This window comes from Pristis pectinata, chromosome 15 (assembly GCF_009764475.1).
Source record: "Pristis pectinata isolate sPriPec2 chromosome 15, sPriPec2.1.pri, whole genome shotgun sequence".
NCBI classification, from domain to species: Eukaryota; Metazoa; Chordata; class Chondrichthyes; order Rhinopristiformes; family Pristidae; genus Pristis; species Pristis pectinata.
In genome coordinates, this window is record NC_067419.1 from 23,723,563 (window position 1) to 23,845,458 (window position 121,896).

Here is a 121,896-nt window from a genome sequence, read left to right on the forward strand (position 1 = left end):
GCCAACTGTACAACGATACGGTCTTTCGGCACCCGTACGCTTCAATTACACTTTGGCAGCAGCCGTTTTACCTGGACCTTTACCCTTGCCACCGTCGCCTGACCACTCCTAGGAGCCGATTTCCTTCGGGCCCACAACCTGTTAGTCGACCTGCGAAGGAAGCGGTTAGTCCACTCTAGCACTCTCCGGACCTATCCCCTGGGAGAAATCAGCCCACCAGCCCCGCGCCTGGACTCCATTACCCTTTCTGGCGACGATTTCGCCAAGCTCCTAGCCGAATTCCCATCGATTTTGGCACCTTCGTTTACAAATTCTCGGCCCACACATGGGGTACGACACCACATCATTACCACAGGGCCACCCCTTCATGCCCGAGCATGACGATTACCTCCAGACAAGCTCCGCCTGGCAAAGGAAGAGTTCCATCACATGGAGGAGCTGGGGATTGTTCGCAGGTCAGACAGCCCCTGGGCCTCCCCCCTGCACATGGTCCCCAAAGCCACCGGAGGGTGGAGGCCCTGCGGCAACTACCGCAGGCTGAATGACGCCACCACCCTGGACCGCTATCCCATCCCTCACATCCAGGACTTCGCAGCGAACTTACACGGGGCCCGCATCTTTTCCAAAGTGGACCTCGTTAGGGGATACCACCAAATCCCGGTCCATCCGGATGACGTCCCCAAAACTGCAATTATCACCCCATTTGGCCTGTTCGAATTCCTTCGGATGCAGTTCGGCCTTAAGAACGCCGCGCAGACCTTCCAGCGGCTGATGGACGTGGTAGGTCGAGACCTGGACTTCGTGTTCATTTACTTGGACGACATACTGATCGCCAGCCGTAACCGCCAGGAACACCTTTCCCACCTCCGCCAGCTGTATTCCCACCTCCGCCAGCTGTATTCCCGCCTCCGCGATTTCGGCCTCACGATTAACCCGTCCAAGTGCCAATTCGGACTTGACTCTATCGATTTCCTCGGCCACAAAATCACCAGCGACGGGGCAACACCCCTACCCGCCAAGGTGGATGCTATCCGCCATTTTGCCCGCCCCGACACAGTCAAAGGCCTACAGGAATTCCTTGGGATGGTCAACTTTTACCATCGTTTCATCCCTGCAGCAGCCCGTATCATGCGCCCTCTGTTCTCGCTGCTGGCTGGTAAGGGCAAGGACATCACCTGGACTGACGAGGCTGCGGCTGCTTTCGTTAAGGCCAAAGACGCCCTGGCAGATGCCACGATGCTGGTACACCCTAGGACTGACGTCCCGACTGCCCTCACAGTAGACGCGTCCAACACCGCGGTGGGTGGGGTACTGGAACAGCTACTCGAAGGCCGCTGGCAACCCTTGGCATTTTTCAGCAAACACCTTAGACCGCCCGAACTGAAGTACAGCGCTTTTGATCGGGAACTTCTAGCGCTGTATCTGGCGGTCCGGCATTTCCGATACTTTCTAGAAGGCAGGCCTTTCACCGCTTTCACCGATCATAAGCCTCTGTCCTTTGCCTTCTCCAAAGTCTCCGATCCCTGGTCAGCTCGTCAGCAGAGACATTTATCCTACATTTCCGAGTTCACAACTGACATCCAACATGTCTCCGGAAAGGATAATGTTGTTGCTGATGCACTTTCCAGACCAACCATCCACAACCTATCCTTGGGTGTCGACTACACGGCCCTGGCTGACGCACAGCAAGCCGACGACGAACTGCCCAGCTACAGAACCGCAGTCTCGGGTCTGCAGCTCCGAGATTTCTTGGTTGGTCCAGGTCAGCGGACCCTACTTTGCGACGTTGCGACTGGTCACGCCCGCCCTATTGTCCCTGCAGCCTGGCGGAGAAGCGTTTTTGACTCGGTACATGGGTTGGCGCACCCGTCCATCAGATCTACTGTCCGACTGGTCGCCAGCAAGTTTGTCTGGCATGGCCTGCGCAAACAGGTCAGTGAGTGGGCCAGGACTTGTCTGCACTGCCAGACGTCAAAAATCCAGCGACACACCAAGGTCCCACCACAGCAGTTCGAGCCTACCCGTAGGAGGTTCGACCACATACACGTCGACCTCGTGGGCCCTCTGCCGGTTTCAAGAGGAGCCCGGTACCTCCTTACCATCATGGACCGGTTCACGAGGTGGCCTGAGGCAACCCCCCTGACTGACATCACAACTGATTCCTGCGCCCGGGCGCTGCTCACAACTTGGGTCTCACGTTTTGGCGTTCCGGCCCACATCACTTCAGACAGAGGCACCCAATTCACTTCCAGTCTCTGGGCTGCATTAGCGAACCTGCTAGGGACGCAGCTGCACACCACCACGGCCTACCATCCTCAATCAAATGGGTTGGTGGAACGTTTTCACCGCCATCTAAAATCGGCCTTGATGGCCCGCCTGAAGGGTCCTAACTGGGTTGACGAGCTGCCTTGGGTCCTGCTCGGCATACGCACTGCCCCCAAAGAAGACCTCCGCACTTCGTCAGCTGAGCTTGTATACGGGGCGCCACTAGTTGTCCCCGGGGATTTCATACCTGCCCTTCAGGACCAAGGGGAACAACCCCCAGCAGTTCTACAAAGACTGTGCGAGAAGCTCGGCGCCTTGGCCCCGATTCCCACCTCATGGCACGGTCAAGTCCCATCCTGCCAGCCCAAGGAACTACGGGACTGTAAGTTTGTTTTCGTTCGCAGGGGCACACCTCGGGCGCCATTGCAACGACCATATGAGGGACCGTTCCGAGTCATACGGAATAACGGATCCACTTTTATTTTGGACATTGGAGGCAGGGAACAGGTTTTCACGGCGGACCGCCTCAAACCGGCCCATTTGGATCTACAACAGCCTGTCGAGGTTGCCACGCCACGACGCAGAGGCCGCCCCCCTAAGTGGCAGCTGGCACAGCCCACGGACCTTGGGGACTGTCTCGCCGGTTCTGGGGGGGGGTTGTGTGGCGACTCACTGTCTAGTCGGGCGAACCGGCTCGGCAGTCGGGTCGCGCGGCGTCGGAGCAACGAGGCCCAAGATGGCGGCGGGCCTCGTCTTTCCGAGCGACGGGGAGAACCCGCGCGCGGGAAAGTCCTGATGACGTAGGACTTACGTCATTGCTGGTTTTTTTGGGCGGGAGTTTTTCTCCCTTAAAGGGCCCGCACAAGGCGGGAAAATAAACCAGTTCTGTTTGGCAATCCTCCGAGTAGAGTCTTGTTTTATTCCGCGGTAGCAACCACTACAAATGTGAGTTTAATTGTATTGGCCTAGACATTCAATTTTGTATTTCTGATAAATGATTCAGTGAAACAATCCATTTAGTAGCCAGATTATTTGAACTCCATTGGAAACAAGTTATTGCCGGTACAGTTATGTTTAGTTTGTTGACATTTACTATTTGCCCACGTTTCTCTGTGCCATGAGAGAATGCTATCAGTAGCAAACATTATCAAAATTAAAAGATGAAAATTAGCTCCTGCTATCTTCCATCAGAAATGGAAAGCCATTCAGTTTATTAAAGTTGGGTTAGGAAATAACTAATTTTGTTTCAATAGGACAAGCAGCAAGCCAAGTTTCTATTGTGTAGTAGTTCATTACTGCTTTATCAGTAAATCAACTTTGGAAGGAAGAGGAAAATTTATTTTTAAAACGCAGTAAAATGTGAAAATATTTCATTGCTGCATTGTGCATATTTCAGTACTGGCTCAGATGGCTCTCATACAGTTTGAGTTAAATGTTTATGTTTCTAACTAATCCTGACAGAGCCTAATTTTCTTTGCATATAATAAGTCGTGAATATGTTTTCCAATGTCTTGTATCTGCATGAAAACATTAATGTCAATATTTTCTTTATTTGTAAAGCATGGTACAATTGACTTTCCCATTTTAGAGCAATTAAACCCAGAAATTCTTTGGTATATGGTCAGGCAAGTTAAACAATTGGTACATGGTAGGCCAACCAGTGTTTTATGTGAGCCCATGCTGCTTTAAAGTCATGATCAGCTGGGGATGATGGATAGAGGTTTCAATGGTGGTCTTAGTTTTGAATGGTTTGGGCTTGTGATCCAGAGTGGGGGCTTGATGGGCTAGGGAAGAACCACTGGTGCTCATGCATGTCTCTTTCAAATCTCATTGAAGCAGGCCTCATGTTCATTGGGAAGGCTTGCTGCTCTGAGTGCTTGCACTGTTCTTGGGCTGCACATGCATGAACATAATTTGGGTTGTATGCCATTGAGTGCCACATCACATGTCCGAATGCCTCAGTGCATTAGTGAGTCATGTGACCGGAAGATTTGGTAGGAAAACTGTGGATCCTTCGATCAACATGGTAAGTTGTTGTCCTTTATCTTGGATAGTGATTGTTTTTTCCACAGAAATTTGGTTGTGCAGTGTGATAGAATTTCTAGGCCAATATCCCCATCAAAAGATTTGGTAACTGCAAATCATTGTAAAAGGATAGTGATGATTTTCCTTTCCTCAAGCTCCATTTGGTAATGACTCCGCTGCTCCCAAAAACGTTAGTGTAGTAATATCAGTTCCAGAGTCTTTTTTTGTGTGTGGTTTAGAATTGTGATTTGCTCTGCTTGCCTAATGGGTAGAAAATCCAGGAGGTTGGCTGCTGTTTAAATACAGTTTGAAAACCTTAAAGGAGAGAGGCCCTTCAGAACGCAGGTAAAATGCAGAAGCAGCAGACGCATAAACCTTCAAATTCTTTGAGGTCTCACTGGAGGTGCTCTTGAAACAAATGAGCAGCAGGAAAGAGGACGACGAATGCTTGGACAAAACAGCATCAAAGGAGAGATTTTGCTGAGGACGTGAATAGCGCAGGCGTTGTTCCCAGAACTGTTTGCCATGGAAGAACAAATTTAATGGCTTCACTGTAAATTGCCTCATGTCGTCAAAGGTGATGCCCTTCCTCATTCCTCTCTTACTCTCTGTGGAGTACTGAACAAATATATATTCACTACAGTACTATCAATCCCTCCTTTTGGGAATTCTGAAGCCTCTAACTTGATCATAATAGAACACTTTGCTGTATCTCCTTTTCTGCTTGTTCAGTCTGCTTCATTCACTTGCCACTGAATAACATTATGCTAGCCCTTGCACCTCTCCAACGTTTACTAATTTTATTAGACATCTTGAGCTGTTCAGAAGCACGTACAGCAGGGTAAACCCTCCTAAAAATGCACTGTCCTTGTTCAAAAGAGCAAAAATTGGAAGTTTACAGCCCAAAAATTGGGAACTTACACTGAGCTTTAGACCTTTTGCCAGTGTAAAAAGAACAGGAGCAAATGCATTTGGAAACAACTTGTCAGGAAACATCTCACTAGGGAGTAAACTTGCATCCTAGCTCCTCTAATGATGACTGAGGTGCAGATGTCAAGTTAAAACCTGAAACTAAATGTACCTTTAGTTCTCCAGGAATTGCTCATTATAAGGGACTTCTACTAATGTCAGAGAGCTTGAGAAAAGGCTACTTATGTGGGTTTCTGGTATCTGCATAAATTGCAGTCCACCAGAGGGTGTGAGGTGATCAATTCTACTAGCATTAGTATCTCTGAGAGTTCATTTTAGGGCCAGTTAGACTGCTTTCATCATCCCTTCTGCCATTGACAGGGTGGTAAATCAAATTGATAGAGACTTCAGTCGGATCATAAATTTTCCATATTATGCTGTTGTGTAGATCAGTGGGAGTGCTGAGCAGCACCCTGATAGCAGAGGTAATCATATAATTGGCACAGAATATGTTCCTCTATCTTAGCATGATAGCATAACTGGTTCCTCACCGATAATGTGTTGTTCAGTGTAGAGGCTTTAATACATTTGGTGCAATAGGGAACAGAAGGTTAAGTGGGATGATGCTGACCTCACATTGAAGTTATACCATAAAAATTTATTTTAACTGATTCACAACCAGAGCGAAGGTGATATTTGTAGAGCTTGAGCACCTCTTTTAATTTTTGTTATTTATTTTGTTTATGCTTCAATCCAGTTAAGTAATTTCACTGCTAAATCTAAACAGCATTTAAATATAAAAAGTTATTAAAGTTACTGCACAGGGATTATAAGCTGCAACACCAGCAGGTGTTGTTGTCTTTTGTACAACTGAGACATCGGGCTGTTGAGCATGAATAAGTTGAGAAAACGTTATTCTTGAATCAGGATTAGTCAATGAAGTGTTATTTCTGGACCAACAATGCATTCAATAAGGGTGAATGGGAAGTGATTTGGTATGCTGGAATTCTAAACTGAGTTCAAAGTTATGCTTGGAATAGGTGTTTATTTGCTATTGATTTTATAACATAGAATATGCCTTTTAAAGAACAATTGTACATTTCTGGTTCAAAAATACAACATGTATCTAACAAGCTCTTTAATATTTTTTAAAATGAACATTCTTGGAGCTGTTTAAGAAATTACATTATAAATTGTTTGCTGTTTGGATCAGGCATGGTTTCTTTAAATAATTGTGCCAAGAACATTCCGTGCCCAATAAAAAAAAACCTTAAATGTGATATGCCATTCAAGTATGTTTGCTTTGGGGAAAGTGCAGGTCCCTAACTAAACAATAAGCTGATGCTTGATTGGTGAAAACCTTCATGAGCTTCATCACACCATATTTTATTCAGTTACAGGCAACTATATTCAGTGGCAGGTTTTAGCACCACCCATTCATTGTCATGAACCAGGGATGCTCATAAATTAGCTGCTAGTAAGTTATGTCCTATAACTTAAGTCTATCCTATAAATTATGGTTCAAACTAATGAGTTGTGATGGTATTGAAAACATTGAGCGATTACACCATTAATATTTAACTCATTACAACTTTGGATATATGAATTTTACTTTTCATTCAGATACTTGGGTAAAGGTATAATGTGATTGAGAATTAATATTCAATGTGACAATTTTACTGCAAGTTCTGTATCAACTCAACTTAGCCTTCTGTTTTACTATCAGAATGTTAGTTTTGCCACAGCTTATGTCAAGGAATCTTGAGGGCTATTATTTTTAATGAAATTGACCCAACAAAAAATCACTCAGAGGTGGTTCATACTGGTTAAATGTAACAAAAAATATTTTAAATGGATCCAGAAGATTAGTGGGACATTTTTGGATCTCTACTAATGCTAAAGAGTTATCATATTGGCTTTGTTCTAATCTAAAGAAGTTTAAATTTTAAAGGGGTCCAATACACTAGTTTAAAGCAAACCCTCATGTCAAACTAATACCTGCAGCATTGTTTTATGGACATCAGTGAAGATGTTGTGGGTAGTGTCATACAAGTGATGCCAGTAGGAAATTTCAATAGACTATTGAGTTTTGAATTGAAAGTTCTTAAAAGCCAACTATTGAAAAAGTGCAAGAATATATCTGGGTCCATGTGGGCAATACAAGCAACTCAGTAACTCATTAATCAATCAGATTGAAGAATTGTAAATCTGCAGTACAAGATCAAAGTAACATTGGTTTGAGATTAATTTTCTTTAGTAACAGAAATTTTCTGTATTGCAGATGCTTTAAAAATTGACTGCATGATTGAAAAAATTCTCACACTACAGACAAAAGTTTATTTTCCACTTGTAAAACAGCAACATAAATAATCACTGCATGTTGAGAAATTTGTTTTACTTTGATTTAATCTGTTATCTTGATTAAAATTGTAGGATGCCGTCAAATTCAGAAGGTAGGCACTCAAGACTATAACCAGGTCTGACCTCATAATTAAGCCTGGTAGTTCAGTGTGACAACTATGGCAGGTGAAATTAGCAACACATTTGCTTACTCAGAATAACAGTAAAGATTCAAGGCACTGTTGATAAATGTAGGAAATTCTTTCTCATACTAATAAAACACAGATTGAATTATCTGTTGTGCATGATTACCCTGCATCCCTTCAGCTATGATGACTTTTGCATGCAGCAATATTAATTGCACTGTCAATGGTTATGTGTTGAGTAGGTTGCACAATATAGTTCCATCATTGCACTAAAAGTGAGCCACCGCTGCTTAAAACCTAGTCTGCACCTCAAAAGGAGAGGGTGAATTGCAAAAATATTTGGGAATAGTGTGCTGTGCACCCACCAACTCAGACACAGCAATATAGATTTTTGTAAAAGAAGGAAGAATGTCATGTACTTGCTGAGAGGCAGGAGAACCAGCAGACACACCAATTATTTAGCACAGGGCTCTGTGCAAACTCTGCAGCATGCAACTCAATCAATGCTTTTGTGGAAACAAATGATTCTCACCTTTCAACATCCACTGTACTCAAGCAACAGGTATCTAACATTGGTGCAATAGGAGCCTACAATGCTACTACCATAGCTATGGATTCCAGACTTCAAAAGGACTTTGACGGATTACGGAGACTCCTGAGGCTGCACCATAGATCACAGATTACAGAACTCCTGTCTCTGGATGATTGTATTCACCCTTCCGCCAAATGCACTCTGCCAGTACCCTTCCTGTGGCCTTTCAGCCAGCTGGAATTGCTGTTTCCACTCTAAGATGATGCAGTCCGAAGATAGATCTTCTAGAATTTAAGGTCATCCAATGAGGTCACCTGCTCTCTCCTCTATTTAAATTCTGCAGCCTTCCACCAGCTCTGCTGTAACCTTGGGTGTAGCTTTTAAGTAGGAGCACTGGGACAGGAAAAGGAACACAGAATGGGGTCCAAGAAATGCACAGGATTGATTAGCTGAATTTTGCATCAATATGGCAGTACTTAATTTATAAATTTTGTTTGAAATATTTATTTTCTGGTGGTTTTTATATTTGATTTGTGCTCAAGATGATGTGATGCTCATTGACAGAGGAAATTAAACCAAGTTATCTTTCTCTGAATGATTCCAGTAATTTTTCTCAAGCAACAATGCACTGCAACAGCCAAAAAATGACAATCAGAGCCACCGTCTCTTTAGTAGCTACTAATAAAGTGACTGTGCTCTGAGGTTGGAATTTTATTCACAATAATTGCCACATTTCAATAGTACCTCTTGGTGAGCTGCAGTCATCTCAAATATTGGTCATTACTCCAGTTCAGGTTAGGATAATTACTCCCTGATCAAACTAGGCTGCTATGGCTCCTCCCTCTTGTCCTCTACATACTTCCTATTTTTTTTCTTGATCATGCATTAGCCCTAGTAGAATATCACTGACTGCACCCATGCCTGGGAGCAAGTGATTTGTGCAGAGGCCTTGAAATTAAATAAAACCCACTGCCACAACACCTCTATGGATCTTTGTAACTTGAAAAAACAATCATAAACAACCCTTAAAACATAGAATTGAAGCAAAGGTCAGAAGAAATAAGTTATGAACTAATGCATATTTGTTGATTCCTTTAACAGTATTGGTTGTGGTCTTTCATATTGCTGAATTTCATCTTTGATCCTCAGGGACTATCTAAGAAGAAGAAGAAGGAATATACTAGCTGTCTGAGGTTAAAAGAGATCATTGCCTGAAACATGGAACATGAAAATGGAAGCATGGCATAAAATCAGCATTGCAGACTGACATCGTGATCTGTTAGCTGAGTACACTTTAGTCTGTTCAGTCTGTGCAAACTAACGATCAACATGGTTCCCATTGCTCTGCATCTGAAATATGTGCATAAAGAAAATAAGCCAATATTTGCAATCCATTTTTAGATTTATTAATATACAAGTAAATAAAATGCTGACATTGGACAGTATATTAAAAGTCTAGTGCCAGCTATTTCTGAACATCAGTGTTCTGTTCACAGATTAGTCAATTGTTATAACTGGGAAGTTACATACCAAATTGAAGAATCTAGAAGATTCTATAACTCAGATAGAATCATACCTCTTGGAAATAGGCCATTTGACCCACTGAGTCGACACTGATCATCAAGCATCCATTTTACACTATAATCCTACGTAATCCCATTTTATTCCCAACATTCTGATCAATTCCTGTCAAGAGAAGGAAAATTACACTGTCAATGTAAGAGAAACTGGCAGTTCACATGACTTTTTCATTCTAATGGATTCATAGCTACCTGTCAATTTTTCAGGAGCCCCAGTCAATGGGGGCAATCTACAGTGGCCAATTAACCTCACAAACTGCACATCTTTAGGATGTGGGAAGAAAACGGAGGGCTTAGAGGAAACCCAGACAATCACAGGGAGAACATACAAACTCCACCAGAAGTCAAGATTGGACCCAGGTCGCATAACCCATCCATTGATCAAACCAGTCTTAACCTCTTCCAGTCACATGAAATTAGTACCAATGACAGAGGCCTGTGAGTGGGTTGAAACCAGAGTGTGATGTATTTAATGAGAATCTGTGGCCATGATATGATTCTTGAGAGGGCCTCCAAATGAAGCCTCCCTCATACACTGCTTGCTATTCTGATCATAGAGTCAAAGAGACATTAGCATGGAAACAGGCCTTTCGGCCCAACCCATCCATGCCAACTGAGTTGCCTACTTGAGCTCGTCCCATTTGCCTGCATTTGGCCCATATCCCTCTCAGTACATTCTATCCATGTACCTGTCCAAATGTACTTAAAATGTTGTAATTGGACCCAGCTCTACTACTTCCTCTGGAAGCTCGTTTCATCTACCAACCACTCTCTGTGTGAAATAGTTGCCCCTCAGGTCTGCTTTAAATATTTCCCCTCTCACTTGAAACCTACACCCTCTAGTTTTAGACTCCTCTAACCTGGGGAAAAAGACCGTGGCCATCCACCTTATCTGTGCCTCACATGATTTTATATACCTCTTATAAGGCCACCACTCAGCCTCCTACACTCCAGGGAAAAAGGCCCCAGCCTATCCAGTATCTCTTTCTAGCTCAAGCCCTACAGTCCTTGTAACATCCTTGTGAATCTTTTCTGAACCCTTTCCAACTTAATCCACCTTCTACTGGCATAGGCTGTAGGTGCCGTTGATTGTGGCCTGTTTGCATTTTGTTTTACTCCTATTCTACCTCTTCTTCCTCCTGTGTTTCCAGGTCTTTGTTAAATTGTGTAGTACACACAAATAATGACAAAGCTGGACAGCTAGTCTGTAAGTACTGGAGAACACCCCCAGACTGAGGCAGACAGCAAAATCTCATTTTGAGGAAGCCACTAATGTGCTAAGTGCTTTGTGCTACGACATCTTTCATTACAGGGCTGCTCAGATGCAGTGGTAGAGATCACAAAAACGGTAGGTAAAGAGGTCAAACCACTTGTCCCAATTACAGTGACAGAGCAAAGGAAACATCAAGCAGGTTCCTGGACAAAGTGATCAGTATCTTCACAAACATTTTTTAGTCCAACAGCTTTGAGTACTTCCTCTGAACTTGTTAACTCAAGGATGATTAGCAAGTTGTTTGGGGTTGACACCAGGAACTAAACATGATGCCCTTCTGGTACAGGTAACAGAGTGAACTGAATGCAATGTTGTTTAGAATAATACCATGCTAATCTTCGAATCCAGTATGTATTTGTCTATTTCTGCAATTGACTAATTACGTAAGTGTGTACTTGTTGAGCTGAATCAATTAATATTTTACAATTTAGATTATGGCATAAGACTAAAATAGCATCCTGTGGGATACCGAAGGAATAATTTTGCTGTATATCAAGTGGTGTTAAGTTGTAAATTCATCCCAAAAACGTTGTAATAATTCTACTACACTATACCTAACATATAGTACAGATGTAAACCTTCTTCCTGATTCTAAAGCTGTCAGCTTTGTAATTAAGAAATTCACACATTTATCATGTAAGAAGCAATGTTTTTATGATAGAAAAACTGTTATCTCCGACACAAGTGATTGGTACTGCGTATGTGATTCAATAAGCCATTGGCTTTTCATTCTGAAAGGATGTGGACAATGTCACAAGAATGCAAGAAGAACAAACTGGATCAGTACTAATCAGAACCTTCAATGTGTTTGTACAACATTGATGGAGCACGAACAAATTGTATCTGATAATGAAGAAAAGACATCAAACCAGCCAGTAATAATATCTCAGCTAGAATTTGCTTAGTTATTGTCAGAATGGACATTCTGAACTGATGGATTTCCAAATAGCTCTGTAAATTTATTCAATGGGTAGCTACACCATTTAGATTAGAGGATTCCAGTTTAATATCTGGTCTTTACTGAATTAGCTGATCTTATAAAGAATGTTGATTTGAAGATAGTCAGTATTCACTGTCCAGATTGTTATCCAGTGAAGTGAGTAGATATGGATTTCAAATAAGGAGAAACTCAACCAGGCTGTGATGCTCTCTTACATCAAATAGTCTGCCAATACTAACTTTCAGGGTTGAGCAATTATTTTTTCAGTGTTCATTTTCCCAAATAGATTTCATTTTTCTCTGTTTCCTATTTAGGTATGTACAGCATCTATCATTTTTCATGCTGGTAGTCCACAGACAATCTGTTCCCAAGCATCTCGCCTTGATGATTTTAAAGCTGACTGCAAATGGCTGAGAGCAGCTTGGATGAAATGCTGCAACTTGAGCTGTCTCCTAGCACTCTTTACACTGTTAACCACAGAATGCAGCTTCCATAAACAGGCCAACACCTCTCCTGAACTGAAATTTAATCGTGTGTGGTGAGTAGGATTGTGGTAGAAGTGCCCTAAAGCTCACAGAGTGCCCAGCTAAACTCTAGGGAAAGAGAAAGAATTAATAAGAACCAGGATACCAGGCCAGAACTTCCCGAGAAATGCTGGCAGTTCTGCATCAAACTGTCAGCATTCACCATCAATTTATCTAAAGAAATTCGGGACTCCAGCACAAATTTAGAAGGGCAGAACTTGCTGACCGAGTTCTATCAGTAATTTCCCAGCTTTGCTTTGGGGATGGACTCCTCAAGGAAGAACAAGCTTGCTGAATTTCTCAGCAGGTATGCTGGGGAACAGGCCTGCTGAAACTGTGCCATGTCAGATCTGGTGCAGTAACAGCAAGCCAAGCCAGGAAAGGAAAGGAATTGTAATATACCTTTTTTTTATTAATTAAGTTTACGTTGGTGTTTTAGAAAGTTTTTCTAAGTGAGTTAATTCTTTCGTCAGGGACATCCTGAAGCAGAATTCTTGATGATTTTGTCAGCTGGCAAAGCCAGTCTACATTAGCTTAGTTGGCTATTCTCAGTCGTTTTATTCTGGGCCGCCCACATGATGACATGAGATACAAAGCTCTGCCACCATGAAGGTTATCCTCATTTAGGATTGTGACTGCACCGGCAAACCAACCAGGGGTTGATGCTGGCATGAAGTTTTGTCCAATGTTATGAGAACAAAGGATCTTTTGTAGCTTACATCTAACAGGAGCTGGATTTACCTTGAGTTAGAACTTCCTTCTCAGTCATATGTGCTAGATGCAGAATACGGCACTTGACTTCCAAAATCCAGTTCCATTGACTTCAATGGAAAACCATTTCAGCAGTGGAGTACATGACTGTGCTATTACTTTGGACACTTAGTGCAAATAATAAAGGACTGACCCAGCTTAAATGGAAGATTACAATGAGTGGAGAGCCATGTTGGTTATAATATCAAAAAAAAATTAAGGAAAAAGGAGCTACCCTTCTTATGTCTGATCAGGGACACTTGACAACATACAAATGATGGAATAAATAATTCAGGAACAGGCCTAGCTAGTCCATGCCGATATCTATACAACTTGAAATATACTTCAGTCTTGCTCATCTAACTCTAACCTCCCGTTTTAACCTTCTCTTTATTTCTCCTTTGTTTATCTAGTTTCCCCTTAAACTCATCCATGCTATTCATCTTAGCTACACCCTATAGTAATGAGTTCCCCTTTTTCACCACTATGGATAAAGACATTTCTGCTGAATGCCCATTTGATTTCTTGGTAACTATTGTATATTAATAGCCATTAGTTATGCTCTTCTGTGTAAATAGAAGCACTCTCTCATAATGTTATCATCGCTGCAATATTACTTTTCTAGTCCTGGTATCATCCTTGTAAATTATTTTTGCATCCTCTTTAGTGCCTCTATACCCTTTCCATGATATAGAACCTTGGAAACTTATGGATGCAGAATAAGGTCTTTTGCCCCATTATTTTGATACCAACTGAAAAACAGCTATGCAGACTAATGCCACTTCCTAACTCTCAGGCCAAAGCCTTATAAAGTGAGGGGATCATGCTCATGCAAACACATATTAAATGTGGTGAAAATCAAAAAAAAACTGCAGATGCTGGAAATCTGAAATAAAACCAGAAAATGCTGATAACACTCATCAGGTCAGGCAGTATCTGTGGAAAGAGAAACAGTCAATGTTTTGGGTCTGTAACACTTCATCAGAAGATGAGGGTTTCTCCTTCCATCACCCATTCAGAAAGTGAATTCCAGATTCCTACCACACTCTGGGTAAAAGATTCTTCTACCAATGATCTTAAATCTAAATCCACATCCACTATGGTGACCACACCATTACACGACATTTTGAATGTATATTCTACAAGTGATAATCATATTGAATGGTGGGGCAGATTTGAGGGCTCAGTGGCCTACTCTTCCTGTTTTCTTGTGCATTGTTTAATTTTTTTATATTTCCTACCATTGAAAACTCAAGTTTGCTTTTGTTGTGGCCTTAGTGACCTGCAGTGCAACTTCCAGTGATTTCTGTATTTGTCCTCTCCAATATCTCTGCTTCTCTATCCCAGTTTAATTTTACTTTGTTTATTAAGGGCTAATAGCTCACGCAAAGTGAAAGAAGTTGTAGTGATTAAGCCTTGGAGTGACTTAGTTCTTATGTATGTTATTATGCTAATGCTATTTAAAGCTGGGCAGAGTAAAGTATTTTGTAATTAATGACAGGATCTGGCGTTTGTCAAATAATTAGGCATTTGCCCATTACAAGTGCTTGAAATGCTGAAGGTCTGTGTACCAATTACAGGAAACTCACAACACTCGTTTATTTAAATAGGATTGAAGTGAAGTGTATGGAAGGGTCCTAACAGAACGTGAAATTATAAGAGTTGAGGATCACTGGGGAAAAGATTTTATCACCTTGTACATGATGTGATGGAATTATCTGAGTATGCCATGAGGGCATTTTTAGACTTTTGTTCTTGGTCCAATTTATACATGACAAGCATATGATCAAAAGCATCTGATTCCACAAAAACAGTGATGTCAGCTGGTGAACAGTGCAAATTTTAACATTACTCTTGTGCAAACTTGTTCTGTGCATGTGAAGCCCCGAAAGTGGATCTAGCCTCACGCACTAAAGCAAGTCTTAACTAGAAGGATGGCACCTGCTGCAGTTCTAGGTGGACCATCCTGATCCACTGACAAGGAGGCTGAAGCCTTCACCATATTCCAGGCAGTTCATCCCTTAAGTGGTTTTCTTGGTGTTTGCTTTTGCCACCCTCTTGCATCCACTTAAGGCACTCCAACATCCACTAACCCCTGGCTGATTACCTCTCCAACTGACAACCCTTTTCACCCTGGCCCAACCATCTTTCTGACTGAACCTCCCTTACCAACCTCACTCCCTCAACCTTCTTCCTCTTGCCTCACTAACTAAGCCTCTCCTAACCCCAGCCTGGCAGTTCCTCTGACTAACCTCCTCCCTATCCTTGGCTAACCACCTTTTTGAATGACTGCTGTCCCCACGCCCACAACCTTATGTTGATAGCTTCTTCAATTGACCCTGTTAAATCCCAGGCCCAATACTGCTCTAACTGATCCTCCCCCATCTTGTGCCCCCAAGAACCTTGCCTGATTACCTCCTTGAGTGATTCCCTGCTTCCCAGCCCCCCCTCATGAACCCAGCCCAATCCTTTCCCTAACTGACCCAATCCTGTCTGATCCTATCTCTATCCCTCACTGATGCTCTCTCCTGCAACCTCCCGCATCCCAAATTGCACAATCTACCCATTTTCCTGAAAAATTTGCATCATTGCTGGAGCAACAAGCAATGGAAGAGCAAATGCCACATTGGCTTTTATTGTGACTAGTAAAAATGACTTAATGTGATTATACAGGGTCTGTTGAGACAACACCTAAAGTATTGTGTGCATTTTAGATCTCCTTACCTTAAAAAGGATATACTTGCTCTGCAGGGAGTTCAGTGAAGATTCACAAGACTTATTCCTGGGATGGCAGGTTTGCCATACAAGGAGAGGTCGAGTAGACAGGACCTTTATTCTATGGACTTCAAATGTACAAAACTTTTACATGGCTAACAGGGTGGATGCAGGGTGGATGTTTCCTCCGTCAGAGGAGTCTAAAACCGGGGATCACAATCTCAGAATAAGGGATATGCCATTTAGGACTGAGATGGAGAAACTTCTTCACTCCAAGGGTGGTGAATCTTTCGATCTAGGAGGGCTGTGGAGGCTCAGTCATTGAGTTCATTCAGAACAGAGAATGGTGGATTTCTGGATATTAAGGGATATCAAGGGATAGTGCAGGAAAATGTCATATATCAATAGTGGAGCAGGCTCAAAGGGCCAGGTGGCCTACTCCTGCTGCTGATTCTCATTTCCTTGCGTTCTTGTGCCGTACTTTGGGCCTTGTTCTCAAAAGAATTTTACTGCTGGGGGAATCCAATACTAAACAATTTTTAGACATTTATGTGCACTTGGCAGAGCAAATAATTGTGCATAACTTGTATGCAGGAGTTAACTCTCAGTAGATGGCTATGGGTAAGCCTAGTAATTTCTAGGGTAGGGACATGTTCGGCACAGTTTTGTGGGCTGAAGGGCCTGAATTGTGCTGTAATTGTTCTATGTTCTAAAAACAGAAGTAAGATACAAATAAAAATAGAGATTCAACAGGTATATCCTTGAAACAAGCATTGAGTACCTGGAAGTGGACAATCTAACGAGCTCTACTGCTTCTCAAAACATAGAAAAATTAGGCCATACAAGGTCCTGGAGACATTGCAAATGTGTTTGAAATCATTACCAAGCTCTATTAATTAAATTTTAGTGAATCCATGATGCCGGTTATCCAAAACTGTTGACTTTAGCTATACAAGTAAACTATTCTAAACTAATTGTGCTGTCCACGTCAGTGATGGATATTGAGACGTGTTATGTTGTAATATAGGGAGCTCCGCTATGTTATCATGATATATCTAACTGTAAACTCATACATTTTTAATCAGTTTTTGCCTAAGTACATTGCATACTCATTTTATTTGATATTATTGATGCTGCTAATTATGTGTGAATAAAGAAATGTTAATTCATAATTTCAAGGTTTGGCTTTCTCTGAATTTTTAGCAGGAATCACTTAACTCATTCATTCAATTATAGGCCTAAGGCAAATCAAATAAATGTTGGTGTTTTTCTCTATAGAAGCCATCAGGTCTAATCACACTCCCTGTTTGCTCCTCAGTCTTTAATATATTTCTTTTCCAAATAGCTAAATATCTGTTAGAAAAATAGCCTGTGGATTTTGCTTCCTGACAGGCATTAGCATTAGGGAATTCCAAAATTCTGATTTCTGTCTGTGTAAGATCACTTTTCTAAACTCCTCTTGATTTCTTTATATAATTATTTCAAATTATTCTCTTGATACCACCTTACCAGCCTGTGGAACTATTGCTATTTGCCTTATTAGCTATTACTTTATCTACATATGCCGCCAGTTAATGCAAACCAAGGTCTCTTTGCTTTTCAACTATATTTAAGGTTTATTATTAATACCTAGTTTTTACATTTGTTTCATTCATCTATAGAATGTGGTTGTCACCAGAAAGGGCAGGATTTATTGCCCTTCTAATGCCCTTCAGTAGGTGGTGGTGAGCTGGCTTGTACTGCTGCAGTACATCTAAGTGTCATACTTCTGGTGCTAATCTAGTCAGAGTGCCACAACATCAATGAATTTGGTGTTAGGTAAAGTTAATTCACTTGCGTTTGAAAATTTGAGGACTTGGTAAATCCTCAACTAAACAGACTTGCAATATGCTTTATTTTGCCCCAATGATTATTCTAGTCACAGTGAGGTTTTGCATGAAATTTCTGAATGTACCCCGCTTAAGAAAAAAAGATAGGTTCTAATGGGATTGGTCTGTGATACAAATATGGTACTGCCATTTTTCACTGATCCAGCTTTACTATTTAAATAATTTCATCTTTCAGCATGAATGTACATTATAAGAACCTTTGTTTAGATTACTGTCTCTTATGATTAACTTTACATGATCTTTATAGAACTTATAAACATAGTCTGGTCTGATGGGCAGAGCAGGTCTTTCCTAATTGCTTGGAAGAGCTGGTTTCACCACCCCATCAATTTGATTTAATCCTTCCATGATGCAACAAATTAATACCATGGTCTTAATTTTAGTTTTGAAATCTGTGGTATTACCTTTTGTTACGCTCTCTCAGCTAGCCCTGAAAATGTAATCATATTTATTGGATCAAACTCCATGCTTAATAGCAAAAAAAGTAAAATTAATGATAACAGTAAGAGAAGACCAAGTTCTTTACACATTCATGTTTCAGTGTTACTTTGAATAATAAGTGGATTGATGAGCCAACAGTGTTGTAACTTATAGCAGTGCCTCAGTATATTTTAAATCACTGACTTTAACAAGAAATCCACTATCATATAAGTAACAATCCAAGACCGTCAGCCATTTTTCTTAAGTTTTAATCTTGCAATTTTTAAAAAATGTTGTTACTCTTAACCAAGATACGAGCTGCTCTTGGTGAACAGGAATCAGTGAGGACATAGGACTGAAATCAGGAGCTTATACTTACACAAGGGGGCGCAATAGATTCAGTTACAACTTCTCAGTATTTGCAAAGTGATCTACTTACAAAATGTTTTCATGAAGAAAAAAAATATAGCTTTTGAAAGAACCTGAAAACATTTGCCACATTGTATGGTTATTCTATCAAAGAAAACCTTACTGTTGAGTCATTGTATTTTTCTTGGACAGTCCCTTGAGATTGAGGATGACTTGCTTCCACCCCAATTTTGTGAGTTTATAATGAGGCCAATATGGGAACGGCAGACTCTTCCACAGATGGAGCAGGAGATGCCTGACGGGATGGACAGGGAGGTAAATTGTGAGAAGGTGTGCTCCTTCCACTGGTTACGCAGGGCCTCTCATGCATGGGTTTGAGGTTCCCATTATCACCTTGAATGTGTCTTCTCCACTTTGAGCAGTCACGGGCCAAGGATTTTCAAGAGTCAGTGGATTTTTCAAAGGCTTTGTACACATCCTTTTTTCTGTGTCCCCCGGTAATCATTTCCTGTGACAGGTCAGAATTCAATGTTGGGTATGTGACCACCATGGCTGGCCCAACACAGCCAACTGAATGTAACTTGGGCCTCAGTACTGGGTAAGTTGGCCAGGGGGAGGTCAATGATATTGGTTTGCTTATCCTTTCAGTGAACTTGGAGGGTGTTTGGTAGAATCTTTCCAGTGTCCTGAGATACTGCTGTAGATGGTTGGTGCTGAGTATACAGCTGAGCAAAGTCAGTTAATGCTAAGTATCAAGAGTAAATTCATATTAGTTCAAAAATGTATCATTTGCTTTCCCTGCCAAATTCAGTTGTTATCTATAATTTTATTCCATTCTGTACTTATATTGCCTACTATATGTACAATTTGTCCAAGTACAAGATACTATGTTAGTCTCATTAAATATCAAAGTCAAAGTTGAGTTTATTGTCATATACGCAAGTACATGTGTGCACAGGTGCAACGAAAAACTTACTTGCAGCAGTATCACAGGCATATAGCATCAGATACACAACATTCACAAGAAAAACATAAATTAACAATATAAATTATACAAAATTATACAAGAAAGGACACAATTAGAACAAAAAAAAGTCAATTGTAGTGCAAAGTGGTCATGGTGTTGCTATACTGAGGTAGTGATTAGAGTTGTGCAGGTTGGTTCAAGAGCCAAATGGTTGAAGGGAGGTACCTGTCCTTGTACAGTCCAGCTTGACTAAGCTCTGTCTAGGATTTTACTTAGTTAATGATCATGAAAAATTCAAGTCAAGTGTCCAGGTCAATATTTATGTATACCAATAAATGTGGGTATTGTGTAGACACAGAACAGATATTATTAAAGGGTACTTTGACTTTTTAAGAGTGAGTATTTGACATAGCATTGTCATCTCTGAGTTAACTAATCACTGCCCAGATAGCCAGGATCAATGGAGACAAGAATATGTTTGCCAAATATAGCACTAGCAGCAAAAGAGGTACTTTTATCCTGGCACATGGACTTGTGATGGAGCAATAATGGCCCTGTCTTTGAATCCTAAGTGTTGAGACAGTATTGGACTATGGATGGATGTCTTGCAGGCTTTCTATTTTCACTCTACACCATGAACATTGGGTGAGGTACTTCAGCTCTAGTCACAGTTCAACTTACGTAAAGGTACTTTGCGGCTAAAAACTGAGGAAGTCTACCTCAGCAACTTATCCTAGTATGTCGGCAGCAGTTGTAAATTGCTGATAAATATGTTGTGATTGCAATGTTTTTAGCTCTTTCAGGTTGCCTCCAGAGGCAACATGGTAACAACTCTTTGAAGTATAGATATGAATATTAAAGTTACTAGGTAAAGTAGTTCTAAAAAATTAACCAAAACCATAATCAAAAATACTGATAACAGTGGAATGGCGACTAGAACATGATTCTTTCAAGTTCAATGGGATGAATTAAAATCCAGGCCAAAATGATGTGGGGAAAAAAAAATTCTGGTGCCTTTGAGTTTTATATAAAATGAATTTGAATAAGCTCTTGCATGTTCCTGGTGGACACAGATCCACTGTTTGGAAACAAAATGGAAGCAAAATTTTCATTTTAATAAAGAAAACGTAATTGTTGATAGAGAGAAAGAGAAGAACCTAATGTTTGCATTGGTGGGATAGGTGGAGTTCGATGTTTTGAGAAAGGGCACAATGTAAAGAGTAGACTCTGTATAAGTATGCAGTAGTTGACATTTTTGTTTATTAATATATGTGATTTAGACATTATTGACAAGGCCATCATTTATTATCCATTCTTAACTTACCTTGAACCAACTGAGTTCCTAGGCAATTTTGGAGGGTGGTTATCATCCACATTGTATGTGTCTAGAGTCACAAATGTGTCTAGATGCACTTGAGTGGTGACAAGCACCTAAAGAAAATGTGTGGTTACGTATAGGGCAGATATGTGCTTGCATGTAACATAAAGGATTTTCACATGTGCTACTGCAAAAGCTGCCAGATTTAAATTCCTGTGCACACCCCTACCTATAGACTGAGTAAAGATGGCACACTTCCTTTCCTAATGGTCATTATTAAATCAGATGGGTATATTTGTTAATGTAGGTCCTGCGGATCAAAAGTGGAAAGTATGCACTGTGCAGCTTAGTGCTGATAGCGCAAAGTTCACTTCCTCAGAACAGACATTTCTCACATTGATGATCACAGAAGTATTCAAGAAATACATGATTTTTTTTGTGTGACTCTACTAGCTATTGACATTTTGGCAGATGGTAATCCTGCTTTAGGATCTTCAGTGGTACAATTAATTTGAACAACTTATTATTTTGAGTTTTATCCATATTGCATTTTGTTACTTTACCTTGAGAGATTAATTTTTGAGTTGTTAATGATTTGTTGGAATTCTAACATCTGTATTAAAAACTACCCAAAAGAAAATGGAGAAAATTTAAACTTATCCCCCCCAGGATAGACAATTTTTTGTTGCACCAATTAGATATTTAGCAGAACAACTTGCATTTAAGTCCTCTGTTGGTTAACATAATATAATATTTAAATGCACTGGAATGCTTTTTTTTAAATTAAGAAAATGGTTCAGATTGGTTCAGAAAATGGTTCAGAAAATGCACACACAGTCTTGCACAGTAAGTTTCTGGCATTAAGCTGAAGGAACATCAGCTGGTTGAGATTACAGTTTTCATCCAGTACTATTTAAATTGTCTGACTAATAAACTGAAAACCAGAAATACATCTTAGTCTTTATGTTTTATGGCAGCAATTACCCTATTAGCACGGTGGGTGGGAGTCAGTCTGCATCCAGTTTATGCTAACTGGATTTTTTTGTTGCTGTGAATTACAGTGTATTTACATAGAACAGCCGTCCACGGTAGGAAAAGAAATGGGGAAAATCATAGCCTGTGTACAGTGGGAAAAGAAGTTCACTGGTTTTCGTAGAGCTTTATATTTTGAAATCTTTCCTATAATGAAAGGGCAATGAATAGTTTTGCATCACGTACAGATTGCTGGAACCTGAATCATGTTAACTTAAAATAGTTTATCCATTGTTAAATAACTAACAATAATGGAATACAATGAGGTGGAGATCTCAAAGAGGTGTCCCAGAAATGTATGAACTTTAAGTATAAAGTAATGTAGTACATTAAGAAAATAGGAGAGGGAAACACAAGAGAGAGAAAGGAAGGAGGTTTTAAATTCAAAAATATCATAAATTCTGATGGCCTGGCATTCAGAATTAAAGGGGAGGAAATTTGGCCTTGGAAACAGCAGTCTTTAGGCACTAATTGATCTAAAAATGCTGAACATGACATCTGCACACTTCTAACCGGAACTGTACTACTATTTGGTGTGCTGCCATGCCAATCATTAGAGAACCCACTCTTACCATCATCAAACAATGCTACTATTGCCTGGATCACTCTAGCTCTCAGTTAATTCCTGTCCTACAAATATTAGCTGAGAGAATGCTAAGGATTATGTAGGATTTTTAGCTATTTTTTCAGGATGTGGTGATGACTGTCAAAGCCAACAATTATTGCCCATCCTTGAAAAGGCACCACTCAACTTCTTGAATCACTGCAGTTGTGGTTAAGGTGGTCCCATAATACAGCTGGGCAGGGAATTCCAGGAATTAGATCCAACCATGATGAAGGACCATCAATGTATTTCCAAATCAGGATGGTGTGCAACTTGGAGAGGAACCCACAGGAGGTGGTGTTCCCAGGCCATCCTTCTTCTTGGTGCCACAGGTCTTGGGTTTGGGAATATGCTGCATGCTGTATACAATGCTTCTGAGAAAACAGTTCCTGCCACAAGTGGCCATGCAGCAAAAGCACGAAGAAGAGCAGGAGAGGAGGTGCAAAAGTAGATGAAAAGGAAGAGAGGCTATAAAATAAGCACCAACTTCTTGCCAGGCTCTGTATGATGAGGTAATGAATGGACAGCTCCCGAACACTCAACCATATCTCTCAATTCATCAACCCCACAAGATCCTTACCCTTTCCTCTATCACTATCACAACCCATTCCTTTCAATGAAATAAATATAAACAAACATAAAAATCGATTGTAATCCAAATTTATCAATTGACATACAACATAATGCGTCCAATAATGAACTAATCATCCTTTGTATTCCCTTAAAGCTTGCCTTCCATGTGAACTTTGCTTCTTTTGATACTTCAGTGACTTGGTTTTATTAATTTTTTAGCAATCTGGGCATTGCTGGTAAAGCCAACGTTTACTGTCCATCCTTAAATATCCTTAGAGAAGGTGGTGAGGAGCTTCCTTTTCAAATTGTTGCAGTGTCTCTGATGAAGGTACTTCCACCGTTCTGTTGAGTGGGGAGTTCAAGGACTTAGACCAATGATGAATGAACAAAAGTATATTTCCAAGCATGTTATGCAACACTTAGGGGAGCCTGCAGTCCCCTATGCCTGCCAACCTTGTTTTCTTTGGTGGCAGAGGTAGTGAGTTTGGGAAATGCTGTTGGAGTAGCCTAGGTGAGTAACTGCAGTGCATTTTGTAGATGGTATACACTGCAGCCATTGTGCGCTGGTGGTGGAGAGAATGAATGATTAGGGTAGTGGGTGGGGTGCTAATCAAGTGGGGTGCTTCGACCTGGATGGTGGCAAATTTCTTGAGTTTTATTGGTGCTGCATTCATCCAAGCAAGTGGAGATTATTGCATCGTACACTTGACTTGTGCCTTGCAGATGGTGGAAAGGATTTAGAGTGTCAGGAGGTGAGTCATTCTTCCTCTTTTATTATTTTTACACTTCTTTCTCCTCATGTTTTTGCTCCTCAACCTCTGACCTACTCTTGTAGCCGTGGTACTTGTGTGGCTGCTTCAATTGAATTTCTGGTCAGTGGTGGCCCCGCAGAATGATGATGGTGCAAGACTCGATGATGGTGATACCATTAAATGTTAAGGGTTAGATTCTTCGTTGTTGGTGAGTTGCTTTTCTATTGACTGCAGAATGGTTAGTTGAAGCCTGCTGATCCCCAGTTGAGAAGATCGGGCAGGGTGACTGGAAGTAGTTCTGAAGCTAGAACAGTCAGGTTCAGACTGAACAAGCTGCAGGGATCTGACCTGGCTGTCTGAAAGGTTACAGGAAGTGGATGAGCAGAGAGGCAGAGGTAACAGGATGGGAGTTTGAATGTTATCGCCCAGAGAAGGAAAAGAGCTCATGCTCAATGAAGGAACTATAAATCCCTCATGGAACCTACAGGCTTGTTGGGGAACAGATTGATGGACTGCTTTGATGCTATGAAACCCTTCTGAACAGTAGTACGAATAATGGCAGCCATTTGAGCCACAAACAACAGTTCAAGATTCCACCCTGGCAATCAGGCCTTTCATGTAACATTGATCATCAAATACTGTATCATGGTATGCTCCACAGGTATGCTGATGGAGGTGGCCACCTATTGCACGTTAGAAAAGTTAGATTCTGAAGTACTGAAAGCCCCATGCCAATGTAATGCTGAACTCCTCCATACTCCTTGACAATGAACACAGGCTTTCTGGTGCATTTTCCAGCCTACCAAGCATGCATTATTAATATGTGAATTGGTGATTGTGGCCGTCACACTGATCTTCTTGATTTTTCTTGATCTTCGCTTTCTTCTTTTTCCTTTCCTGAATGGAAGGTGTATAGTTCCTATAAATCTAAGATGAAGAAGGGACAGTGGTTAGATTAATATGAGGGGAGAGGAGAAAGTAAAAAATGTAAACTTCCATCACCTGAAGCTTCGAAGTTTAAAAAAGACTCAGAGATGAGCAAAGTATGAATTGGATATGAAGGTATCATTTCTTCAGCTCACAGTCGCCACAGTCTCAGAGCTCTCTCTTCCTGGAGCGTTGGACGGGGTGTTGGTGGAGTTGTGAGGATATTGCATTTGAAGAATAATTCACTCACCTTGCAAAATAGTATTGGATTGTTAAACTCATTCCTGTACTAGTCTAAGTCCTTGGAGCAATATTTTTAAAATTGACCATTGCACTACTTGTTTCCACTGCATACTGAACATATACCTGGAGGGTTTACAGCTTCCCTGTGGACACAGAAGGGCTTTTTTCCTTTTCATCTTTTTGCACACCTCCAGTGCATATCAGAAAACCTTGGTGCAGGCACTCCCTTATGTATTCACCCATTCCTCAATTTCACAGCAAAGAGTCAGCTATCAATCATGCGTTTAAAAGACAAGGCTAAAGAATTTGCAAAAAATTTCAGCCAGGATTTCCAAGTGCCATCTTGGTCTCTTCCCAAGGACCATACCAGTAACAAAGTTGTTCTCATTTAACTCAATTTACTTCCCATGATATCAAGAAATGGCTGATTGAATTGTATGTAGCAAAGGCTATAGGTCATGATGCTACCATGACTGTGGTGCTAAAGGTGTGTGCTCCTGAACTAGTTGTATACCTAGCCAAGCAGTTCCTGTACTGTTATAAATCAAACAAAGCAGGAAATTTGTCTAATTATAAAAAGCAAGATAATCAGAATCAGGTTTATTATCACTGACATACATCGTGAAATTTGTTGTTTTGCAGTTCAATCCACTCAATTATTGACAACTCACAATTATTGCAAAGGGGTGACAGGTGTCAAGCAACATTTATTACCCTATAATTTACTCACTTATACTTGGTTTGGGTTCCAACAGAACCACTTAGCTCTCGGTCTTGATCTGAATAAGAAATGAATTTCAAAAGTAAATTTAGAATGACTGCCCTTGATATTATGGCAGCAATTGACCAAGTGTCTTATCAAGGAGTCCTAATAAAATTGGAGTCAATTTGAATCAGACAGAAAGCTCTCACCTTTTTTTCCTGGTACAAAGGAAGATGATTACAGTTGATGGGGGAAAATCATTTCAACTTCTGACATTGCTGTATGAGGTTCTCAGGACATTTACTAGACCCAACAACCTTTTGGTACTTCATCAGGGGCCTTTTATCCTTCATAATGTCAGAAATGGGGATGCTAGCTGATAAATGAACTATGTTTGATTTCTTTTTAAACTTCTTGTGATAATGAAGCATTTCATGTCTGCAGCAGCAACACCTAGAAAACATTCAGGCTTGGCTGCTAAATTACAAAAAAATCATTTGCAGCATTCAAATGCCAGGCATTGATCAATTCCAAGAAGAAAGAGTCTAACCATCACCCTTTGGAACCTAACTGCAATATCATGATCTATTCTCCCACCATAAACATCTTGATGGCTATCACTGACCAGAAAACTAATGGAAATATTATGGCTATGAAATCAAGTCAGAAATTAGATGTTCTATCATGAGTGGTTCAACTTCTGACTCCTGCTCTGAGTTGGGAATATAGCCTCATTCTTTTACATTTGCCAGGTGGACTACAGATACTCAAGAAGGTAGCTGACCACAATCTTTTGGAGAACAGTTAGGGAGTGATGATAAATGCTGCCCTACAGTAATGCCCACATTCTGTAACCATATAAAGTGAAAATGATTTCCATCACTTCCTGTATTTGCAATTCTTTTGTCCAAAAAAGTACGATGCCTTTAGTGCCACTTACTACTTATTGTGCATTCAGTGCATAGTGTGGTAACTATTGTTTGTATGTGGCAGTATAACATTGTACTGCCACATACAAACAATATGAAAGGCAGCGTATTAGTTAAATAGTGATAGATTGGGAAATGTTGATGTACAAATGACCTGGTGAAAACAAACGTGCAGGCACAGCAGCAAGCAGTTAGGAAGGCAAATAGTATGTTGGCCTTCATTGCAAGAGGTTCTGAATACAGGAGAATACATGTACTGAATACATGTTTTTCTACAATTGCACAGAACCTTTGTGAGGTGTGTTCAATTTTGGCCTTCTTCCTTGAGGGGGGATGTATTTGCATAGAGGGATGCAGGACTGTAATATAAGAGATTGTGTCGACTAACCTATTTAACTGTGAAGTCCAGCATGACTGACCATTATCCAATACTTAACCTGGACCACTAGTCTGTGTTTATGAGTAAGGCAAATGGATCCAAATCAAGAGGAGGAACCCAAGATGATCTTACTCTCCCCCACCTGGAAATGTTAAGTACTGCACCCAAAAGCTGTCCTGGGAAGGACTTGACTAGTTGAATATTCGGGCCTGCGTGACTTACTATTTCACTGTGTGCTGCTTACACCCACTGCAATGGTGTCATCTAATTGGAAGATTTAAAAAAACAGTGATCTAACATTCAGTGGTGGAGAAGTTAAGTTCAGTAATGTCCAATAAGTTTTACAATATCAGATTTGCATCAATAGGGTATTAAATTAGATCTAAACTCGAGAAGAGACAGAATATTTTGAAACATGACTGCAGAAATGAGACTGTATACATCATTTAATGTAACTATTGAGGTACAGCAAAACTGATATTTTACTGCGTTGCAATTAAGTCTGAATAGCCTTCCGCGGAGAAACAGGGCAGTTCTATGCATAGTTCCGGCTAACTGTTTGACATTGCCTCATTTTCTTCGCTCTTCTCCCATTCCAATCCGGGTCTGGTGGTGAGAGTTTGAAGGGAATTTATTTAGACCAGTGAATAAATTGAATAATCCTTTTGAAAATCATGCAGTCTGCTGGGACAATGCTGCGGCAGGATTATAAACTATTACAATTTTTAAGAATAGCTGGCAATGATAACAGTCAAGACATCACACTGGAATAAGGTTGGGACTTTTAAAAAAAGCGCGTCTGTGATTCAGCAGGAGAAAACAGCCAATAATTATAATTGTTTCCCCTAATGAGATAGTTGAGAAGGTGAAGTGCATTTACATTCATTGCAAGAGCCTTGGAAAAAATGTAGCCCTATAAAATCAAATTGTTATTTACATTGTGTCTGTCTTGTAATGTTACGCTACAAAATATCCCATAATTTTATCAAGTAATCATTCCTTCCCGATAGATCAGTACTGTTACCCCTTCATAGTCGGATGACAAAACTGATTGTCTGACGTGTTTTAAAAATGTACTGAAGGCTTGCCTCTAAATCACATCAGGCAAAAAAAAAGTTTAAATTACTCATAAAATAGTTTTTGTATCAATTACTTTTTAGATTTTAGTTTCATACCTGTCCTGACGACACATATATTTCGTTCTTTGCTAATCATGAGTAACCATAGTTCAATTAACGTGTAAACAGTGGAATTCATCCACAATTCGTTTTTTTGTTGTAATACAAATACACAGCACATTGAAATCAGAGAATTTCCATGCGCACAGTACGGGAGTTTTTTTAAAGGACCGAGATTAATATTGAGGCACGAAATGCAATTCCGTGTTTCGAATACTGGTCTTAAATGCCGCACTCATGCTGCAGCTACTAATACATACCGAAACCATAGTATCAAATGCTGAAAACTCAGATGCAAGGCATTTGCAAAGATTTAGTTTTGTCTTGAAAACGATGCGATAACTGCTGCATTTCAGTTCCAAGGATTGAGCAGGTCACCTGCTGGTTCTTTTGATGTAAGGCACGAACTGCCAGTTAAAATGTCTGCAATGAAAAGGTGTTAAAACTTCGCACCCAAGTTGATATTTTTTTAAAAGATAAACAGTTTATCCTGTCTTCGAGTGCATCATCCCTGTTTAACAGCTTTTATTCCGTTCAACCACTCATTCACATTAGGATAAACAATCCACGAAAATAGTAGAATAAGTGAAACTTTTTTTTTGGCAAAACGTCCATGTTTCAAGTATAAACGATCCCGTAAGAAAATTGAAGTTCACCCTGCGTAAAAATGAAGCGCGTTTAAGCGTTTAAAAATATAACCGCCGTAATATTAACCCTTTCAGTACCTTTTGTTTTGCAATAAAACGTGCCAACGCAGCCTGCACGGAAAGAATCCAAATCACTGGGAAATGTCAAATTTTAGAAGTTGAGAGTAGTTTGACAGAAATCATTTGGCGCAAGAAATTGTTATTACTTAAAAAAAATCGGTTATTGATCGGGTCTTACTACTGCAATGGTCGTACATTGGCAATTAACAGTCCGTGCTTCTAGATTATATCAGAGGAATATGCATGATGAAATCTTGTCAAGTTAATCTAAGTGATGCAACGTGTAGTTGCATTTTGTCAGGTTAGTTCGGTGGGAGATTACTAAAGGGCTGTGTTTGCTCTGGTTGTCTGGACGATGGCGCTGTGAGCTGACTCCTCTTTCGTAGGTTTCACGCTTCGCTAGGACTACTCCTCAGGCTCCTGCCTCTCACTCTCGCTTCGCTGGCGGGGGAAGGTTGGGGGAGTTGTGAAGGGAGAGAGCGAGAGAGAGGATTGCTTGTCAATAAACAAAACGCTTTTAGATCATAGCAAGGTCGCTCCCAGCTCTGAGCAAGCTCGTTCTCTCGAGTCCCAGCCCTGCAACGAGGGCGGGACTTGGGAGGAGCCCCGTCATTTTGGCCAATTGCATCGAGCTCTCTTTTTAAAATTCCCTGTCCATCACTCAGTTTCCTCTTCGTCAGCCTCCTTCGCCATATTGGGTAACTGAAAAAAAGCCAGTTTTTTTCCGCCTTACTAGAGTCAGTTTTGACGAGATACGTTGTAAACGGTTGTTGTTGGCGTTTTTGTTTTGGTTCTGTGCTTTGCAGCATTCGAAAGAATTGCACGACATTGCTAAATCGTGCAGCTTTGCATTTTTTTTACTGTCTATTGGGTCTGGACGGTTTGCAGCGAGAGGGGGTACGAAGGGAAAAAATGTCAAACGTACGCATTTCTAATGGTAGTCCTTCGCTGGAGATAATGGCAGCTCAGCTAACAGGGCACCCAAAACCTTCTGCCTGCAGAAGCCTCTTCGGTCCCGTAGACCACGACGTGTTAAACCGGGATTTACAGAAGAAACGGAAGGAAATTCACGACCAGGACAGGGGGAGGTGGAATTACGACTTCGAGAGGGACAAGCCGCTGGATGGCAATTACAAATGGGAAGCCGTGGATCGTGAGGATGTGCCTGATTTTTACTGGCGTCCTCTCAGGGAGCAAGTGTCATCAGCGGATTGCAGTGTTGATATGAACGGGAACCATACGATAGTTTACATAGGAACTCTGGTTCAGGGAAATTCAGGGGACACACATTTAGCGAACCCAGAGCAAAAGGACCCGGTTAAAGAGACAGCTGAACACTTCACAGACTCAAAAGAGCAATGCAGTAGTCCCCGAAAACGAGCTGCGTCAGTTGGTAAGTGACAAAGATGTATTCTGTTGGAAGCTGCAGGATCCATTTTCAAACGGATCTTCTCTGACCTTTTTATACACGTACAAAAATCATTCAACCAGTGATTTTCTTGTATTTCTCACAGTCCTGCTTTAAAATCCTGCAGTTCTTGGTTTGTCCTAGGGTAATCTCGAATTCCTCTATGTTTGAAAAGGGGTACTGCAATTTCAGGGGCCTTTATAGAAAGATGAAGCAAACGGCTTTTTTTTTGCTTCAACGATTCTGTTTGATATGTGGTTGACTAATGCCGACAAGCATGGGGCAAGTCGGAACAGAAATGACCTCGAAATTTATTGACATCCTGATTTCAAGTTTTCAATTTTTAACATCTTTTATAATTGTAGATGGCATTCCAGATGCAAAAAGATTCAATATGAAGACAGAGACAGACTGGTCAGCAAATTCTCCCAGTGTGGGTGCATTAGAGAAAACGCCGAAAAAAACGATTTCTCGTGGACATCAAACATAAAAGCCACAAGGTAGTTTTATTTACTGCCCTTTTTCTGTGGGCGACTCCTCTCATTCCTTCTAAAAGTTTGAAGTTTAAGGTATAGTATAGGTAGAAGTTATGAGAACATCTTGCATTGACCAATCGGCCTTTTTGTCGCGGGTTGAGGATTTGAAATTACACTGCATTTCAATGTCACTGGTATTTCTTTAGTTCGAAAACGACACGTATGCACAGGTGATTATTTCCAGCTGGTTTTCAAATAACAATGTGTACACGAGCGTCCTGCATAGGTATGGAAACGTCGTAGTGACATAAATTACTTTCCTACCGAATAATGTACAGTTTATTGCCAAATTGTTGTCATTAACAGAAAGATACCGAGGATTGACACTGAAAATCTAGTTCCACAAGGAGTGTGGAACCACAAGAACATTTGTTTGTAAGCCCAACTTCCCCTGTGAGAATAATCACATTTAAGACCTGACCAAAGAAGTATGATATTCTTTATCTCAGCAGCCATAAAATAACACCTTGAGCAAGCGTCCAGAGAAGTATAATGTCTGAAATAACTTAAGTATGTTACTTAATGCCTTTACATTCCTTTCACAGCCCTGGTATGATTTCTGCTTTGATTGGGTAACGTGTTATAGTGCTGCACTTTAGACTAAATACACAAGAAAGTGGTGGATGGGGTAGATGTGGGAAGAGGGATGTGTGAGTGGGGGAAGGAAACTCTAAGTGGCTAGCCACAGTAAACTGAATTGATGGTAGTTTCAGTGGACAAGATGCCCGCATTCAGTCCTCACTTACAACTATTGTTAAACCAGTGCGTTGAAAATAAAATCCACAAATAGTAGTCAAATGTTGCAGACGCTATGTTTTTTTTCCAGTCCGTTGCAGATAGAACTATATGACATTTCATTCACTTGGCACTAAATTTGTTTTTAAACATCTCATTCAATCAGTTACAGATGCTGAAATATTCGCAATTTGTTTCGAGTCGAATATTGTTAAGTATTTTAATTGATTGATTTCCGATCCAAACTCTTCACTAAAAATCTGTTGTCGCAGGTAGATGTTGCCAAATGCTACACCTTGTTTCTTTCCTCTCCAACTGCTTTACAATAAGAGCAAATCAATTTGCTTTAAAAAGGCCCTTGAACGTTATAATGTCAACTATTTTTGCTAATCCGATAATACTTATTAATGCATTGAAATGTTTCAACTCCCCAATTAAACGTGATTTCGTGTGTTTTGCAGTAAACTTCTGCCATGCTGCCCGAAATAGATTCCTTGTGGATCACTTGAAGGCAGGGCAATATATAACAAACGGCTAAATAGATTTTAAGTCTGAAGGGGAAACGTATCGTATTATTACAGTATCCTGATGATTGGTGGGAGTACAGAAGTGTAATACTGCTCGCGGTGTTGCTTGCTTCAGTCACCGGTTGCTTAAGCTTTTTTTTGCCAGCTGCGTCCGATATAGCTGGCTTGAAGTGAACAGCGTGGCTGTGCCAAATAGGATCTAAATAATTAAAACAATTAAACAAATATACATATACTTCGTTTTAATCGATATTTGTATTTTCTTTGCAGATACGAAGATCCTCTTTTTCCTTGTTCATCTATGGCAGTGCTACATGAAACGAGGATGACCTCCTCCGAGACACATATCGTTACCTCTCCCAGTGAGAGCCCAAGCACTGAACTCGAGTGAACACTAAACCGCCCATTTTAGAGTGGATATAGGCTGTGCAATTAGGTTCTTCCTTATCACTTGGCTGATTTTACTACCTGTGTATATAGGTTTTTTTTTGTAGCACATAAACCAGTTTGGTGGGGGGAAGGGGAGGAGGATGGAAACTTGTTAAAGTTCGGAGTTTAGAAAACATGACTTGAATAGCTGCGGTGTAGTTTTCCAATGCAGTTTCGAAACTGCCAAGCTACAATACCTGTGTATTGTATGTTTAAAAAAAATAAAAAAAATCTAATGTACCTGTGTACATAACTTTGTAAAGACACTGAGAAATTATACTAACTTATTTATGTTATAAAGAATTGATGTTTTTTTTGGATTCTAGAAGATAATTTTCCGTTAAGCCAAAGTGGCATTTTTCATGTGCATTTGTAAATGCTTTAATGTAGATTTTCCCCTTCCATTTTTGCCTGTCATAATATAAGGCTATGCTTGAAAGAGAACGCGTCCTGAGCCAGACTTGTACTCTGCCTTAATATTGGTTATATTTCTCATTTTTGTTTTGTAACGTGTGAAGTGATGCTGATTTTTGTTTCGCATCATGAAATGAAAATAAAGAAATGTACAATATGTTTGTGTATGATTCACAATTGGAGTGGGTGCAGCTGTTTCACGTGTTGCAAGAACCAGTCAACATTATCTCGAGTAGCTTGGTCTATAGAGTGATTGAATATTTAATTCATTCAATACTTAAATGGTTGTTAACGTCCTAGCTTTTTAATAGATTTTGTTAAAGCGAACTCTGCCATGTGAAGGATTATAAAATACTAAATATTCCACCCTTTCATAAAATTACTATCCTACCTTCTTCCACCCTAAAGCGATTACTTCTGATACTTACATTTATGCTTTTTTTAAAAAAAACTATCATCTTGGGTGTGATTTTGTAGGAAGGAGGTGGGGTGGTGTTGACAACACTTTGCCTGACAGTAGCTCACTACCCCCCCCCCCCCACCCCCCAAAGGCATAACAAGCTTAAGTGCCTTCGACTCACTTAAAGAATGATCTCCAGAAATGTAGGGCTTTTAAAAAAAATATAAAAAGCATCCTTAAGATGAGAAACAAAAGCAGAAAGGACGCGCGGAAGTGGCAATAATCAGTGTTAAAGCGGGTTCGAGCTGCGGGCGCGCGTCCATGATTGACAGCTCGGCAGCTCGAGGAGAAAAAGCACGCCACGGTAATTGACCAATGAGAGAGCGAGCTGAACGGACGTCAGCGCGCGCCTCGACTCTGCCGTCCGCGCTTTCATTTCAACTTGGGGCTCCGCCCCTAACCCACCGTCTCATTGGTTAATGACCCGAAAGACGAGGGGAACGGTTGGAGCGGGCCAAATTCTATTGGAGGAAAATATGCCAATCTTTATGTCACCGAGCTCTTAAGCGCGCGCACGCAGCTTGCCCAACTTTTTGAATTCATATTTAAAACGACAATAACCGTTTTCCAAAGTCTTTTCTTTTAAAACTGCGCCAAAAATTTTAGGAAGCTACATTTTCCAATGTTTTTTTTACAACGGTTAGACCGAAATGGCACATTGTATCGTTCACAGCTCGAGCCCAGAAACTGATGAACGCACAAATAGTCCTGTCAGTGCAGTCGGATCGGCATCAGTTGATAATGTTTTAAAAGTAGAGCGTTTTAAAGAGACGCGTTTCAATTGACGAAATGGGAATAAAAATATAATTTTCTCGCGAGTGCACTGTGGACCGAATCCTTTAGTGATGTTGCAGTGCGACAGGTTACACCAGCTCTGTGCGCCCCTTAAGCTCCTTCATACTTCTCCTGCTGCCATTGACTTTAAGCGAATTGCCAATATTTTAAAAAATCTGACGACCGGTCACTTCTCCTCGATGTCATTTAGAAGCAGGGACGCTGGTAAGTAGTTTGCTGTCATTTTGGAAGGTAGAAAAGCAAAGGAAAAACGATCAATATGAAAAAGGTTGATCTTAACAAACCGGAGGGGAAAAAAAAGATTATAATGTTAACCAAGATAACTTATGGGAGCCGGGTTTAACTGGCAACAAGCACGGTACAGCGAACTGATGGAGACCTTATGTTATATTTCATCTATTTAAAACCTCCAGTGTAGGCCTCAGCAATTCAATCTTTGTAAAAACGTCTTTTTTATGGTTTACATATTTTTAAGGGTACTGGTTCCCCAGAAACTACATGTTGGACAGATGTGGAAAACATTGAATGTATTGAGATTAGCCGTGTTGGGGTACTTTCCACTCCAAATTTAACTTTACCCCTTTATTTAAGCAGTTTTAATCAATCTGACAAACATGGTTATTTTCATAAGCACTCGTTAACATTTGCTAGCTGATGCATTTTGCTGAAATATTTAAGTGATATTAAAGTTGTGTTGTCCCGTGTGGTAGAGGGGAAATTAGATACATTACAAACGACATGACAAAATGCTACATTTTGGGTACATTAGATGACATTGACCTTTTCAGCACGTTTAGGTGTCTTTTTACTTTTCTTCAAGTGCAATCTGTTCTTACCAGAAAGCAACATAGATGAGGTGTTAATTCACACCCCCATCCTCCAAAGCATCACAGATCTGACAATTCATTAAAAGTTTGTGAAAGATTTGCTCAATTATTCGAAAAAGTGTAAACATATAATTACAACACACTTTTACAGATTTCTAAATCAATCGTAAATAACCAATGATGACTATTTTGAATGTTGTTGACGGACACCTTAGGGGAAAAAGTATAGAGCATTTTTAAAAAAGAGCTTGCGACAGTGAAGCAGATTGTGTCTTAATCAGCAAGTTATGTCGATTCTGATCTAATTTTTACCCATTGCTGTTGATTAATTACAAAATAGCACATTGACTAAATTGGATAATATACCATCTGGATCGGCATTAAATCACAGCATATCATCAGCCCCCAGTAAAATATCCTCCACATTGTCCTCTATCTCTCTCTCCAGGAGTCACTAATATGCCTTTAAACTACGGACATAGTATATATAAAACTCTCACGTTTTTGATAGTAAGAAGCCATGTGTTAAGATCCGATTTTAGTTTATATGCCCTTTGCCTGATAGAGATTTTTCCTGCACAAATTTATTTTGCATACAGTAGGAGAGATCTTTTATGAAAATCCATTGCCGTTCTTCAAAGACATAGAAGAATTTAATGTTATCTGGAAAGTAGCTAAAATATTTAGAAAAAAAGTAAATTATTGCCAAGATCTGAATTATAGAACCCGAGTGGATATATGGCCGATGAAATTTCAGGCAATTATCGTGAATAGTGAAGAGTGCGAGGGCAGACTGGTAAAGGTTGATGGGTATATTAAGATTGGATATAAACCATAAAAACAATATGGTCAATATGTGTATGGTCAATGGATGAACAATTTAATCTACACAAAAGACAAAAATGGACTGAATTGATGACTGTTGGAGGCTGGAAGCACAGAAGGATGGATGAGCAATATTGAGAATGAATGTCTGGACTTCGTAGGGAAAAAAATTGGCAAAGTACTATAATGCCTGTAAGTTTATTGTATAGTGATCTGGAAAGACGAATAACTAAGCACACACATTATTCTAGTTAGGGTTAGATTTAAAACATAACGTTGTGCACTTAGAAATCGTTTCTCATGTACGTATTTTCGTGGTCTTTTGTATATCCCCCTTCGGTAAACAATATATTTTGACAATGATCCATATTTTGTGTCTACATAAAATGATTGCATTAAAATCGGTTAACATTTCTAAACAAGTAATTCTAAATACCTTCTTATTTTGGAATAATACACAAAATAGACGTCAGGTTTACGAACATGTGGAAATAATATAGTGCAGTTATCATCTTTCAGATATGTACACCTTCTATCTGGAAGTGCGTGTGTTGCTGGGTCAGCAGAGAGTTTACATTTTTAATTTGCTATTGGATCATCGCAAACAGAATGAAGAGCGGGGTTGGGAGAAATTCCTTCAAATAACGAAACGATTTTGGTAAAGGATATTCTATTATGAAAACTCAGTCAACAAGTCCAAAACACTTCAGAATTAATTAGTACCAGATTAATCTAAATTTCTATTTTTAATTTGCTGAACAGGCTAAACATAAATATTTTAAAATCCATGTAATTTTTACCACGGTTCCTCCATATGTAAGACATAGAACTACTTTTTTTATAAATTATATTCTTCCAACAGTTTTAAAGTGACAAAGTAATACATGTAAAACCACATTATCACCATAAACTGGGTGTTAGATAAGTTACTGGCTTTGCCCATTTTTTATTTCAATACCAAAACAATATTTTTTAAAGTGGAGGAAAATTCTGGAGATTTGAAAGATGTTTCAGATTAAGAATATGATGAACATAATCTTTTTTTATAATCAATAATAATTTCGAATATCATAATGCTTATTCTCTGATTGAGTTTATTGTATTGATCTTGAAACTGCATTATCAGCAGTATTTACTTAACGTTCACAGATGAGTCAGTCTTAATCATTCTTTATGTCACTGAATCCAACAGAATCCTCTTTTATATGATATACGCAGGAATACTTCATGTTTAACAGTTAATGCTGATAAGGTTATGTTAATCGCGCAAATACTTCTAGAATGTCATCAATTAAAAATTCTCCTTTAAATGAATCACGCCTTAATCCCACACTAGATGCCATGATTATTTTAAAAAATTACGAATTGTTATGCAGGGGTTAATATAATTATCCATACACAGTTATTGATCGGCGGTCGATTTTAGTACATTTTGTGAAACAGCCATTATTTCACGAAAATATTTTGCTGGATTTTCATTTTTTTTTAATCAATAAGACAATTTTTGTTTTTAATTAATCCAAAAGCCTCTTTCTAAAAGTTGTTGATCCTTTCTGTAAACCCCCATGGTTATATTGCTGTTGAAGGGGCTGCCAGCTAAATATTTGGCTATTGGAAACAAATCGAGTCAGTTTCACAATGTCAAGTGACAGATGAGAAATCATTAGACATCACCACCGTTGCACTTCACCGAATTCATGTTTGTTTAAACAAACGTCAACGGCAGAAACTGTTGAATGACCTGCTTGGCGCCCTTCAGTGGATTATTATTTCGATGACAAGAGCCATCAAGTACTTACTTCCCTGACGAATAGTTCCAAATGAACACGACGTTAATCCAAGAACCGAGATTTAAAAAAAATTCTTCGAAAGAATTAACAGTGACTAATTCTGGAATCGAGAACTGCTGATTACGTTTCCTTCCGAGTCTTCTATTTACTGAGTTACTGTGACTTTCGCGTTTTTCTCCGAAATTGAACGACTGTCAGTTCCACAGATATTTCCCAAATGCCTCCACACTACTGTTCAACATTTGAAGAACCTACATTCGGAAAAAAAAGCCCCTCTACAAAAAATGTCAAATCAGCCCTTTCCCTCAAATGATGAATTAGTAGGTGGTAATGAACCATTTTCCCTGTGAAATATCTGCTTCATTCAGAAACTCGAAATACTATATTTCCTCCCAATATTTTCCCACAATAAATATTTGTGGGTGATTTTCTGTGTGTTTTCCGTTAGTTCATGAAGAAATATACTGTTTTCCCTTTAGTTCGGGAAGTAATTGCGCAACAGAATTGCGTCAAAAATGCTGGGCAGGATTGAGACATAAGGAAAAGGGAAAGTGGTCTAATTGAAGATAACGTTGTCATTCCAAGAGTGTAGTAGAGGCGCTCTCTTGACAGTAGACGGTCTATCCATTGCAGGCAACTGTGCTCCGAGCAAACTGCTTGATTATTAGGAGACGGTTACTGAATTTCACATAGGAATGATGGCAAGAGCAGCATCCCTGGACTCATGACCTTCTCTCTGCTATAAGAAGCTGTGGACGGTTGCGCCCTAATATATCTAGAACTAAAAGCCGGTTCCTTAAGTTCTCTTTTTCATTTCTGATTCACTGTAATTTTTCACGGAAAAAATGTTACACAACAGGGTACTCGATCTTTTTTTATTTTCAACACCGAGAAAAATGCTTATTTTACAGTTGATATGAAACTAAAGCAGTAGTTGGAATGTGCAAATTAACAATGCACTCTTTCGAGAATGATTGCACGCGAAATAGGAATTGTTCAAGCTTCGCAAACAGTTAACTTGTGTAAATGTTAAAAGATCAGTGGATACGGCTGCAGAGGGCGTATTTGAAAAGTTCTCAGTAGCGATCTGAGTAACTAATTACTAACAGTCCAGCTCACTTAACTTGCTCCATCTTTTGGACTATGCCTCTTACAATCATTTAACACTCTTTCATTTTTTCACTATTTTGCATATATGCATAATAGCTGATATAATAACAACACCGTATTCGCATGAATCTAACATCAGAGGGTCCATGAATTTCTGTCCCAGCTTTTCATGCAGGAGGAAGAACTCCATAGAAATCCAGACACAATTAAAGAACACCCATTATCTCGCACCAGTCATTATTATCTGAAAGGGCTTTGGGCAAAGACTGCTCCTTCACACATCCTTGCTGTCTTCTGGAGATATCCAGGTGTACTTGCTTTATATTTGCCCAAACCTGCTGTAGAGCACTATACTTCTAGCTGGCAGCATGTCAGTATCCATGAGGAAGGGATCATTACCCTTATCAATAAGCAGAAGGGTGGGAGGGAGAACTTCAGGAATTGGAGACCCCATCTCCTAAGATCATGTCCAAGGCCCTCACCAACCAGGTCAAGTCTGCTCTGGGATGGTTGATCCACCCGGACCAAACCTGTGCTTTACCCAGCAGGAAAATCTTTGACAGCCTTGTGTTGCTCAGGGATACCATTGCCTACATTCAGGACAGAGGGCTGAATATGTGCCTGGTCAGGTTGACCCAAGAGAAGGCCTTTGATAGGATATCGCACATGTACATGATGGACGTATTCTCCAAAATGGGTTTTGAGGAGGGAATCAGGAATTGGATCCAACTGTTCTGCACAGATATCTGTAGTGCAGTGCCCATCAACTCCGCAAAGAAAGACTACTTGCTAAGCCACAACATTTACATCAGTGCTTTTATCCATTGCACTTTAACAAACAGAAAATGATTTTTCTTTGTCCGGTTGCATGTTCAAATTTGCAGCTTAATCATTGATTCTTTCAGCTACTGTGCTCCTCGACAGACTGACATTTGCAAGAGCTTTGCATTTATCATGATGCTCTATTTCTGGAGCTTTTATGGATTCAGTTCTTTGAAAAAGTGCAAATAATTTTGTGGACATAGCTTTTCATGAGCGATCCACAGTGCTCAATTTAAGATCAGCACCACTTTCATGACGAGCATTAGCGAACATTGATTGCTGCTTTCACAGCTACTGTGCTAATTCAGAAACTTTATCTTTCCTTAAGTTACTAGTGTATTTATTGTACTTCTCGCCTCGGTTTCCTGCTTAGTGCCTTTGAATGCGTTTTGCATGAGGGCAGTGCAGGCTGGGCCAACATTTATTGCCCATCACTAATTATCCTTGAACAGAGTGGCTTGCCAGACTATTTCACAAGGCAGATAATGAATCAACCACATTGCTATGTGTCTCATGTTCTGTATAGACCAGATCCAGTAAACAGGGCAAGCACAGTAGTGTAGCAGTCAGTGTAATGCTTTTACAGCGCCAGCGACCTGGGTTCAATTCCGGCCACTGTCTGTAAGGAGTTTGTATGTTCTCCCCGTGTCTGCGTGAGTTTCCCCTGGGTGCTCCGGTTTCCTCCCACATTCCAAAGACATATGGGTTAGGAAGTTGTGGGCATGCTATGTTGGTGCCGGAAGCATGGCAACACTTGTGGGCTGCCCCCAGAACACTTTACGCAAAAGATGTATTTCACTGTGTGTTTCGATGTACATGTGACTAATAAAGAAATCTTATCTTATCAGTTCAAATCCATGGGTGGGAAATGGATAGCTTCCCTATCAAGTTCTGGAGTCAGGTAGGGTTGTCCACTCTCCCCTGTCTTGTTTGTGTGTTGCATAGAACCCTTTGCTGAATCCATCAGGAAGGACAAGAGCATAAGGGCAGTGATATTGCCAGGCAATTGAGGCACCCAGATCAAAATGTCCCTGTACATGGATGACGTTGCCATCTTCTGCTTGAATCCATGGTCAGTTCGCAGATTGATCAGCATCTGTGACCAGTTTGAGTTGGCATCGAGGGCCAGAGTCAACCGTTGTAAGAGATAGGCCATGCTCTTTGTCAACTGGCTCGACTGATCCAATGTTCCCCTTCACCATCAGGTCTGACTACATGAAGGTGCAGGGGATTTGGTTTGGAGGGGCTGAGGCATGTAACAAGAATTGGTTGGAGCAGATTGGAAAGGTCAAACAAAAATTGGGACTGTGGAAACGATGCTTTCTCTCAAGAACTTGGTCATCAGGTGGTCTTGTGCTCTTGGGGCTGTTGTACTTGGCTCTGGTGTGGCCCGTCTTCCGGTTCATCTGGTTATCCAAGATAGAATGAGTCGGATAGGTCACAATGCACAGTCCCCAGAGAATGGGAGGAAAAGTGTACCCAATATTGCCCTCATCCTGATGACCACCTTTGTGTGTGGTTGCATCAGGTGTGTGTGGAACCAAAGTATATGGGCACCAGCAGTCACAATATGCTGAGGTTCTACCTGTCCCTGGTGTTGTGGAGGATAGGTCTGGCTCCATTGCCACGCAATGTCCCTGTCAACTTGATGTTGCTACACTACCTGTCCTTTGTGGAAAAATTTTTCCAGGCAAACACCTTTGATAAGTCCATCAGGCAATGGTCAGCACAGAACTGCGGGACAGGGACTCTATGGATACTGTGTGGTGGTTCCCTGAGCAAACTGTGCAAATCATCTGGCAGAATGCCTCATCATCAGAACTTACCAACAAGCACTAAGACTTTGCTTCGCTGGCAGTGAGAGGGGCCCTCCCAGTCAGATCCTTCCTGTACAGTCAAAATATCATCCCCAGTGCACGCTGCCCTTGGGACAGCTGCAGTGGAGAGGATATGTCACCCACCTCCTTGCAGACTGTGGATTTGCTGAGAGGGTGTGGAGATGGAAGCAAGGATCCTTGTTTTGGTTCATCCCAAGCAGCTGCGTAACAGAGGTCTCTCTGATATATGGGCTGTTCCCAGGGTCACACACCAAGACAGATACCAAGTGCTGCCGGAAGATCATCAATTCGGTGAAAGATGCCTTTAGGTCTGCCCGAAACTTGTTGGACTTCCAGCACACGAGATGTCCAAAAGCGAATGTTGCCAACTGGCACGTTCCTGGCTGCATGGGTATGTGCTGAGGGATGCACTGAAGTTTAGTGCAGTCAATGCAAAGGCTCTGTGGGGAAAGACCACAGCCTAGGGTCTTTCCCCTGCTGGACATGGAGGGGCTGAGTTGGGTGGAGAAGCCCCTCAAACATTGAAAGTGTGTATCACCCCAGTGGGCTTTGAGGGGCAATGGTTTCCATAAAAAAAGTGTTACCACTACTGAATGTATTGATCTCATGAATAAAGTTTATTTTTGAAATTTAAAAAAGTTGACAAAAATCTGCTCAATCATGTTAGTCTTGCAGTTAGGAGAGCTATGACGCGTTTTGGATAACCAACGTGGAGAGGATTGGAAATACATCAGGAACAACAACTAGAGGATATAATGAACATGTTCACTATAAACATTACAACAAAATTCTGCTACCATTCATTGTGAATATCAGCAATTTGGCTGGGAGAAGGCGGGTCCAAATGCCAAATTTACAAGTTTGCTGATGATGCAAAACTAGGTGAGAATGTGAGTAAAACTTGAGGATGTAAAGAAGCTTCAAGGGGATACAGATAAACTAAGTAAGTGAGTGGGTAAGAAAATGACATTGAAATATAATGTGCGAATATAATTTTGTTTTGGTTCACAAAACAAAAAAGTAGAATACTTTTCAAATGATGGTAGATTGAGAAGTGTTGATGCTCAAAGAGACCTCGGTGTCCTTGTACAGAAGTCACTGAAAGCTAACATATAGATATAGGAAGCAATTAGAAAGGCTAATGGTTTTGCCCTTTGTTTTCAGAGAATTTGTGTACAGGAGTAAAAATGCCTTACTCCAATGATATAAGGCCTTGGTGAGCTCACACCTGAAATATTTTATGCAGTTCTGTTCTCCTTATTCAAGAAAGGATATATCTGCCATAGATGGAGAGCAACAAAGAGTCATCACAGTGGTCCCTAGGATGGTGGATTTGCCTTATGAAGACAGATTGGGTAAATCTGGCTTGTATCTCTGATTCAGGGTTGGAGAAAATGAGAGGTGATTGCATTGAAACTTAAAAAATTTCTGCAGCACTCGACAAGGGGGATGCTGCTCCTGGCTTAGGAATCTGGAACCCAACAAGGGATATGCCATATAAGACCCAGATGAGAAGAAACTTCTTCATTTAGGTTTTTGTGAATATTTGGTATTTGCTGTCATTATTGGAATATTGGAGGGCTACAGAGGCTCAGTCATTGAGTTCATTAAGAACAGAGATTGATAGATTTCTGGATATTGAGGAAATCAGAGTATTGGCAATAGTGCAGGAAAATGGAATTGAGGTAGAATATTAGCCATGATCCGAAGGAATGCCATAGGAGATCTAAAGGGTCTGGTGGTCTATTCCTGCTCTTTATTTTTATGTTCTTATTGTGGGGAAATGAAGATAAAACTCATTCAAAAAGGCAAACAAGTAAAATATATAGTTTCTAACATATACTCCACAGAGACTCAGAAAATTCCTGTTGCATAAATGGAATGGCTGATGATAACCTTCAATGACACTTGTGATGCCAGTAGAATTCCCTTGCTGCTTCACACTGTCACTAAACTGGAAGTGGTGGTATTTGTCTTGATGCACCATAGAGTTTAAATCTGGCTCACTTTCAGACCTGGTTCCTTTGGACCCTCCACTGTAAACTTATCTGTCATTAATTTAAGTGTGAGACAGACATTCATTCCCCTCCACTTTCTCAACATTTACGTTTTGTGCTGTTTAAATGCAAAATTGTTATTTCTAATTTTTGGGAGACAGCCCTGTGCCTGTGTGCGTTAAGGCATTTGCAGAGCTTTCTCCTAAACAGGATGGTTAAAGTTTCAGCCAGGCAGGAGCCAAGCAGTGTAAACAGGCTTGCTTGGCTGGAGCCCAAAATGCAGCTCTTTAGACCAGTAGCTACAGTGTAAATGTACCTAAACTATCCATTAAGTGATACTAATACATTGAAATAATATGGATACGGAGTACCAAATAGTTATGTTTTCCCCTAATATTTTGTGGTAACATTCCACATCCTTGTGATCTGTGTAATAATAGCTAAAAAAAATGATCTTTCCCCCAGTGAGAAAACATGAGTTTACCCGAAATCATGTTAAGTATGTATTTATCTGTAATACAATAATCCACATCTCGGTGATTCTATCATAAACGTTGACTTTTGAAAGCAGGTATTTCACTTATTCCAACATTAACATATTTCAAATAATAGCATTTAAGTACTAAAAAGGGAGAATTGCAGAATGTGGGAAATTATCTTGGGAGATGACTTGGTGAATAGCTCTTTTGATGATCTGGCATGGGCACGATGGGCTAACTGGGCTTCCTCTTTGCTGTATGATTCCATGATTACCCATGAAACTTTTTCAGAATGTGTACTGCGTGTTTTGAGGACATTGTTTCACCACAAAGTGTATAGCACAGGTAATTACATTGTTTGTCATTATTTTTCAAATAAAGGCTGCACAGTGAGGTACAATCTGTTTCAAATCATACTTGGGGGATTGAATGGTTTGACAAAATTAATTTATGCCATGTTTATGCATCATTCATACTTGGTACAGTATTTTGGGATTTAGAAAAGCAGGTTTTAAAGGAACATGACATAATTTGTAAACAATTAATTGGAACATAATTGTTCAAAGATTTATAATAGAAAAGTAGGAAATATTCAAGGAGGTATCGGTGAACATCCATAATGTAGAAGTGAGATATATTAAAACTTAACAAAGGGCAATAAACACAAGGATACGATAATTGTACTGTGAATAGGAGACTTCAAAACATATCAGGACTCTGGTAAATAGGAGAATTGCAGACCAACAAAATCAGATGTAAAAATAAGAGAGGCGGGCAATGAAAAGATTACTGAAATCATTTCAAGTAAAATGGCAGACAGTTAAAAGAAATAAACACATTGGTTTCCATTTACAAAGCACAAGGCTTTCCCAAACAATTGAATAGAGCAGGCATATCTTATCATTTCCAAACAAACTACGTTAACACATGCAGAAGATGTTTTGATATGTCTGGTTGGGATTATCACCTTTCATCATGCAGCAACGAATGACTTCCACCTGCTGTCAATAGCAATCTTAAAGCAGATATATTTTAAAGTGATGAAATTTTAATTAACAAATATTTTTAAGATTGCTATATTCTAGGGTGATCCTTCATGTTCAAGATGGCAGCCAATGTAGCTTCATCATTTAAAAATAGTAAAATGAAGACCAGTTAGTATGGTAGGGTGCAATAAAGTTTCTTGTATTGAACTATACCTTATTAAATAGGGAAATTCAAATTTGTCTGAAGCAGGTGCAAATTTGACAGCATCTTCCACCTGAAATTTGTGCTGCAAAATTCATATTTCATTTGAACACAGTAAGCAAGTTATAGCTACCAAAATGGCAGTCCATGTAGTTGCAAGAGGGCTGGAAATTATCTGGTTATGTTTGACTGACAAGTAGGTTGGGGGATAGCGGAGAGTGATTCTAGATGGGATTGTGGATGAGCAGCAGGTGGGCTGCAGTATTTGTAGTTGAACACATTTAAATAGTCTTATGTGCAAAGTAGGCTGACATGTTCCTCATCTATTTATAGGCTGTAAGAAAAATTCAGTATGCATTTGGGTATCAAAATCTCACCATTCCCATTTTCTCTTTTACGCAAACATCTATTTCCCAATGTAGAAGAAGCTATTGCTTGAACTATTGCTCTCTTTATATTAAATCCCAAGATAAATTTCTCTTCATTTGATGTTTGCAACAGAAACAGTTACACCAAAGCTGATTGTTAGCTGTTTCTGAATTAAGAATTGTCACAAAAAAAGAGTTTACATTTTATAAGATGATATTGCCAGGTCAAGTATTTTATATAGTAGTTAAATGGAGAATGCAATTTTCATTTTAACTGGAAGTTATATAAAAAAAGGGCAAAGAAAACAGTTACTTGTAGCTTTTTCTTGTCTTAACTCTGATAGTTACCAGATAAAACATTACTACTCTCTCCTCTACCCAGAGTATACAACTTAAAAAATATATTCAGGTAGGAGCTGGAAATAGTAAAATTTAGCTGGAATCACGTAGTTTTATCTATGAAATGGTTGCTGCAACAGTTTACTTCATGATGACCAGTCTCTATATTGTCAATCTTTGAAAGGCTCAAAATTACAACTTTCAGATAGAAAATTTACACTTGAAACAGTTTTCCAAACTAGTGAATACTCAATAAAAGCTCAGAAGATTTTAATGTTCAACTGAATGTTCATGTCAAGGTGTCTGATCTTCTAGTTCTTTATGACAGATGAAGCACTGAGTGACATCAGGGCCATTACCATTTGCTGTTTTTATAATATCCAGATATCATTAATGGAAAAGGGAAAAAGAAGAGCGGATTTGATTCTATCCTAAAGATTGGTGAAGGCAGGAACTATTCACATTGCTGACAGAATACAAACAGTTCAGACACAGGTATTTTTCTGAAGAAGGCCTTAAAGGATATGATAAGAAGATAAACAAGTTGATTTAATCTATTGGCATGTACTTTGATCTGGTTCTGATCCATTTCTCCACTATAAACAATGCATTATGTTGTACATTCTTACTCTGTTTTCTCAGTAGAAACCACACCCACAAAGGGGTTGGAGTTTAAAAATAGGGAGGTTTTGTTGCAATGTTCAAGATGTTGTTGAGGCCTTACCTGGAATACTGTGTACAGAGTTACCTAAAGAAAATACAGTAAAATTAGAGGCAGTCCAAAGGAGATTCACCAGGCTAATTCCTGTGATGAGAGGGTTGTCCTACCAAGAGAGACTACATAGTTTGGATCTGTATTCTTTGGAGTTGCGAAGAATGAGGGATGACTTTATTCAAACATATATAAGATCCTAAGGGGGCATGACAGGGTCGATGTTGGGATGCTTTCACAAGTGGGAGAGTCTCGAACAAGGGGACCTAACTCCAAAATATAGGATAAGTTATTTAAAACTGAGGTACGTTGAAGTTTCTTCTTGAGAGGGTGATGAATTTCTGGAATTCTCTGCCCCAGCATGTGGTGGAAGCTGGATCATTATAAGTATTTAAAATGGAGGTGGATAAATATTTGATAGATTGAGGATTAGAGGGGTATGGAGAAATGGCACAAAAGAGGAGTTGAGGCCAGCATTGATCAGCCATGACCATATTAAATGGTGAGGCAGTCTTAAAGGGCCTGATGGCCTATTTGTGGTCACATTTTTTTGTGTTCTTGTCTAATTCTGTTCCAGTTTCAACAAAACAATTATGACACAACTGATAGTCCTTCTAGGCCATTTCAGGATCAACCACCTGAGTAAGGATGGCAAATCTCTCCTCCAAAGGGCAGTTGGATTTTACAACATCCTGTTTCATGGTCACGAATAGAATGTGTGCATAGTGAGATATGAACTCAAATTTACTGGATTATTAAATTGGGCCTCAGATTACTAGTCTGGTGACTTAACCATTGCACCAATGTGTATTCATTTTCATGTTTTGCTTACATTTCATATTAGAATCAGATTTTATACTGATTCAGTTTTGGAATTTATGCTTGATATTCTACTTGGCTTCAGTAATATCAATCATTATCATTGGGCCTTGTGTTTTTCATAACTCACCTTGTAACTTACTTGCATGTAATCTAGCAAAATGATGGCAAAACCCAGGATTCATATAGATTCATAGAACTGTACAGCACAGAAATAGGACCCTGGCCCACCATGTCCATGCTAAACATTTTGCCCATCTACACTAATCCCATTTGCTTCCATTAGGTCCATATCCTTCTATACCCTGCCCATCCAAATGCCTATCTAATATCTCTTAAAAGTAATGGTTGTATCTAATTGCACCACCTCTAGCAAAGCTAGAGTGAACCTCATATAGTGTTGTGAACCCTGCTGCTATATGTTTGCTTACAGTAATTTTTCATATGTAGCTGAAGTCTCTCCTTTTGATAGTCTGAACAACATTAAAATTCAGCTAAAACCACAAAAAAATTACTTAAGATACAGAAAAATCAACAATACTGAATCCAAAATTTGGATATTCAATTAATAAATTTTGTTATATTTCATGAATTTATCCAAAAAATATAAATCCCCTATTCCTGGGCTATCACTCAATATTGAACTTTGAAATTGACTTGCAATTCTTATGAAATGAAATAGCATCAGAGAATAAATAATTCTGCTATTTATACACTGATTTCTGAAGCAAAATATCGACTGAAGTACCACTGTCCCGTATTTGTTGAGTGTGACTACCTGCTCACAACTAATTCACACAATTCACCTGTATTAATAAAGATGGAATGCTGACTAAGAATGCTGCTGTTTTACTCAGTGAGGGCCTGTGTAGTGCAAGGGCCTTGTGCAAGTTAATCCAGTAGGTCAAGCTTTACCTAAAATGTCTAAGAAAACCTTCAGTAGATGGCAATGTTTTCCTTCCTGCTTTCCATCCATCAAACTTATCAATTTATTTCAGTATCAATTTCATCCAAATTCTAAAACACAGAAACTTCTAAATACGTGTATTTATCACAGTAAACAAATTAAGTAAAAATGTAACTTTTTGTTTCTTGCAATAATAATATCACCATTCAAATGAATAGGCTCTTTTATTCTGTACCAGGTCTAACCTGGAATTGTTGACATTTCTCAGAAAGTTCCTGCCCAATATACAGTATTTTTTAAATAGACACTAAACAAAGCTCACTCACAAAGAAATGCATTTCCCATAATAAATTAGATAGTCAGTGATTAATTAAAAAGAAAAGGTGTTTTAGACCAATATGCAAGATAACTCAATAGCTAGGAAAATTTTTTTAAATTGGTTCATACAGAGTTGAAATTGATCAGGCACAGTAGCATAAAATGCGCAATAATGGTACCTGAAAAAAATCAATGGTAATTTATTTTTTATAAACTGTGATTTCCTATTACTGTTTTCACTACTATCCAGTGATAACTTCTCCACATTATAGCAAACTACATTTCAACATTAACCTTCATTTGTACAGACCTGTATTGCAGAAAGAAACATCTTAAAGTGCACCACAAGAGCAACTGCAGACAAGAATCAAAACTGATGCTGTGCCAGATAGGAAAATATTAGTCCAGGTGACCAAAAGCTTGATCAAAGAGAAAGTTTTAATAAGTGTCCCAAAGGACGAAAGAGAGGTAGCAAGGCAAAATGTTTATGGAGGAAATTCCAGAACATAAAATCTTGACACCGAAAGATATGCCATCTAATAGAGGAGCAATTAAGTGTGGAGATGAACACACTTAATTAAGTGTGGAGACAAAAATGTGGACTTCCACAAGGGATTTAAAACAAGAATCTGAGAATTAATATTTTAAAACTGAGGCATTGTTTAATGGGGAGTCAATGTAAGTCAGTGAGCTCAAGGGTAATAAGTGAGAAAGACATAGTGTATGTTAGGACACAGAAAGTAGAGTTTTGGATGACCTTGAGTTTACGGTTAATAGAACAGAGGCCAGGAATGTATTGGAATATTCAAGCCTGGAGGTAACAAAGGTGTGGATCAGCTGAGGGAGGGGTGAAGTTGGACAATGTTTTCTTTTAATCCACTTTACTCCTGGATTTGCCTTTAGTTCACAATATCAAAACAATATTTTGTGAGGCCAAAAATGGAAAACACTTTACATCAATTCCTTTCAGGGTAACTTGTCTGAAGTTCATCTTGAATGTGCATCAAACTGATTGCTTATTTTCCTTAAGATCCTATTTTGTTACCACAATTTTTTTTAAAGAATTCTATCTTAAGATTTTCATTTTTATATAAAAATATACCAGAAGATGCCAAGGAGGCACATTTTATTAACTAGATAATCATGGTCTGAGAACCCCACATTAGATTAGTATGGTAATGTTTTACATGAAAATTGTGGAACTGAATGATGCAAACAAGAAATCCTCAGGCACTCCCGAATGCTCATTGCACACTTTTTTTTGTGTGTTGTAATATGCCAAAGGAAAATAATGCAAGTCCAGTACTGAGGCTGGATCCAAGCTGGAAGAGACGATCAGTCGTGAGGGGCTATATTGTTGCCAAGGGTAGGGAGTGGTTAAAGATTGGGGCCCAATGGAATGGTGAGAGAACTGTCTTGATATTGTGACTATGGTGGTATCAATAGGAGATTGTTGAGGCATGGGTACTGTCACACTGGAGAGGATGGTGTGGGGCCTGAGGAAAGAACGCAGGTTAAAAAATTAAGGAGTTCAAACTAGTTTCCTGTTTCAGGAGACTACCTTAACAGCACTGCTGCAGAAGCAGCAAAGCTATGAAAGCATCAGTGTTCTGCAAGTGACCAACAGCAACTGTTCCGTAGAACAATGTGACCTGATTTCCTGTGCAATGTGCATTGTACAGTGATTGATGTCATTCTATGCACAACTCATGTGGATATTTGATCACTGGCACAAGAATGATTTACAACTGGAAATGTCAAATTGAATTTCTGGTTCTGACTAAGTGCTTGGAGTATAAACAGGAAATCTATCCTGGAATGGGTGAAACTGTTTGGTTTCATCTGGTTGCATTGATATATTGTGCAATTTTCAGTATGCTGAAGGTGTCTTTTTGGTTAAGGGATTAGATTTGGAATCTAGATTGCTTTTGGCTCAGTTATATCATCCAGTAGCACTGATGACCATCCAGAATGTTCTGAATGTTGTCAGTATAGTGTGAACTGCTGGAATATAGCCAATCACTTTTCTTCAGAACTGGGTCATTCCCAGTGATTAACTGGAGTCAAGGCTTTTGAGCAAATGTTTATCACAAATAGACTGCACAGTACCTCCAATAGTAGTGGTGAAACTGCCTCCTCACAGTAGAATACATCGGATGCAATAATGGCAATCATTGTCACCTGATTTGACTGATGACCCATGAAACCACCATCAGGGCACTACCAGTATTTGTGGTATGTAATAATATTCCTGTAACTTAGCCTTGACTTTGGCAAGGTTTGTCAAGGTCAAAAAAACAATACAAAGTGTTTTTTCTATAATGCACATTTCTTGATATAATTTGTGTACCCAGTGGAAAGAGAACCAGTTAATATTTCAGGTCTGTAAGTCTGTCAGAACACCATTAGGATTGAGAAATCCTCAATTGGCTGTCATCTGCTCCTGTTTTTTTTCTGAAATAGTGCTGTTCCTGACTTCCAATAGCAGATGCTTTCTCTGTGTTTTGCTGATCTCAGTGTTCCAAAGCTTGGGTGTGCTTAATTTCTCAGGGTGTGCTGGGTTCTTTACAACTCTGGGTGTTCTGGAGTTGGGCTGTGCTGCACAGTTTGCTGCTCCTTTTGTTCAGGGTCTGGGTTAATGCTCTCAGTGCTCTGGAACTGGAGGCTGCTCTCTGCCAAGTTTACTTCTTTGCTGTTTTGCCCCATCTTTTGTTGGTAATGGTGGCAACTTCTTTGTAGCACTATAGTATGACATGAGAAGCAGCTGCTATTGTCTGTTTGGGACACAAGCCACCTTTAACCCTTGGTCTTAGTATTATTTGAAACTTTACATTGTTTGTGGAATATTTTTCATCTTTTTCCTATACCATTGCCGGTTTTGTGATTATTCTCTTCTAGCTTCCATCAATGCTTCACTTGGCTGGGAGTTTTCTAGCGTTTAGGAGCATACTGTGGCAATATTTTCCTTCTTGCTTTCCTTTGTATTCACGTTGCTCCTGAAACTTTTACTTGGTCCTTGGTGGAGATAATATAACAGACTTCTCTGAGGCAATCTTGTTTGCATTTACTCAGAGGACTGAGACTGTGTTTTCAGCAGGTTCTGTAGAAGTGGGTAACCTCACTGCATAGGTTGTAGTATTTGTTTCCTCCTACAATTCTTTGTCTAGTCTCCTTCCTTCTTTCAATTCCTGCAGATGATGGCAGTGCAAGTGTGCTCCTGGGTTGATGGAGATGTGAGGCAATTCTGAACTGCCCTTTGTTTTCTACTGGTAAGGCTAGAGGTCAAGTTAAGGATGGGTCTCTTTGCATCTAATTCCGGCATCATTTCTCCAGATCTTAAACTGATCTTTGAAGTTGATGTTCTTCCACTCCCCTTAATGTATCTGGCAAGGAGTGGAAACATATCAATGACTGGAATGTGTAGCATTTACATACGCACTGTCTTTATATGATCCCTTAGGCTCAGTGTTCAGGTTTGATAGGAATACATCACTCCCTATTTTTGAAAGTCTCAGAAAATTCAGGAATCCAGTAATATTTTAAACATCACATCAAAATAGGTACTGCTGGAAAATCTTGCAGACTGAAGATACCTGCAGCTTTAAACCAGCAACAAAATCCTTTCAATAAAGAAGGTTCAGTCTATGGTCATGTCTTCTATGTTTTCACTGTCATCTATGTTTTCACTATCATCCTGACAGTGTTGCATACTCTATGGGTTGGTGCTTGGCTTTTTGCCATTCAGGCACATTTCCCTGGTCCTGCAATTGGTGTTAGGCCAAAATCACCACTGGAATCCATCAATTGCAGTGAAGGCTTGATGTAGCAAAGGGTGTGAGGGTAAAGCCAGCAGTGAGATGAATACAAGCAGTAAAAACCTAAACTTGTCACTCAAGAATAGACACTACACTTGATCTTAGCCAAAAAATTGCAAGCAATTATGCTGAAGATCTGTGGGTTAGTAGAAACACAGCAAACTAATAAAGCTAACCAAATTTTACATTCCTCAGCAATTGCTGTCAACAGCTCATTGACATGGAACACACACTTAAAAAGAAACTCCTTAAAATACATTCTCAGTAATTAAAAAATGTCAGCTTTGTGCACCTATTATGATGAAGTTAACACAATAGTCACCTAACTAATCCATTTCAATAATAATTATATTCAATAACAGCTTTATAAATATCTCAATCGATGTCTCATCTGATATTAATTGTGAAAGACAAATAAATGCAAAGAATACAAGTTCTCTAAAATGGTAGTGAGAAATTATAAACTGAGTAAAGAAAGGATCTATTCTACATCTGGGAAAGGAAGTATAACGTAAATAAATATGTTAAAAGTATACAAGTGTTATATCTAAAAATTCAAGAAGGTGTTGAACAATTGAAGATAAACAAAAATGAATGGATGAAGGATCATCATGAAGAACCAAATACAGTTTATCTTTATAAATTTATAGCTTATTGAATTTTGAAGAATGCTGCTTATACCAAGGGCAGGGCTATTAGATCAGGCCCTCCAAGAAAATAAAATTGACATCCCTGATTCAGACTAACAGTTAGTGTGTACTGAATATGCACTCTGCTGTCAAAATGCTGCATTTCATTTGATAATCAAACTGAACTTGTGTGTTTAGGTGAATGATTTTTTTTTAAATGTGAAGAACAAGGAAGTTATCCTGGCCAACATTATTTCTCAACGAACTTCAGCTTTGTTAATGTATGAATCCTGATATAGGACCTGATATACATACATATTGTTTACCTAGAAATCTAGAGTGTCCATACATGGAAATGAAATTAATTGACTGTAGGAACTTGTGATGTCTTGAGAATGTGGCAGGCACGTTAGCTTTTTCTTTCAGGGTCAGAATCTAGAAGAATCATACCAATTATAATACTATCATTGTTGTTGGGATCTGCTTGCCAGCTCATCAGAGATCATGATATTAAATAATTTATTATCCAGTACCATGCCTAGAATGCATAGATAAAATTCAGATTTGGCTTTTTAGTTCCAAATGGTTGATAAAAGATTCTAAAGACTAGAAATTCAATTGCATAATATTTTTTGTCTTCAGCATTGTGCAGTTGAATTTTTTTCTCTGGGGTGAAATGAGATAACTCTGGAAATTAGACTGTACACTTTACATGTGATGTTTTCTGCATTGGGAGCATATGAAAAGACATAATTCCCCATGCAGTGCATCTTTTGGAGCTTTCCAAGGGGAATTAGACAATGTTGTCTTGGGAGAAACCATTATTGGACTCGTGGTACAATCTGGTCTACTCAGCAGAGAATCAGACTGGGACACATGTCAGATAAATTAAATTTACCATCAGCCGCATGCATGGCATTGATCTCTACCAAGAGCCATCCTCACACTCCAACATCATTCCCTGATGTCCACTCCACCCCCTTGATCCTACAGTTCCCTAATTCCCAGGCTGCTCTTTCTTAATCTGCTTCCCCTCTCACTCCCACTTCCGTTATTGCCCAAATTCCAGGCCCTGATCAGCCTTCCTTGATCAGTCCCCATCACCATCAATCTGTACAAGTATTTCCTTTTCTTCCTAGCATCTATCCATCTGTGCCTGCAATCCCAAATCAATTTTTCTCCCATCATCTATCCATTTGTGCCATACTCCCAATCCTTCATCCCCCACAATCCATCTGTGCTGATGTCTCTAATTTCTCAGTCTTCCTCCCTCCACTCCTCTATTTGTGCCAATATCCCAGTCTGCCCTTACATTTTGCCGGTATCACTGCTCCCTGATTTCCCTCTAGAGCTCATATCTCTAATTTTTACCTGACCATGCCACTGTTTATCCATCTGTGTCACTATCCCTCATCCTGAAACCCACCATACATCTGTGACTGTATCCCCAATCCTTGATTCTCACAATCAATCTACCTGTACCAGTAAGCCTGAATCTCCTTTATCTATCTGTACTGGTATCCATCCTTCTTCGTTGGTTTCCCTAATCACCACTATCCATCCATCTGTACTGGTATTTGAGAAGCAGTCATTGGTCCTCCTGCTGCTATGCCAAATCAGGCTCACACTTCTAGGTGATTATAATTTTGTTCATATATATAGGTACAGAAATTTGAGATTAGGTCTGCTTCCTTACTCTTAGTAGAATCTAAAAATGAAGGAGACTTAAAGCAAAAGAATGACTGTGAAATGTCAATGAACCATTTATAAAATAGGATCAGACAGTTATCTGGTGTAAAGCAGAATCAAAGATTGTGTTGAAAGAATGTATGTTAAGTCCTGCAGAGGTGGCCAACTATTACATTGAAACACTATGGTACTATTCCTTTCGGGACACAAACATTAGGATAAAAGTTGGCCTCAAGCTGCATTATTATCATAGGGCAAGCTGTGGACACTGAGTTGGTGTTCCTATGCAGAGTGCTGGGAAAGAGACCTGAGAAGGTCTGGCTACCACTTTGCCAGCAGTAGTCCTAAGGTATGTTTTTATAGGGATGTGATCCAGCTAAGTTGAGGAAGTGGGGTAATTGGGATGGGGCGTGATTGGGAAATTTTTTTACATGATTGGGAGATGTTACAGTTGAGGATGTGCAATCAGAACAGTGTAACGGTGATAAGAAGGGAGAGAGAATGGTAGAGTCGATTGGGTGTTGCTGAAGTAACAATAGGAAAGCAGGATGAAAAGTGAGCAGGAGTTAATTGTGGTTTTAATACAGTGTTGGGGAAAACAGTCCTGCTCCTCTTTGCTCCAGATTTGGATATGTATTTTTAACAAATGTACCTTTGTTGTGCCAGCCTGCAGTTGTTCCAAACAAAACACCAACTGTTAGGCTACACTTGGTTCAACTCTTCCTCATTGCTTCTTGTTTTTGGCTGCCAAAGGACAAACCAATATTCCTGAGGTGGGCTCAAGCAGATATCTTTCTTCTTCTTTTTCAATCTTTTTATTAATTTTCAAATTAATACAGATTAATACATATAACATTGGTAATTATACACGTAATACAAAGAGATTGGGAGGACAATCATGACATATATAGTCATAAAAAATAAAAAATATATTCTAGGCCCCATGGTTTCTTGGTAAATGAATATATTGCAAAAAAATCAAAAGGAGAAAGAAAAAGATTTATTATATAAAAAAAACCCAATCGAAAAAAAAATTGTAAGTAATAAAACAAAACAAACTAAAAAAAATTTCAAAAGAAACAAAAACTGGACTGATATTTCTCGAACAAAGAGCATTATTATGTCGTCAACTCCGCTCCTCTAAATTCAAAGATTATTGAAAAGGGATCTATATCATATGAAAATATTGAATAAATGGACTCCAAATTTCCTCAAATTTAAGTGAAGAATCAACAGTGCCACTCCTAATTTTTTCTAAGTTTAAACATAGTTTGAGAAAACCATTGAAAAGTGGTGGGAGGTATTGGATCCTTCCATTTAAACAAAATGGATCGCTTGGCCATTAATGTAATAAAAGCAATCATATGACAAACAGCAGCAGATAGGTAGCCAGATGCCATCATTGGTAACCCAAAAATTGCAGTGATTGGGTGAGGTTGTAAATCAATATTCAATACAGTTGAAATAATGTTAAAAATGTCCTTCCAATATTTTTCCAAAAGAGGACAGGACCAAAACATATGTGTCAGGGAAGCCACCTCCGAATTACATCTATCACATATAGGATTTATATGGTGATAAAAACGGGCTAACTTGTCCTTTGACATATGGGTCCTGTGAACCACCTTAAATTGTATCAAAGAGTGTCTGGCACACATTGAAGATGTATTAACTAATTGAAGAATTTTCTTCCATGTCTCTGTGGGTAAAAGTAAGCAGATATCTATTTCTTTATTTTTAAATACAAATAGCCTATTGCCTGTTTCAGGCAACTTCTGCAACAGTATACCATACTTAGGGCTTGGGCCTGAAAAATTGACAGGATATTGTTGAATTTCTAATTAACTGTAGAATGCATCTATTAGAATTGAATATTGTAGCTCTCACTTGATGCCCTGACATCATATAAAACAAAATAAAACATGAAGACATTTAGACCAACAAATTTATCCTCCACATGAGCAGCTATCCAAATCATGTGAGTGCTGTTTTTCCTGGATTCCTTTATCCTTTTTACCTAAATCATCATCTAATCCATTCCAAAATGTTAAACAATCTCAAATTCAATCATTTTATCCAATGATAAAACTTCTAGGTAACAACCTTCTAGGTAAAATTAGTTTCTCCTACTCTTTCCTAAATCTTGTACATTTAATTACGTGATTGTTACATTCGAGAACTTTTAACCACGAGAAGTGGACTATTTCTATCTATCTGTCACATTGCTTTGATAGATTTAAACATCTACAGCTAATTGCCCCCCTCCAAATCAAGGTAACCTTAATTTTTAATGTCTGGTATTTACTCATATCAGGCCACTTTCTGAAGCCTTTTAAGTTCTGTGGATTGGAAATTGTCTGAAAAGGCAGATCAAAGTGGCAATCCAGGGAAGGGGTTCTTGCAGCAGTTTTCTTGCAGTGATATTCAAAAGACCCTTTGCAGCACATCAAGGAAGGACAGGGCCTCTTTTAATAAAACTGAACAAGGTCTCAACCCACTTGTTAAGGCCTGTTTCAGTAAGTGAGGCCTGCACTGTTCATAGGTCTCGTGTGTAGTACAGTTTTGTGCAAATAATGTCAAAACAAGAATTTCATGCCCTTTGATATCACTGCACATGCCCAAAACCCTTCATGCACAAGCATATCATATATATATATGTGAAGGACATAGAACAAATATCCAGAAATACTGCTGAAGTATGACTTCACCACCACGAGCAGGAGGATAGCAATGCAGGATTACAAACTTGCACCTAGATTCATTGTGAATGTAGACATAGAATGGAGCCTAGAAATTAGATTACACCTATTCCTGGTGTGCCAAAGCATTGCTGTGCAATGCTAATTCCCTGTGTAATCTCCTCCAATTGCAACATTGGCCAACATCCAGTCTGAAACAGGTTAAGGTGGTTTACACCCAAAAACAAGTTCTAAAATGGGACCTGAGTGTAGCTAGGAAATGAGGCTGCAGATCAGGAGCAAAGACGTTTACTGGTAACCTTCTCCTTTCTCCTCCCCTTCCTGTTCTTCTGCTCTCCAATCTCCACCTAATGACCCTCAAGCTCTTGGGCTCCTTAATCCTTTGCCTTCAGCAGCAGCTGCTGTCTTTGTTTGGAAAGGTTGTGGAGCATGCAGTCGACAATGATAAACTCTCCACATCTGGTCTAAGTGTACTGCAAAACACCTTCTATACTGATACAAGCAGTAAAGTCTCACCTTCAGGAGACCCATGACATTTTCCACTCATGTTCTGGTACTTTTGTGGCTCTTGTCTAATTTCTGCTCAGGTGTGGTAACTGGAGAATGCACTGGTGCAAATATCTTTTGTCCCCTGAGGATTCACCTCTCCATTTAGTACCAGCTGTTGAAAATATCTGGCTGTACAAACTCCCTCAGAATGAAGAACTCATATGTACTTCCCAGAAATACAGGATTCACCATGAGGAAATTCTTGTGATCCACAATGACCTGAAATTTGAGGAAGTGGAAACATTTCCTGTTTTTAAATAGGTTAATTGGTTATTAAGAGGAACCTTTAAGGATACATGAATGCAGTCAATGGCTGCCTGTACCTGTGAGAAGTCAGCGATGCTATCAAATCCCTGTGCCTGAGATGCCACCAGTCACTCACTGAAGTCACAGCAGATGAAATAATTCCTTAGTGAATTCAGTGCCTGTGTGATATTTCTGTTGGGGCAGGGAGCAGTGAAATAACAGAACTGGCAGAGATCTACTGTTTTTGCTTGGAAAGATCCTAAGGGGGTGTCCTTGATATCCATGGAGAGCGTGGTTTAGGTACAAGGCCCTGTCTGAAGGTGTTCTTACAGTATGTCATGTACCTCGGTAATGATAGCCTTGGGAAACCTGAGCTTGTGAATACATTGTTCATCAATGTGGTCCATGTGGGATGCGATGTCTCTGAAGACTAAGTAGAAGTTGGCTCTATGTTGAAGAGCATGTGTTTACCTCCTGCCTTGGGATCCCTCACCCTCTCTGAGTGACCAGCTATGGCCAGTGACGACAGTCGTGTCACTATTAAGGCAGCCATTGACTGAGCATCTCAGTAGCTAAATGCTGGGGGAAAAAAAACACTAGTTGTTACTTCTGGTGTTCTCTGTGGAAAGATGTTGCAGCTGCCACTGTCAGTTCTCACTGGAACGTAGGAGGCTGAAGCGTGACCTTATAAAGTTTTATAAATTATGAGGAGCATGGATAGGATAGATTGTCAGAATCTTTTTCTCAGGGCAGAGGATCTAGATCTAGAGAGCACAGATTTAAGGTGAGAGGGGAGAAATTTAAAGGAGATCTACAAAGCAACTATTTATTTAATTCTTAAAAAGGATAAAGATCCCTCTGAATGTGCATCTTATAGACCTATTTCTTTATTAAATGTAGATTCAAAAATATTTTCCAAAATATTGGCCTTTAGATTGGAAAAGGTTCTTCCACAAATTATCTCTGAATACCAGACAGGATTTATTCAGAATCATTATTTACATTTTAATATTAGGAGATTAATAAATATTATATGTACCCCTTCATCCAAAATTCCAGAATGTGTTGTCTCACTAGATGCTGAAAAGGCGTTTGACAGAGTCAAATGGGAATATCTATTCATTACACTACAAAAATTTAATTTTAGCCCTAAATTTATATCTGTGATCAAACTGATTTATTATACACCTATGGTTTCAATACTTACTAATAATCAAAGATTCCCCTTGTTTAGGCTTTTTTGAGGTACTAGACAAGGTTGCCCCTTAAGTCCTTTATTATTTGATATTGCTTTGGAACCCTTGGCTATTGCACTCAGGGATTCTTCAAACACATGTGGTATTACTTGCAGACAGAAGATTCATAAGATATCTCTTTACGCAGATGACCTGTTACTTTATATTTCTAATCCAGAGGAATCTATCCCCGCAGTGCTATCACTACTAGATCAGTTTAGTGTTTTTTCTGGCTATAGATTAAATCTTAATAAGAGTGAACTTTTTCTATTAAATATGCAAACCCCAATTTACAGGCAATTACCTTTTAGATTAGTAACTGACTATTTTATGTACTTAGGTGTTAAAATTACCAAGAAACATAAGGACTTATTTAAAGTTAATTTACTGCCTTTAATTGACCATGTTAAACAATTATTTACTAAATGGTCTCCACTGTCTTTATCATTGGTAGGCCGAATTAATGCAGTTAAGAGAAATTTAAAGGCGATCTGATGGGTAAGTTTTTCACACAAAGGTTATTGGTTATCTGGAATGAGCTGCCAGAGGAGGTAGTAGAGACAGATACAATTATGACATTTAAAAGGCATTTGGATAGGTACTTTCCTATAAAGGCAGAGAGAGATATAGGGCTAAAGCAACCAAATGGGATTACTGTAGCTAGGCATCACAGCTGGCGTGGATAAAGTGGGCCAAAAGGACCCATTTCTGTACTGTATGATTCTATGATTCTATAATGATATCATTTGGTGTGAACTGATATTGGGAAAACATCAGGCACACAGATATGTACAGCAGATGGAAGTATCTTTTCCAATTTGTGTCTGGCACAATTTCACCTGGAAATGATCTCCAGCTTGGTGTATGATTTTTAATATATTAGAGATAGACTTGTCTTAGTCTGATCAAGTTTTGGGACTTATTTGAGTATTCATTCCTAAGCACTGAATAAGAAATGAAAAATAATATGAATATGAATTTGAAAGGTAAATTGTACACAATACTAATATCTTTGTTTCATTATTCTTCTAGTCTCATTGGTGCAAGTAACTATAAGGTATATAAACAAAAAATACAGATATTGAAAAGAGATGCATTGGGTACTACATTTATTCACTATCTCAGGTAAAAACAAATAACCACTGTAGATTCTATGATTCTATGTAACTCTTGGATTCTTATTGAATTGGTACCGTTATTAATGATATTTAATGCACACAGTAGCACTCAGCAATAAAAGTTCTCATGAAACAGAAGTTCTGAACCATCATTTGGCTATTATTCACACCTGTCTCTTCTGCTATTACTTCTCCCTGCAGTTTGGCTTTAAAACTTGGTTATGTTTTAGAATCAGTGATAGCCAGAGGCAGCAGGAACAAAATAATGAATGGACTGTCATGCTCTTTCTGGAAGGACTTCATACACATTCTTATCTACACTTGCAGATAAGAAAGCTACGCACAGACTGACTTAGTCTAGAAATAAATGAGTTTAGAGTTTTAAAAATTGCAGTCAGCTTCAAAATTGACTTGTTAGTGGTAAAATCAACAAGCCTGCAATTCCCTTACTCAGAATTGAATAAAATATATTTTGAAATCTATTTCTTTAAAATACAGAACTTTGTCTATACTTAAAACAGTAGCTACATTTTGAATATAAGTAATCTCAGCAAACTTTTCTACATTGTAGTCAATAACTGGAAGATGACTCTTGTCTCCTGATAGTAATGCAGTCAATAAAAAGGCATAGAGACCTCACCATCTTCTATACCATACTGCTCGATTGATGAAGATGAAGCTGGCTGTATAGAGGTTTCAGTGTCCTAAAAATAAATTAATTTTAAAACCAGATTTTGAAAAATAATCCAGAAGTTTTCTATTCACCCATTACTGTAATGTTCTATCTTCTCTGTAAATGGTCATGAGGGATATTTTACTTCCCTGTGCATCGAAAGATTTTGTAATGGGCAGGAATTTAAAAGCAAAAAAAACCCCAGCAGGTGAGAATCCTGTAAACTTGCAGATTTAACCTGAGTGCATCAGGCTATAATTGAAAAAAAATCACAAAGGAGAGTGGATTTGGCAATTTAAATGTATGAAGTGCTCACTAAGACTACATTTAACAGGAGTATTGTATTTACTGCAGGGGGCATGGATTCATCTGGCTTTCTGAAGCTGGCTGGTGAAACCATAGTGAGAGCACAACACTATAGGATGGGACTTGAGGAGTTCACAATCTAATTTGATCACAAATATTGCTGTCTCATAGCTGCTGTCTTGAATGACACTTGTGAAAGGCATACTTCAGAACAGTTGAGTAGTTCTTTCCTTAAGAAACTTTGGAGAAAGTTTTAAGAGGATTTGTGCAGTTTGGATTCATCAGGACTTGTCAATTTTTATTGCAGTTAGTCTCCTCAAAGCCTTCACAATGACTGCTGACTTACTTGCAATTACATATTAGAGAGCTGATCATGACATGAGTGCAGCTCACTGGATTCAATACTCTGCATTCAGGGGAATGTAAGTGTCCGAGGATGCTCAGGCTAGCAAAGCACATGGTGGCAGAACTGTGCAGCTTTTTTGAAGAAGACCTGCTGTCTGTCAGGTCTGCTGGGCACGTTCTATTAATAGTTGTGAAAATGATGGCAGTGGTCAATTTCTGTGTTTCAGGATCCTTCCATGACTGTGTCAACAATATACGTATGATCTTGAAATTGTCTTTCATTAATGTGTCAGGCATATCCTTCACTCTACTAACATCAAGCCAGGGACTATTCTGTTTCAATGAAATGTGTGGAAGGATACGCCATGAGTGACACCAGGCATCCCTAAAAAGAGATGCCAACCTGACAAAGCTACAACACAGGAGTACATACATACTTAATAGCAAAAACAGCATGCAATAGAATTGTCTTTTGGTAGTGGAAAATTAAACTGCTATAGGAGGTGGCCCCAAATAATCTTCCAATGCTGGTGGAGCTCAGTATATGTGCCAAGAAAAGCTGAAGAATTTGCAACTATCCTTAGGCAGAAGTGTCAAATATATATCATGGTCTCCTATCCTTATCAGCACAGAAATCACTTTTCAGCACTTTCAATTCATTCCATGTGATATCAAAAAATGTCCAAGAGCCCTAAGTATAGCAAAAGCTATGAGACCAGGCAGGAACGTGGATATGGTACTCCAAGACCAGCCACACATCTAGCCTAGATCTTCCAGGACAGTTACAGTACCCATATCCATTGGAAAAAGATAAAATGTATGTCCTTTCCTATGCAATCTGGGTAATTACTAACCATTGCCTTATTTGCAAGAATACATAAATTTTATTGAGCTGGCTATCAGGTTTGCAGTTATGACTGACCTTTGATAGGTGCAGGGTATTACATCCACAGTCACCAAAGAAACTTCATTATTTGGAAAGTGCTTCATTTTATTAAGATTTAGATCATCTTCTGCTATAATTCACTCATCTAGTGGCATACCACTATTACTGATGCATTCACTTAAGGGTTGGCTGCTGGAGGATAAAGGATGATCACTGAAGTAGTGGACAAGAACCTCAGTGAGAAGCTCAAACAATGCAGCACACATCTGTACACCAAAAATGTAATTGAGCAAATCAATGGAGTGCTTAAGAACTTCTGTATCTTGATGGCTCTGAAGGGGCCCTTCAATGTGCAACAGCTAGCATCACCATGATGATGGCGCTTTACTCCTCACATCTCAGAACTGTGCAACAGCAAACACAGGTCAAAGATAAGAAATCTACTATGGATATGGAGCAGGAGTAGGAAGAATCTGATGTAGGTGCTGTCTTAGCAGCTCTATATAATGACCTGGAATGCAATTGTAGCTGTAAAGTTTGATCAATTTCCAATAATGTTGTCATCTGACACCTAGATGGCAAACCATCTAAGCATTGTGCTTTTTCACCAACACAAATCAGTATAACAAACATCCATTTGTGCCTTGTTGAACTTCCATTGCTTGGCATCCGTCCACATTCTCTCCATTCCATAAGTAAAAAGACCATTTGCCATTCAATGGCTATTATTGCTGTAGACCAGAATATCATGTCAACATTATTCTTATGAGTCCAAACAATAGAAAATGCTCCAACATTGAGTGAAACATCCATGTTAATGTGCGAGTGTAATTATAAATCGTTATTCTTTACTACTACTCTAAATGGTGCTGCCCCTATGAGGTCAGTAGAGATTGAGATAGTCTGCTGAGATCCATACTCTGATTTGTGAGATGAACTTGGGTTAAGTCACCCGTCTTTGTGCAATTATATGCTTTTAATATCATCTTTAACTTTTTTAGTTAGGCATGAATGGCGGGTTCTCCATCTTCTTTCCTGATGCACTGTATCTATTCTGGTTATTCTGAAAGATCCCCTTAAAGGTCTGCCAGTGCATCTTTATTGACTGTCCCTTCTGTCCTTTACATCCTCATGATCCTTATAACCCCTATCATCGCATTCAGTGTGACATAAATAAATTTGAGGAGTAGGTTGACTTATTTGCTTTCCATTATCTTCTTCTTTATAAAGCAGTTTCAGACGATATCAAATTTCCTGCTTGCCATGTGCCATTAGATAGTGGAGTTGAAGTTGATTTGCATGAGTTGTTATTGTGCCCATTCAGTCTAATTGCTTTGGAAATCCAAAAAATGTTAAATATAAATGAGTAGCTGCAATAAATAAATGAGCTGCCAAACATTTTGAGTCTCTTGCCTTATGATAAAATATTCTGTTCTCAAGTTACTGGCTCAGTTCATCTCAGCCTAGTCCCAGAATTTTAGCAACGAAGTTCTTTTTAAACAAACCAATTCCATGCTTCTTCCTAGAAATGGCCCTATCTTGCAATAATTGAAAATATAGATGTCGGAGTTCTTGGGCTTGAGCTTCATTCCAGGACTGTAATGTATAACTACTTCTGTACCACATAAGGGAGCATTGCATTGTCAGAAGTGCAATATTTCATTTCAGATAAGATGCCAAACTGAGGATTTGCCTGCTCAAGTACAAGTCAAAGGTGTTGCACTTCATATAATTAATCTGCGGGGATGTAAGTGCAATGCATTTCAGACCATTTTATATTTGGTATAGTATTTTATATTTAAAGGTTCTACTTTGAATTAAAACAAAACCAGAAAATGCTCAAAATACTCAGCAGGTCAGGCCACATCTGTGGGAAGAGAAACAGAGCTGACATTTCAGGTCAAAGACCCTTTGTGAGATCTGGAAAGATGACAAAAGAAGCTAGGTAGGCTGCAGGGAGGGTGGGAGAGGAAGTGTCTCCAATAGGGTAAAATGGGGATAATCATGGGGTTAAGCTGTAAACAAGGTTACCTGGTTAATGAGTGAATGGGAGTAGTTAGAAAGTGAGAACTGGACATGTCCTGGACTCCCACAGGAAATAAGGGGAAAAGATTCACAGATTGACAATTGATACATAGAGAGAAAAATCAAGTTACCTGAAGTTGTAGAATTCAATAGTCCAGAAGGCCACAACGTGACGAGACAGAAGATGTGTTGCACCTCAACTTGGTTGCGCTTCATTGTAGCAGTATAGGAGGCCACAGACTGATAGGTCAGAGTGGGATGGGAAAATTAAGTGACAGGCAATGGGAAGCTAAGGCTCATCCCTTCAAACTACTTTGAATTAGATTGACAACACTAAAATCTCATTTAATCTTAAAGCCATAGATAAAGAGCTGGATTGGAAGCTAGATTGAGAAGGCAAAATCCCATCTAATATCCAGCAAACACAGCATGTGTAAAAATTTAAGATTTTGCATGATCTGTGTTGGTACAAATGATTAAATTATATTTTTATAGGAGTGTATATTTTTACTTTGATGCTGCTAGTTTTTCCAGTTTGATGCAGGAACCAAGGCAAACTATAGAGAAAATTAGTACTAAAAGATAAACCTCCCTCTCTCTAAACTATTTATTTACTTTTCCTAACTAGATGACTTTGGCTTTACAACATTTCAGGGAGACACAGAGATTTTAAGTTCTGTTGAGCCACTCTGCACACAACTGAACAAGGAACCCAAGGCACTTCTGCAAATCAGTGGCTCTAACTATCTCTTTAAAAGCATTTCATAACAGCAAAGCTCCTCCCAAATATCTGGGACAAACTATCCCATGAGGACTTTAGATGGCTTTTGGCAATTAGAATAATTTTATCAGTCTTACTGTTCCATAGTCCAGCCATAAAAAAAGTTCGTGACTTCATATCCTACTTTAGTGTGTGGGGTCATTGGAGCTTCAAAAATTGCCAAGAGGAAAACAAAACAATTTGAAGTAAACCAGTCTTATGATATTTAGAAGTGTTAGAAAAAACAGATGTCCATTTGCTGTAGTATGGGTCAGAAATACTTGCTTCAAAATTTGTGCAGTATAGTTTCAGCAAAATACCAGGATTGTGGCAGTACTCTTGCCTCTGAAACAGAAATAGATTTAATCTCCATTTCAGTGTATATAAATCTAGGCTACTGCTTCAGTGCTGTGCATACTAACCAACCTTGGCTGAATGTATTCCTGAAAGTGTGACCTCCCATCTCCAATGGTAGCACCCAGTAAAACAATATTTTTTTACCTTTTCATAAACAATATGATAATTGGAGATGGCCTGTGATTGCTGGTTGGGGATTTCATGTAAGGCAATGTTTATGAACTTAGGGTCAGTGGGGGGCATTCAGTTCAGTGGATGAGTCTGCACCAACTATCAAATGCTGAAAAGCTGTTGGTAATAACTTTGAGGACCTACCTGAGTTGTATTCTCAGTACTGATTAGGACTTGTTCTGTGAAATCTTCAGGCACTATGACAACCAAGTTCTGCAAGAGTTTACTTCTGATGATGAGGTTGTGTCTCTAGTGCTATGTGCCTGTGATGCTGCTGCAAATAAGTTTTTCATTGTACCTGTGCATACATATCCTTTGCACATAACAATAAACTCGACTTTGACCATTCCAATGGGAATGGAAATCCAGCAGGTGACGTCTCAACATGCATGCCTGTCATTGAATGCCACTATATGCATTCAAGGTCCTCTGCTCATTATGCACCAGATGCTGAGAAATCTGGAACAAACTTACAGACTGTAATCCAAAAATATCACTGTTCTATCAATGGTGGATCTAAATCCTTGAACTCATATTGCACAAGGCATTGAAGAAGGTAAGTTACCATCATATTCATAAGGGCATTTACAAAGGACTTAGTCAGTGTCACCCACAACTTGCAAGTAAATAAATAGATAGATAGAAAATCTAGTTCCTTGCCTTTGGCTGATTGTTTGTATTTGGTGCTCAGAATTTGTTTGGTGATACGAGCAGGCATTAAAATTCTTCAAAAATTCTTACATTCCCCTTTGGGGCAGAAAGTTTCAGAAATTTCTCTGCACCTCTGTTTTAAATGACCAGCCCCTTGTTTGGGACTCTCCCATTTGCGAAAGCATCTCAACATCTATCCCATAATGCCCCCTTAGGATTTTATATGTTTGAAAAAGGTCACCCCTCATTCTTCTAAATTCCAAGGAATACAGACCCAGATCGTCTACCCTCACTTGATAGAACAACCTTCTTAACTCAAGAATTAGTCTGGTGAATCTCGTTTGTACCTCCTCCAATGTTAGTATATCCTTTTTTTTAGGTAAAGGGACCAAAACTATGCACAGTATTCCAGCTGTGGCATCATCAACACCAACATCCTGTACAACTGTAACAAAAATCCCCCTATACCTAAACCCTAACCCCTTTGTAATATAGACCAATTGCCATTTGCCTTCTTAACTACTGTTGGATCAGATCTTCAACCTGAAATGTTAACATTGTTTCTCCTCCCACGGATGTGGCCTGACCTTGTGAGTATTACCTGCAATTTCAGTTTTTATTTTAGATTTCCAGCATCTGCAGTTTTATTAATGTTGAATTAATTGTTGGACCTGCCTGCTAAATCATGCACTAGAACACCTAAATCCCTCTGAATTTCACTCATTTTCAGTCCCCTTCCATTTAGATAATAATCCACCTTTTGATTCCTCTTACAGAAGTACACAACCTCACACTTCCCCAGAATAAGTCTTCAGGTATGTTTATGTTTGTGTTCATTTGTTGTGTATGGAGAATGCCAGCATTTTTACTTTCAAGATTGCCTTTGGACTGAATGACTTGGTAAACTTTTGCAGAGGGCAGTTAGGAATAAAGCACATTGCTGTGGATCTGGAATTATGTACAGGTCACACTGGACCAGGTAAGGACTCCCTAAAGGAAGTTCGTAAACCAGATCTCTTTTCAGAACAATATGGTAGTTTCATTATTGTTATTATTAATATTAGCCTTTTTATTCTAAATGTTATTAAATGAGTTGCCTTTAAATTCCCCAGACGGGGAATTGCATGGTATGGTTTGAACTTAATTATTTACATTAGTCCAAATTTCTGGATTATTAGTCCAGTAACGAAACCAATATGCTTGCTTACCTCTTGTACAATAGATTGATGCGTGACCCCTTTGTAGACAAAGCAGCTGACTTTTGAGTAAAAATAGCATATCTGAAGACTTTTTGGGCATTTTATGCTAATATTATGTGAATGGTCTCTCTAATATTTATGCATTAATTTCTTGGTATATTTATATAATTACACTCCAATTTCCATATATCAGTAAGCAAAATCACTGTATTATATTTGAGATGTAAATTCAGAATGAACACTTATTTTTAGAAAACATACTCTCCTGTGACTAGCACTTCCACAAAGGAATGTTACTGTCTTGTTATCAAAAACAATGCAAGACAATTCGTTGTATTAATCTGTAACAAACCAAGTGAGCAAAATGTGCAATAACTGCAGCAGTATATATACCAATATATGTTTCAACCAAAATAGTAAAACATTCTAAGGAATAAAAATCACAGAAAGTTAACATAAAATTACCATTAAGTCATTATCACAGGATCACAAGACAAAGGAGCAGAAGTAGGCCATTCGGCCCATCGAGTCTGCTCCATGAGCTAAACTAAAAACTATTTCTATCTAGCCCCAAATTCCGGCCTTATCCCCATATCCCTTGATACCTTGACTAATTAGATACCTATCTATCTCCTCCTTAAGTGCCCCCAGCGATTGGGCCTCCACAGCTGTACGTGGCAAAGAATTCCATAATTTCATTACCCTCTGGCTAAAGAAATTTCTCCTCATTTCTGTTTTAAACCGGTACCCTCTAATTTTAAGATTGTGCCCTCTAGTCCTGGACTCACCCACCAAGGGAAACAGCTTAACCACATCTACTCTGTCCAGTCCTTTCAATATTCGAAATGTTTCTGTGAGGTCTCCTCTCATTCTTCTGTACTCCAGTGAGTACAGTCCAAGAGCCGACAAACGCTCATCATAAGTAAGCCCTTTCATTCCGGGAATCATCCTCGTAAATCTCTTCTGAACCCTCTCCAACATCAGTACATCCTTCCTAAGATATGGGGCTCAAAACTGGACACAGTATTCCAAATGAGGCCTCACCAGTGCTCCATAGAGCCTCATCAACACTTCCCTAGCTTTTTACACTATACCTCTCGAAATGAATGCCAACATAGCATTCACTTTCTTTACCGCCAATCCTTTAGGGTATCCTGCATGAGTACCCCCAAGTCCCTTTGTACTTCTGTACTTTGAATTTTCTCCCCATCTAGATAATAATCTGCCCGTTTATTTCTTTTTCCAAAGTGTACAACAGCACATTTCTCAACATTGAATCTCATCTGCCATTTCTTTGCCCATGCTCCTAAACTATCTAAGTCTCTCTGCAACCTTCCTGTTTCTTCAATACTCCCTACTCCTCCACCTATCTTGGAGTTGTCTGCAAACTTAGCCACAAAACCATTTAGTCCATCATCCAATCATTAATGTACAAAGTAAAAAGAAGCGGCCCCAACACCGACCCCTGCGGAACACCACTAGTAACCAGTAGCCAACCAGAACAGGATCCTTTTATTCCCACCCTTTGCTTGCTGCACACCAGCCAATGCTCCACCCATTCTAATATCCTACCTGTAATTCCATGAGCTCTCATCTTATTAATCAGCCTCTTGTGCAGCACCTTGTTGAAGGCCTTTTGAAAGTCTAATTACACAACATCCACAGCCTCTCCCTTATCCACCCTACCTGAGATTTCCTCAAAAAACTCCAATTCGTTGGTCAAGCAGGATCTTCCCTTCACAAAACCATGCTGGCTTGGACCTATCTTGCCTTGCACCTCTATGTATTCCATAACCTCATCCTTGAGGATTGATTCCAATAACTTTCCCACCACCGATGTCAGACTAATAGGTCTGTAATTTCCTTTATGCTGCCTCCCACCTTTCTTATACAGCGGAACTACATTTATGACCTTCCAGTCCTTGGGAACCATGCCGGAGTCTATTGATTCCTGGAAAATTATCACCAATGCCTCCGCAATCTCTAAAGCCACCTCCTTCAGAACCCGGGGGTGCATCTCATCCAGTCCAGGAGACTTATCTTTTTTTTTAGTCCATTTAGCTTCCATAGCACCTTCTCTGTAGTGATCTTGACTGAACTCAGTTCTATCCCCTGAGACCCCTGACTATCAGGTATATTGCTGATGTCCTCCACAGTGAAGACCGATGCAAAATACTCATTTAGTTCCTCTGCCATCTCTCTGTTATCCATTATGATCTCTCCTGCACCATTTTCAATTGGTCCTATATCAACCCGCATCTCTCTTTTACTCTTCATATATTTTAAAAAAACTCTTAGTATCGTTTTGAATGTTATCTGCCAGTTTCCTTTCATAATTCATCTCTTCTTTCCTGATGACCTTCTTAGTTTCTTTCTGTAAGTTTTTAAAAGTTTCCCAGTCTTCTGTTTTCCCACTAATTTTTGCTTCCTTGTATGCCCTCCCTTTTGCTTTTATTTTAGCCTTCACCTCTCTCGTTATCCACAATTGTGCCAATTTTCCATTCGTAATCTTTTTTCTTGGAATATATTTATCTAGCATTTTCCTTATTTCTTGTAGAAATTCCATCTATTTCTGCTCTGCCGTCCCTCCAACTAGCTTACTTTTCCAATCAATTTGGGCCAGTTCCTCTCTCATGCCACTGTAATTTCCTTTGCTCCACTGAAATATTGACGCATCTGATATCAGCTTCTCCTTTTCAAATTTGAAACTGAACTGAACCATATAGTGATCACTGGTTCCTAATGCTTCCTTTACCTTTAGTTCCCTAATCACCTCAGGTTCATTACACAGCACCCAATCCAAAACAGCTGATCCCCTGGTGGGCTCATCAACAAGTTGTTCCAAAAAGCCATCCCGTAGACATTCCACAAACTCGCTCTCCTGAGATCCACTGCCTTCCTGGCTTTCCCAATCCACCTTCATGTTAAAATTCCCCATAATTATCTTGACATTGTGTCTCTGACACGCTCTTTCTATTTCTAGCTGTAACTTATAGTCCACATCCCGGCTGCTGTTAGGGGGCCTATATATAGCTGCTATTATTGTCCTTTTACCCTTGCCATTTCTTAGCTCCATCCATAAGGATTTCACTCCTTCTGACCCTATGTCCCTCCTCTCTATTGATTTTATATCATTACTAACCATCAGGGCCACACCACCCCCTCTGCCTACCCGCCTATCTTTCCTATACACTGTGTACCCCTGGACATTCAGTTCCCAATCACATCCGTCATTAAGCCATGACTCAGTGATTGCCACAATGTCATATTTTTTAATCTGTAGCTGTGCCACTAGGTCATCCACTTTATTCCTAATGCTACGTGCATTTAAATATAGTACATTTAGACCAGTATCTGCTACCGATTTCACTGTATCTCTATCGTTCAGCAAATTATCCTGTCTTTTCACCTGTCTGTCCTTCTTATCTTCACTGCACACTGTCTTGGACTTGTTCCTATATCCCTCTTCCTCTATCCTAACATCCTGGTTTCCTTCCCCCTGCCAAATTAGTTTAAACCCTCCCCAACAGCTATATTAAACATTCTCGCCAGGATATTGGACCCCTTGGAGTTCAGGTGTAACCCATCCTTTGAGAATAGGTCATGCCTCTCCCAAAAAAAGTCCCAGTGATCCAAGAATTTGAAACCCTGCCCCATGCACCAGTTATTCAGCCACGCATTCATCTGCTTGATCTTGCTATTCTTACTTTCATTAGCACATGGCACAGGTAGTAATCCTGAGATTACTACCCTGGAGGTCCTGCTACTCAACCTTCTTCCTAACTCCCTGTAATCTTCCTTCAGGACCTCCTCTCTTTTTCTACCTATGTCATTGATACCTACATGTACTAAGACTTCTGGCTGATCACCCTCTCCCCTCGGATTACAGAGAATGCAATGGTTACAAATGGTAAGAATTTTCTTCTGGACATAGCCTTACCAGTCCCATGAGTTTCATAGCTCTCCACAATCAATAATATTTAGAAGTGTAATTACTATTTTGTTGACAAATTAAGGAAAATCTATTGTAATCCATGATTTTCTGCAAGAAGCAATTTTTTTGGCTCGACCTATTTGTTAGACATTTGCAACTCATTCATCTCAAAATATCTTTGCTCTGGAATATGTTGGATGTCCAAGCTGGTAGAAATGTGGTAGGACAAAGATGCATCTAATATAATGAATTTAATTTTTTGGAATATTGGTACAGTAAAGCAATCTCCATGCAATCTTACAGGTTCAACATTCCATAATTGTCTATCTAATGAGATGTGAGATGGAGACAGGAAGAACTGAGAAGGAAATAGAGTCATTTTGAGTCAAAACAGATATGTGAAATAAGAAGGGATAAAAATTGAATTGGGAGAAAAGATGAAACAGAAAGGAAAAGTAGGAAGAAAATTAAAATTAACATTTTTTTAAATCTCTAAGAATAATTTACTACTTGTAAGAATGGAACTCCATTGTAGGATCTGTTCTGTTTCTTGGCCAAAGATGTTGAGAGGCACTGCAGCAACATGTATTTCATCAGTAAAATGATTTTAAGTACCTGTCCTAGTTTTCTGCAGCAAGTATATTTGGTCACTAATGTGGAAGTACATTAATTTCACGAAACTCACAATGACTTTGACTGTGAGTTGCTATTTTCATAAGAAATCATCCAGTAATTTGAAGTGTTCTAAAAGTCACATGTATCTCTTACTTGCCACAGATTACTGGATGATTTATTCACTAATAACAGCACATTAAACTCATTATATTGTCAGCAATTTCTGGCCCAGGAAATCTCCTGCTGAATTCATTAATTTAAATACTTTACAGCAACATGGTAGGTTGGTGATATAGAAAACAAATACTCTCTAAGAATAATGTGAGGACTGAATTATAGACATTAGAGATAATCTGGAGTGGAGACTAAAATTGTGCTTGTTATAGTTCAGTAATGGTATTTAGCTAATCACGTGTGTCGAAAACCATTGAATAGCTATTACCCCAATAGTTTTGTCAGTTTAAAACTCCATTAAAATAATACATTCAAACTGAGGAAAAAAAGTTTATTCTTTCCCTCTGTTCTCCCTAGAACAAAGAAGATTGACATCAGTTCTTGTCCTCTGTGACTGTTTTTCAATCCACCTCTCTAGGTTCTGCAAGATCACTGATGGTTTAGAAAGGGTAAGTGTAGGGAAGCTGTTTCTGATATTGGGTAGTTCAAAGACTAGGGGCACAAATGTAAAATTTTGCACAAAAGATGCAAGGAGCAATGTTTTTGCTTGGAGAGCAGTTAGGATCTGGAATTTACTTCCTGTAATGGTGATGGAAACAGAATGAGTCAATACCTTCAAAAAAGAATGGGATAGGGACTTGAGAGAGAATAATTTGCAGGGTTATGGTGCATAATTGGGGGAATGGTACTGATGATATTGTTCCACTAGTTGGGACTGAATGGCCTTTATCTGTACCATAACAATTCCATGACACGGTTTTATGATCTATGGAGGTTAATAATTATGTATATTTTGTCACTATTCTGGGCTAATTGCAAACTGTCCTGTGTTTAAGGGCAATTATAAACTTAATTTCATTCAACTAATTAAAGTTTTTATCTCACTGAAAAAAGTGCTAGGTAATAATCAGACAAGTGTTTATGCACATGATCCAGCCTTCCTGGGTTCCTCTTGTTGACTGTAAACAGTGGAAAGCAGAGGTTCAAGTGATTCTTAGGTGGGTGCAGTGGAATATTATAGTGTCACTGGCACTTTTAGAACAGTACCACTATAAGTCATTGCGTTCAGTAAAGGAGGGGAGAAAAGAAGAAAAGCAAAGATGAGGCTGACGTAGTTTAACAACACAGAACTAAAAGCTGGAGAGCTAAAATGATACTGGGCAGTAAAGGAAAACTTATTAAAATTTTAAACACAACCAAAGTAGCATGGGAACACATATATTTAAATACTTTAATTATTGCTTTCTCTGAGTTGTGCATTGATTTTATTTAAGTAATAGGCTCTTAAGGGTATCTGAGAAGGCAGCAATACACTTCAGGTCTGCATTAGATTTCCTCTTGGATTCAATATTGCTGGTCATTCATCTACATGATCTCCATGCATGATTGATCAGGAGTTTCCCCTTATTGTCCAACATGTAGTCTTCCAGTAAGCAACTTGGAGCCAAAAATTAAAATCATGTATTTTGTCCATGAGAAGATGTAATTTTGAAAATGGACCACAATTTTTATCTTCTGTAAAAGGATTAATTAACACTAATATATTTGCCATATAATATTTAACAGATGGAATGCAATTTGTTGTGAAATTGAATTTGGCTTTTGCTTACATAGCATTAGATGTAATAAATAAATAAAAATATCTGTTAATGGGCTAAATTTATTTTGCATGTTAGCAAACCCCTGAACTGAGTCACTTAGAGAGTTCTTTCCCTCTGTGACTATTTATCACTCCACACCATTTCAGACTTTGCTTGTTTCGGCTTAAGAGAAAGCCAAAGAGTTAACCTTTGGCTCTCACCAGCTTTTTATACTGGGAACAGGCGAGATGAGCTGCCAGTCAAACCTATTATTGCTCTCATGGGCTTCTGTTGGGCTCAATGAAAGGGCCATTCCAATAATGTGTATGTGAATAGATTAATGAACCCCACTGTTTTAAACAAATATGGTAAACAAAGAATTCTGTAAGTCACTTTATGTAGTCCTGGCCACTGGGTTGAATGCACATTCCCAAATTTTTTTTATAAGCTCTGTGGATTTAACTTCCAATGCACTGAATTTAACTTAATCAAAATAGATGTGAACCTGAAAATCCTATAAAATCAAATAGTCAATCTCATTGATAACGATCAATTACAGTTTAAAGGACCATTTGTTACCCATCTTCCCTTTTCATCTACTGCTCAGATAAGCTTTAAGCCCTTGGCCTTATGATTCTTTGATATCAGCAAGGTGTCTTATATTAGTGTTGCATGGCTGGCAATTAATTACTTTTTGAGAGCTTGTTGCTACAAATTCTATAGTGCATGATGTCCAAGGGAATTGGTATGATGGGCAGAGATTGCAGGAAAGAAAGGCCTTGTGGTGGGGGAGGGGAATGGGAATGGGGATGGGGATGGGGAGGGGGTTGGGGAGGGGGTTGGGGAGGGGGAGAGCAGAAAGGGATTTTGGATTTGGAGTTTATAGGTTAAATCACCATCTGGTAAATTGTTTACTTTACAATCTTCTGAAGTGGAGGAAGATCATTTGGAGGCAAATGAAATGACCCATGTAGTGAAATATAAAATACAATTTTAACTCCGCCATAGGGCAGCACAATGGTGCAACAGATCCAGTGATTGGGGTTCAATCCTGACCTCTGGTGATGTCCATTTAATGTTTGCACATTCTCCCTTTAACCATGTAGCTGATAGGTTAATTAGTTACTGTAAATATTCCCTTGTACAAGTGACTGGCAAGAATCAGGGGGGAGTTGATAGGCATGTGAGAAAGAATAGATTATAGGGAAATAAGTGGAGGAATGTGAGTGATGGGAATACTCCAATAGCCTGCATAGGCTGAATAGCCTTATGTCATAAGGAAATATGTTTTTATGAATATGAACTCCCACTGTATGTGGGAACATGTCCTATATCACCCCGGCGCCATTTCAGCCATCTATTGATTTTGTGTGATCTGTTTATGGCTATATGTCAGGCACTCAACCAGGCAAGCAAGATACCATTTATAAGGTCAAATTTATTCATCCACCTTCACCGCATTTAGCTCAATGGGCCATTATCAAAGTGATATCCAATGGCTCCTATTAGAAATAGAAAATGGGACCAATACATAACATCAGCTGACCCACTATTGGTCATTTTACACTGTAGCCTAGAATCAAACTTGTCCCCATGTGCATTGAGTTAAGTGAAGATGCTTGAGGTTCATGCATGTATTGGTTTCACACAGCATTTCTACTATGGAATGAGGAAAGTGAAGAATGTAAAGGGAAGCCTTTGTGATGCAAACTGAGGAAGTAATGGTAGGAGTAGTTGTTCATTGTGCAATAGGTAGTTTCCAGAAGTGAATAGTGCTAGTGTGTGGGTATAAAAAGGAAAGGAAGAGGTGTGTTTGGAATGTGTTGCAACATTCCACAAAAGAGACTCATCTGGCTTTAATACACGTATTCAATGCCTGCAGCTGTTCCTTTATACTAAAACCTGTGAATTTTACTTTATTTTGAAACATAACACTTCAACGTAGCCCATTCCCAAATTCTTCCATGAGGTAAAATTTGATCAAAAATCCTAAAACATAAGGATCATTCTTTCTTTTAGTCTAAAAATGTGTTTTCTTTAGGAAGCTGGGACAGAACTGTATGTACTGTCCAGTGTTAGTAAACATAGAAATATTAAAACTACTGTTATGGTTTGGAATTTTAACGTGTAAGAATTTTGCCTTTAGTTTGTAAAATGGATTAGTTTTAGTATAATGTGAACCCAAAGCCACAATTTCAACCAAACCAACTTTCAGAAATGAAATTGTTTAATTGGTTAAAATTATGAGTATTGACTTTTTGGTTTCTGCCTGAAACTCACTGAGTTGTATCTTAACTCCAAAGCTGGCTTGGATCAGAATGCACTTTCCAGAAAGAAGCTGCTGCCTTTAAGTTCAACAAGGGGTCCGGTGACATATTATTGATCCCAACCTAGTTTTAACAGGGTGGGTCAGAAGTCTTGCCCAGCAGCCAGTCTATTTAATATATCTTAGTGACATTGATCTCACAATCTGACGGACGTGATTGAAAGCTGAATTTAAAGGGACATTCACTTTGAAGCACACAGGTCATTAGAATCTGTCCTATTTTGTGTAGTGGATTTATAAGCCAGTTTAGAACCAATTTGTTTCTTTCTGATTTTCTTTTTTCTCTTTACCCTTGTTAAGCCTTCATTGCTAAACATGGGTGGTGTTTTTTGCTTCACAACTTTAGATGAACAAACTGATGGAAGAGCAGCAATAACAATGAGGAGAAGCAGTTGCTAGATCTAATAGTAACTGCAGTTGAAGGCCTTATCCAGCCCATGGGGCCATTGTCTCAAACTAGTTTATTAGATATCTTGGAAGAACAGTATAGGAGGAGGCTATTACTTATTTTGCAGTTTCCTATTTACCTTTGCAGTCTATGGCATTATAACCTGTCATCTGCAGGAGGTGTGTGTCATACTTTTCCAGAGGCTGTCAGACTATTGCTGGGGATAGTATCTGCATCTTCCAATCTTCAATGCAGAGCTGCATCATATAAATCACTAATATTCGTCTTATAAGAGTAAAATTTTTTGCTGGACAATAACAGCAAGAATGAGGCATGATTTCTAACAGTGGTTGTCTTCTCAGGGGATTAAGTTCTGCCTTTATGTAACTGTAAGGACACTAGAAAATGAACCAGCAACTTGTGTGAGCAGAATGGATTTCCATTCGTTAATGTTCAGATGGTCTGTGATCACATCTTAAAAAAAATGATGCAGGGTCTGCACACATACTCTCAAGTCAGTTTTCTGGTTAGCAGGTGAGATTTGAATTTTACTTGCTCCCCAGCTCTACATTTCAATCATGGTATTGATGCAAGTGGGTTTGCTTTGCACTGAAACTAGAAAAATGCAGTTGGATTCTGGAGTCGGAGTCTCACCTTGCACTGGAATGGGGTGTTGAAAAGGTAGTTTGGACCCAACAGCTGGTTTATGTTACACATTTCAGCACTTTACACTGAGTATACACGTAATATAAATGCATCCTGAAAAAGCTGCTTGTCATAATGTACAGATCAGCATTTAAAACAACATTCATCAATAAAGGCTCCCTATTTCTATTTTTGGAGAGAACATGGTAGAAGTCAGACTAACTCTCAGGTGCCCAATTCAAGTGATTTCACGTGGAACTGCATTGGTGACACCAATTGACCTTTATAATACAGGCAAGAATATGCCGCCAGTAGGAAGCTACATGAATACCAACACAAGAAACTCCCCATTGTCATCTCTTTGACCTCAGCACAAAAGGTGGCACGCAACTAACATGCCTTCAGCGGTTCCTCCATCAATCTGCCCCCTTCTTACTCAGTGTACAACTGCTCATTGGTTCCAAATATCAGGCTGAATTCTCTCCCTGGGGAACCTATTTTCATATCAGTTTTTATGCCCCAATATAGGGGGCAGTGTTTAGTCCAATCAAGAGTTTACATGTTTACCTTAAAATTTTACTGTCCAGTTACAGTGATGAGCAGGTAATGGTCATAATCTCAGCCAGCAATGATCAAGTTCATGATAATATTACCTTGAACTCCCAGCATAGCCCATAAGAATATAGGACAGCTGAATGTGTGACTAAGGAGCTGAGAATGGGGAGGGAAGGGCTTTAGGTATTTGGATCATTGGGATCTATTCTGGGGCATAGGTAACTTGTACAAGAAGGACAGGTTGCACCTAAACTGGAGGGGGACCAAAATCCTTGGAGAGAGGTTTGCTAGTGCTAGTCGGGGGTGGGGGGTATTTAAATTAGTGAGACAGGAGGGTGGGACCCAGAATGACAATGCAGCAGGTGTGGGGAGACCGAATCATATATAGGGAATAGTACAGGCATGTCTGGTAGGCTGAGCAGACAAACGATTAGGGAAGCATGAGAGGGCTTGGTAGGCTTAACTGTATTTACTTTAATGCAAGGAGCCTCGCAGGCAAGACAGATGAACTGCAGGTATGTGTCAGCAGAAGGGAATATGATATTGTTGCAATCACAGAAATGTGGTTGAGGGTTGGCCAGAACTGGCAGCTTGATATTCCAGGGTAAAAAAGTTTTAAGCTTGACAAATGGGGGTACAACAGGGGAGGGGTGTTGCACTGCTGATCAGGGAGAGCATTATTGCAGTACTTGGAGAAGACATTCTGGAGGGATGGACCAATGAGGCTATATGGATAGAATTTAGAAGTAAGAAAGAGGTGATCACTTTGAGGTTATACTATAGGTCTCCCAATAGCTGATAGGAACTAAAAGAATAGATACGTAGGTCAGAGAAGATTGCTAAAATAAATACAGTAGTAGCAGTGGAGGATTTTAACTTTCCCAATATTGACTGGGATTGCCTTAGTATAAGGGGCTTAGATGGGCTACAACTAATAAAATGCATCTAGGGCAGCTGGTGGATGTGTCTCTGGAGGAACCATTTGGTAACAGCGATCATAATTCAGTAGTATAAGGTAGTTGTGGAAAAAGGATCGTCCCAGAGTTAGGGTTTTAAATTGGGAGAGGGCTGATTTCAGTAGTATGAGGCAGAACCTGAAAGTAGATTGGGCACAGCTGCTAGAGGGAAAACAGCATTTAATAAGTGGGAAGTGTTCATGGGCAAGGTATTAAGAGTTCAGAGTCGCCATGTTCTTGTAAGGGTAAGAGCCAAACATGGCAAGATTAGGGAAACTTGGTTAACAAAGGAAATTGAAGGTTTGGTCAGGAAAAGGGAAGCATATGTTGGGTATAGGCAATTGATAGCAAATGAGTCCTATGAAGTTTATAGGGGTTATAAGAGAAAACTTGATAAATAAAGAGGGCAAAAAGGGAACATAAAATGGCCTTGGCAAGCAGAAATGGCCTTGGCTTGGCAGAAGGAATACAGCGTAGGGAAGTGTATGGTCATGCACTTTGGTAGAAGGAATAAAGGTGTAGAATATTTTCTAAATGGGGAGAAAATTCAGAATTGGAGGTGCAAAGGGATTTGGGAGTCCTAGTACAGGATAATGCAGGAAAGGATGAGGAGGAATTCCTTTAGCCATAGGATGGTGAATCTGTGGAGTTCATTGCCACAGACAGCTGCGGAGGCCAAGTCATTGGGTATATTTAAAGTGGAGGTTGATAGGTTCTTGATTAGTAAGGGCGTCAAAGGTTACGTGGAGAAGGCAGGAGAATGGGGTTGAGAGGGAAAAATAAGTCAGCTGTGATCGAATGGCAGAGCAGACTTGATGGGCCAAATGGCCTAACTCTTATGGTCTAATTAAGGAGAATCCCAAACCTTTTATAAGTATATTAGAAGCAAGAGGGCAGCTTAGGAAAGAATAGGTCTGTATGTGTGGAACCAGGGGTATGAGCAAGATCCTAAACGAATACTTCTCATCAGTATTCACCAGGGAGAAGGATGTGGAGGCTAAGAGTTATGCGAGGGGACTGCTGATATTCTGGAACATGTTTATTTCAGGAAGGAGGAAATGTTAAAGATATTGGCATACATTAAGGTGGATAAATCCCCAGGGCCTGATTGGATCTATTCCAGAAAGCAAGGCGGGAGATTGTTGGGGCTCTGATGGAGATCGTTGTGTCTTTGTTAGCCTTATCAGAAATGTTCCTTTATTCAAAAAGGGCAGTAGGGATAAGCCAGGAAACTGCAGGCCAATGAGCCTTGCATCAGTAGTAGGGAAATTATTGGAAATAATTCTAAGGAACAGGATCAATGCTCACTTGGGAAGGCAGGGACTAACTGGTGGGGGGGGGGGGGGGGTGCAGTTGGCATGGTTTTGTGCAGGGGAAATCCTGTCTCTCAAATCTGAGTTTTTTGAGGAGCAAACTAAGAAAATTAATCTATGATGGGAGACCTGGTATACATGAACTTTAGCCAGGCTTTAGACAATGTCCCATAGGTTAGGCTGGTCCAGAAGTTTAAAGCACCTGATATCTAAGGTATATTAGCAAATTGGATCCCAAATTGGCTTAGTGATAGGAGGCAGAGGGTTGCTTTTCTGATTGGAAGTTTGCAACCAGTGGTGTACTCCAGGGATTGGTGCTAGGACCTTTGTTGTTTGTCATATATCAATAAGGACTGATTAGGGATAGTCAGCATGGCTTTGTGCATAGGAAATCCTGTCTCACAAATCTGTTAGAGTTCTTTGAAGTAGTAACTAAGAAGATTGACGAGGGTAGGGCAGTGGGAGTTGTCTATATGGACTTTAGCAAGGCCTTTGACAAGGTCCTACACAGAAGGCTAGTCTGGAAGATTAGATTGCATGGGATCCATGGAGAACTAGCTATGTGGATACGTAATTGGCTTGATGGAAGGAAGCAGAGGGTAATAGTGGAAGGTTGTTTTTCAGACTGGAGGACTGTGGCTAGTGGTGTACCACAGGGATCAGTGCTGGGCCCATTGTTGTTCGTCATTTATATAAACAATTTGGATGAGAATATACAAGGCATGGTTAGTATGTTTGTAGATGACACTAAAATAGGTGGTATTGTAGACAATGAAGAAGGTTATGAAAAATTACAAGGGGCTCTTGATCAGCTGGGTAAGTGGACCGAGGAATGGCAAATGCCATTCAATTCATATAAGTGCAAGGTGATGCATTTTGGGAAATTGTTAAATTGGTTTATTATTGCCACATGTATCAAGGTACAATGAAAAGCTTTGTTTTGCATGCCATCCATAGAGATAATTTCGTTACAACACTGCATTGAGGTAGTACAAGGGAAAATAACAGAATGCAGAATAAAGTGTACCAGTCACAGGGAAAGTGCAGTGCAGGCAGACAATAAGGTGCAAGGCTATAACAAGGTAGATTGTGAGATCAAGAGTCCATCTTATTGTACTAGGGGACCGTTCGATAGTCTTATAACAATGGAATAGAAGTTGTCCTTGAGCCTGGTGGTACGTACTTTCAGACTTTTGGATCTTCTGCCCAATGGGAGGGGGGAGAAGAGAGAATGTCCATGGTGGGTGGGGTCTTTGATTATGTTGGCTGCTCTACCGAGGCAGCGAGAAATGTAGACAGAGTCTCTGGAGGGGAGGCTAGTTTCCGTGATGTGGTCCACAACTCTCTGCACTTTCTTGCAGTCTCGGGCAGAGCAGTTCCTATTTCAAGCTGTAATGCATCTGGATAGAATGCTTTCTATGGTGCATTGACTAAGAATTGGTGAGGGTCAGAAGGGATATGCCAAATTTCTTTAGAGTCCTGAGGAAGTAGAAGCGCTGGTATGCTTTCTTGGCCGTGGTGTCTAAGTGGTTGGACCAGGACAGGCTATTGGTGATGTTCACTCCTAGGAACTTGAAGCTTTCAGCCTTCTTGACCTCAGCACCGTTGATGTAAACAGGAGCACGTGCACCACCCCCTTCTTCCTGAAGTCAATGACCAGCTCTTTTGCTTTGCTGACATTGAAGTAAAGGTTGTTGTCATGACACCATGCCACTCAGCTCTCTATCTCCTTCCTTTACTCTGACTTATCACTATTTGAGATTCGGCCCACTGCAGTGGTGTCATCTGCAAACTTGTAGGTGGAGTTAGAGCAGAATCTGGCCACGTAGTTGTGAATGCATAGGGAGCAAAGTAGGGGTATGAGGACGTAGCCTTGTGGGACACCAGTGTGTTGAGGATAATTGTGATGGAGGTGTTGCTGCCTATCCTTACTGATTGCGGTCTGTTGGTCAGGAAGTCAAGGATCCAGTTGCAAAGGGAGGTGTTGTCCCAGGTCTAGGAGTTTGAAGAATTTGGAAATCAAACCAGGGTAAGAATTTCACAGTGAATGGTAGGGCCCCGGGGAGTGTTGTGGAACAGAGGGACCTAGAAGTACAACTACATAGTTCCCTGAAAGTGGTGATGCTAGTAGACAGGGTGATGAAGAAGGTGTTTGGCAGGCTGGCCTTCATCAGTCTGGGAACTGAGTATAGGAGTTGGGATGTTATGTTGCAATTGTAAAAGACATTGGTGAGGCCGCACCTGGAATATCGTGTTATAGGATTATTGTGTAAAAACCATCTATTATAGGAAAGATGTCATTAAGTTGGAAAAAGTGCAAAGAAGATCTATGAGAATGTTGCCAGGATTTGAGGGCCTGAGTTATAGGGAAAAGTTGGGCAGGCTAGGACTTTATTCTTTGAGATTGAGGGGTGACCTTATAGAAGTGTATAAAATCATGAGGGGCCTAGATAGGGTTGATATGCACAATCTTTTTCCCAAGGAAAGGGAATCAAAAACTAGAGGGCATAGGTTTAAGCTGAGAGGGGAAAGATTTAAAAGGGGCCCTGAGGGACAACTTCTTCATTCAAAGTGTGGTGCATAGATGGAATAAGCTGCCAGAGGAAGTGGTTGAGGCGGGTACAATAACAACATCTAAAATACACTTGGACATGTACGTGGATAGGAAGGGGTAGAGGGATGTGGGCCAAACATGAGAAAATGGAGCAAGCTTAAATGGACATCTTGGTCAGCATGGACAAGTTGGACTGAAGGGCCTGTTTCCATGCTGTATTACTCTATGACTGTAATAACAGGGAAGAGAGTGTAGGTGGTCTAATTAGTAAGTTTGCCGATAACATTAAAATTGGTGGAGTTGTAGATAGTGAAGAAAATTGTCTAAGGATACAGAGGGACAAAGATCAGCTGGAAAGTTGAGTGGAGTGGTATCAGGTGAAATTTAATCCAGACAAATGTGAGGTAATGCATTTTAGGATGTCAAGTACTGGCAAGACATGTAGAGTAAATGGCAGGGACCTTGGGAGTGTTGATGTACAGAGAGACCTTGGTGCAAACCCTGAAAATAGTGACACAGGTGGACAGGGTAGTGAAGAAGCCTTTTGACATTTTTGTCTTTGTAAGTCGAAGCATTGAGTATAAGATTTGGGACATCATGTTGCAGCTGTGCAAGACATTGGTCAGACTGCACTTGGAGTATTGAGTAAAGTTCTGGTTACCACACTGCAGGAAGGATGGGGTAGCATTAGAAAGAGTGCACAAGAGAGTCCCCAGGATGTTGCCTGGAATGGAGGGCTTTAGTTACAAGGAGAGATTGGATAGGTTGGGTTTATTTTCACAGGCATGTAGGAGGCTGAAGGGTGACCTTTTAGATGTTTATAAGATTCAGGGACATAGGTAGGGTAGATAGTCCTTTTTCCCAGCATAGAGGAGAATAAAACTAGAAGGCACAGGTTTAAGGGGAGAAGTTTAAAGGAGATCTGAGGAGCAAGTGTTTCACACAGTGGGTGGTGGCAGAGGCTGATACAATTGCAACGTTTAAAAGGCATTTGGACAGGTACTTGAAAAGAATTTAATGCAGGCAAATAGGATTAGTGTAGTTGAGTATCATGGTCGGCATGGATGAGTTGGGCTGAAGGGCCCGTTTCTACGCTTTACAGCTCTATGACTCTATTTATGACCCTTAAATTGCCTTGAAGAAGAACGAATAGCATTCCTGATCATAGGTCTTTGTAACCAATATTCAAAAAAACGTGAGCAGATGAAATTAATGCAGGTGTTTCCAATTCTTGACATTTCAAAGGTGGATAATTGACCCAAACATGATGGAGGCATGGATAATGAGTTGCCTTGCTTGAAAATGGACCACCCTTTCCCCTGCCCCCCCGCCCTACCCCCTACCTCGTTAAATGGAAATCACAAAAATGATACCTTGTGGTTCAACACGCATTCGGACAACCGGCTTGATGAACAATTTCAGTATCAGGTATCCTTTTAAATCGGCAAGACAAGATTTGATATTAGCACATTTATCACATAAATATCTACCAGCACTGGTGTTGTATAATAAAATACAATTACAGCAAGAGTATATATGGATTCAAAAGCTTGCAAAATTGCTCCACAAGATGTATCTAGTATTCGATCTTTCTTATTCGAGAAATATCAGACTCCTCGTGACGGCAACGCCATAGTACTTGAAAATTGCACGGGTCGATATTAGCGCGATTCAGCCTAGTGACGATGCTGGATATCTGAACTGAGAATATACTGGAAATATTCCACAAGTCAGATGACATCTGCAGATGGAGAGAATGAATGTTTTCCGGTGATGACATTTCTCTGTTTCTTCCCCACAGAGAGCAACTAAACTGCTGAGCGATTTTAGCATTTTTCATTTTGAACTTGTTATTACTTTTGCAAGTTTGAATGGTATGGATAATACCCTCTGGCCTGGATATACACCGGTGGAAAAATGAAAAAGTGTGGCGACTCATTGTCTGCGCAGGCGAACCGGCTCGGTGGTCGGGGCACTCGTTGTCGGAGCGGCGGGGCCCAAGACGGCGCTGGGCCTTCGTCTTCCCCAAGTGACGGGGGAGAACCTGCGCGTGCGAAGAGATTTCGATGACATAGCACGTACGTCATTTCCGTTTTCGGAAGGCAGGAACCGCGCGGCTTAAAAGGCCCGCGCAAGGCGGGTAAATAAATCAGTCTTGTTCCACAGCTTGCAGACTCATGTCTTTATTCTCACATCGTGGTAGCAGCCGCTACAAAAGCATATATTTTAGGGTAATGATTTTGAAAAAAAAACTATTTCTGATAATAGATGTTTCAAGTTTGAGTATACACCAGCCTATATTTTATGACATTGCTCACATTGAGTTGTTGGTGTGGAGGTATTCTGAGGTGATATGCAAATGCTCATTCCCTGTAAAAGTATTTGGGAACTTGCTTGTGATTAAAGTTATTGGAAAAAATAAACCAGTGTATGGAACACAGGCGAGAAGGTTAACTCTAATGGTGTGATAAATATTTTGTCCATTAGTGTGGTTTAGAGGATGGTTGGAGTGGAATTTGGAAGGGACAATTGTATAATGTCAGTGAGTTTAATTGTTCATTTGCTTTAGACACAACGCAGCGATGTGTATGGCATGCAGATACTTGGGTTTGCATGGTGTAAATAAAATCCAGAATAGGACTCTTGAGAGAAAGTGAGGTAGTGTATAAATCTGTGTAGGGAACAGTACACAAGAATGTCTCTGTGTCATAAATAGAAATTGTGTAAATAAGCAAACCCAATATGTTTTGATTTACTCAGTCCAAAAAGGTTCAAATCTATATTTACTTTCAAGTTCCAATATTGGTTTCCTGAGTTTGTGCTGCCAGGCCTTCTGTAACACTGGCAAGAGAGGGTGAAGGGAAGGGTGGATTTACAAACACAACTCCTAGAACATACTGTGAATAGCCATACTTGCTGTAAGTCATGAAAAATATTTTGGGAGATTTAACAGTTGCATGCTGGAAATCAACGAAACTGAGAACAATTGGTGTGGGAAGCAGAGTGAACTTAAGTATAGGGTTCCAAAAGAATGCTTTGTTAAGTGTATTTTAGATACCAAGATTCAGATTTTTAGCCAAGATGAATAACTATCTTGTAATTTTTCCCCCATTATAAACCATAATATCAATACTAAATTTCTCACTATATGTATGAAGAATTCATGAAGATGGGGTAAAGGACTTTCAAAATTAGAACTAAAAACATAAAATGCTGGAAATAAGTAAAAGGTCAGGGAGCAATTGTGGAAAGATATAACATTTCTGATTATCTGAACAGCCTGATTATCTGAAATTGTTGAATTTGGTGTTGAGTTGTGAGCTATAATGTGCCAAGTCAGAAAATTAGATGCTGTTCCTTGAGTTTGCATTTGGCTTCATTGAAACAGTGCAAGTAACATTAAGGCTGAGAGGTAAGGGTGGGAATAGGATGAAGGATTAAAATGACAGACAGCGGGAAGTTTAGGATCACCTTTGCTGACTTATTAGAGTTGTTTTGTAAAGTAGTCACCTAATTTGCATTTGTTTTCTCCAAAGACAGGTTCTGATGGAAAGTTATTAATCTGAAACAGTAGCACTGAAACTCTCTCCATAGATGCTGCAAGACCTGCACACCATTTCCAGCATTCTGTTTTCTAGGTTTCCAGCATCTGCAGTATTTGGCTTTTTATCTCTGTAATTTTGAGTTCCAGCATTTTTTTTCCCTTTTCCACTTGTCCTCATCTGTTTTCATTAATTACCCGCCATTTACATTTTCTCCAGACAGATCATCAGTGATTAGCACCCCCTTAAGCACCCCCTTTCAGCCAGCATTACCATCATTCAGTCTTTCTTGGACATCACTCTATCACAGATATTCTTTTCATTTTCTCCAACGCTTCCCCTTTTTTTTCCTGTTGCAATTTTAAACATGTTGTTTGATTTCTAACTTTACTTAATTCTGGTGAAAAGTCACCAATCTGAAGCATTGACTGTTCCTTTCTCTGTAAATGCTGCCAAAGCTGCTGAGTATTTCCAGCATTTTCTGTTTTGTCAAACTTCGAGTATCTGCAGCATTTTGCATTTTTAAAAATTAGTACCTTTTGCTAACTGATTAACATTGACCAGTTCTTTTCATACATCATAGGGATTTATCCTTGGAGATATATTTTCTTTTATTAACATTCTGAATCCTTTTCGTGATTTTTAAACATCAGAAGTAGCATAGTGGCGTAGCAGGTAGTGCCGATGTCTCACAGCTCCAATGGCCTGGGTTTGAATCTGATCTCTGGTGCTACCTGTGTGGAGTTAGCGCATTCTCCCTGTGACTGTGTGGGCTTCCTCCCATATCCCAAAGATCCATGAGTTGGTAAGTTAAGTGACCACCGTAAATTGTCCTTTGTGGGTAGGTGAGAATAGTATTTGGGGGGAGTTGATGGAAATGTGGGGAGAACAAAATGGGTACTTGATGGCTCGCAGGAACGGTGAGCCAAAGGGTCTGTTTCCATTCTGTGGTATTCTGATTATATTGGCTGGAGTTACTTCCAGAAATTCCATCTCTGACATAGACTTTGTATTGAGAATGTCTTGTTGGCTCCAATGACCTGTGTAATAGATTGAAATCTGTCAAGCAAGACAGGATAATGGCATTGTATTTGTTGCATAAGGATACTATACAGAGATGATCAATTTGCATTCAAAATAGTGAGAATGACACAAAATGTAATAGTTTATAGATCTTATAGTTTTTTTTAGTACCAGAACATGATGTCATGTAGCTCAATCTTGGCGGGACTTTAAAGTACAATTAAACAAGGTTACTTAACATGAAGTATACATGTAATGGAATAGTGACTAATCAAGATGTAAAATAATTGGGTCAGTGCTGCACTGTAAGAAGAGGACAACAATAAAAATAAAAGTAAATTGATTTTTTTAAAAAATCTAAGGTTAAATTTACAAGAGAGAACCCACAGCCGCTGTTTGTTTCTATTTTGAGTTTTTTTCCCCTGCATTCATTCATTACTGCTACTATTGCCCTCTCTCTGTATCACGGTGCATTGCATGCAAATAATAAGCAAGCAAAACCCATAAATATTGTAAGGACATTAATAAATTGTTTGCTGTCCAAATACCGTAAATACAGATATGAACACACTACGTGCTACTCTGGATGATCAGAAACGGCTGCTGTGTGAAACAAAATACCAGTCGTATGGCTGGATCTAGCAGGCTGAAAAACAGACTTTAAATCACAACAGCTGCTACTCGGTGTCAAAATGTTTAAATGGACCTGCAGCAAGGAAACAAATGGCGAGCGTGTGTCAGCACTGGTGAGCGTGCATTTGGCGTGTCGCTAACATTACACTGAACAACTGCCAGGAGTACCTTTCATTAAAGTGCCACATCTCTATTGTGTTTACTCAGCGCAGCAAATCTTAGCACATCTACTGTAAAAGGGGATTCTACAGATCATATTCGATTCCATTCAGTTTGTTCTGAGCTCTTCCTGTACAAACCCTAAACGAAAGTATGAAAGCAGATTAGATCAGTTTTGTGCAGCTCCAAAGACCCATTACAGGTTGTACAGAATTTCTGCCATCCATTATATTACTGCATTCAATGTTCTTAAAAAAATGAAGTAATAGTGTTTTATGTGGGATAGTGTTATTCATTACGGAACCACGAGCTTCTGGCTATGATAAAACACTGCAAATGATAACCCCAGAGGCTTCAGTATAAATTGTAATCGGGCTTTCGGTCCTTTTCCGACGTCCTCGCAATAGTCAGTTTAAGGACCAGGCTGTGGATTTAAGGTTTTAATTAAGGCTAATTTCCGATTTGTAGGTTCGTTGGAGCGAACTAAATAGATAATGTAAGCAGATCACTTAAAAAAATGAACAATTTGCAAGGTGCTCGGAGTAATGTTTCTTCTTCAGTGGATGTATAAGTAACACCAATATATTTATTTTTAATATTAAGTTAAATAGAATGTCAAAGAAACGAGAACAATGGTTATTTCGTTATGTACGTGTGCATGAAAACGTTTCTTCTTAGGAATGGATCCAAGTGATCAAACACTTAAGACAAATCCTACTTTTATTTGCAATTACTTTTGTAAAGTTGGAAAAACCGTAATAATAATGGCACATAATTATCACTCAATACCGGGACGCATTCTCATTGTCTTCATGCTAATAGTTTAAGTCTTTGCCCAGGTCTGAAAGACCGTTTCCCTAAAGGTTTTGTGTGAGTGTTTTGTTAAGCGTTTCCTAGTAAAGGATTTTCTGTTTCTCCTTGTTTTTGCAATCCATTCTCATGATTGCAAATGTTAATTTCTGGAATTCGAGGTTAAGCTATTTCAACTCGGCAACTGAAAAAATCAAATCACAAACCCTCAAAAGTTGAAATAAAGTCAAAAATCTGAATGTGCAATTGGTCAATCAGCAACTGTAGAGATAAGCTAGGAGAAAGATATTGAGCTAATTGCCCATATACATATTGATAGCATTTGAACACGCACGCTACCTGCTTGCGATGGGTTGATAACTTTAACTGCTCTTCACCCATTGTTTGACAAGGCATCGCAGCAGTTTTTTTAAAAATAGAATTGATGCAGAATTTATTGCATTCCTAAACAAAGGCAGGCATTTCAGCTGTTTATAGAATTTGGATATTTAAGGAACACATGCTTAGTGCATTCAGCTGCTGTTAATCACGTGATTGGTTACAACCATCTGTTTGTATGCATTGATGTTAATATATCTGAATGTGAGCTACAAAACGAGTTATGATACACTGCACGTAAATGCTACCAAAAGAAAAGTAACAGGAAACCAACATGTAGCAGATTTCACTTGAAGTTTTCCTTGTTTTAATTGGGCTTTCAAACCTTTGACCCAAATGACATCATTGATTATTACAGCTGTGAGAGTGACACCTGCTGGAAATAACTCTTTAGTGTGTTGGATGGAAATGGGTATAATTGATCATGCTACAATTTTGGACAAATCATAATAGCTTCATAACTTCAAGATGACAGACATACCCTAGACAGAGGGGGCTGAAACTCGACCCAGTTGAACCTGTTTTATAACTGACATTTTGGTACATGTTATACTATTTCAGGGATCTATATCCTGTGTAACTGCCATAATATAATGGGTTCAGGTATATTGGCATAAGCAGCTGCACAGCCATAAACAGGGTCAGTCTGAATCAGGCACCGGACCTCTTGGAAATGTAAATGACAGACTTAGAGTTTTTCAGGACCTCTGAACTAAATAGCTCCTCAAGTGATTCTGGAAGTCACAGCAGCCTAAGCAACCACTGCTGTTGAGTGGTTTATTTTTTAAAAACATATATTCCCGTGGGGTCATCATAAACAACAGTCTCTGGTCCTTGGCTGTAGGTTTAATTTCAATCTTTTGTTTCCGTTTTAATCTTGTCTCCAATCCTTCCAGGACTTTAAGGTATATGCCGGGAAGGCAGGCAGTCAAAAATTGTAACACTCACAATCATGTTACCAAATTTATTATGATGAGGTTTGGACCAAATTTTGAGAAAGCCTTGGGCCTGTGATGTTACGTGAAATTGTTTATGTGCCTGTAAAGTGACTATGATAATTTTGTTATCCCCAAATCTATTTTGCTAAAATTGTAAATGTCACCAGCAAGTCCACTATGTTCATCCCCGAACTTAAAAAATATAGCAGGAGTAGATTGTGGCCCCTCGGGACTGGTCCACCTTTCAATATGAGCATGGCTGATCTGATTTTTGGCTTCAGAAGTACTTTCCTGCCTATTCCTCATAACCCTTAACTACCATATAGTCCAAAACTCTGCTTATCTCAGCCTTAACATAGTCAATGATGTGGCTCCATTGCTTTCTGAAAAGAGAATTCCATTGTTTCATGAGTAGAAATTCTCTTCATTCCTATCCCAAATAGGTGACATCTTATTCTGAAACTATTCCTCTGGTTCTTGATTGCCCCACTAGGACTGGACTGTTAACTGATCTTTGAAATGGCCTAGTGAAAACTCTGTAGCTTTCTGGCCTTCTTGATCAGCAGCCCCAAAGTCTAAGTCAGCCTTTCCTCTGTTTCCTTTCTTAATGGGCTGGCTCAGCCAAGGCTATAAGCATGGCTTAGTCAATAATAGTTTGTTCTGGTTCCTGCTAGGAACTTGCCAATTGCTGGGCTATTTCAAAGGTGAAGTAAGAGTTAATTATGTTGATAGGTTAGCTTTTTCTCATCTCAGGGAAAGGATGTTTGAAGAGCAAGACCTCTAAATCTGCACATGGTCTGCCAGGGGCAGGGATCCTAGCCCACTTGTACACTTTTGAGTCAAGGACTATACAGTAGGCATCTCAAAACCTTAGGGAGAGACCACCAAAGCTATCTCCACAATATCCTCTAAATGTAAAGGCAGGTTAAGAGAATCGACATTGATGTCCTCTCCAAGACTAATACTCCCAGCTTTAAGGCTCTAATTACACTTGGTCAGCTCTGGTGGGCAGGCCAAGTTGTTTGTGTGCCTGACACCAGACTTCAGAAGAGTGCCTAAGTTCTGAGAGAGTGCCAGATAAACACAGGAAAAGATTCAAGGATGTTCTCAAAGCTGTCTTGAAAAAGTGCGATGTCTCCACTAGCATATGGGAATCCCTGGCCCATGGAGGCTCAAGATGTGGCTGTACTGTTCTATGTTCTATATTAAAGGAGAATTTGGGATAGTAGTAAGAAGCTCGTCCATTTGCTGGGAGCTCACAGAAGCTCAAAATAAATGGTGTAGGGCATACTATAGCTCCCAAGCTATCCATGCAGTCGTCTCATCAAAAACCTTCTTTCCCACCTGTGTGCTGATCCCACATTGGCCTCATCAGCCACCAAAAATGCCAGAGAAATGGAGTGGAAGCATGTCATCCTCCAAGATGTGGAATTGCCTAATAAGAAAGGGTGGATCTGGACTGTGGAGTCGCTTTATAAACCAGATTTCTTGCCGTTGGTGGCATTAGTGAGCCAGATGAAGTTTTACAAGCAATGGTCTCCATTACAGATGCTTTTCCTTTTCTTCCAGAATTTGAATGTTCTAGCTGCTCTGAACTTTCATTCCAGAACTGTGGTCCTGTATTTCTCTGTACACTCTAGATACTAATCTAGTAACTCAGGCACTATTCCACTATATCCCTAGTTTAGCACGAGGTTTTCAATGAGGCGAGTGGATGGGTAGCTAGGGAACTGTAGTTCCCCTTATTTTGAGCTTGTGTGTGTTCCCAGCAAATGGACTTGAGCTTCTCACTGCCATTCCAAATGCTCCTTTACTATTTTGAGTGGTTGTGGGCCAGAGATTCCTTTCCGTTGGTGGTAAAATTACACTTATTCACGTATGTTATCAAAGGTACCTTGAAGTTTTATTTCTGAACGTCTGGTGAACTGTATTGGCTTTGTTTATTAAGTTTCTTAAGTCATTGTAGTTTTTCTGGCTTCATTTGTGTTTCCTATCTGCATACCTACACAAAATATTTTCTTAAAGTTTCCCTTTGTGAGGTAGATAGTGAAAATTTAAACTGTAGATGCTAGAAATTTGAAATAAAAATGAAAAATGCTAGAAACATTCAGGAACTTAGGCACTACCTGTAGAAAGAGAAACAGTTAACATTTCAGGTCCCCTTTGTCAGAACTCCAGAAGAGAACTTCTTCAAAGTTGGCATTTCTGGAAATCATGGTGAATTCAACAATAAATGGAAATCAAAAGAAAACTGCAGATGTTGCTTATCTGAAATAAAACGAAGTTCTGGAAACACTTGGCCAATTAGGGACAAAGGGCCTTCAACTTGAAATGTTAACTCTACTTCTCTTTACACAGATGCCATCTAACCTGCTAAGTGTTTCCAGTGTTTTCTCCTTTAGAAGGTAAATGGAGTTTAGCTTATAGCTATATCCAAGTATTTACTTTTTTTGTTGTTTCTCTTTAGAATGATTTGAACGCAACTGCCTGCATATACTTTGATATAACATCTGCACCCCAACTATTAGCCCATAACCCAGTACTTTTGAAGTTCTTTCATATACAGTATCTATGTGAACTCCACATTAAAGTCAGTTCTTACATTTTCTCTGTAAACAGGAGCATTGTACTAAATGCAACAAAAAATAAATTGTGTGCTGATCATTCTGATTTTCCAGTACTAGTCTAGTTTCCTCCATCTTAAGTAATCAAACTCATTTTCTGACTTATTTTATGTTTCAGAATTATATTTATGTTTCAGAATTCTGACTATATGTTTCAGAATTATTCCCAATTCACTCAGGTAGTTTAACAGCTGATATTGTTTGTTATAAAGGAGCACAAATGTAAGGAGTAACAAGGGATACTACACTCAATGGGTGAGTTAAAACTGCTTGATTTACGCTTGCATATATCACAATCACATGTTCTTAATGAGCACAAAGTAGCAAGATCAGGTGATGAAATTATTTATTTACAAGATATGAACAGTAAGATCATTTACAATATAACATGGTCTGCACTAAAGTAACAGGCAAACTCTCCAAAACTCCAATATAACTGCCGTAGTTTATAAGACAGAAGTAATATTTGGTGGTATTACAGACTTGTACAGAAATAATCATCCTCAGCACTTTGCTTCATTTGTTTTAATTAACAATAAGTAATACAGTAAGGAAATCTATTGAATAAAGTTAAAATGCAAAAATAGCATTCTATCATGGATGAATGTAATGTAGAGAAGGAAATCCAACTGTAACCAAATTTAACAGGATCTTTCCAGAGCAGAAACCGGTTTTTAGCAGTTTTGAGAATGATAATTTAGTTTTCATAATGCAACTGTAGTAGGCAAACATACAATTAATCATTCATCTTGTATTAATGAAGTGAGTGCTAATGCTGAGGTTCATCTAAACTATCCAAATGTTGGTGTGGTATTTGATTATTATTGTTCTTTCTTTGCAAGATAATCAATGTTGACTGATTGACAATCTTCAGCTCACTTTTTGAAGTTTACCCACAAACTGGACATGCCAGGGAAGTCTCAACTATTTTCTGAAAAAAATTGTGACTAAATGTACAGCATGTACAAGAAAGCACTGTATCAGGCTAGTATCAGGATGTAATGCAAATAAGACATGAAAAAGCTGTACAGTTTGGTGCAAAGTTGTTGGTTTAAGATCCTGTAAGTAGCATTAAAACCCATGTTTATTTTTAACCCTTTGTTTGTATTTGTGAAATGTTTTCTTAAAAAAAATGATCGCAATAACTACAAAACAAACTAAACGTAACATTTCTTTTAAAATAAAGCAAACTCAAAGCAACTTTAAAGGTGATATCACACTTCCAGATTGATGGTTCCAAACTTCCCTTCTTGGTGTTGCTAGCATATTAATATGCTGAAAACAAACCACATATTTTAGATTGCTCTTGATTTTGTGAAGAACATGATTGCAGGTTATGAAATTTTTGACTTAAGTTGTGAAGCTAGGAAACACTTTTTCAATTGCAAATGATTGTGCAAATTTGGATTTCTCTACCTCCAATGGCCAAGTAATGCTGAGTTAACTATTAGTTTAAAATCTGACTGATTTTTGATAACCGATAGTATTAACAGATTATGGGGGAAAAACTGCACATGTGAAATTAGGTGATTAAATTAGGTATGCTGTTAGTGAATATTGGTATGGGCCTGGGATAAATAGCTTTCCAATGCCCATATTTCTAAATTCCCATATCATTTAATTGTAGAATGTTATAGCAGTGAAGAAGATAATTTGGCTCCTTTTGTTGCTACTACTTCTATTTAGATATACTTTGCTAATTTTATTCATAAAAATTAGCTTAAATAACAACAGGCACAATGTGAACCTTTGACACTCCATTCATAAATGACTATATATACTACTATGCTATTGGCTATCCACTTTTATTTTTTTACAGGATGCGAACATAACTTATAAGGCTAACATTCATAGCCCAGTCCTAACTGTCCCTTGAACTGAGTGGTTAGGCCATTTAAGAGTCAGTCACACTGGTGGATCTGTCATCACATACAGGCCAGACTGGGTTAAGATAACAGATTTCATTCCAGAAGGATATTTGTGAACCAGGTGAATTTTTAATGACAATCTGAGTTTCATGATTAGCAGTACAGATAGTAGTTTCTGAATTCAGTTAGTTAAATAAATCTAGAATTTAAATTCTCCAGTTGCCATGATGGGATTCAACATCTGCATCTCCAAATCAATTAGCCAGGCCTTTGGATTCTAGTCCAGTGACTTAACCACTATGTTACCATACCCTATTTGATCTGTTATCTTAACTTCTGTAGTAACTATTGCACAGTAAAGTGTGAAGTATGTTAATAAAGATAATCTAAATGACCTATCTCTCCTTTCTTTAAAAAAAAATGTTTTTTCCTGGAAGAAATTCATTAAATTAATCTAACATGATGTCACAATCCTGCACCAGGCTGATTGCCTTGTTCTTGCCTATCAGGCAAGTTACTTTTGGAAAAGATAGCTGATCATTTTGGATCACATTATTCCACCAGCTGGTGATGAGAGGAAAAAAAAATGATTTGAGGTAAAAATTATCCAAACCTGTCAGCTAATTGCAACCGGTCCACTGAATAATAAATTTAGAGAGATGATGATAATGTCACTTTTAAAACAATATTAGGAAATTAGATAAACATGCACACTTTTTAGTGTAGGGTTCACCAATGCTTTATTTTCACATTTGCAATTCACTGATTGTGACAACTCAAGTCCCAGTATTATTCAAAAGTATGTTTTTATGCCTATTTCTATGTTTTCTCTACTGTTTTGAAAGCTAAAATCTTCATTAGATTAATATGATATACATAACTAATATGCTACATTGGAATGTCACTACTATAAGCTTCCTGATATTGTAATATCTTTGTAATACACAGTCGACACCTGGTACAGACAAAACTTCAATTACAGTGTAACTAATTGATAATCTCTTTTCCCCATATTAGGAAGAGCTAATTCTGGTGACACTGTTAATTACAATAATTAATTCTGAATTTATCCTACCAGAGAATTTTGCAAACAAAAAAAAATCAATATCTATACAGTTAACATTTCTCATTCATAAACCAAACAAAGATAAAATATTATAGAAATGTAACTATTTAAAATATGTTTTTATTCCACCCACATTTTGTTCATTACCTTGTTTTGCCTATGTTATATTACACTGAAGTTCTCTGTGCTCTGAGCTCAAAAGTTCAGGTATTTTTTAAGTCTCCTATTCATTTTATTCCTCCAATTATGCTTTCAGTTTGTCTAATTCTGTGAGTTGAACTAGGACCAAGAAAAAAATAATAAAGACAGTAGTAACCACAATACAGGATATTGTGAATATTGTGGAGTACTCATTTATTTTTTATTCATTGATGGAATGCGAGTCTACTAATAGTTTACTGGCAAGTCCTTCTGAAAGCAAGTCTTGCATATTTGAAAAGGTGGCGGTGATCCTCTTCTTAAGCTACTCCTGTTGTAAAACTACTCTAAGTGCTGTTATTTAGGCAGTGCCAGGATTTTGACAGCATCATTGAAGCAATATTTCTGAGGATAATGTATGACTAGGAGGAGATGGCATTCTATGTGTCCACTACCCTTTCTAGGTATTAGGGATCTTGGGTTTGGAGTATTCTACCAAAGTGGCAACAGTTGTTGCAGTAGATTTTGTACATTGTGAACCGGCAATAGAATGATTAATTTTTTAAAAATGGTGAATGTGATACCACTTCCTAGGCTGCTTTAGGATAAGCTTCACTTGAATCAGGTTAGGACTGATGTCCTAGTGCATCAGGTGGCACAGCATGTAGAGTTGTTGCCTCATGGCTCCAGTAATTCTGGTTCAATCTTGACCTTCAGTGCAGTCTGTATTGAGTTTGTACATTCTCTCTGACCGAGCAAGTTTTCCGCAGGTGCTCCAGTTACTTCTCGCCTCCCAAAGATGTGTTTTTGTTAAGTTAATTGGTTACTGTAAATTGCTCCTGGTGTAGGTGAGTGAAAGGAAAATCTGGGGAGTTAATGGGCACATAAGAGAGAATAGGTTGCAGGGAAATAAGAAGGAGTTGATGAGATTGCTGTGAGATCCCTCACAGAAGGAGGCATCTGGCCCATCATCTGTGTCATAAGGAGAAATATGAAATGTCAGCAACTAGGGCAGTAGATAGGACTTTAAGCTAAAAGCAAGTTGGGGAAAGAGCTCAAGTTTTGGTCAGGTGACATTTAGAAAACCTGAGGAGAGAGGATAATCCAACAGAACGGGGTAGCAAAATGATAGTAACCAGAATCTGTCAGGAAGTGACAATGCATATAGACATAAAAATATATTTATAACTACAGTCAGAGTGAGGGAGCAATGGTACAAAGATGAGATAGGTGAATTAAAGGCACAACTAGAAATAAATGAGTATGATCTAGTACTACAACATAGATGATTGCAAACCACCAAGGTCATGAATTAAATAATCCAGGATACATAACTTTTTGAAAAGGAGGCTGGGTAGCCCTGAATTTTTCATTATATAAGGGATAAAAGCAGTAGAAAGAAAATCAAGTGGAATTAATCTGGATGGGGCTATGAAACAACGAGTAAAATACATTGGTGGGTGTTTCTTACAGGTCACCAAACACTAGTAATAATGAAGGGCAAAGTATGTCAGAAAATCAGAGGTGTGTGTAACATGTACAGTACAATAACCATGGGGCCATTAATCTACATATACATGAAGAAAACCAAGTTATCACTGATATTGTGAAGAATGAATTTTTGGAATGTACAGTATGAGAAATGGTTTTCTAGATCAGTATGTTGAGGAACCAGTGAATGAACAAGATATTTTGGACCTAGTATTGTGTAATGAGAAAGGGTTAAATGTTAATTTAGTAAAGTGAACGGTGATCTTAATATAATAGAATATTTAAAAAAAAACTTTGTCAATTAGTTCAATCTGAAACCAGAGTTTCAAATTTGAATACAGCAAACCTATGAAGGCTTGAGGCAATGTTAGACTGGGGAAACAAAATTTAAAGATACGACAGTAAGAGGCAATGGCTAGCATTTTAAGATCCTGTACCCCCAGTTTACAAGTAAAATACAGCATTTTAAGACAAAAAGAAAACAGGAAATGTGGCCAGCCATGGTAATCAAGAGAAAATAAAAACATATTGAACAGAAGGTAAAAGCTTATACAGTTGCCAAAAAAAGCCAATGAGCCTGAGGATCAGGATTGTTTTAGACTTTAGCAAAGGAGCATCAAAACAGAATATGAGTAGTTTAGTGAGAAATATAACAACGAGCTGTAAATAAAAAAACTACTGAGGTATACAAAAAGGAATAGATTAGCAAAAGTTAATGCAGGTCCCTTTCAGACTGATGTAGGACAAGTTACAATAGGGACTAATGAAATGGCAAAGAATTAAACAATTATCAAAAGGTGATGAATCCCCAGCACCTGATGATCTGCACAATAGAGTTTTGAAGGTAGTAGCTGTGGAAATAGTGGATGCACCAGTTGTCATCTTCCAAAATTCCATAGACTCTAGAATGGTTCTCACAGAAAATGTTACTGCGATATTTAAGTGAGGAGGGAAAGAAAAGCATGATACTAGGGACCAATTAGCCTGACATCCAAAGGGAAAATATATACTGTAAATCTGTTAAGTGGTAACAGCACACTTAGAAAATGATAGGATTGGGCAGAGTCCACGTGGATTTCTGAAAGAGAAATTAAGTTTAACAAACTTGATTAGTGTTCTGAGGTTGTAGCTAAAGAATATTACATGGATTTAATTTAATTGACCGTGTTCTGGCTTCTAAGATGATCTTGGGAGGAGGTCACTTGGCACTTCTGGCAGAATGTCAAACGTTTCAACCTCAGCTTTTCCATTGCATCTCTGGCACAGTTTACAAAAGAGATGTTTTCTCCCTTTTTGGTTGTTTTTATTTAGATATCCATCAGTTTCACAAATGGATGTGGCAGGGCTGCAGATCTATTCTTTTTGGATCACTTTATCTAGTCTCTAGGATGCTGCTGCCTCTGTTCAGCATTTTTGGAGTCCTGACTTGTAGTTTCACCAAGTCAGCATCTCAATTGTTAGCTATCTTTGTGATGCTCCTAGTATATTTTTCTTCATTCTTCCAGCAGAGTGAATCTTTCCACTTGATGGTAATGGTAGAGTGAGGACTATCTCGGGGCAAAAGATAAAAGATGGAGTATAACTCTACTGTTCGAGAAGGCCCACATTACCTCGTATGTTCAGTTTTGAGCCACTGGTATGTTTCATATGTACCTAATTTAGCTGTATTGATGTTCTACTCAAGTTGATGCAGGTGGTCCCCAGTGTGAAGACTTTTATCTCCACAAAGGCTCTATGGCAGTCCCTCCTACTAACGTTGATGTGAATAGATGCATCAATGACAGTCAGACTGGTGGAAAAAATGATTCAGTAATTTTTTTTTCCCCCTGGTATTGGTTCTTCCACAACCTGCCACAGGCCCAGTCTGGCAGCAATATCCTTTAGGACATGTCTAGCAGACATTGATCTTTGCCAGTGAACCACCTTTGGAAATGGATTGTGAAGTCATTTACCCAAGGAACTTCCTACTTCGGTGCTTCTTCCCAGTGGTCTTCAACATGGAGGAAAACTGATTCATTAACTAAGAGAGGGTGTTAGGTGGTAATTTAGTAACTTCACTTGCAAAGCATTAACAAAGTTTAAATTCACATTGTAAACATTTAGAATCAATTAGCTAAAGTACAGATAGATGCAGACATTTTTGCAGAATAAACAAGTTTTAGAGAGAAAGCATATAGATTTCAAAAGCGATTAAATCATATATATTACCCAAAGAAAAAGGGCAACCTTCATTAATTTGGATTTTTTTTCCACTAGTACTCTGAGAATATTCACCAGTATGGATGCTTACATTGCAAACACTGCTTATGCAGCCTCAAGCTTCGGAATTCATTGCACATGTCTCTGAGGTGGAGACAGAGTGTTTGATAGTTGACAATGTGGAACCTGAGGAATGTGGCAGGTGTTGTATGGCAAGCTGGTCTTTTAGCATAATCAGGATGTCATCTAATTTCTGGTCTATCTTTGCGATCTGTTAACAAAAATAGAGTAGTTAGTCCATCGATCTCGCACTCGGCTTTCCATCATCACACTGACTATTCCCTTCAACTCCCAGGTTTGCTCTTCCATCTTCACCAACCATTCCGTTATGGCACTTTCCCATACAACCATGAGAGATGCAAACCTGTCCTCGCACCCCTTCGCTTCCTCCAGGGAACCAAATTGTCATTCTGGATGAACCAGTGATTTACTTTCACTCCTTCCAATCTGCGAAGTGCATTTGGCATTCACAATGTGCTCTCCTCGAATAGCTGATTGCTCCAAACCTCGAATAGGTGATTGTTTTGTGGAATGTTCGCAGGGGCAACTCTGAGCTTCCTGGTGCCTGCTACTTTACTTCCCCGTCCCACTTCCGCTCTGATCTATCTGTGGTCTTGGGACTGTTGTAACAATGCCCAACATAAGCTTGAGGAACAGTTTTCTAGACTTTGTCGAATCTTACAACTTTGGGTAATTTGCTTTCTTGGTCTGTGTCAGAACTGGCCAGTCCATCTGTGATTTGGCTGTGTTTCTCTCAATCAGCACTGTCTGTCCTTCTGGACATTTCCTGTAGCTCTGCCTTTCATAGTCTTTAGATTATTTTGTCTGTGTTCTCACTCTCTAACTGCCCTCGTTTCATAACGATTATGTTCATTTTTTCAGGTTCTCTGTCTCTCTCTTAACCAGTTGACCTTGTTTACAATTTATCCCCACAGCAACCCTGACCTCAGTTTATCAGAGATATTGTCTTCAGAGAGTGTACATCTTTTATTTTGGTAGAAGGCTGGTGGAAGTCTTGGATAAAACCATAAGCAGAATTTCTACTGACAAAGTTATAGCAACCAGTCAAGCTAATTCTCAAGGAAATTCCTCAGTGTTCCTTGATTGAGTCTAGGAAGAACTGGTCCATTAAGGTGGTAACTGGTATGAGAAACTATACAGTAATGAGGAGAAATATCAAGTTTTTTCATTGGACTAGGGAAGGGTAAGAGGATTGAAGAGAGCTTTAAATGCAGAAGGATTTTGAACATCTATTTTGTATGGTTGGTAGGCCAGTGGTGAGAGATCCTTAATTTTCACTTGCTGATACTTAAGAAAGGTATTAGAAAAGATTTCTTACTGCAGAAATGGTATTATTTACCACAGGGAATAATTGTGGAACTGCTATTGGATTTTTGACGGGAGCAGTAGATAAATTTTTGAAACCAAGGTTAATTTGACAATTTTAGTTGTTATTTTGATCACTTTGGAGGATTGTACCTCAAATCTCCACATGGCAACTTTGATCTATCAGGTCAGCTTGGCTGCCGCATTTTGCTGTGTCACATTGGATATCTAGATGAGGAGAAATGTTAATAGCCACAGGTGCACAGCCAGCACTAATTAGAGCAAGAGCCTTGGGAGCAGGAACTGCACAACCTGTACTGTATTGTTTTTGCAGACTTGCAAGTCCAGAGGAAGAAGTAAGTCAATAGAAAGGTGAAGCTTCCAGAAGGCCATACTTGTTCTTTTGGATGTACTGGCATTTGATAGGTTTCCTCAATATGTCAAGACCCCAGTGTCTGAGGAGCTTCAAGGTCTTGTGGCTGGTGGTTATAGAACTGGTTGCCACAGTTTATCAATGGTTATAGAATTCACTGCCATCCTTTGCCTTTGATTAAGGCTAGGGCTTTGCCAGTGACATTTGCAGGTTCTTACAGTTTAAATCCATAAATGCAAAAGGCAGTTTATCCTCCCTTATCACTCATCTCAAAACAGAATTACTATCTGGCAGTTTGGAGACAAAGAGTATTCACTTAAAATGTGGCTGATGGCTTATTATCAAGAGCATGCAAATATCTCAATATTTCCTGCAAAGATGTTGGTCAGAATGAGCTGGTGCTCAGGTCCGTGGCTGTGTCTGAATATCCAAAGACATGATCATCATTAACTGCCTGCCTGTGGTAATTGTGACATTCATGGATCAGCCAGGTGCAACCATCAACTGCAAGGACTTGCATTCTGTGAGACGCATAGCTTTTCAGCTAACGCAACAGTATCATTTTACAGGTGTGTGCAGGATTTTTGGGTAGCTGCCAAAAATCCTCCCTTATACCTCATCTCAAAGCAAAATTACCATCTGGCAATTTGGAGATGAGAACTATTCATTTAAAATGTGGCCGACTGCACCCATTGAACCCAAACACTGTACGCTAAAAGCAATGCAATGAAAACAATATAACAACAAGAAATGTCGATAAACAACCAATTTGGATGCATAATCTGCAATTTGGTTATCAAGGTAGGTCTGCAAGTGCCCTTTAGTAGTTACAATCCATAATCTCCAGAATGACTGCAGTGTGTTATGCTCTATAAAATATTGTACTATAGTGAGGTTTGGACCTACAGAAGTCTCTTCAAGTAATTCTGGTGAGGACGAGGAGAAGAAATACGATGTGGCTAATGTTTCTGTAATCATACACACTGATGTGCTAATATCCAAATGCAAAAGCCATTTTCCTATTAAACCCCATTCACCCTACACCCAATGCAAAGCGGTCCTGCAAACAGTCAAGCATTCTCTTCAACAGCTTCCTGTTGCTTTTTTCACATTTATTCATTTCTTGGGATATTGGAAAGGTCAGTATTTATTGCCCTTCTACAGATGATGTGAAGCCGCTATCTTGAATGACTACAAGTGCTTCTCATGAAGTCATGTCCACAGTACTGTTGGATAGAAAATTCCAAGATTTGGACCCAGCAACAATGAAGGAACAGGAATATATTTCCAACTCGGGATGTTGTGGGACTGGAGGGGAACCTGCAGGTGGTGGTGTTACCATGTGCCTACAGCACTTATCCTTCTTTGCATTTGTGTTTGCAGATTTGAGAGGTGCTGTTGGGGTTGTTTCTCCGAGAATGACTTGATTCTACTCCAGTTTTGTGGCTTCTGAGGTGGCTAATGAGGCCAATGTGGGAACTACATTCTTTCACAGATGAGCAATATATTTACAATTAAAGACTTTTATCTTTATATAAATTGAAGGTTCTCCTCACGCCCATATTTCATCCTTCCATCAACCCAACATGTAGAATCAATCTATGACCTTTCCATTATTTGCTATACTGTGACATTCAACATTTATTATTCCATAATTAAGATAAATGTTAAAAGCGTCTGACCAACTTCATATTCCTAATCAAAGTAAATGATCCAACTCTGGTTATTTTGCTTGTATGTGTAATTTGAATATGAAAAATGAGCACTAATTAATCTAATTTTTAAGCTACTTTGATTATCCAAGAATTCAAATTACATGTTTTATACCTCCCTGTTAATATATTGTGAGAAAGAGGAAGTGGGAGAGTGGTCCTAGGGTTGAAGCTTATCCATTTAAATTTATGTATTCATCATGTACATGCCGCTGATTGAGCCAGCTGGTCTCCCACTTATCATGGCAAAAATCATCACAGTTAGAGTTAATCCAAACCTGACATTGTATATGACACAAGGCACAGAACAAAAAGAAATGCAAACTAAACTAGGTAATAAATTCTTAGTTTAATATTTGATTACTGATCAGTAGACATGTTTTTCTCCCTCAAAAGTACTTGTGTCTTTTTTTTGGGAAATTAATTTAGTCTTTGACTAATTCTGCATCAAACTAAATTATACTACGTGTATTTTGTTCTAAAATCAGATTGATGCTATCTTGAACAAATTGGTAAAATGTGGATTGGTTTTCCTTATGTAGTCTTAACTCCCACCATCTTTGAAAGGGAAATATACTATTGCAGGCTATGATTTTTTTCCCACATTAATGGAGGGAGAATTGAAAAGACAGTTGGATAGAAACTTTCCCTATGTGCTCTGTTTAAAACCACTGACTGCTCCACATGAATGTGGTAAAAAGCATGTACTGCATAAAGAAATATTCTTGCTGGCATTTCTGAGCTCATTAGATAAATAAAGGGTAAGAGAGAGGCAAGAGTGGAAATTGGATCACCTGAAAATGATGCTGGAGAAGTAGTAATGGGAACAGGGAAATGGCAGAGGAGCTAAATAAGTATTTTGTGTCAGTCTTCACAGTGGAAGACACCAGTAACATGCCAGAAATTCACGAGAGTTGGGGGTCGGGGGGGGGGGGGGGGGGGGGGTGGGTGGTGGGGGGGGGGGATGGGCAGAGGTGAGTATAGAGGACATTACTAAGGAGAAAGTGCTGGGGAGGCTGAAAGGCCTGAAGGTGGATAAATCACTGGACCAGATGGACTACATCCCAGAGTTCTGAAAGAGGTAGCTGGAGAGAATGTGGAGGCATTAGTAGTGATCTTTCAAGAATCACTGGAGTCAGGGAGGTTCTTAGAGGACTGGAAAATCGCAAATGTGACACTGCTGTTCAAAAAGGGAAGGAGATAAAAGACAGGAAATTATAAGCCAGTTAGCCCGACCTCCGTGGTTGGTAAAATTTTAGAGTCCATTATTAAGGATGAGGTTTCAGGTACTTGGAAGCACATGATAAAATAGGCCAAAGTCATCATGGTTTCCTTAAGGAGAGATCTTGCCTGACAAATCTGTTAGAATTCTTTGAGGAAGTAACAGGCAGGATAGACAAAGGAGAGTCAGTGGATGTTGTTTACCTGGATTTTCAGAAGGCCTTTGACAAGGTGCTGCACACGAGGCTGCTAAACAAGATAAGAGCCCATGGTGTTAGAGGAAAGGTACTAGCATGGATAGAAGAATGGTTGACTGGCAGAAGTCAGAGAGTCGGGATAAAGGAGTCCTTTTCAGGATGGCTGCCCGTGACTAGTGGAGTTCTGCAGCGGTCAGTGTTGGGACTGCAACTTTTCACTTTATACATTGATGATCTGGATGAAGGAACAGATGGAACTGTGGTCAAGTTTGCAGGCGATATCAAGATAGGTGGAGGAACAGATAGTGTCACAGAGGCAGGGAGTCTGCAGAAGGACTTGGACAGGTTAGGAGAGTGGGCAAAGAAGTGGCAGATGGAATACAGCGTAAGGAAGTGTGGGGTTATGCACTTTAGTAGGAAGTATAAAGGTGTAGACTATTTTCTAAATGGGGAGAAAATTCAGAAATCAGAGTTGCAAAGGGACTTGGGAGTTCTAGTTCAGGATTTCCTCAAGGTTAACTTGCAGGTTGAGTTGGTAGTAAAGAAGGTGAATGCAATGTTAGCATTCATTTTGAGAGGACTAGAATATAAAAGCAAGGGTGTGCTGCTGAGGCTTTATAAGGCATTGGTCAGACTTCATTTGGAATATTGTGAGCAATTTTGGGCCCCATATCTAAGGAAGGATGTGCTGATCCTGGAGAGGGTCCAGAGGAGGTTCACAAGACTGATCCCAGAAATATAAGCCTTAACAGATGAGGAATATTTGATCTTTCTGAACCTGTTCACGATGGAGTTCAGAAGGATGAGGGGGTCTCTCATTGAAACCTACTGGATACTGAAAGGCCTGGATAGAGTGGACACGGAGAGGATGTTTCCATTAGGAGGAGAGTCTAGGATTCAAGGGCACAGCCTCAGAGTAAAGGGACATTCCTTAAAACTGAGATGTGGAGGATTTTCTTTAGCCAGAGGGTGGAATCTGTGGAAATTGTTGCCATGGAGGGCTGTGGAGGCTAAGTCATTGTGTGTATTTAAGGCAGAGCTCGATAGGTTCTTGATTGGTAAGGGGGTTAAGGGTTACAGGGAGAAGGCATTTGAATGAGGTTGAAAAAAATCAGCCATGATTGAACTGCAGAGTAGACTCAATGGGCCAAATGGCCTAATTCTGCTCCTATATCTTATGGTCTTATTATGTGCTAGAGCATGGTGCACATGGAAATTGCATGGTTAATGACAATCTGTATACAACATTCTATTAAAGGTTCCCCTTTCAGATTCTGTCTTGATATGTAATCAACACACAAAATTATGTATATACTTGTACATACACAGTCTTGAACATGAGACATTTCCCAGTTGCAGAGTATAATACCAGCTCTGCTACATTGGGAGTCTCCCAGTCATTCAGTGTCTGATTGATGTTATTTCCTGTTCACAATTGGTTCTCGAAGTGCTTGTATAGTGGACACTGAGCATTGGTCATACCAGTGAGCCTCAAGAGAAACTGAGGAGCTAGTGTGATTTCTGCTTGATATAGATGCTGATTGCCAGGGATGCTGGTATGTTGCCATGGTAAATTACCACTTGAAATTCAAAAGCCATGCCGTGGCAAAGTCTGGCATATTGAGTGACGAAATAGTTGTTGGAGATCCCAATTACATGGAAGTGAGAGCAAGGATTAATGTGTCATATTCAGGTTGGCAAGTTAACTAATGACATGCCATTGTGCTCAATGCTGAAGCCTCGGCTACTTACAATGTAGATTCATGATTTAGATGAAGGGGCTCTTAACGTCTCAAGTGCCTCTATCACTTCACACAGAACATAAGAAATAACAGTAGTAGGCCTTGTGGTACCTCGTCTGCTCTACCATTCAATAAGATCATAGCAACTTCAGCTTCCTGCTGATCCCCATAACTCTTTAGTCCTCCTGTAGTCCAAAATTCAATCGCAGCAACTCTGAAACAAGAAATTCCTCTTTACCCAAGGTCCTAGCTGGGTCACTTTTTAAACTGAGACTATGTGATCTAGTTCTAGACTTCCCTAGGAACATCCTTATAGCATCTACCCTGTTAAGCTCCCACGAAATTCTATATGCTTCAATAAGAACAGTTCATTCTTCAAAACTTTAGAGAATACAAACCCAATCTACTGAATCTTTCCTTATTAGACAGCCCCTTATACCTCTTTTGCCTATCAACAAACTTTATTCCTATCATTCATCTTTTGTCCTTTTCTTCACCTTTTAAACATTTTAGACTGCAACAGCACTCCTGGCTTGCACACACTGGCAGATATTAAACCATAACCAAATCATATAAGTGTTACTCACTGACATATAACAGGGAGAATAATGGGAGGAAACAGAAAAGAATTGGACAAGGGTAAGCACACTTGCAAGTTTCAACTTTGGCAGAGAACTCTATGCTGGCCATGAAGAGGCATCACTGATGCTGAGGCCATTGGCAGCATTGGAGCAATCAATGCTGAGGCTACCTATGTAATATTCTTCTCATCCCCCAATGTTAGCAAGCATTTCCTACTTGCTCCTTTCTTCTCACTGTAACACAATCATTGATTATTTTTAAATTCAGGTGTGCCATGTGATAATGGATAATCCTTCTCACAAGAGCCAGTGTTTGCCTTGTTGTGGTAGGACAATACTAGTGACTCATAGGACTATCACAGAATAAAGAAATCATGACAGCTAGATAGATAACTGGCATTAATTTGCATAATACACTTCCTGTTATCATATACTAGGTCTTTATCGTGGGCTGTTCAACTAGATCTGTATTCTTTGGAGTTTAGAAGAATGAGGGGTGATCTTATTGAAACATAAGGTCCTAAGGGAGCACAGATGAGTAGATATTGAGAAGTGTCTCTTAGTGGGAGAGTCTCAACTGAGAGAACACAGCTGCATGATGAGAAATTTCTTTTCGGTGAATGTGGTAAATTTTTGGAATTCTCTACCCTGAAGGGCTGTGGCTTGAGGCTAGAAAGGTTAGATCACTGTGGGGGTCTTTAAAGTGGAGGCAGATAGATTATTGAAAATCAGGAAACTGGCATTGCAGAGGAGTTGAGGCTTGGGGCAGATAAGCCATGAGCATATTGAATGGTGGTGTAGGCTTGAGTGACCAGGTGGCCTATTACTGCTCCTGTTTACTTGTATGTGGAATCCCTTTCACTGCATGAAAATGCTGGTGTTAAGATGCTCACGCAAGGCAATGTGTATGCATTCAATGGCACCTTAGACCACGGAAGTGTCTGTAATCCATTCAATTCCTTGTGCTTACTCTGCCTGCCTGGCTGTGAAAAGAGTGAAGACTATGAAACTACCATTCTTTGTACAGAGACCACAGGTGTTGTCCCCTATTCATCTGTGTCCTGTAAACTCAGATTTTAGTTAAATTTGCAGAGCAGAATTGAAGAAACTAAGCATATTTAAGATTCACAATCTAATCAGCTTGGGAGCCATAGGCATTTTGTAATCCAGGCTTTGAAGCTGAAGTTATGATTAGCAGCAGTTAGAGTGTATAAGCCACAATATATTGGAAGTGAATACATTTTATAAATTTGATATTTGCTTTGGTTGGGGTAAAAAAATATTGTTGGTGGATATGGTTTACCGGTGGGAGCTTCTCCTTCATCTGCTTGTTCCTCTGGAAACTTCTGCTTCACTGCTTGGGTTCTCTACTTTCTGCAAGTAGTGCTCAATTCCTGGAAGAAGCACTGTTAGGTCACCCATCTCCAGAAACATTTTATTCATGCTGGTCTTTTAATTGACCAAAATATACTTCAGCAGTAACCAATGCACTGCTGTAGAATATTTAAACTTCAGCTAAGAATAGTAGTGCACCAAAATATTTACGATTGCACCAGCAATCAGAATGATTTATCTAGCAACAAACAATATGCAGTTAATGATCCCTTTAACAGAATTGATGTGGGGTTCTGTGTTCCATTTAACTGGTGAAGACAAAATTAACTGCTTAATTAGAACCTCAGTGCTCACTCTGTGTAACTCCTGGTACTGAGTTTGCATGTCTGGTATGGGAACATTCAGCCCATGCAAAAAAAGTTAACAGCTGAATGACAGCTGCAGAATCATTACTGGCTGCATTAAGTCAATAAGCATCAACAGCTTGTATATTCTGGCTGGAATAATACCACCAAACATTCAGAGAGCTGTGGTCAGCCAATGAAACAGGAAAAAGCAAGCGGATGATGTCTGATGCCCACTAGGTGGTCCCCTCTGCAGAAAAACAAAGTTGTGTAGGAATTTCCTCAGGAAAGTACAGGTAGTCAGCACCATCTATGTTTCTACCAGGCGAAATTCACAGACCATGACAGTGGGTCAGCATGAGCATTAGAATGACTGAGCATCTTCCTGCAGGAGAGGAGGAAAAATGGACCATATAGTCCTCAAATTGTCTCTGTATCCATATTGTTCAGCCAAGTATCAATGTAATGAATTGGCATTATACCTGTGCTTGCCATGTGAAGCTAACGTGCAATTTCTTTTGGAAACTTAGCATTATATTCATCCACTTTGGTGGATGGACATGAGAAGACAAAGCTGTGTAAAGTTGAGATCATGTATTTGCTGGAATGTAGAGATTAAAAATGGCAGTGCTGGCATGAAATCAGCATTGCCTATTAAATGATGCTATAATCTATTTTACAGCAGAGACTTTTTAGCAAATTGACATTGGAAAGGTATGTTTGCATCATGGATTCTGTTTTCAATCATCGGGTGTCATTTATATGCAGTAACTATTGTTTTTAATTCAGCTCCCAGGAATTTTTTTACAAATAAGGATGAATATCTGTTGATCTGTTTTGTCCTTCATGAGAAAAATTTCTTTGAACAGTTTATCATTAGTGGTCTTATTCAAGATCCAATAATTTTTTTAAACAAAGCAACTTCTGCTGCTCTTTTTAGATTATGAATTTGTTAATGAATCCATTAGTAATTCTTTCTAGCAGATTTTTAAACTATCTGTCGTTTGTTTAGATACTGATCCATTCAACATGCATTCCTCTGCATGAAACACAATCTTGTCAAACCATGCAGAAAGAGTAGACTGGAACTATATGATTAATATTTTTTCTCTTTAAAAAGTACATCAAAAGTAGACCTTCAAATTCATTGGTCCTGTAACTTTCTCTGGCACAAATTTTGTCCAAGCTTCCAGTATAATGGTCAGAAGAACATTCTCGATATAGGCTGGAAATATGACGCCACCCTATTGGCATGGGCAAAATATAGGCATCTGAAACATCATTTGGCATTTTAAAAATGTATTGAAATAGAATACCAGCTGTTTGATGGCCTACATTGTTGGTTTGCCTTGACTTGGCTATTTCTAGTGCTGGATGTATCCAGGAAAGCCAGATCCACATATAGCCTAACAAGTAATCCATAAGAGGATCACTGCTGACTGAAACCAAAAGGGTATTAAATGGTATTCGTTTTAAAAAAAATAATTGATTGAATCTGGTGCAGGGAGGAATGGAGGTACACCTTTTCCCTGATTGTGATCATGCTACCCCATAGTTACCATTATCATCATCTCTGATCTTGGTCACTACTGCACTACAGTTAATAAACAGGAAAAGATTATTCATTTTTCTTGCTATAGAAATTTCAATACAATATTTGCTCATTTGCATTTTGTGACAACATTACAGCCAGTGGAGATGACTAGGTACTTTCTTCTATAATTTAAACTTGTTAATCAAACTGCTGTAGGTGACTGTAATTCATGATGTGCTGATTCAGCTTCTCATTGAGTAAACATTTTTTAGCAGTTTGGAGTTTATCCCTATTATTCTTATTGACCATTTTTAATTTGAGGTGACAGATGCCTGTCCCTTATTTGTCTCATAGTTATGAAAAATGGCAAAAAAACATGGTGGGGGAAAAAGTGACCATCCTCTGGAATCTTTTCTTTCTTTGTTTCCATTCACATTGAAGTTATGAAAATTTTACCCCATAGCTTGTTGTTTACAGTATGTTTTTATATTACACTAAAAATATTTTAGTATTGTTGTGTTTTCCAGTCTCAGCAGCTGTTCCCCTGGAGAGGTTGTAGTATTTGTTCCTGCTTTTTCTAAAAAACAGGTGGGAGGGTAGGGAGAGGTTTTGGATCCAACTGGATGGGTATTTGTAAGCTGTATCATTCCTGAATCATCAGGATATGGCTAGCTTTGTTACTAAACATTAGTTAAAAGGTATATATTTAGATTATGCCTGCATCTTATGGAATACATTTATTAATAATGAGTAATAACTATACTTGAAAAATAAAAACTACATTTTCTTTGGTAGCTACACTCTTCAATTAATTGTTAAAGGTCCTTAAAATTCTTTGCTGGCAAATTAAATTGTGAAGTTACATCATTCTGATTCAGATAGTTATGGGATAGTTATGATTCAGAAATTTCATAAATTTTCAGTAGCAGTTCGAATCTCTTCCTGTTTCTTACCAATGATATTATAAAGTTTTTCTTTAATTTGTGAGCTTAACTTGTAAGAAAACTATCGAACTTGCAACATATTTTAATGATTATTTGAATATTTTAACCAGATATTCTTCATGATGAAATTGAACAGATGTGAAGAGACATGAATGCAAGTGAGTTTTTAACATTTATGCTTTATATCGGTCACGATGTGATGTGTTTATAAATGTAAAGATTTAGAGAAATTAGATTGCATGGTTCCAAATTGCACAGTTCCTGCATTTACAATTAGATGAGAATGGCAAATAGTTGTGCCTATTATTGCTTCTGGAAAAGATACAGACATCTTTTTTAGTAACGTAAACTCAAAGAAAATTCTTGTGCTGCATAATCTATTTTCAAAAACTTAGCCTAGAAATTCTAAGTGTGTTGGTGATCAGGCTTCCATTGGGAGTCTTCAATGATCACTAGGTTAGTTGGGAGATCAGAACGTCAATGTCTCAACAGAGATTTTTGGGAAAGATCAGAGGGTCAAGGGGAGGATCAGAGTGATGTCGGGGAAATTTAAAATTTAGGGAGGGCATTGGTGGGTAGGGATTAGCTTGGTCCCTGGGGAGGAGGACTTCTGAGGCATAAAAGGTAAACATGGGGGCGCGTTCCAGTCCATTGCTGCACCATGAAGAACTGGCTAATAGGAATGGCTAACCATGGTGAATTCCTATAATGCAAAATAATCCTTTAATGGTTGTCTTTGCATTTGATTGGAGATAAACCATACTGTGCAATCTTGTAGTCTTTTTTCATAGAGTACTGCAACATTGAAACATTTGGCCCATCTAGTCCACGCCAACCTGATCTTCTGCCTAGTCCCAACTACCTGTGCCTAGACCATATCCCTCCAAAGCCCTCCCACCCATATACTTATCCAAACTTTTCTTAAATGTTACAATTGAACCCACATCTACGACTTCCGCTGGCAGCTCGTTCCACACTTGCACCACTCTTTAAGTGAAGAAGTTTCCTCTCAGATTCCCCTTATATATTTCACCTTTCACCTTCAACCTGTGTTCTCCAGTTCTAGTCTCACCCAACCTTAGGGGAAAAAACCTGCATGCATTCACCCTATCTATACCCCTCATAATTTTGTATACCTTTCATAATTTTGATCTCCCCACATTCTCCAGTGCTCCGGGGAATAAAGTCCTAACCTGTTCAACCTTTCATATTGTCATTGAATTTGGTTTTCAAACCAATGCAAATTTGAAACAGTAATGTTTCCATTAAAGACTCTGAAAATTCCACTATAAAAAAGATAAAGTTGTTTCAAGTTTAATTTTCATATATTAAATATGACTTGTTGTCAAAGAACTTGTTGTTCAAAGGCTTATTGCTTTTCTGCATAGTGAAATGGGCATCAAAGGTGAATTCCCCACACTTGAAAGCTATTTATAAAAGCCATTTACAGCAACTTGGGGATCATTTCCACCATAATTGGCTGCGGTTTCTGCAAGTTGCAAGGTGATCAGGAAAAGGTGACTTGAAAAGATGGTTAGGTGTTCTGACGAATGCCTTTGTTGGAATACCTTTGTCGTCGCAAATATCCTCTTTCACAACATTTAATGAGATTGGAACTGATGATCAAAACAAAAACTAATATATCTAGCCTTGTTTCATTCTGAAGTGTGATCTCTAAGGTCCCATTTATTCTCATTCTACTATGCAAAGTTGAAATTGCAAATCTTGAGTGAATACAATGCCATACAACATTGGTATGACACAGTTGATATAACGGAATATGCAGTGTAGCTTGAATATTGAATGGCTATGCTATATACAATAACAGTACTTTAAAGAAATCCAAAGTCAGTAAATATTTATAAGGCTATACAAATTGTTCTGTCTGGTATATGATTGTATTTTATGATAGAGTTGGATATACGTTTGAATTTCTCACTTTGAAAACCTGTGTCATATATATACAAGATAGCTCTAATTTAAAAGCAGAGAATGCTCAAAATGCTCAAAATACTCAGAAGTCAAGCTATATGTGAAGAGCTAAACCATTATTGTTTTAGATCAGTGAACTTGCATTAGAACTCTGATCAAAGCCAATTTTGATGAAGTCCTTGGTCTGATTTACTCTGATCTTCTTTCCATAGGTGGTGCCTGGCCTGAATAGTATTTCCAGCATTTTATGATTTTTATTTCTGAAACCCAGCACCCATAGCATTTGTAAAGGAAATGATTGTCATTATTAATCTGTTTTTGGTTGCGGAAAAAACACTGGGTAACAGCCTACTTTTCTTCGATACCTAGAGGCCTTTAACATTCACTTGAATTTCCATTATAGGTACAAGGGAGCTCAGTATCCACAGGATGCCTCCTCTGACAATATTTCACTTTGTTTGTACTTTTTTGCTGTACCAACTCAGATTGCATTCAAATCCAGTGTTAAGTAACTCATTGGTGAGAATAACTCCAATTTGTGGTCCAGCTAATAGAACTCTTCTGTCTGAATCAGAAAGTTCCAGCTTGACACTAAACTCAAAACTTGCAAAAATCTAGGCTAGCACTTTGGTGCAGCACTGAGGAACTGCTACAATATCTGAGATGGTGTGTTTTGGAAAACGCATTAAATCAAGGCCCTATTTGTTCTGATAAAAGGTAATCAACCTGAAACATCAATATGTTTTTCTCTCTCCACAGAACTTCCATAGTACTTCCAGAATTTTCTGCTTTTATTTCAGATTTACAGCATCTGCAGTTTTTTTTTGCTTTTTGCTCTATTTGGTCTCTCAGGTAGACACAAAAGAATCTAGAAAACAGCAAGACATACTGTTTATCGATTACAGCTCGGTGTTCAACACCATCATCCGCTCAGTACTAATCAACAAACTTCAAAATCTGGGCCTCTGTACCTCCCTCTGCAACTGGATCCTTGACTTTCTTATTGGGAGACCACAGTCAGGGCGTATTGGTAATAACATCTCCTCCTTGCAGACAATCAACACAGGCCCACTGCTGTACTCTCTCTACACTCATGACTGTGTGGCTAGGCACAGCTCAAGCGCCATCTATAACTTCGCCAATGACACCACTGTTGTTGGCAGAATATCAGATGGCGATGAGGAGGCTTACAGGAGTGAGATAGATTGGCTGGTTGAGTGGTGTCACAACAACAACCTCGCACTCAACGTCAGCAAGACCAAGGAATTGACTGTGGACTTCAGGAAGGGGAAGTCGGGAGAACACACACCAGTCCTCATTGAGAGGTCAACAGTGGAAAGGGCGAGCAGCTTCAAGTTCCTGGGCGTCAACATCTCAGAGGATCTATCCTGGGCCCAACACATTGATACAATCACGAAGGAGGCACAGCAGCGGCTCTACTTCATTAGGAGTTTGAGGAGATTTGGTATGTCACCAAAGACTCTTGCAAATTTCTACAGATGTGCGGTGGAGAGCATTCTGACTGGTTGCATCACCGTCTGGTATGGAGGCTCCATTGTGCAGGATCGAAAGAGGCTGCAGAGCGTTGTAGACTCAGCCACTCCATCACGGGCACAACCCTCCCCACCATCGAGGACATCTTCTCAAGAAGGTGGCATCCATCATTAAGGACCCTTACCATCTGGGACAATCCCTCTTTGTGTTACTACCATCAGGGAGGAGGTACAGGAACCTGAAGACCCACACTCAGTGTTTTAGGAACAGCATCTTCCCCTCCACCATCAGATTTCTGAATGATCCATGACCCCATGAACAGTACCTCGTTATTCCTCTTTGCACTATTTATTTATTTTTGTAACTTACAGTAATTTTAATGGCTTGTATTGTATTGCTGTTGCAAAACAGCAAATTTCACGACATATGTCTGTGCTAACAAACCTGATTCTGATTTCATAGTACTATTTTAAAGGAAGACAGAAGTGTCCTGACCAATAATTTTTCTTTACCCATCATTATGTAAATAGATTATTTGGGCATTAACAGGTTGTATATGAGAGCTTGTACTGTGCAAATTTGGTACAGCAATTTTTACTTTACATCATCACTTCATCACTAGTTGTAAAGCACTTTGAGACATTCTGAAAGGAATATGAAGTGCTTTATAAATGCAAGTCTTTCTTTCACTTCAGTCAAACTAGTGGTACAGGCTGAGCAGGTACTTTCCATTATGTTATCCCAGGCTATCCTCTTATTGGTTATGACAATGTGAAGCAGATCTGCATCACCAGAAGCCTAAAAACAGTTTATTTGGTTACACTGTCAGAGAAAAATATATGGATGGGAGAAAGGATATTCTAAAGTCTGGAGAAGAAATCGATAATCAAGCTAAATGGTTCTACATTTACCAAATTAAGCACAATATTTTGTGCATGTCATCTTGAAGAAAACATTTGCATATTTTTACAAAGAATTTCTTAAAACCATCATTCAATTCTGGATTCAGAATGAGGAGATTAAAGGAAAGGTTTCTTAGAAAATTTGTAGACTCTCTTGTCATTGCTTCTCTATAACTTTGTTTTACTTTAAAAATATATTAGCTACTTCACAATATCTTGCAATTATTTTACCTGAATGCAAAATTCTGTTTTTGAACATTTAACTGTGAGAAATTCTTTGAGGCGTAGTTTCCATAAATCTATACAATTTTATGTAAACTTGTTATTGGTTCTGGTTTTGCCTGCATGGATCAGTTGAGTTCATTTTTAATGTTCCACTTGCTGTTTTTTATCTGATGCCAGACAATATATACAAGAGTAGTGGGACACAAGACAAAAAACTTGTGCAGTATTTGTTAAAATGGTTGGAAATTGAGAAAATTCTGTCAAATAAAACTCATTTGAATACATATTATTAATTTGATATTTGTATGCGCATGTATGAAACACAGTTGCTGTGAATGGAATTGCAAGACTAGATTGCCACTTGTCCAGAGATAACTGAGTAATCTCTGTCTACACCAGGAAAGTTTGGATTACAATGCAGTGCTCTCAACTCTAACTAACTGATGCTTATCATTTTAAAACTAAGTTGAATTCTTTAATGATGCCTGCTTTTACTGTAAAATTACTTTAAAGATAAAGGGGAATAGAACTTGGTCAAAATGACAAGAGGCAGTGGAAAGGGTCAATTTTCAACTACATAAGCATATTATTCCACTTCACTAAACAAAGTGTTAATTATACTTGAACGCTAACATGACTTTCTGTGTGGCATCACCCTGACAAAGCTGTTGTTTAGTATAACTGGTACTGACAATTTTCTAATTTGATTGAAATAAAAGACCCAAAGCTCATTGTGCTAAATAATTGAAGCAAGAAGGAAATAATGGAAGAAATATAAGCTTAGAAGCACAATAAACAAAACTCTTCTAATTTGAACTGACTTAGAAGTATATATTTTTCAGATAAATGCTCAGGTAATGTAATCACCATATTGAGTTATGTGGTTATGTAAGTAGTAGATATGCACAGAACCAGTCCTTCAAACTTGCTTCCATGAATTTGAACTAAAATTACATTTTATTGCTTTGAAATTTGATGTACCCAGTTAAAAAAATTAAAAGATTACCAACGTTTTCAAAATGTTCCTATCAGCCAGATTTGCACAGGGGAAGCAAGCATTAGATTAGTTGCATATGAAAATAAGGGCCTAAGACCTGCTTGAAGTCCCCTTGGCAATATTGAGGAATCTCTTAAATGCCATACAGTGCACTCAGGAAAATCAGCTTTATCTGTAGTGGAACAGGGTGTTCTTAAAGGGACTGCTTGTGGCCCAAAAGTAATTGTTTAAAATAAAGTTATCTCTGCTTTGGAATTGGATGGAGCTAGTGTGTTTCTGTCAACTCCAAGTTAAAGCTGCACTGGCTGCTGCCAGCCACTGCTTCCCTTCTGGTCCTGAGCTGCCTCTCTCAAATTCCAGCTTCCATCCTCACTTATCCAAGTCTCTGTCCAATTCATTTCTTGCTTCCACTAACTCCCCGACCATTGCTCTTTGCCCACTTTGATCAAAATCTCTGCCTGCCTGAACTTAAATGACCATAAAGGAATATTTATCTTCTGATCAATTCAGTTTTAATGTTCTCATATGAATATTGCCCTCATCCTTTTTGCTGGCAGGAATCACAGGTTTGAGTGGTGGTATTGAGGAAGTCTTAGTGAATTGTTGCTGTACATTTTATATGTGGTTCATGCTCTAGTATCAGTGACAGAGAGAGCGATTTTATTTCAGGGTGCTCAATGTTTAGGCTTTGTCATGGATATTGCTGAACTTCTTCAGTGTTGTTGGAGCCATGGTCATCCAGGGAACTGAAGTGTACCCTGTCACACTCCTGACTTGTATCTTGTTATTGATTGAATGGCCTTGGGGAGTCAGAAGGTGAAACATGATACCCAGCCTCTAATCTCCTCTTGTAGGCACAGTATTTATTTGGCAGGTGGAATAATTATTTATTTTACCACACCATTGTCATTCTTGCTCCGTGCATATGTAACAATTGGTGATGAGGATCAAAACAAGAATGGCCTCTCTATTTTAAGCAGCCAATCCATTTTGGGCCACAACTATGGCAAAACCAACACCAGAAACCTGGCTACAATGGAAGAAAACCTTTCAGGACTTCATCGAACTTCTACCAGTTTTAACACCAATGGCGGAACTGGAGGAAGCTATGAAACTCCAGCTGCTTTGCATGCGTTTGGGAGAACTCTGGCAGAAATACTTTGACGCCTTGCACTTACAGAACAAATCTGAACTGGCTAGCGCGTTTGAGGCTTTAAACAACATTTGGGGGACGCAGGACAATGTCTTTACGGCACGCTTCAGGTTCTCACAGCTGTGACAGACCCCCGACTAGAACGTAGATGATTTCAACACAAGATAACTCTAGCTGTGCAGGAATGCAAATACAAAGACATCCAACCAAACAAATTCGAAGAAGCGATGCTGATCCAAGCATTGATTATTGGAGTCTATGATGAGAAGACACATTAGAATCTCCTGTCTGAAAAAGCATGATTTATTCTGGGACAAAGCATGCTCCACAGCTCGTCACAGGGAAGCAGTCAAGAGAGGCATTATGCAGATTCAACCGACCCCATCACCACTTATTCAGGCAGTACTGGAGCGAGAGCCACCTCCCAGAAACGTCAATGTTTGCCAGCATTTGTAGACCCGCAGCTTCCAGTCAAAACGTGTCAGCCTTCACAGAGATGCCATCACTGTGGTGAAAGTTATGTCCAGTGGTCTGACTGCAAGCCTCAAAAGACTGTCTGCTGGTTCTTTCAGAAGGTAGGGCACCTCGAGAAGGTGTGCTTCACAAAGCAATGTGCCATGGGGAAGCAACAGAATTCAACCATCAACTCCATGCAAGGACTTGGCAGGTGCGAAGCAGTGGACACTATCTCCCAAACCCTTGAACTGGCCAACCAGGACCAGCCTCCAAACTTGGTTATGCTCACAGTGGACAACCAGCCCGTGAAATTTGAGCTGGATACCGGGTCAGCCAACACCTTGGTAAGCAAATCCTCTTTACGCCGGATTCCAAAACCACAACCTCCAAATTCAGTGTTTCGCAGCTACACTGAGGACAGCGTCGACGTATGCAGTGCATTCACGGCAGAAGTGATCCACCACGGAGATCTGTTCTACTTAGTAGGGCATGTTGTCAGGAGAGGCCATCAGCCTAATTTGCTGGATTAAAAACATTCCATCTGTGCTATCCTACATCAATCATATTGGAGAAGCCCCTCATTGAATACCCTACTACAAAAGCACCAGCATGTATTCCAAGCCGATGCTTCAGATCAATACTGCGGTCTGGTGGCTAAGTTCAAATTTAAGGAGAACTGCCAGCCAAAGTTTTACAAGGCCCGCCCAGTGCCATGTGGTGTGGGCCCAAAGACAGAACAACTTGATGCCTAGAGAGTGGATGTGATAGAGCCGGCACAGTACTCAGAGTGGGCGGCTCCGATTGTACCAGTCCTCAAGTCCGACAGAGCAGTGCGCATCTGCGGCGACTACAAACTGACTGCAAACTCTGCAACAAAACTGAACGCGTATCCACTACCACGGATCGAGGATTTGTATGTATCCCTAATGGGAGGCGAACAGCTCTCAATGCTATATCTGCAATATGCCTACAATCAGGTCACCCTGGACAAAGATTCTAGGGATGTTACAACAATCAATACACACAGAGGCCTGTTTCGGTAAAAGCGGCTGCCATTCGGAGTGAGTTCTGCACCTGGGATATTCCAATGCCTTATTGATAATTTAGTGAAGTATATTCCTCATGTCTGTGCTTATCTTGATGATATTTTAGTAAGCAGTACATCAGAGTCCGATCATCTTGAGACACTAGACATCCATCTGGAGGAAGCTGGCTTTACTCTAAAGAAGGAGTAATGCACGGTTTTGGCCGACTCAGCCAATTACCTGGGCTTCAAAGTTGACAAAACAGGTCTCCATCCGCAGGAGCACAAAATCAAAGCCTTAAAAGAGGCTCCACGTCCATGAAATGTGATGCAGTTACGCTTATTCCTGGGACTAGTCACACATTACAACTGGTTCTTAAATCAATCAGCTACAGTGCTAAAGCCCCTATATCAACTACTCCAGAAGGACCAACACTGGGTGTGGTCAAGAACTGAACAACAGGCATTTGAATAAATTAAAACCGCCCTCAGTTCTTCGTCTGTGTTGCTGCATTATGATCCTGAAGAACCTATAGTCATGAAATGTGACGCCTCACCATACAGGGTCGGGGCGGTCCTCCTACATTGAATGCCTTGCAGAACAGGTGCCTATTGCTTTCGCTTCAAGGACGATGTCTCAGGCAGAGATGAATTATTCACAGCCTGACCAAGAAGCCCTAGCTATTATGTTTGACATCAAGCACTTCCATTTATACATATTTGGGCGGCCTCTCGAAATCTACACAGATCATAAGCCTCTGCTAGGCTTAATGGGGGAGACACGAGGTATCCAACAATTGTCATCACCGAGAATGCAACGATGGGCATTGACCTTATCAGCTTACTCTTGCACAAAGAAGTACACCCCTGGAAACGAAAATGTCATTGCTGACGCCTTAAGCAGATTACCAATTGTTAAGGGCACAGCATCTGGCACCTCTCCATTTGAAGTTGTTTACCTATTACAAAGCCTAGATGAAACACCAATCAAAAGTCACCTCATTAGGCAGTGGACACCCCATGATCCACTTCTTTCACAGGTAAAAAGAGCACTACAGATTGGTTGGCTGCCAGCCCTTCACCCAAATTGCAACCATGAACTGAGCCTACAGGATGGCTGCAATATTATAGGGAAGTTGAGTAGTGGTTCTCCCTCAAGGCTGCAAGCGCATACTCCGCAATCTGCATAATGCTCACCCTGGTGTGGTCAGAATTAGGGCACTTACGAGAAACTATGTGTGGGGGCCAAAAATTGACACTGATATTGAGAATATGGTGCGCATCTGCCCTATTTGTCAGAAAAGCATCACCAAAGGCTCCCCTTAAACCATGGTCCTGGCCCAATTCCCCGTGGAAGCACATTCATATTGACTATTTTGGACCATTCTGGTGACGAAGTGTATTCGAAGTGGATAGAGATGTTATCTACTTATATGTCATGTTCCTCAACAACTACTATAACTAAACAACGGTCTGTCTTTGCTACATTTGGTATTCCGGAAATAATCATATTTGACTATGGTCTGGCTTTCACAAGTACAGAGAAGAATAGTACTAGGCACCTGACAATGGCTCCATATCATGCAGCATCAAATGGCCTGGCTGACTGAGCAGTGCAAACGGTGAAATGAGGCCTTTCTAAACAAACACAGGGTGATTTGATGACAAAATTAAGCTGTTTTCTTTTCCATTACCGACTCACCCCAAATGAACTAATGTGTGCCTCCCCCGCTGAATTAATGCTCAAACACACTTTACGCACCAGATTTGAACTCCTGCAGTTGGCTGTCCAGGAACAAATTTGCAGCAAACAAGAGACTATGAAACAAAACTATGATACCCACACTAGGCTGTGAACGTCTAGTGCCAACGACAATGTCCACACCTGACTCACGCATGAAGGAAACTGGCAACCGGCCATCGCCCACTATTGTAATAGTCAAGTTGCAGAACTTGAACTGCCAGACCCGGCCGCCTGTCAGTTCTGCGGCCGGGAGGAGACGGTTTACCACGTGTACGTGGAGTGCGAGAGGTTGCAGCCCCTCTTTGTGTATCTGAAAGGGCTGCTGCTCAAGTTCTGGCTGCACTTCAGCCCAATGCTGCTGATCTACGGTCACCAGGTGCGGTGTGGGGTGGGTCGCGCGGGGGATCTCCTGGTGGGTCTTCTGCTGGGCCTGATCAAGCTGGCCATCCATGGGTCCTGGCGGCGGGCGGCCGAGGGTTCCGGCCAGTCTGTCTGCCTGCCCATTTTCCGGTCTTACGTCTGCACGCAGGTGTGTTTGGAGAGGGAGCATGCAGTATCCGTGGGCACCCTCGTTGAGTTCCATGCTCGGTGGACCCCTCGGGATCGTGTGTGTCATGGACGGTGAGAATGTGATTCTTCTCTGAAGTATTGCGTGGTGCGTTTAGCGGGTGTTTTTCTCTGCTGTGTTGCGTGTGCGTTTCGTGGG

The 121,896-nt window shown here is 39.5% G+C and overlaps 2 protein-coding genes across 6 annotated transcripts; both read left to right on the forward strand.

Moving 5' to 3' along the window:
* The first annotated feature begins 29,663 nt into the window (after positions 1 to 29,663).
* On the forward strand, positions 29,664 to 33,243 carry cdkn1bb (cyclin-dependent kinase inhibitor 1Bb). The gene is made up of 3 exons (XM_052030837.1): positions 29,664 to 30,382; positions 30,763 to 30,897; positions 32,466 to 33,243. Exons 1-2 carry the CDS (start codon positions 29,902 to 29,904, stop codon positions 30,885 to 30,887), a joined length of 606 nt encoding a protein of 201 aa, XP_051886797.1. The 5' UTR covers positions 29,664 to 29,901; the 3' UTR covers positions 30,888 to 30,897; positions 32,466 to 33,243.
* A 906-nt stretch (positions 33,244 to 34,149) lies between these two features.
* On the forward strand, positions 34,150 to 115,574 carry LOC127578465 (uncharacterized). 5 transcript variants are annotated; one of them, XM_052030528.1, is made up of 4 exons: positions 34,150 to 34,497; positions 67,563 to 67,601; positions 111,374 to 111,421; positions 113,955 to 115,574. In XM_052030528.1, exons 3-4 carry the CDS (start codon positions 111,416 to 111,418, stop codon positions 114,861 to 114,863), a joined length of 915 nt encoding a protein of 304 aa, XP_051886488.1. In that variant the 5' UTR covers positions 34,150 to 34,497; positions 67,563 to 67,601; positions 111,374 to 111,415; the 3' UTR covers positions 114,864 to 115,574. The 5 variants fall into 5 exon arrangements, 4 of the variants coding, with proteins under 4 accessions (XP_051886488.1, XP_051886489.1, XP_051886492.1 ...); XM_052030529.1 differs by lacking the exon at positions 67,563 to 67,601; XM_052030532.1 differs by lacking the exon at positions 67,563 to 67,601 and having other exon boundaries at positions 114,048 to 115,574.
* Positions 115,575 to 121,896: the final 6,322 nt, after the last annotated feature.

Coding starts and splice junctions, on each gene's coding strand:
- cdkn1bb (XM_052030837.1), top strand. CDS start 29,902: ATGTCAAACGTACGCATTTCTAATGGTAGTCCTTCGCTGGAGATAATG. Junction 30,383..30,762: donor AAAACGAGCTGCGTCAGTTG/GTAAGTGACAAA, acceptor TTATAATTGTAG/ATGGCATTCCAGATGCAAAA.